This window comes from Microplitis mediator, chromosome 7, assembly GCF_029852145.1.
Source record: "Microplitis mediator isolate UGA2020A chromosome 7, iyMicMedi2.1, whole genome shotgun sequence".
NCBI classification, from domain to species: Eukaryota; Metazoa; Arthropoda; class Insecta; order Hymenoptera; family Braconidae; genus Microplitis; species Microplitis mediator.
In genome coordinates this window covers 10,399,266-10,510,231 of record NC_079975.1, presented here as the reverse complement: position 1 = coordinate 10,510,231, position 110,966 = coordinate 10,399,266, and the positions used below count along the sequence as shown (strand labels likewise).

The following is a 110,966-nucleotide window of genomic DNA, read 5'->3' as shown; positions in this document are numbered from 1 at the left end:
AAGGAAATATAAAATTATCGTCCAAGTAAGTGTTGAGTTCGATGAGCAATGTCATGGTATCATTTGGAAGTAATTTATCAATGGTGTTTGGTAATTGGTTGTATCCACAAAAGGCGCCTAAAGTAACAACAGGATGATAAAAAAGTGTAGAATCAAATCTCCGGTTCTTTCGTCCAAGAAAAAACTTATTTTCGTCGGCGTCGACCAGGTAAATGTTACAGGTGACATGATTCTTAGGTGCCAATTTTTCAACAGCGTCGAATTCCATCATGAATCCACCTTTCAATTTTTTACGACGAAACATCAACTTGACGTACCACTCAATGGAATGACTATCAAATTCCTTAACAAATTTGTAAATCACCGGAACGGCTTCATTGAGCTTCGCGTTGGGCTTTACTTTTGAGAATATTTAATTTATATTTTTTAATTCCCATGTTTCATATTCTGTATGAACGTTTCGTTCTATCTTTTTTAATTGTATTTTTAAACTCGACACTTTTTATAATAACACAATTTTTCCTTAATTATATTTTTTAAAGAAACACGAGGTAGAAGAGCTCGATATTTAGTTATAGACAAGTCTCTATTTTCCATGATTTCCACATTTCTCTACCACAAACAAGAACTAAGTTCTATAAATGATTTTGTATCTTACTACCAGCAAAAGCGTGGCGCTACCATCCAATTCTTTTGATGTAAAATTTTTAAAAGTTGTTTCTATAAATATTCTATGTTTTTTCAAAATTAATACATTTTTTTCATGCCTACTATTTTCAATATCATACTTATGCATTAGATAGATATTTTTATTTCTATTCTATTTAATTATAATAAAATACTAACAAAGTCACGGTTCAAATTTAATGACGCCATTTTCTTGTCATTGTTGTTTTTAACATCACTATCTATTGATGTATTGTTGTTGGAAATTAATGGTAGCGCCGCGCGATTATTACTGTTTTCAAATTCAAAATTGGTCCCGCGTGACAATGAACTGCCCACTGTCCAGGAGGTGGCGTCAGCTCCGATCCTAGTAACCTCCCAGGACGTAACACTTGCCTGATCAGAATTTACTGAAGACAAAGAATTGTTTTGACCTATCCAAGTTTTATTGCTTGGATTTAAATCACTCTCATATAAATTAATTACTGAACAATAATTACAATTATTGTCAACTCGTGAGTTTAAATGGGGTTTGGTCGTACAAACTTCATCCTAAAAGCTAGTTTGTACAAATCGTATGAAAAGTAAAAAATTGTTGGATATCAGACGTGTATACGATAATTATAGTTTGAAAGAAGTAAATATGTTTGAATAATAGATTGACAAGAAATTATCATAGGAATTTCAGAGTTGGATGCAGTTTTATTAAATGATATGACTAGGTGCAATGACACAACAATGATGCCAACTGATATAGAACGATGTAAACTGTATGGTTTTTTTATTATAATATATAAAGACTGTAAAACCATATGAAGTAGTGGATGAGATTGTGAAGGAGTCCGTATGTTTAAATTATAAATTTATTTAGAACGATTATGGTGAGAAAACCGTAAACAATTGTAAGAATTATAGTATGGTTCAAAAAGTTCATGTCAATTACTTTAAAAAAGTGAGGAGTTGATGGATTTTTGCTGGAGGGATTTTGCTGTCGGATACCGAAAATTTTAAAATTATTTATAATTTTATTTTCTTTTAATTTATTTATCGCTGGTTATTACAGTAACTTTTATAGCTTTAAAGAAAAAAAATAAGACAAACTTTTAACAAGATTTTTATCATGTGAATCACACGATTATTTAAAATGTAATAATATTAGAAAGGTAAAATTCTAAAATTCAGTTAGTGTACGTCCAATCATCAATGAGGCGGGGATTTCCAAGTTATAAAAAAATTGGAAAAGCCGCAGGTAATGACTCACACAATCTTTTATCAAACATCAAAAATTAAAAGTAGCTTCTTTGTAATAAAAAATAATGTATTTACAGTAAAAGCTCGTTGAATACTCCCCTCGACTTGTATAAGCGTGGAAAATTCTTGAAAATGGGTTTTTATTTGAATCCTCTCTTTTTTTTCAAACGCAAATGAACACGCATGCGTTTTATCTATAATACAAATACTTCGAGATTAAATGTAGCCTTACCATTAGTTATCTCGAGAACTTTATAAAATTTGTAAAACGATTAATTTTGTTAATCGTAATTCTATAAAGTATATGTTTATCAAAAAAAAAAAAACTGCCATGATCTATATATTTTGTGATTTTTATTTTGTATTTTAAGTCTATGAAAAAAAAAAAAAAAAAAAAAATGTATAATTTTCTCTAAAATTTAAAAATCCCGCTTGAATTAGTGCCGTCTAATGACTAAAATCGTAAAATCGTGATTTCAAACGTAAAGAATCGATTGATCTAATGATTCGAGATTCGAGTATTCATAATCGATCGTAAATCGAACATCCTTACAATAATATTGTCAAATTGTCATGGACCCTGATTATGACAGGAGTAACTAAAAAGTGTAAAGAATAGTATAGTGATTGAAAGTAGATTTGAAAATATCAGAATAAAGTCATTACAACAATTAAAGTTACAGAACAATATGGTAATAAGAAATTTTGGACACTACTTACGCTCACGTTAATTTAAAATTTCTTTGTAAGTAGAAATGAGACAAAAAAGTTGCATCACAATATATACAAAAATATTAGATAAGGTTAAGAAAGTATTTTTTTTTATATACAAATTAAATTTTTAAATATTTTGAGTGATTATAATAATTTCACAAAATGTCAACAATTCCCAAGTGGGAGAAATATAAATATATTTATAATTTGCCATATAACGAACGTGTGGAGTTTTGTAATATTCTAAATCAAAACGATAAATGGGAAGAACTTGCAGGTAAGATTGATTTAAAAATAATTATTGCAGTGTAAGAGTATTGAAATTAATTTTTTATTGGCATGCATTAGGTAGATGGATGCAGTATGACATGCTAATAATTCAGACTCTTAGAAAAGAAAAAAATCCTACCGATGAATTGTTAAATTTATGGGGTATTCACAATCATACAGTTTTAGAGCTATTTGTTTTGCTCCAAAAAATGCAGCATTATCGTGCCATGGGTCTGTTGAAGCCTTTTGTTGAAGATAAATATCATTTTTTGTTAGACAAAGGAGAAGGAAATTTACGATTGACTATCAATCGTGAAAAAAATTATCCACCAGTAAATGAATTAAAAATTGATATTAAAAATTTTGATAAAATAACTTATCGTACTCCAATTGCACCAAAAGTTATTGTAAAAGAATATAATAACAAAATAATAAATCAAGCTGAGCCTATTAATTTATTGGAAACAGCTCCAAGCAATTCAAATAATCTTTTAGCCGCTTCACCATTAGTAGCTTCTCGAGTTTCACCAATTCTTAATCGCACTGGAATTTCTCAAAAATTAAATGCATTGACACTTAAAGCGGAAACGACATTGCCCCAAATATCATTTGAAGAACTTACTCGCGCAACTGACGGTTGGAATCAGTGTAAGATTCTTGGTAAAGGTGGCTTTGGAACAGTTTATCGAGGTATAGATACTTTCTTAACATATAATTTATTATTTATCAAAATTATTAAAGAAGATTTGTTTTAGGAATATGGAAGAATACAGATGTTGCTGTAAAAAAAATAGAACGTCGAGGCCCAGAATCTGATGATAGTTATATAATTCAACTCCAACAATCACTTAGAGAAATAACGATTTTAAACTCTCGGCCACACGAAAATATACTGTCACTCTATGCGTTTAGTATTGGTGGCCAAGCACCATGTCTTGTCTATCAATTTATGATAAATGGTTCACTCGAAGATTGGATATTATTGAGACAGAGATCACAACCTTTAACGTGGCTACAACGACATGAAATAATTAAAGGTGTGGCTAGAGGTTTGCAATATTTACATACAATCGGGGAGAGGCCACTTATTCATGGTGATATAAAAAGTGCAAATATTTTGTTAGATAAAAATTTCGAACCAAGAATTGGTGACTTTGGCTTAGCACGAGAAGGACCATTAAAAGATTTTATGAAGGTAATTGAAACTTTATCGAGGTATTTCATTTTCTAGCAGTCAAAAAATTTAAATTTCCTTTAGCGTTTATCCAATAATTTTTAAAAAATACGTTTATGAAATAATTTTTAAAACATTAGAAAAATTTTTAAAGAAATATATCGTTCAAGGTGAGCTTCTGATTAATAAAAATAATTTGGAATGATTCAAAACAACTTAAAATTATTTCAAACAATTTGAATTGGATAATATATATATATACACTTAGCATGGATTAAATTATTTTCCTTAATCAGGGGCGTGCATATTAAGAAATATTATATTAAAATCAACATAATTTGTGTGTTAAATTATTTGTGTTAAAATTTCAACACAAAATTCGGGTAATACGAACAGTCAACATTGAACTTTTTTTAATAGTAAACAACGTTTTTATTTGAGTCACAATTAAAAAAAGATCACCTAATATTTCATAGCAGTCGTAAATGGTACATCAATCAATTTCTTTTTAAAAAACAAAAACACATTTTTATTTAGCGAAAGCATAATTTTTACATTGCATGAAATAATTCGAAATTACAACTAAATTTTTCGGATTATTATGATAAACATTCTAACGTTTAGTAAATGGTAAATTAAATATATTAATTAAGTTAAATTGACATTTATAAAATGTCCATTTCACTTTCATTTTTGTAAATCGATTTAAAATTTTAAAGTAACACAGTGAAATGTGTTGATTTAACACAAACAATATAACACAGATACACAATATCTTTTACTGTGTAAAATTATTTGAAAAACCCTTGTTTCATAAACATAAACTTTAAAAATGATTAAAATCATCATATTTTTGCCTTTATTGACTTTGTTTTTCAAAACTCCCGTTTTCGGAGCGGGCACATTGGGGTGACCTCCTAAAGTATAGTAATGTATTAAAGTATTATTATTACCTTATTAATATATAAATTAATTTCTCAATATAGGTAAGTAAAGTACATGGAACAAGACCATATTTACCTGAAGAATTTCTGAGAGGAAAAATCTTGTCAACTAAAGTCGACACCTATAGTTATGGAATTGTTTGCTTTGAATTAGCAACAGGTTTATCTGCTTATGATGACTCAAGAATTGAAAATAAATTTCTTAAGGATTTTATTGATAGTTGGGACGATAAAGATATTTTATTTTTAAAAGATAAAAAACCTGGTGATGAAAATGATAAAGTCTTTAGTAATTTAATTTTACTTGGTAAATGGTGCTCCAATAGATTAGCTAAAGATAGACCTGAAATGGAGCTTGTTTTTAAAAAATTGAATAGTATATAGTTACAATTATTGGTTATATTATATTGTTTATAAAAAAATATGTAATTAATGTAAAAAAATAAGTTAGAAAAGAATCTAACTAAAAAAAAAAATTATACTGAGTGCAATTTAGTATGTAGAGACCAAGAAAATTAAAAATCACATGAAAATTCTACAGCCAGATCTATAAAGAAAAATTATTTCAAAGATGAGCTCTTCATTCAAAGATTGAATGGTTGCTTTTTGCATTTTGGTATTTTTGATACATTTAACATAGACATTTTTTAATATGTTAAAAAAAAAAAAAAACATACGGTTTTTACTCTCACAATTTATTAAGAATATTAATATAAAAATAAATAATTATTTTGCTATGACATTATTTACATATTTGTATGCAGGACATATATGTTAGCCTTTTTATATAGAAAATATAAGATTTTGTCAGAAGTACTCCCATAATCGACTATGTTTAGATAAAAGGATTTAATAAATGATTATTATTATATGAAAACATATTTGTCCATAAATAAAATTAAAAAATAAAAGAAAACAAAACTTTTTATAAATAGAGTCAATATTCTGGTTAATATATTTATAAACAATTTCTGTGATATGAAAATAAAATAAAAATAACAATTTTTTTCGTTACAAGTTTGAAAAATTATAAAATATTTACTATTGTACTATATATCAATATAATGTCAATAAATTTATTATTTTTATATTCTAATATACCATTTTCTATCAATCTGTTTTTAGTTTTTATAATGTTAGGATAGTAAAAATTAGTAAGCAAGCTTTCTCCCAAGTTTCTGGCATGATCCCTGGTCCACGCAATTTGTTAGCGAATCGTTTATCCACATAGCCGGTATACCTCAAGTGAAATTGCATTTTATTTACACGTATATATCGAGTTATCATTTGTTTTATGTATTCAAATTTTAAAAACTGTAGTAAGGTAAAAGATCTAGTACCCGACCAGGGAACTGGTACCCGATTACTCTATGGATTAGTATATCTATATTGAGTAAAATTTAGTAGATGTAGATGTACCAATATATGAGAAAGCGGGTATTAGTACCCTGATTGGGTATCGTGTCTTTTACCTTACATGTAGTAAGAATCGTGATTCTTTTATAATATTTCGCCTATCAAAAATGAAAATCGTTATGTTTATTGGTATAATCATTTTTAAAAATACAGTTATTATAGAGCAGTTAACCAATTTTATGCTGGCACTAATTTTTGGATATCTACTTGTAATTCAAATAGCTGCGCTCAAATGAATTATTATAACTGAGTTATTGAAAAATTAACATTGGATGCATGAATCATTGATTTAACTATATATTTGTTATGACATTGTGAATAGTTTTAACTTAAATTGAATAAATATAATAAAATATTCTGGAAAGTTTATTGTTTTTTTAAAAGATTAAAAATTGTAATCATAAAATTACAAATAATAAAAATCAGCTGGTCATAATTTGTAACTCATAATTTATTTTCTACAATCTTTGTAATATTTTTTCTAGAATAATAATAAAAGTTATAAAAATAACTATGCTAGCCTTACAATTTTATTGATTTATTATTATCTGATGTGCTGTCATAAAATGTACGCCTAAAAATTCATTCAAGTATTTCATTTTTTGAAATATTCTTCGGCCCGTTTTATCTTGTGTAGTAAACTCTGGGGATATTTGCAGAGTTTATACTGCCTCAGAAAGTATAATTTAGGTAATCAATGATCCTCAAGTTCAATAACTATTTACTTTTTTAACAATTTTAATTTTTACAAGTTGTATATAACATTCTACAAAATAACAAATCAATAATAAAAAAATGTAATATAATATTTTTATAAAAAAATATTTTTAGGATTTAATTTCTTGAACACTTGTGCTAAAATTATTTTTTAAACGGTCAATGTACTTTTGACGACACTCCATTTCATCAGCAGGTCTGTTATAAGGCAGCCATACTGGTTCGCCAACAAAATAACGTTTAGCTTTTATATAATTCTGTTTAACAAAGTTATAAACATTAAAATATTTATCCACAAAAATAAATAGATAAAAATAAGATTTTTAATTATTTACATTTATATCAAGCGTAAATCGGTGATAAATTCCACTAGGAATAATAATTAAATCTCCAGGTTTAACTTCAATTCTAATCCATTCATCATTTTTATCTCGAACATCAAAGTATCCTGATCCGTTTAATACTAAACGAATCTCTTCGTCAGTGTGAAGATGTTCAGTAAAAAAAGTTTTCAACTATTAAAGAAACAGAAAAGTTATTCAGAAAAAGTAAAAAAGTACTGATAATTATTTATAAATATAATACTTTTTTTTCATAATTATCCAAACATTCTTGAGAACACTCAATCTCATCCTCATATGAATATCCCCTTTTTGATCTTAACTCTTGTAAAATTTTATCTGTTTCATAGTTTTTTGGATCAATCTGAAATATTTCATGAAAATAAAATCAAAAAATACAAAATTAAATATTAAAAAAATAGTATGGATTATTATAAATTAAGTAAATAATAAATAAAGTCAACCTTAAAATGTTCTACTCCAGTAAGTTTAAACAATTCAGATAAAGAAATATACTTCGGAGGTATTCTATGATGTTCTAAACGTTGATCGGTGCAACTATCATCCATGTACCAAGCTCGGACCATTTTACAGTTATTTTTTTTTTTTAAATAAAACAAAAACCAATAATTCAACAATTACGACGTAAAAGATCAGCCGTAACAAAAATTGCGGTTATACGCAGTATAAAATATATAACTACTTATAGCTTGATAGATTGATTACAACTGGTAAGAGATGACTTTTATTTTATTAGTATGCCTAGATAAAACACAATTGCTGCGTTTTCTTTGACTACATCTATATCATTACAGTTCAGTTAACTATATTTATATGTTTACTGTTGATTTAAAAAAAAATTGCTGATTATTCTATATCAATTAATGTTACTTATGAAATGATAACATAATATGTACATAATTATATAAAAAGTCAAACAGTTAATATTTCTACATGGATTTTAAAATTAATATTATTTTTATTTATGACCAGCTATAGCTGTTATTATTCACTCAATATTATCGTTCTAAAACTAAGAGTGTTACGAGTGTATTATTTTACCATACATTAAATGTGTTCCATATTTAATGCCATAAGCAGAATTATAATTTTTTGTAGTCACTTACAACAAATTTCACGGTGTGTTAAATATCGACAGTTTTCTTATGGCTATTCAATGTTGTTTGGCAAGTGTGTTAATTTCAACTTACACTCTTGGTTTTAGAGTAATATTGTGATTCTAATGGCACTACTTTATCAATGATTTTTGAAATTATTAAATCTCGATCAGTCTTACTATTTTTAATTTCAATTAGAATCGAAATATTTATTCAACAACCAAAAGTTTATCTCAGTTTCTTATTAATTACCTCAGTAATTGTTAACTTTTTAAAATTATTTCTAAGAGTAATATTTATGAACTTGTTTCAATAACTTTATATATTACTATAAGATACTTTTTGCTTATGTTTCAAAAATGTGACATACTAGATTTCGAAAAGGGTTCTAAATGGGAAGGATACACAGTAAAAAATGTTATGTAACTGTGCTAAAAATGGTCCGTGTAAAACTCTTTGTGTTGATTATTTTGTGTTTAATATATAAATCCAGATTATCAGTACTTATTGAGTGTTAATTTCAAATTAACACTAAATTTATGTTCAAGATTCAATCGATAATCACGGATAAATTATGACAAAAATGAAAGTGAAATTGACATTTTATAACTGTCAATTTAACTTGAAAGTTTTAATTATTAATATGTATAATAGACTGGGCCAAAAAAATTGACTATTTTTTTTTTCATAGCTATATCGAAAATATTATTCAGAATGACAAAAAAAAAGTTTCATGAAATTTTGAGCCCTTAATATTAATTTTAAGAGGTCTATCATCGCTATTTTTAATTTTAATTCATAATTTGATGTTTTACGTCAGAACTGCTAAAACATTGGAGTAAAAAAATTCATTTTTACTTATTCTTATGTAAAATTGAATTCCCTACAAAAAAGGTCTGATTGAAAATTTTCGTCAGACAAGCCGTTTCCGATTAATTAAGCTTAATAAAGTGATATATTTTTTCGATTTGACATTTTTCCTTTTGAATTTTGTAACTGGCGAATCAAGAAATATCTAAAAAAGATCATGACAGGTTTTTGAAGGAAATTTAATGCTCTACAACAAAGGCTTCTTAACATTTTTTGCTAAATTCACTCCTTCGAAAGTTATTCACGTTATTGAAATCGTTTTGACTCAAATTCAACCTTGAATTACTTTCGAAGGAGTGAATTTAGCAAAAAATGTTAAGAAGCCTTTGTTGTAGAGCATTAAATTTCCTTCAAAAACCTGTCATGATCTTTTTTAGATATTTCTTGATTCGCCAGTTACAAAATTCAAAAGGAAAAATGTCAAATCGAAAAAATATATCACTTTATTAAGCTTAATTAATCGGAAACGGCTTGTCTGACGAAAATTTTTAATCAGACCTTTTTTGTAGGGAATTTAATTTTACATAAGAATAAGTAAAAATGATTTTTTTTTACTCAAATGTTTTAGCAGTTCTGACGTAAAACATCAAATTATGAATTGAAATTAAAAATAGCGATGATAGACCTCTTAAAATTAATATTAAGGGCTCAAACTTTCATGAAATTTTTTTTTTGTCATTCTGAATAATATTCTCGATATAGCTAAGAAAAAAAAGTAGGCAATTTTTTTGGCCCAGTCTAATGTTTAATTTACCATTTACTGAAAACGGGAATGTTTGTTGTACTAATAATACAGAAATTATATTTATTAATTAATAATCATCAAACCAAAATTATAAAATCCAAGAGTGAAATTGCGAAAGTAATAGTATATTACACACCGAGTGAGGAAAATAGAACATTCTGGGATGCCCTACCTTCCTCCATGGTGTGTAAACCATTTTTTATTAGATCTACTCCTGAAAGCTTAAATTTTTGCCTCTGTTTACGGGGAGAATAATACATGCGCTAATTTCGATTATTTCTTTTCTCATAAGAGAAAAAAACGACGTTCCTCCCTCTAAACAGGGCAGGAATTTAAACTTTTGGCGCAGACATGGTGAAAACTCATTGTAAATTATTTAAATCTATCATATCTCGATCGGGAAAGCTGGGTCACGATGAAACAGATTAAGATAGAAAACACAAAAGTTTTGAGAAATGTTTAAAATTTTACTGAGAGATTCACGATCCACTGAAGTGATTTAACATTTAAACTAAAATTTTAGGTTTTATGTAATTATTTTTAAAGTATTCCGGTAGAAAAAAATTAATTATCCAAATGGACTCTCAATCTAATCAATTTTCGGTCTCGATCAAACCTATTAATCGCTGCTAAAATTAGCTTCATTAGTTTGTTTTTTCAAAAGTTTTTGTAACGAAACGCATTTTTAGTCATGTATTCAAGCTCTTCAATCTTGAAGCGTAAACCATTCCCTAATTTTTTTCATTTTCTCAAAATTTTAGAATTCCCAATCCCAAGAAAATTTTTTTCATGATACCAGCATCGACACTTAAAGTTTCGGTGTCTCTACAGCTAGTCGGAGCAAGCTAATTTCAAACCGATGTTGGAAACAACTGCTAGTGAATTCGTAATCCGCAAGTACCTTCATACAGCGGGCAGAAACATGCGTGATTCTACACGGTCTTAGTTATATTTAATGTTCATTTGCAGCCTTATCACTCTCATTTATTTGCTCGTCAATTTAGTTTACTCATTTAATTATTTAAGTGACACTTTTAATTAACCAAATAAAATTACCAAAAAATGAGTGAAAATAATATTTTTGTCTTATTTATTATTTAATAAGTGACTGTAAATCACAAATTTCTCATTCTTTAACAGTTCTCTGCATCATCGGTTTTAAATTAACTTGTTTCTTACGGACTGCTGACATTGGAACTTGACGTTCTGATGAAGGTAATCATGAAAAATATGATGCGTGACTCAGGATGAAACGCGATTTCAGACTGCGGGTGATGTCACCCTAGTCAGAAATCGTCTTGCTTCATTTCCTGTCACACAATGTACTATTTTGTTACCTCAATAATTATTTAAAGTAGAGCTTTGAAATGTCAATCTTCTTTTTTCAAGAGTACCAATCCCTTTAATAATTTTAATTTTTACAAGTTTTATAGTTATACATAACATTTTACAAAATAACAAATCAATAATAAAAAAATATAGTATCAAAAGTTATGTACCATGATAATTTTTAATATTTTTATAAAAAAATATCTTTACGATTTAATTTTTTTGATCACTTGTGGTAAAATTATTTTTAAAACGGTCAAGATACTTTTGACGACACTCCATTTCATCAGCAGGTCTATTATATGACGTCCATACGGGTGCGCCAACAAAATAACGCTTAGCTTTTATATAATTCTGTTTAAAAAAATTATAAACATTAAAATATTTATCCACAAAAATAAATAGATGAAAATAAGATTTTTAATTATTTACATTTATATCAAGCGTGAATCGGTGATATACTCCACTGGGGGTAATAATTAAATCTCCAGATTTAACTTCGATTCTAATCCATTCATCATTTTTATCTCGAACATCAAAGTATCCTGATCCGTTTAATACTAAACGAATTTCTTCATGATCATGAAGATGTTCAGTAAAAAAAGTTTTTAACTATTAATGAAACAGAAAAGTTATTCAGAAAAAGTTAAAAAGTAATGATAATTATTTATAAATGTAATACTTCTTTTTCATAATCAGCCAAAGTTTCTTGAGAAGTCTCAAACTCATCCTTATATGTTAAACCCCTTTCTGATCTTAATTCTTGTAAAATTTTATCTGTCTCATATTTTTGTGGATCAATCTGGAATATTTCATGAAAATAAAATCAAAACATACAAGAAATATATAGGAATAATAAAAAAATAGTATGGATTATTATACATTAAGTAAATAATAAATAAAGTCAACCTTATAAAGTTCTACTCTAATGAATTTCAACAATTCAGATGAAGAAACATACTTCGGAGGTATTCTATGATGTTCTAAACGTTGATCGCTGCAACTATCGTCCATGTACCAAGCTCGGACCATTTTACAGTTATTTTTTATTTTAATATAAAACAAAAACCAATAATTCAACAATTACGACGTTATAGATCAGCCGTAAAAAAAATTTTCGGTTATACGCAGTATAAAATATATATATCACTTATAACTTGATTGCAACTGGTAATATATATGAATTGTTTTATTGGTATGTCTAGATAAAATGAAATTCCTGCGTGTACTTTGACTACATCTATATATTGTGACGTTATTTTTTTGGACGAGGCTTGGATTGAGTTGACGTCACAAGCACCAACTGATTTTGGGGCATAACCGAGCATGGTAACTCAAGATTCAGAATTTAGCTACAGTAAATTGCGATTTTTATACAGTTTTTTTTTGGTGATCAAAATATAGTCTAAGAATAAAATATGGAGTAACGTTTGGCTACAGAAAATTTATATGAGAAATTTATTATGGGATATGGGTTGAGATTAGAGTATGGTAAAAGATAAAGTTTGAGTTTTGGAATTTTCAGTTTTTGGTTTATTGAGTGTGTGGAAAAGTCGGAGCAACCGTGGAATGGGGCTCAAGTAATTGCCACCCGGTTGTATCTGATGTCAGGATGCTTGCCTGACCCTATGAGACTTCCATGTGGAGTGCAGAGGTCTAGCTGAAATGCTAGCGCTCCAAAATAGGGACTATGGACTAGGTGTAAGAGATCAGTTTTTGTTATTATGATTGGCAGAACTCAGCGATGGTTTAGTGACCACTATCGCTGTGGAAGCCGTTATTTCTGGTCATTTTTGGAGTTTTGGGTTTTGTTGGTAGGCCTCAGTGGACAGCTTTGACCAGTGTGCTGCTGAGGGTAACCATTGGTCACTTAGTTTTAAGAATTTTAGTCTGCGATCTCACCGAAGCCAAGTCCAGGAGAGCGCACACATTGGGATATCCATACTCAATATCGAGTTGGAGTTATGGAGTAAAGTATAGAGAGCCGGTATAGATAGCGATGATGTTTTTGGTTTGGGGAGTACAGTAGGGGATTCGACTCTGGTCGCTCGAAGCGAGCAGACGTGTTCAGGAGTGATGCTTCAGAAAGCTACAGGTTGGAGTAATCGTTACAGAAGTATTGCTTTAAACAGTGTGAGACGTTACTTGATATTTTATTCATCAGTAATCAGGTATGAGATAATTATTATAAATAATTAATCGAGTTTGAGTTAGAATCTTGAGGTATTATGCTACGGTTTTAGTTAAAGAAAAGATATAAGATTTGTGAAAAGTATGAGAAAGTAGTTACAGTTTTGAGTCAGGTTCGCGATCTAATGTTAATATTATTTTTATAAAATAATTATAGGGAATATGTTAGTCAGTAAGTTAATTATTGCCTAATGAACGTCAAAAATGAGATCCAGGTACGTTAGTCGTACGATTTTTGCTACAGCAAGTATGCTAGAGTAACAAATTTAAGATTATGGTTCCCGTTCACCGAGTACTATTTGAGTATCGGTTGGCTCCAGTTATTTAATTATTTTAATTAATTATTTTTAATTAATTTAGTTATAAGGTTTTGACGCGCATCATTTAGATGCCAAGTTGCCGTTCGGATTTACTGGATCGTTGTATTTTTCGGATTCAGTGTTTTGTTATAGAGAGTAAGATTATTTGTATTATGTTCTAGTATTTGATTTATTTTATTGTTAAATAAAAATTGCAAATCATTTAATAATTTACACGAGTTTGGGATGATTTAACCCGGACCACTCCCTCTCTCCATAAACCTACACACTGAGCGACACCACGGCATACCGTAACTCTGTTTTTAGTGCTCCAGTCTCTGTCTTGTTTTGCTATTAAGTTTGAGCATTTTAGTTTAAGTTTTGAATTTTATTTCTGCGTGGTTTTGGTGATAATTCCACAGATCAAAAATTATCCACCTCATTTATGCGTGGTTTATGAAATAATTCCACAGATCAAAAATTATTAAAATTTTCGTAATTTACTGGTTTGGTGATTCCAGTGATAAAAATTACCTGGCGCCCTATTAGTATCGAGACTGGAGGCTAAGGACAGAGAACGAAGTTGTAGCGCAAAGATTAGCGTATAATTTTTGCGTTATAATATATATCATAACACCTCCCTTAACTACATTTATAGTTTTCCTGTTGATTAGTTGATGTAAAAAAAAAGTGCTGATTATTCCATATCATCAAATTTTTATTTACGAAATGATAACATAATATGTACATAATTATATAAAAATTTAAAGTTAATATTGCTACATGGATTTTAAAATTAATATTATTTTTATTTATGACCAGCTACAGCTGTGATTATTCACTCAATATTATCGTTCTTAAACTAAGAGTGTTACAATTCCATAAGCAAAACTATAGTTTTTTGTATTAGTCACTTACAACAAATTTCACGGTGTGTAAAATATCGATAGTTTGCTTATGGCTTTTTAATGTTATTTGGCCAGTATGCTAATTTCGACTTACACTCTTGGTTTTATAGTGATATCGTGATTCTAATGGTACTATTTTATTAAAGATTTTTAAAATTATTAAATCATAAAATCTCAATCAGTCTTACTATTTTTAATTTCAATTAGAATCGAAATATTTATTCAACAACCAAGAGTTTATCTCAGTTTCTTTCTAATTACCGCAGTAATTGTTAACTTTTTTAAATTATTTCTAAGAGTAATATTTATGAACTTATTTCAATAACTTTATATATTATTTTAACATACTTTTTGCTTATGTTTCAAAAATGTAACATACTAGATTTCGAAAAGAGTTCTAAATGGGAAGGATACACAGCCAAAAATGTTGTGTAACTGTGCTAAAAACGGTCCGTGTAAAATTCTTTGTGTTTATTATTTTGTGTTAAATATATAAATCCAAATTGTCAATACTTATTAAATGTTAATTTCAAATTAACACTTAATTTATGTTCAAGATTCAATCGATAGTCACGGATTAATTATGACAAAAATGAAAGTGAAATTGACATTTTATAAATGTTAATTTAACTTGAAAGTTTTAATTATTAATATGTTTAATTTACCATTTACTGAAAACTGGAATGTTTGTTATACTAATAAAACAGAAATCATATTTGTTAATTAATAGTCAAACCAAAATTATATCATTCAAGCGTGAAATTGCGAAAATAATAGAATATTACACACCCAGGGAGGAAAGTAGAACATTCCAACTCGCGTATGTAATTGCCTTCCGAGCTGAAGGCGAGAGTGACAAATACGCGGATTGGGACTTCCTATCTTTCTCTGGGGTGTGTATACCATTTTCCACTAGATCTGCACTTGAAAGTTTGAATTTTCGTCTTTGTTTACGGTGAGAATAATGCATGCGCTAGTTTTTATTATTTCTTTTTTCATAAGAGAAAAGAACGATGTCCCTCCCTCTATTCAAGGCAGGAATCCAAACTTTCGGTGCAGATATGGTGAAAATTAATTGAGAATCATTCATATCTATAATATCTCGATCGGGAAAACTGAGTCACAATAAAACAGATTAAGATAGAGAACATAAAAGTTTCGAGAACAGTTCAGTACGATCTACTAAAATGATTTAAGATTTAAATAAAAATTTTTGGTTTCAATTATTTCTAAAGTATTATTCCGTTAAAAAAAATCAATTATCCAAATGGACTTTTAATCTAATCAATTTTCGATCTCAATCAAACCTATTAATTGCTGCTGAAATTAGCTTAATTTGTTTGTTTTTTCAAGAGTTTTTGTAATGGAGCGCATTTTTAGTCATGTATTCAATTTCTGTAATCTTGATGACATCAACCGTTCCCTAATTTTTTCACTTTCTCTAAATTTTATGATTTCCAATCTCGAGAAAAATTTTTTTTTGTTACCTCAATAATTAAGTAGAGGAGAGCTTTGAAATGTCAATCTTCTTCTTTTAAGAGTACCAACCCGAATATATATATGCAAACAATAAATGTAACATTTATGTGCATCGCTGTACACGGAGAAAAATGATCCGAAGAATGCTTTAAAAAATAGAACACTTGAATGAATTTTATGATAGCATATCATATAATATTGAATGAGTATAATAATTGTAATGCTAGCATAGTAATTTTAAAAGTCTTTGATCTTTAATGTAAATTTAAATAATATCTATGATTATTTTAGAGAAAATACTACAAAGATTTTAAAAAATGAATGATAAGTTACCAATCATGACTGGCTGATTTTTATTATTCGTAGTTGTATGATTACACACTTTTTAATATTTCAAAAACAATAAACTTTGCAGTATATTTTATTATATTTATTTAATTTAACCAAAAATTATTTCTAATTCGAAAATAAATGTGTGACCAATATTTGATGCATCCAATATTAATTTTTTAATCATAATTATACCAGCATAATAAAATTGGTTGACTGCTCTTAGTAACTGTATTTTTAAAAATAATTATACAAATAAACATTATGATTTTCATTTTTGGTTGGCCAAATATTATACAAGAATAACGATTGTTACTACTTTTACTACAGTTTTTAATATTTGAATACATAACACAAACGATACCTCAATAAGTATACATGTAAATAAAATGTAATTTCACTAGAGGTTCCCCAAATATGTGGATAGAGGATATGCAAGCAATTTATGAAGACCAGTGATCGCGCCTGGGACTTGGAAAAAAAAAAATGAACTTTGAAAATGACTCCTCAATTTTACACCATGTCACTTAACTAGTGAAGTCTTTTATTGAGGATCAAAGCTCACTCTCTCTTTTTTCTCGAGAAATATAGCTTACTAGTTTTTATTATGCTGGCATTATAAAAGATAAAGACAGATTGATAAAAAATGTCATACCAGAAAGTAAAGAATAAAATTAACCATTGTAAAATTTATTATAGTAAGTGTGTGGTAATTTTTATAAATTACACAACTCAGTTTTTAAGATGTGATCTTTATTTTTATGATGCTAGAGTACGAATATTATAAGTACAGATAACACTAATTGAATGAAAAGTCACCTGTTTTAGGTTTGGTAGACTAGCATAATAAAATTTAATGTACTTTCTATTATTATTCCGTTATTTTTGAGTCTCATTTTTCTCCGTGAACGTAAAACAGAAATATGTTAACAAATTTTGTAGGCATGTTGGCATACAAAATTTAATAAATGCAACAAAATCTATGTTGACGTTTACAAAATGTATCTAGAGCATATTTAGAGGCAAAAAAAAAATAAATTTCACATCTTTGCTTTGGATGTGACATTTATGTATTTATATGCCGGAAATATACATCTTTTTAACATATAAACTATTGTACCCAGTGATCCCAACTTTGTCGAGTAATCAATTGCACTCTAAACTTACCAATATGATGTATATATAAAATATCTATAAATAAGCTTAATTAATAAGGTTTTTTAGCTAAACAAATCTGTTTTTGAAGTTATCTTTTTAATTGCGGGTAAAATTCGGATTGCCGTATATTGACCATATCCAAGTGGTATTTTCAAGTCAATACTGTCTCTTCTTCCATCAGTATTTTGTTCAGTTTGTTGATTTAATATCCATAGCATTCCAATTAATGATAACAAAAATGTTGTTACCCCAGCTATTGCAAAAAGGCAAATCATTACTGTTTGCACGATTGGTCCGATTTGGAGTAACAATTTTATTGTCATTAAAAGTTCAGAACTAATTGATGGAATTTCCTGAAAATTAATAAAAAAAATAATCATTGTTAACTTTATTTTCGAAAGTTTAAAACTTGAATGTCACTTTTTTTTTATACGTACTAAATCAGTCCAAAATAATGGTATTGTAAGATCACTAAACGCTTCAATCCTACTATTATAGTATATTTTCTGCATTACCAGATTAGTTTGTATTCTTGAATTTACTTTTATAGGAATGCCAATTGCCTGAAAAGGAAAACAATTTTATCACAGTTATTTACTGTAGGACCATTCGTAGACGGTGCACTTTTTTAACTTTTAAGGGTATCCATCATGCCCCAGAGGGTCCGTTGTGCCCCGCGTTCCCATATAATTTTCAAAAAGTAATTAACAGTTATTAATTAGGACTTAAATCAAATTCGTTAAATAGATTTCAGTGAAATCTTCATGTCAAGATTTTAATTCAAAATGTCAAATTTTTTATGCTAATATTTATTTGACAAATTTCGTCTAACTCTAAGATTATTACAACTGTAATTAATTTTTTAAAAATTATATACCTTTACGAAGATATAACTAAGTTCTCTTTTTAACTTCCCGCTAAGAAAATTGAAAATTTTCAAAAATTTGGGAAGTTATTGGTTTCGGTCCGATTTTCGAAAATCGAATTTCTATCAGATCTTGACGTTTTAAGGTTCAAGGAAGCTATTCTGACTAATTTCAAGATGATGTCCGAGTTTATGTATGTGTGTATATACGTACGTACGTATGTAAATATCTGTATCTTTCGAATGAATGAACCGATTTTGATCGTCAAGGTGTCATTCGACGCGGCTTGTCAATATCTAAAAGCTGTAAAAAATTAAAATTGATCGGTAGGGTGCGTTCCGAGATATTCCAAAAATAAAATTTATTCAAAAATGTTTTTTTGGGATAACTTGTAATGTGCTCGATGGATTGATTCCAAAATCTAATCAGCTCTAAAACTATAAGCCGTGTCAAATGCCACCTCAACCATCAAAATCGCTTTATTCGTTCAAGAAAAACCGTTCTCGAAAGAATTAAAAAAAAATTTTGTTTTTAATTTTTTTGAAATATCTCAAAAACGACTTCATAAATCAATTCCAAAATCTGATCAGCTTTAGAACTCAATAAAATGCGTCGATTGCCACCTTAACCGTCTCAATCGGTCAATTCGTTTGAGAGATATCGTTGGAGAAAAAAATGATAAAAAACGTTTTTTTTTTTTTAAACAACGGCATACAAAAGTATTTTCGAGCTTGAAGAGCACGAAAATGTATTCATAACAATATTTTCGAGCACAAGGAGCTCGAAAACAGCGAGAAGTTTTGGAACTGGCCCGCAGCGTCAACCGATAAACCGATTTTTTCTAACGATAGCTTCAATTTTTTGCACGCCTCGAACGCGAAGCAGAGAAGTTGGACTCTACTGTCAATATGTCAAAGTCACACGATTCACTCACATTAAATCTCGTTTATTATTGTAATAATGCACAAATATGTTATAAAAAGTACATTAATATTAAAAGGAAACTCTAATAAACAAATCTTTCGCTTTTTTTTTTTTTTTATCAAGTTGTGCACAATACGTATTATTATGAAAAAAAATTTTAACGTCGCCGTGCTTTAGCCTGTGGTAAAAAACTTTTTGTCAACAAGATATCTCGAGAACGTTTTGACGAAAATACCGAATTTTTTTTTCATTATCTTCCAAAGAATGCAGTACTGGTTCCTTTCGAAAACCACTTCTTTAGTCCTTTCCTTTTTTTTTTTTTTTATTACTCATGTAGTATCAGTACTATCTTAGTGCACGAACTTTTATTCGACAAATAGCTGTTTGCGTATTTAACTGTTACCTTGACTCTTGCATGTTTTATGTGATGATTAGCGTGCGACAATCACTTGCCGTAAAGAAGAATCATCAATATCATACCGACAAGAGATATTTCGTGTTATGTAGATGAAATTTTTAATTTGTTTCTTCAGAAAGAATACAAACTTTGATAATTAATAAGAGTAAATTAATTATTAAAGATCTAACACAAGCGTTTGAGCTGCGCACTTCTGGGTTTCCCAACATTTTTTTAATAAATTTCTTAAATAAAAAAAAAAATCGACCCGAGAGCTAAATTCGTTGACCCGCCACAAAGGCAATAATCTAAAGTATGTGCCAGGATCTAAGTTTTTGTTTTTGTTAAAGATTATTTTACATTGGCATCAGTTTAATTGTTTTTATAATTTATGTTCAATTCAAATATTTGTTAGTAAATGACACTTAAAATAACTTCATTATGATTCGAAGTTAAGCAAAAAATTAAATGTTGTATTTAAATTGAATTATCCTAACCGGTTGAAGTATAACTCTTGTTTGATGTTTCTCACGGATTGGTTGAAGGCCTTCAATATTTTTTAGAAGACTCGGATCAGCATCCAGGAAGTGTGGTAATGACACTGCGGCTGGTATGTCTTTAAAAAAAAAAAAAAACCATAAATAAATTTTTAAAAAATTGTTAAGTCTCGAATAAAATTTATAAAATATTTTAATAGAAGCTATAAAACCAAGTATTTTTTTCGACTTGTGTTGGAATAAATAACGGTATATTGTTTCTTATCAAAGATGCACATATTTTATTTTTAAAAGCCTTGATTTTCAAAGGTCATCGTTCAATGTTATGTTGTTTTAACTACTTTTTTAATTTCGTAAAATAAATATTGATAAAATAGTAAAAATGTAAATATTATGAAATAATTATCAATCACTGACTTCTATTTAATATATATAATTAATTGAGGAAAAACTACGTACTATAGTAGCAGGGAGTAAGATCAGAGAGACCTTTTTTTAAACATTTTTTCATTTTACGGCAGTAACATTCATTATCGGGATTCATATCAGGTGGATCAAGAAAATTGTCTGCCAGCGAGTACTCCCATCCTGTAATTCCTGAAGATGTTGTTACTTCATTTTTGAAGACTATCGGAAGTGCTCGACAGAAAGCTTTTCTAAAAACTCTAAATACTGCATTTTTGTCAAGATTAGTTGGGAAAATAGTGCCTTCGGTAGCTCCTTCGATCCGATTACAAATTGTATTACTGCAATTCATTAAAAGTTATATAAATAATATTACGTAAAGATAATGTATTATTTATTATCTTACCCAGAAATCGTTTCATTGCCTTCCTCTTCTTGATAGCCCCAGTTTGGTAAACCAGGACTTCCATTATAACGCTGAATACTCAAATAACGACCATTTTCGTCCGACATGTTTTTATTTTTTTTAATATTAACATTTACCAAATTATCGCCCTCATCATACATCTGTCAAAATGATAAATTCAATTTAAATAAAAATAAAATCTTTATGAAGTCTTTATGTTCAAAGTTCGTTCAAATATATATGTAAATGATATACCCGTTTCCTAGACATATTATGTGAGTAAATATTCTTAGTCTTAAGTAGTTGAAACAAACTTTGCATTTTTTGTGTTTGAATTAATAAAAGTGAAGGATAATGGTGAAATCGTAGTAATACAGGTAGTGAAAGGTAACACAAGTTATCGCAGCAAAACACATGAAACATATTATGTATGTGTATGGACGCAATAAATATCAACGGGATTAACCGCATAATTGGGATTTCCCTTACTTTTAATTTAAACTTCAGTGAACTTTATTAACACAAATATATTTATACTTAAGAATTTTCAAATAATTTATAGTTAGTAATTTATTCCTTTTTATCTACTCCGATATTATATTATTTGTAATTATCATTTTATTGAGGGTAAACTATTTTACAATGCATCTTCCACTCGTTTGTGATTTTTAAAATAGTATTTTAAATACTGACCCTATCGAGCAGTCCAAATTTTCTAAAGTTAATAAAGTTTGGAACAATACCACTAGCTAAACGAACTAGTGGATCTTCATATCCCCAAAGATATTCATATACAGTCATGTTGAGAATAGGTTTAGTGTCTAATAAATTAGTCAGCGATGCTAATGGATAGTTAACAAAGAAACTGGCGTCGTGAAGTGCTGACGAGACTCCCTGTAAAAAAAAAAATATGAACATAAAAGCATATAATTAAATATAATAATATACGCTTATTCATTCAAGAGAAACTTGTTTTACTCCTCGTCACAATTTACTCCTTTTGTATTTTAAGTTCATTTTGTAAACGAATATAAATAAAATATATTTAAAATGGTTATAGCGCTTTACTATATTTATTTACTTACTGGAAAGGAAGAAAACGTTTAAACTTGTCTACATGTCCCGGGAAAAAATGATTTTGCCTAATCATATATGATTATATATGTTCATATATATGATCATATATGATTATATATAATCATATATGAAGTTATATATAATCATGCATGATTATATATGGGGTCATATATAATTATATATAATTATATATGACCCCATACATAATTAGATCTGATCATACCTGGCTGTTATAAGCCCATATATAAGTCTATATATAATCAGATCTGATTATATATAAGTCTATGTACAATTAGATATGATCATACCTGGCTGTTATGACCCCATATATAATCATACATAAGTCTATATATGATCAGATCTATTTATATATAAGTCTATATATAGTTAGATCTGATCATACCTGGCTGTTATGACCCCATATATAATCATGTACAAGTCTATATATGATCAGGTCTGATCATATATGAGTCTATATATAATTAGATATAATCATACCTGGCTGTTATAACTCCATATATAACCATATATGAGTCTATATATGATCAGATCTGATCATCTATAAGTCTATATATAATTAGATATAATTATACCTAGCTGTTATAACCCCATATATGATCATATATAAGTCTATACATGATTAGATCTGATCAGACATGATCGATACAAACCCATATATAATTAGATATAGGCCTATATATAATTAGATCTGATCAGACGTGACTGATATAAACCTATATGTAGTTATATATGTCTATGATTAAATCTGATCAGATTTCATTGATATGAAACCTATAAATATTTAAATATATATATATATATATATATATATATATATATATATATATATATATATATATATATATATATATATATATATATATATTAAATAATATGACAATTTTTTAATATCAATGTTATTAAATTTTTATTCTGTCAACTATCAATCAAACTTAAATCCCCAATACTTAAAAAATGTTCAAAGGTTTCGGCAGTAATTTAAAAGTATAAAGTATCAATTTGATTATTTGAGTTAAGTAATGCCATAAACGTTTCTTAATTGTAAGTGTATAACAGACTAGAGGATCAGACTACAAACCATCGATAACCAAAGTTAAGCAGCATCGGCGTTGGACATTAATTGGATGGGTGACCTCGTAGTAAAATAATTGTCGATGGTTAATAATTTTTTTTTTTTTTTTTTATTTAATTTTAACCGACATTGATATTGATGAAGACAATAAATCCTAATTAAACTACTTAATTAATAATTTACAGATATTCTAAATGAGATTCTAAAAATGACTATATTCGTTCATGCATGATTATATATAATCATATATGATCATGTATAAACAGATCAAGTTATGTATGATCAGACCTGGCCAATTTTTGGATCTGATCATATATAGACAATTATGCATGATCATATATGATTAGGCAAAATCATTTTTTCCCGGGGTTATAATTTACTAATTATCTCATTTATTGAAATGAATAAAAGTGAACTGAAGTAATATATATATCTATATATATATATATATATATATATATATATGTACAGGATCAAGGTTTAATAATAACTATTGGCATTATAAATGTATAAATGAGATCAATGACACCCGAGTCAAAATTAAAAAAGTAGTTTGAGCCTCAAAGGCCTCAATTCTTTTGATGTTGGACTTGCAGTTGAAGGTAATATGTTATTCAGGTTCACAATATCCTAAAAATCGCTTAGGAAGGAGTAAATCACCATTTTAAAATGACATTTTAACCCTCCAAGGTCTACCATACTTTTAATTTATAACTTCGAATTGGTTCAATTCTTTATCATAAGATTACTATTAGAACAACAGGTGCTTTCTGAGTAGATTAAATATTTCTAACTGAACGTGAGCGTTCTACTCTCTAAAAGTGAATAAGCGAAATTTACTAGCAAATAGTGAATACCCGGGAAAAAAAGTTTAGATCTGCATTTTGTCTATATCTGCCCAGATCAAATTAGATCTGTTCAGATCTAGACAGACCGATTTTAAAGCAGAAAGTCATATCAGCCTCGACCTACTTTGATCTGAACAGATCAAATCATATCTGCTCGTACCTATTCATACATATAATTTGATCAGACCTGATCAAATTTGGCAAGATTTGATCTAATTCGATCTAAGCAGATCTAAACTTTTTTTTCCCGGGTATTCAATAATTTTCACTAATTCAGTTTTAAAGAGTAGTAGTAGTAGTGTGACAACGGGCAAACTTCATATTCTTTAGGTCTCGATTTCGAATCCCGATGCCAGCAGATTATTTTTTCAGCAGTATTTTTAAAATTCTTCAGCAGTTTCCATTTTTCAGTACATCACTCGTATTTATTGTTCACATAAAATAATTAACTATTTATAATATACTAATCAGTTAAAGATTCTAATTATTGGATTCGAATTTCGAATTGATTAGTAATTTTCGATTTAACACTACTCGCATACCTTTAATTATTATTATTGATAAACCCAATGTTGTATTTTTTAATCATACAATAAAATTTTTATTACTAAAAAATTATTTTTAGAATTTTTAAATTTCAAATTTTTTTCGATCATGGCGGACATTTTTTATTAATGGCCCCCTTTTCCCTTCTTTTCTTTTACCTATCGTACACGATCCGATGAGAATTGTTTTCATCATAAAAATGTAGGTTTGAATATAATGTTCATATATCTTGAAAGTATACTTTTTCATAACATAAACTATAAAAAACAAAATATAAATTTTGTTATAGAGCAATTTATGTTTTAAAAATATAATTTGCTGAATATAAATTCTAACATAATGAATTATAATTGAGACATATATTATAAAGTATAGTAAATGTTACATAAAAAAGTAATAATGAATATTCAATATTTCTGTTTAACTGAGGAAAGAAAATGAATCTACTGATTAATAAATAAATATCTAGAAAGATCAGATATCTCAGTACATATTAATTAGATCTGATCATTTATACATAAGTGTGCATTTCAATCAGGTGATGTCAACGCATGACTCTGACTATGAAAACCTGCATTAGACTTTTTTGGGTTCAAAACATAATATAGGTGGAATAAACCTTTTGGACTTAATTTTATGTCGATAATATATGTTAGCTTTTATATTAATATAAAATTATATGTATATGATATAATTTTTAATATATGGAGTTCATATAGCTTGAATATATATGAACATCATTTAATATTATATATCATATTCGTATATTTTAAAAATATATAATTATATAATTAAAGCGGCAAAAAATAGTCATTGCAATATATATAATTTCTTATATAAATAATTATATTTAAATTGTGTTATATTATTTAGCATAATTTTAGGATATGCATTTTTTCCATGCGGGAATTTTATCATTTTAAAATGATAATTTGAAATACAAATCATATCATAATCTAAAATAATAATTTCAACCTCTCCTTGTCCTCAAGTAGGATTCGGAGGCTTAACTTACTTTTTTAATTTTGATTCTGGGCACTTATTGGATTTTTTGATAAATTAAATTTGACTAAAATAGTTTTTAACTTTAGATTAATTTTTAGTAGATAGTTAATTATGGATATTCATTTAGCATTAATCATTCGCTTATTATTAGATAATCTTACCAAAAATGGAATGTTGGTAACAGTGACTATATCTTTTGTAGGATCACTTATTGACATATCTGGACGATAAACAACTGTTCGCTTAGGTACATAGGAGATGGTACCGTTATCATGCCATACGACCTTGGTATTTTCTAAAATCTCCCTGTTTATCAATAATCATTAAGTCAGAAAATTAGAATCCAATTAATATTTTATTTTATATTATAGTACGTACTGGTAAACGTAAGGTCCAACTTCTTGTACTCGTAATTTTTCTTCTTTATTCAAAAATGCTTCGGCATTAGTAATATTAAATACGTATACTTTAAGGAATACATCAACTGGTGGTTTTCTCCACATAAGAAAAACTGTTGATGTTGGTGTCATTGTTAATTTCTATAAATTCACATTAGTTACATTATATATTTGAGAATGTAATTCGTAAAGAAAAACAAAAATTATGAGCAATTTACTTGAATGTTTAAAGAATTATATCGGTGCATTCAGATGAAAAATCACAAGATATTAATAGGGATATATTTTTAAATGTCTTTTATTAAATTTTTTAACTATAGTTTGATTAATAAGAATACATTATAAAAATTATTATTGATAGTCTATACAAAGCATAAGCAGCAAGATTAACGGTCACATAAAGACGTAGACTAGAATTCTGGTTGACCAGTTTTTTTGCGCTTATATCTCGTAAAAAAGAGAAATGAATACGTCAAGTATTTTGAATCATTCCAATTACAAAAGCTTAAAAAATATTTTGTTTCGATAGTCTACCCTGGTGGAAATTTTTCGGAATTTTCTCTGAAAAACTCAGTTTTAAAGTTCTAAAGACTTTCAGAGTTTTTCAGAGAAAAGTCCGAAAAATTTCCACCAGGGTATTACATTTAAATCTGCTCAGACCTCGATTTTTATTATAAAATCTTTTGGCAGCCAAAATCATTTCAATCTCTTTAATTCTTTTAATGTTTATTGCGAACAAAAAGTTCCATTATCTTTTATTTTTATTACTCTGATTTCTTATCGCCTAATTCAAATGCCAAAAAATAACATTTTTTAAAAATTTAAAAATATATCCTTATTAAAGACTCCACGCTCATAGAGCAGAAAGTTTAAGCTGACTTGCAGGTTCAATCGTTTTTAAAAGGTAAAATTTCCTCAATCAATAATATAAACTTACCCATTTAAAAATGATATTAATTGGATCTAAGGCGTAGATAGTACATGATAAAATACTGCATATGATGCCAACCATAAAAATAATAAGACATTCTGAAATAAAATATGGTTATTAATACTTTATTAATGTATAAAACATTATCGATAAATTATTAAAATCTAGACGAAATTTTAGATAATCAAAAAGTGCACACCTCAAATGCTCATTTTGAAGTAAAATATTTTATATTCCATCATGTATTCATACCGTACTTAGTTACATGCGTATTAATAAAATTGCTGCTGAAACTCTACGGACACGTAACTTTTTAAGAAAAATTTTTATTTTATCGTCTCTTATAAAAAAAAAAGTATATTATTATAATATATTATGCTCCCACACACAGCGACTGATGCTTATGCTATACATCACAGATTTTGTAAAATATATTAAGGGCATGACCTATACGTATTTATTGTGAGTGAACAGAAAGGATGTAAAAGGTGATATTCCAATTCTATTCTAAAAAATTTTGGATTAATCAAAAAAAGAACCGTTGCATCGCTCATAAGTTATCTTGCTAACGTATAGACATACACATGAAAAACAGAATTTTTCCTTATAGTCTCTGCTTCAAAGTAATATGCGTATAATATTATTCAAGTTCACGACATTAGATTAATAATAGATACGATTTAATAGGAACAAAATGTTCTGAAATCACTAATCGTTTCGAGACGACTATAGAACTCTTCAAGCACGTTCACTCATCAAGTGTGTAATAATTGTAAAATAATCTCAAGTAAATGCCAAGTATAGAGGATAAATGTGATTATAATAATACTATTATTGCCTTGGATTGAGACCATTCACCTAAGACAATTTATTAATTCTTAAGCTATAATAATAGTAAATACAATCATAATTCATTGACTTATTCAATTGATTCTCGATCGTCGTCCTAAGTGAATAAACGCACTTATTTACAATCAAATAATTTGTCATAAAAAAAATAGTCACAACTGCGAAGAAACTTCATTATTGATTAATGATAGTAATGAATGCTCGGCAGTTGTGAAACGTCAAATCTTATATGTAAGAAAAATTCATTCCATAATTTATATACTTCGGACAATATTTAAATACAACCCATTAGTATTCCGGAACTTTCATCCTCATTAATCAAATTATTTATTATCGTTCAAGGCTAATTATAAGATTAAAAAAAGTAAAAAAAAACGGAGCATATTTAACGATTTTCCATCGCGAAACGTTCGTGCGTCCCAGTTTTCTGTTTACCTTGGCTTACATTTATTGTGACACAACATTCCCAATCACTAGGAATAATTGGTGATAAATAAAAACTTGTTAAAGATCCATCATAACTGAATAATCACAACATCAATAGGAGCAAAAAATTATTTTTTCATCGATAAAAAGTCAACAACAGACAACAACAAATTTAGAAAAAAATTGTATTAAGAGCACTAACGATAAATTTCAATTACATAAAAATGCCAAACGGCAAGAAAATGTTTCAATAGTTTTCTTCAATTTTAATTTTTTCCCATATAGCATTAATTAATATACGTAGTTATAAATAAACAATATATGATGTTAAACTAATAGTCAAACGAATACCGAGTTTTGGATAGACGTGTCAAGCAAGGAGACCACCAAAAAAATTATAATTCAAATTATAAACTTAAAGCTATTTTTAAGGAATGTTACTTCTGTCATTAATGGAGTAATTACAAAATAAATAACTTTTTTTAAATTCTAAAAAAAAATCGGCTACACAAAAACCCTTAATTGCAAATTATTTCTTCATCATGTATCAAGATGATACAAATATGGTTATTATATGATTGTAACTATAATTATAGGAAGTAAGAGTAAAAATAGGATTCATTACTCGAATCAAAGTATTGATTTTTTAATTGATTAAATGAATTATGTGTTATACGCATTATGTATTATATATGAAAGGTGAAATAAGATGCCTGTTGAAGGTGAGCTCTTAATATTAATACTTAGGGGTCGCTAATCGCAATTTTCAATTTCCTGTTTAAATAACATGGGGAAAAAAAATTATAAGTTTGGAATTTTATACCTCGGCAATGGCTCATTGTACAGATAAGCTCAGGATATAATTTCGTAGAGAATTAAACGCTCTACAAAAAAAGTCTCTTATCATTTTTTATATATTCATCTGTTCAAAAGTTATTGGAGCTTGAAGTTAAATTTATAGTAATTTTCGAGATCTTTTTACTTTTCTGGCGAAACTAGCTAACTTATCACAAAATATCACGAGATCTTGTTTGTAGACGATTTTATTTCTTACAAATTATATCTGATAAAGTTTTTTAAAATTCCGCATTATTCTCTAGTTATTTCCATTTTAATGTCAAGCCATTTAAATGTCAAGCAATATATATATTTATCAAACAAACAAAATAATTGTACTCCCGACACACGCGACCTATAATATTACATGTGTAAATGATAGTTTTCGATAGCTTTATCATTTTTTGTGTCAACTAAGTATAGTCGGTTAGGTTCCGCAAATACCATTGGTTAAAAAGTTTACATACATATATGTGTATATACGATATAACGCACAGTTCTCCTACGATAGCGATCACAATTTTACACTGATGTTATTGAAACTGCGTATAGTTATTTTTTAGTTGCAAAGCTCGGTTCAGTTCGAAGATGAGCTAAATCAGCCAGAAAGTTTATAAGCTATGGTCGTTTGAAATTTTTGGATTTTTCGAAAAATTCGACTTTTGCTGATTTATGATCGAATAACTTCTGAACGTAAATAGCTAATCTACTTCGAGTGATTGCATCCTATAGCTCATTCAATTAGATTCAATTTTTACTATATTACTTATTCTTCCGGTAATTTTTTCTAATATTTTGATGAATTTCCAAATTTTTGAAAAAATAGAAAAAAATCTGTTTTATCTTTAGCGTTTAATAACTTTCGGGTAATTTATTTATTGAAATTTGGATGTTGCATTTATTTTCATAATTTTTTCGAAATTTGTGGAACTGCTTTAATTAAGTCTATTGCCGTGTAACACTTTTTAAATTTTCGCATCTTAATTGAAAGAGTCATAACTAATTTCGTTTCATTTATTATAACTTCGAACGTTTTCAACCTCGAAATATATAAAAAATGTAAAAAAAAATTTTTTTGAATTCAATCTTATCTTAAAACTTGAAAATAAATAAACAATAAGTAATCTACTTCTATTTTGGATGACGAATGGCCTTTCTTAATAATAAAAACATTATTACAATGTTTTTCATATATTTTTCATTATTTAATATAAATTTTATTATTACACATGTAATGTGTGTTCTCAATTTTTAATTTTATTTTTCGTCTTTTTGTGACAATTTTTTCAATCAAATATCACTCAATTATTATTATTGTTCGTGACATTTATTTATATTTCTACTATTTATTCAATCTTTATTAACTCAAAGTTTATAAATACAGGTAATTTATGATAAAATGATAATATCTTAATTAATGTCAATTTTTCTCGCCTATTATTACCATATTTTACATGATGTGCATCATTGATTCTCGCATCGTGAGATTTCATTTAAATTTTTTTATTCAATAAAAACTTATTTAGCATGTCGTATGTATAAGAGGGAAAAAAGTGTCGCATATCTTACATTTTACGTTACTCGAGACGAATAAAAAATTAACATCAAACTTATCGTCGTTTGTCAGCGGCAATTATTTATTACCGCCGGCTTGTTATTCAATTTTTTACAGATTAAAAAAAAATGGTTTTCAAAATCTTTCTATTTTACACGTGATTGATTTAATCGAGCAATGTGACTTACAGTCAATTAATTTTTTGTTCAATTAACTTTTAAATACTTACTTTTGAATTCTTGAAGTTGTGCTGGGATCTTCATAATTATAATGTAAATTTTCTAATACTCTGGCTTAAGATTTTTAAATAATCTATAAAAATAGAATTTTTTTTCATTACATAAAAGACTTACAACTTACAAATTATGAATTAAAAACTTTTCGCCACCAAAAAAAAAAATAACTCTTCTGAATAATAGAGACGTATGTCTTCGTTAATTACGAACATAACATTTTTTTAAAATAACAAGTCCATGGTTGAAAGTGTACTACGGTTAATTTTATAAATAATTATTCTTTGTGTTTCAGCGATAATTTCAATTCTTTATTTATTGCTTAATCAAGGAAGTAAAATTCGTACAAATAAACTTTTTTATTTAAACTTTTAAAGAATTTGTTTAATTAAATGATTTAGGAATTTAGTTTATTGAATGTAAATTTTCTCCAAGTAAGAAATTAATTTTCATATTAAGTATTTATTCTGTTGCAAATTGACAATAGAATTTTTCTTTCTCTAAAAAAAGTCTCTCTTTCTAAAAGTTATTTTTCTCCCAGTGAAAAATTTATTTAAATACACAGAAAAAAAAGATTTCTTGGCGCAAAAAATTTTTACTTGCCCTATAATTTTTTTGTATTTTGAATTAAAAATAAAAATTTTCTTAGGACGGGTAAAAATCTTCTTAGGGCAAAAAAATTTTTGTTTTTAATGCATAATGCAAAAATTTTTCTTGCACTAAGAAATTATTTTTTTCTGTGTATAAATTCAAATGAATTCACACATTAAATGTCCATCATTCAATATGTTAATGTTAACAATTTAAGTATATAAAGTCATTCCACTAAAAAAAATTTAATAGCAGCGTGACCTAAGCTGAGATTTTTTCGACATTTTGCAAAATCGCTATCCATAGAAAAATAATGACACTGCGAATTCCAGCTCTTAATATAAAGTCGTTTCGTGGTAATTTTTTTTTTATTTTTAAAATTTTTTCCAACTTGTCAATAATTTTCTTTGAGCTGGAACAATATTATTAATATTACGAAACAAAAACGTTTTTTTTAAATGTTAAAAAACTCTCAGCTTGTCGATGTAAATATTTATTTGTTCTATTATTCATTTCAGGTTCAATATTAAATGATAGTAAGATTCCAGGATAACAAAGACCAGTCGTATAATATATATATCTTTCTTTATTATTCAAATGTTATTTATTGGTTATCATAAATAGCTTGAGACCCTTAAAACGCTATCGAAATAGAACAAGTGAATTTTTTGTCCTTACCCAAAATTTTAAATCAATTTGTTTGAATACAAATAAATTAAATAATAATTGCAATCAATCATTCGATTCTTTTAAAGAGTCAATTAATTTTATCAAACGTAACTTTTCCGTTTTAAAGTTCGAATACATGACGTCACAGTCTGGACGTCATACTAATTCATGCTTTAAAACAAAAAATTTGATTTTATGGAATTTATTCACCGTTTTAAAAAACCGTATAATCGATTACAATAATTATTTTATTTATTTGTATTTGAATAAAATATTAAGCTACTTTGAAAATGTCATAGTCGTAGTCCATATCATATCAGCTTTTAGTCAAAAATTTCAAAAGTATTTAAAAATTTTCGGATAAAGCCAGAAGAATAAATTTTTCTACTTTTAAAGCGTTTTTGAGTGTCAACGGTTATTAGAAACAAAAAATAAATATCATACACGATTAATGAAATCGTTGGAAAAAAAAAACCCGCAAAAATTGAAAAAATGAATCCTCCAAAAAATTTTCGAATGAAGAGCTTAAATTTTTAGCGAGTCATTATTTGTTTATGAATAATAATGCCTCAAAATTTCGAAAAGATTGGCTCATGCCATGCTTTGATAACGTTTTTTTATAGTGAAATGACCCATTTATAACAATTCATTCACAAAAAAAATAAAAAAAAGTAATATTAAAAATATCTTACCTCGATTCATACGTAACGATTACTTAATACCATTCCACTTATCGGTTTTCACTCGATTGAATCATATAGAGTTTATGATCAAGTAACACCTGCACCGAAATGTTATTCTTTTCGTACCAGACGAATCGTCCTGACACGATAAATCTCTCGATGATATAATAATGATAAAAAAATCAAGAACTCCTAATGGAACAAGTTAAAGTTCTTGATAAAACCGAGTGAAAACTAGTGATGAAAAAAGAAGTTAATAAAATATGGTGAGATAAATATAAATAGTATATAAATTAATCAATTGATATAAGAACCAAATAATATTGACGTAAACACGTTGTAACAGAACAGTAATGAATTTAAAAACCGGTGGATCGATCCAACTTGATTTTATAGTATCGAATAGCTGGTAACCCCACGACCCTTTTCCTACCACCTATCTATCGCCAATATTAACATTACAGCTTAACCGCTAATATAACATCTTTGCATTGCTCGCATTGGCCAAGGAGATGGTCGGTACCGGTACTCTGTCTCCCTGTCTCTCACTCGTATTCTCTCCAGAAGCCTCTCATACGACTCCAGCCGATTCTAACCGATTCCAATCGTTTTATATGATATTTTATCTTCGTTTCTTGTATTTAATAATGATAATAATAATAATAATAATAATAATAATAATAATAATAATAATAATAATAATAATAACAGCAACAACAACAACAACAACAACAACAATAATAATAATATATTACTGTTATAATCAAAAAAATTTAATTAGTCCAAAAAGACGTAAAACAAATAATTTTTTTTATTTTTAAAATAATTTCAATGTCACATTCACGTGATCAAAAAATATTCACTTAAAGCTGGGATTTGTTTTTTTGCGTGAGACTAATTAAAAATGATTATACTATATTTTTTAATTTGAACAAGTCATCTCATCTTACATTATAATTAAATATAAAAATATTTCTATCTGTAATATTTAATTTGAATTAAAAATATACATTTAAATTATAACGTCTGTTTCTTTATTATTTTATACGCCTGGATGAATATTTCGAAATTAACAAAAAACAATTATTTTAATAATTAATATTTTACATTTCAGTTTATAAATGATCATCGGTAATAAAGTGACGACAAAAAAAGAAATTAAAAAGAGATATGCTAAATATTTTATTACTTTTCTGATTCGATGAGCGTTAATAGTGTCTTGTCACATCGTAAATTCATGTGATAATTAATATCCAACGAATACAGCTAAAATTATGCACAAGTTGATACTACTTCTCAGAGACCATACATATTTATTGAGTAAATGTTAAGTTATTTTTTTATCTACCGTTGTTTTATAGAATTCAAAATGATTAAACAACTTATAATTATATGCTTTTGAAGATAAACAAGTATCTTGATTAATACATTAATTGAGTAAAAATAAAACAATTTCTTTATTTAAATCCTTCTCAATTATTTAAATAAATTTTTATAATGCACATAATATTATTATAGAGTATTTATTAATTTATGTGGAAATACTGACCAATTATAGTAAAATACTCATATTATCAAAATTACTTCATAAATATTTATTAATATTATATTTTGTACAAAAAAAATTAATTTCTTTTTTAATACCTTCTTTTTTCCAACCTTCTTAAGAAAAGTGCCTTCCGGCCATACTCGAAATGGAAAGGTATTCTTCTTATTTCAATCAATTTGAAGATTTCATAACAAAAAATCTACATATTATGTTTTTTACTCTAATACAGAAATTAAATTTCAAATTGATTTTTTTTATATCATTTAAATAATAGTTAACGAGTATTAGTTTTTTTTTTTTTTTTAATTCAATTTATCAAAGCCAAGACGTGAACCGGGAAAATTCTTGTGTAAAATTATATTCTTATCTTTCAGACTTTGTAGAAAAGAACCAAATAGACTTAATAACTGTGATATTACAAATTTGATTATTATCCCTCTAAAATGCTGTAAAAAATAAACTACACGGAAAAAAATTAATCGTGAATGCAACATGATGCAGCCTTGGTAAATAAACATGATGAAATCATGTTGCATTCACATGATTTGTCATGTTTCGGCTACATGATAATCATGTTGCGGTAACATGAGAAAATCATGTTGCATTCACAGGATTTGTCATGTTTCGGCTACATGATAATCATGTTGCGGTAACACGAGAAAATTATGTGAATGCAACATGATTTGTCATGTTTCGGCTACATGATAATCATGTTGAGGTAACATGAGAAAATTATGTGAATGCAACATGATAGTCATGTTGCGGTAACATGAGAACATCATGTTGCATTCACATGATTTGTCATGTTTCGACTACATGAAAATCATGTTGCTGCCACATGATTTTCTCATGTTACCGCAACATGATTATCATGTAGTCGAGACATGACAAATCATGTGAATGCAACATGATTTTTCTCATGTTACCGCAACATGATTATCATGTAGCCGAAACATGACAAATCATGTGAATGCCACATGATTTTCTCATGTTACCGCAACATGATTATCATGTAGCCGAAACATGACAAATCATGTGAATGCAACATGATTTTCTCATGTTACCGCAACATGACTATCATGTAACCGAAACATGAGAAATCATGTGAATGCAACATGATTTCATCATGTTTATTTACCAAGACTGCATCATGTTGCATTCACGATTAATTTTTTTCCGTGTAATCAATTAAAATTGAAGTTGTAATAGTATTAATTAATGTTCAACATGAGTTTTACGAAATTGATTGACGTCTCATCGTTCGGCAGTAATTTGATGATAAAGCTGCGAAAGTAAATTTCTTAGATTTTTTTCTAAAGTTTCAAGACCATTAAATGGTTAGAAAAATCGTTGAAATAACAATTCATGTAGCAGAAATTATAGCTAATCGCACGAACTTTAAAATCCATTTTACAAAATTTAGTTATAACTTTCGGCTCAAAAGTTATTCAAGGATAAAGCAATGAAATATCCTTTGTATGAAAATCAAAAAAAATTTCAAACAATCACAATTTCCAAACTAACCGAACGATTTTGCTCGTCTTTGATCTTGATCGAGGTCATCGCCCAAAGAAAAAGTGTACCGAATTTCATAATAATCTTATCAGAATCGTAGCCACAATCATTTGAACATGGCGCATTGTACCATGTGTACCATATATACATCAGTTAATATTAGTTTAGTTTAATAAATGTGCCACACTTGATTTCCGTAAATAGAAGTAAAAAGATAAAAAGATTTTTAAATTTATTAAATAAAAATACATCTTATTATTATGTCTGAAATTATTCATATCCTTTCATGGTCATGGATATGTTATTCGCTCCAATGTCCACGTGATATTTTAAATTATAGAGTTAAGCAAAAACGAAAAAAACTTACGTTCAATTATTATGCGTAGAATAAGAGATGTCTCACAAACTATTTATCTGTGTATGTAAGGGTTCGTTAGAAATGCACAAAAAGCAGTACATTAAAAAGTTTTTTTGAGTTGACTTATGACTGCTAATGACGTTTCTGTGATGGACATAACATTATTCTATTGGTAAATAATATTAATCATCTATAACTTTTGACCTTGATTATAGGTATGCTCTTTTACAAGGTGAAATTTATTCATCGATCTTCTTAAGTATGCAAAATCACGTGGATGAAAATAAACATTCATTTTGGTAGAAAAAAAAAAAAAATCATAATTATGTCATAAAATTGGTTTTCAGTAAAAATGCATTCAGTTTCGTATGAAATGAAAAAAAAAGATGCTATAATTAATCTAAATATATATTTACACATATGTTGGGTTATACCATTTTACAGCACAATTTTTTTTTTCAGATACGATATACAATTAGTGTGTCACACGAGCTTGACTCAAAAATCTTGTTTAAACTTCCCGCTAAAAAAATTGGAAATTTCCAAAAAAAGGAAGTTATTGGTTTCGGTTCGATTTTCGAAAACCGAGTTTTGAACAGCACTCGACGTTTCAAGTCCTAGGAAGCTATTCTGACTATTTTCAAGAAGGTGTCCAAGTGTATGCATACTGAAAAAAAGGATTTCTTGATACAAAAAAAATTTTTACTTGCCCCAAGAAATTTTTTGCATTGCGCAAGAAATTTTTTTTAGGTCTAAGAAAATTTTTGTTTTCATTTCATAATGCAAAATTTTTCTTGCGCCACAAAATTCTTTTTTTATGTGTGTACGTAAGTATGTCTATGTGTAAATATTCTATAACTCTTGAACGGATGAACCGATTTAGATCTTTAATGTGGCATTGAGGCGACTTATTAATTCTCACGTGTTGTGATAAATCGAGTTTGATTGGTTTAGTACGTTTCGAGTTATTCTAGAAAAAAATTTTTTTTTTAAACATTGTGAATGCTCTTTAAAATAAAAAAAAGTGATAGATTATATTGAACTACGAAAATTAAAATAATCTCAAATAGTCTATAACATGAAACTTTCAATTTTTGTGAACGATTATCCTTATAAAAACCGTATAGATTTGGGCAACACTAAATGTTAATAATCTTGATAAAGAGTGAAATAAGTTTCGCAGGTAATTAAAAAATATGCATATCAAGGTCAGAAAAATTTTTTTATTTTGTGAAAAAATATCAGCAAATGGAAGTTTTTTAAAATTAATTTTCAAATGACAATAATTACAACTCTGATTGATAACTTCAATTGAATTTGATTAAAACTCAATCGGAATTCTATCGGATTCAATCAGTCATTCAGTCGGAAAATAATATTTTTTTTTTTTTTTTCGATTATTTTCCGATCAAATTTGATTGAAATTCTCAATCAGACTTAATCGGATTCAATCGGAAAATAATCATTTTTTTAAACCGATTGAAAGTCATTCGGAAATTCCCGATTCGATCCGATCGGAATTTTTCAATTAGATTTAAATGGAGTGTTTAATCAGGAATAGTTTAGATTAACTTCAGTTACTAAACATTAAAAATTTTTTTAAATCGAATAAAGGACTACATATTTTTTAAGAAATTTTTTTTTAAAGTCTATTTTTACCTATAGTTGGGCAATTCTTTTTTCTTTAAAATTCTCAAATAATTAAGTTTCTGTTTAACTGATTGATCTCAAATACGGCCCAAGTTTTATGGTTAACAAGCTTTGTTGATTTCTGTGAAGATTCAAATCGATTGTCGTTTAAAAGTTATGAACGATTTCATTAAACACACACATGTATCTCATCTTACAAAGAGAATAACTTTTCCTAAAACATCCATTGAACCTCGATTTTTCAAAATCGTACCGAATTCAAGAACTCGTCTTTTTTTTTTAATTCAAAATTTTTTAAGCCGTAAATTTTAATTATAGTGAAATAGTTTTCTCCATGAATGATGATGCCAACTATTTAACAGCAACTGTATGAAAAAGCGAATTACACTTAATGGCAATTTTGCCGCGTAGATCTGATTTATTTTATAGACATGTAGTGCAGACTTCTTCACCCCTGTTTAAAAATATTGATTGAAAAGAATTAAAAATGATGACATTCGAATTCTTTTCAATAATTTCGATTCTTTTGTTTGTATATATAGATATACAGTTTGCATGGAGTGACCGCTTCTCAATTCTTTTCAATCAGTATTTTTAACCAGGGATAGCTTGAGCGGGAATGCAAATATGACAAGGACCAGTGTTGTGCCCGGGACTTCGAAAAAAAATTTTGAACCTGACTCCTCAATCCTACAACATGTCACTAAACTAGTGGTCTTCTGTTGAAGAGTCAAAGCTCACTCTCTGTCTTTTTTCTCGAGAAATATAGCTTACTAATTTTTATTATGCTGACGTTATAAATTATAAAAACAGATTGATAGAAAAGGTTGTAAGTAAGTGCTAAATAATAATTTTTATAAATCACACAACTCGTTTTTAAAATATGATTTTATATGATTTTTTTAATGCTAGTTTACAAATATTATAAGTGTAGATAACATTAATTAAAAAAAAAAAGTGGTCTGTTTTAAATTTAATAGACTAGCATAATGAAATTTGATGTATTTTTTATTATTTCTATTATTTCATAAATTTTGGAGTCTCGCAATTTTCTCCGTGTATTTATGTAAATGTTAAAAATTGTGAATAAATTATATTATTATTAAAAAAAAACTCTGCTTGAAAAATTAAAAGAATATAATTCAAATACAAAAAAAATTTTTGACTTTTTGTTAAATTTAAGTTAATTGTTAACTTAAATTCAACAAAAAGTGAGATATTATTGAAAAATTTCTTATAAAATAATAGTTGGTGTTAGTTTTAATTTTTCTCACAATTTAAATATTCGAGGTGGCAGCACTCCTCCATCCAGGCAGATCCAGGTCCAGGGTTATGTATGTACTTCAAGGGACGTAAATGACGTATGAATTTTACAACACAAAAACAACTTCAGGGCTTTGATATTTTTTATAATTTTTCGATTTCGAGTATAAATTTTTCTTTGTTTGATAAGTGTACGTAAGTAGACGAAAAAAAAAAAACAATACTTGTAGTTGTGTAGCCGTTCTTTAACATTTATGAGTGTATACACACTTATATGCCCAAATTAGTAGATCAATGTTATTCACAAGTATGGAATTATAGTGTGTGATCTAATAATTGAAATACCATTATCACAGCATCTTTAAATTTGACACTTATATTTTGGTGAGTAAACATTGTAGTGATCCATATGTTTTGTTGAAACATGCAAAACCATTCTATTTAATTATATATATTATATTATTTTATTACATAAATTCTAATAAATAAATATCTTGTTAGAGTTTTACTGTGTGAATATAATTCTGTATAAATTCATATTATATTTCAAATAATTTTGTTTTCATTCATAAAGTGGATCAATTACTATTTTTTTTTCTAATCTTGCATAAATAAGATAATATTTTTGATAAAATACTTTCTCGTATGATTATAAATTCATAAATCTGTAAACAAGAAATATAATTTTTTATTTTTTATTATATTTTAAACTTCATTAGAACTATTATTATTATGTTCTTTTGTTTGTGAGTTTTATTATTGTTTGTATTACATTATTTGATTTTTTTTTTATATCTGATAAATAATAATTGCAGTTCGAGTTAATGGATCAATCACAATGATGGAGTTAAGCCATAGTTTAACATTAAATGAAGATGCCCTGGATCAAATTCCTGAAGCAAAACGACCTGTTTTTGTATTTGAGTGGCTACGATTCTTAGATAAAGTTTTAGTCGCAGCACAAAAAGTAATGATATTAATTTATATAAAAATACGAAGTAAAAAATATTCTGTTAAAATCAACAAAATCTGTGTGTTAAATACGATCCAAACAATATTTGGGTTATTTTTTAACACATATTAATAGTGTTAAAATTTAAACACAAAATTCGGGTAAGACGAGAAGTAAATTCCACTTTGAATGTCAGCAGTAACACAAAAGAAGTGTTAAGTTTTACATTTTATTTTTACACCATGGATAGCCATTGAATATAATTAATATTATTTTAAGATTATCGAAAATTATAACAATGATTATTCAACATTGAACTATTGTTTGAAAGTAAACAATATTTTTATTAGACAAAATTTAAAAAAGTTCACGTAATATTTCATACCATTCGTAAATGGCAATTAAATTAATTTCTTATAAAAAAACAAGAACCCATTTTTATTTAGCAAAAAAATAATTTTTACATTACATAAAATAATTTGAAATTATAATTACGTCTTTTTTATTCGTATGATAAACATTCCGGTATTTAGTGAATGGTTAATTCAATATATTAATAATTAAAAATTCTAAGTTAATTTAACATTTATAAGTGTCGATTTCACTTATATTTTTGTAATAATTTTTCCGTGACTATCGTTTAAGTTTTCAACATAAATTTTGTGTTAATTTTAACGTAACACTGATCATTTGAATTTTTGTATGAGGTAACACTTTTAAAGTGTTAAATAGTAGATCGATTTAAAATTTTAAAGTAACACAGTCAAATGTGTTAATTTAACACAATAAAATTTAATGCGGACCTCTTTTAACACATACACAATATTTTTTACTGTGTAGAATTTATAACTTGTTTATGTTGTATAAAAGTCTAAAAAATTATTATTTTTGATTTTTTAGAATGATATCAAAGGTTGTCAACAAAAATTGGTTGAACAACTGTGCAGACATATGCAAAATGCACCAGGCCCGCCGACACGTAGACTAATAGCTCGATGTCTAGCTACATTGTTTAGCGTTGGAGATACATTTCTGCTGTTTGATACTGTCAATAAATGTAATGATATCCTGAAGAATAGGGATGATTCTCCAAGTTTTCTCCCTACAAAACTGTAAACTTAACTAATTATTTATTATTTTAGTTAATAGTAAAATAGTAAAATAACAATAATAATAATATTTGATTGTTTAAATTTATTTAATTAGAGCCGCTATATGCTGTGTTGGGGCCATGTATGAGAAGTTAGGTCGTATGATGGGAAGATCGTATGAAGAAACAGTTCAAATTCTCATAAAGTCACTACGATCAGCAGAATCTCAAGCCAGAATTGAAATAATGCATACGTTAGAAAAAGTGTGCGCTGGAATGGGTTCAGCGATAATAAATGTACATAAAGAGATATCTAAAGTTGCTCGTAATTATTTGATAGACAGATCAATGGCTGTAAGATGTTCTGCCGCAAAATGTCTTTTAGAAATGTTAAATCACGCTCCATTTCTTTATACTACTGAAATTGAAGCCATGGCAACATTATGTTTCAGAGCATTTGAAGGTTCTAATTATGAAGTACGATGTTCTGTTGCTAAATTATTAGGTACTTTATGTGCAATGACACAACTTCCAATTTTAAAATCAAAGAATCCTATGATCGCGCAAGCTAAAAGTAATAAACCAATATCACTTGAAGAAGTTTTAAATTTATTAATGGGTGGATTTTTACGAGGTGGAGTTGGATTTTTGAAAGGAACTGGAGAAATCATAAAAGGAAATTCAGGTGTTAATAAAGAAGTTCGTGTAGGTGTGACACATGCTTACGTTGTTTTTGTCCAAATATTAGGCGGAGCATGGTTAGAAAGAAATATTGGAGTATTTGTTTCTCATGTTCTTGATCTTGTAGCAAATCCTAAAGCTGCAAACTCTCACATAGATGCTGTTTACTCTAGAAAGTGTATAAATTTCGTTCTTCGAGGAACTATTGGTAAACTATTAGGAGAAGGAGCTCAAGCAGCGGCATGTAAAGAAATAGCTCATATTATTTTAAAGCAAATGAATTCAATTGATTTTAACCCAGAAAATGCTAAAGACTTTAATCAAGAAACACTCTTTAGTCAACATTTATTGGTTTGTGCATTACAAGAAATAGGTAATTTAATGCTCAGTCTAGGAACAACTGCATCCAATTTAATCTTGGACCATTCATTGTGTCTGATTGATACAATTATGGCAGTATTAATACATCCATGTCAAGCGGCACGACTAGCAGCCTCATGGTGTCTTCGTTGCATTTGTGTTGCTGTTCCAAGTCAAATTACACCTTTGATTGATAGATGTGTAGAAGGTATTGAAAATATGCGAAGTTCCCCAGAAGCTATTGCTGGATACAGCAGCGCTCTTGCCGCGGTATTAGGCAGTGTCAGATTATCTCCATTAGGAGTGCCTCATACTAAAGGAAAAATAATATTTAACACTGCTGAAGAATTGTTAAGAAGTGCTAATCAAAATAGCCGATTATCTCTTAATAGAACTCATGCTGGTTGGTTATTGATTGGAGCTATTATGACTTTGGGTACTGCTGTCGTAAAAGGATTACTACCAAGGATGCTTTTACTATGGCGAAATGCTTTTCCGAGATCTGCTAAAGAATTGGAAAGTGAGAAAGCCCGAGGTGATGCTTTCACTTGGCAAGTTACTTTGGAAGGTCGTGCAGGCGCACTCTCAGCTATGCACAGTTTCTTGTTACACTGTCCCGAACTTTTAAATGATGATATTATTCGTAGACTACTTACACCTATTGAATCTGCACTTGCAATGCTTATAAATCTCTCACCGGTTGTTAAAAATTACAGTCAACAACTAAAAGCACCAACGGCGATGGTTCGTCTTCGATTGTATGAAACACTCTTACTCTTACCACCTCAAACCTTTGAGGGCTCATACACTCATTTGCTTAGAATGTTGGTCTCTGAGTTTACACTTACAGAAAATCCAGGGAATACTACAACATCATTACTACGAATCGTATGCCATGCCAGTGATTCTGTAATTTTAGGAACTTGGCTTCAAGAAACTGAACATCGCACTATTGAAGATCAGGTATTTTTTTTTTGTTTTTAAATCACAATAATTTTATTAAATATAAAAATTAATATAATTCCGTTTTTAAATTGTTATTCATAATTATATTGATGTATAGATGGAACCTAATCGAAGAGCAGATATAGAACACGTGAGTAAAATCTTTTAAAGAGGCCCAATCAAAAAAATCTATGTGAGAATCCAGTTTAGATTCCCATGTGCATTCTCGGCGTTTTCGGATGGATTTCCATATGGTTTTCTATATAAATCCAGCATAGATTTCTATATAGATTCTTACGTGGTTTTTCATGGGAATCCACACTGTGTAAAAATGTAGATGGGAACTTAGTTTAGAATCCTATGTGGATTTATATATGTATGCTTTACTGTGGAAATCTTTACCGTGCCTAAAAATATGGGAATTTCTTTAACATTTAAAATTTTGAATATTTTGAATTTTATGCTATATTAAATTTTAACTTTGATTCAATCGAATTGCTTTTTAAAAAAACCTTACGATTGACTGAATTGCTATTTTGGTTATTCGCTTAATAATGATTCTTGTAGTAATTAATAGACAATTTTAATAAAGGTCCGTATAATTTCAAATATTATATAAAAAAAAAAAAAATTTCAAGTATACTCGTATTTAGTGGACATGTATAATTTATTATATCTGGTATTTTTTGACAGTAGAAGACTAGATATATAGAAATCTATGGTATTTAAAATAATCCGCGTATATTTTCTATACAAAACTTCAGATACCCCGGATTCTGTCTAAATTTTTTACATAGAAGTCCAGGTACTCAGATTCTGATGTGGATTCCCCACTTAAGAATCTAGATATTCAAGCTTTTATATGTATTTCTTGTGTAGGAATTCAGGTACCTATTGTTTTCTACGTGGATGTCCTGCATGGAAATCCAGGTATCCACAGTTTCCCATGTAGGAATCTAGATACCCATACTTTTCTATATGGATTCCTACATAAATCCTTAATTTTCTATGTTGATCCCCACGGATTCTTATGTAAATCCATACTTTCCTTTATGGATTTTTATGGGTTCTCATACAATTCCACATGGATTTTTTTGATAGAGAAACCAAATAGCAAGACATAGTTTTTTAATATTTTATTTTGTTTATTTACAGCTTGATCACATAAAATATTTTTTTATTTATTCAAATTTGATTTATTAAATAATAAAACTATTAAATTATATTTTTATATTAGTTACAGCCCAACAGTGCTGCAGGTTCCGGAGCACTTGAACATAATGCATGTTGTTTATACAGACCTGTATCAGCGGTAAATATTAAATATTTAAAACTGTTTTTTAAAATTAAAATAAAAAAAAAAAAAACTGAATAATTAAATTTTATTATTTAGAATGAAATGATTCCCGGACCACTTCCACTTGGTGTTGCAGTAATTGATTTATCAGTATCATTATTTGGTCAAATATTTCCTCGAGTTGCCAACAAGCATCGTTTGCAAATGTTGGATCATTTTGGAGAATGTATCAAACATGCTAAATCCGGTCGTCAAGAAGCTATACAAATGAATGTATTTACAGCCGTATTAAGCGGTTTAAAAGGGCTCAATGAAACAAAAACCGGATTTAGGCAAGAAGACGTTAAGAAATCAGCAACAAATTTAATTGTAAGCACACTTGTTAGCAATAATTCAATTTTGCGATGGGCCGCTGGAGAAGCTGTTGGCCGTATGGCGCAAGTTATTTCAGATTCAAAATTTACAGCAGAACTAGCTCAAATGAGTTTTGATCGTTTGAAATCAGCACGAGATGTTATTACTAGAACCGGTCATTCATTGGCACTAGGCTGTTTGCATAGATACGTGGGAGGAATGGGTTCAAGTCAACATCTAAATACAAGTGTTAGCATCCTTTTAGCTCTTGCTCAAGATAATACATCTCCGGTAGTCCAGGTATGGGCTTTACATGCTCTAGCGCTTATCGCAGACTCTGGAGGTCCAATGTTTCGCGGTTATGTTGAGCCTACATTATCATTAATACTTATGTTACTATTAAATGTATCACATTCACACATTGATGTTCATCAATGCATCGGAAAGGTTTTGTCTGCTTTAATAACAACCATCGGGCCAGAACTTCAAGGCAATACGTCATCTATTTGTACAGCTCGACAATCTTTTCTATGTGCTTGTGCAATAATGCAAGATCATCAAGATCCTTTAGTTCAAGCTGAAGCTACTGGATGTCTTCAACAGCTGCACTTATTCGCACCACGTCACGTTAATTTATCTTCACTTGTGCCAACTTTATGCCGTACTTTGTCAAGTAATCATTTACTTCTTCGTAAAGCTGCAATATCATGTTTAAGACAACTCGCTCAACGTGAAGCCAAAGAAGTATGCGAACATGCGATGAGCTTGGCAAATGAAAGCAGAGATACGAATGTTGTTGAAGGATTAACGATAACAGAGACAGGCCTTCCAGGAGTTCTTTTTAGTTTATTGGACATCGAAACTGATAGTGGTCTTATTAAAGATATACACGATACTTTAACAAGTATGCTTCAAATGTTAGCAGCCAACAACCTTTCTCAATGGATTGCTCTTTGCAAAGACGTACTTACTGTAGCATCAGAGGCTAGTACATGTGAAGAATTAACAACAATAAATAGTGACGATGTTACAGCAGATAATGACAGCGCTGATGCAGAAGGTGATGATGATCAAGCTGAATTTCATGCTGATGAATCTAAACAACGTCCCAGTGTGTCTCCAAGATGGCCAACGCGTGTGTTTGCTGCACAATGTGTTCGCCGTATCATAACAGCATGTATAAATCATAACAAACAAGCACATTTTGACTTATCTGTGGCCAAAGAATTGCAACAAGTAAAAGGTCGAGGTGATTATTTAGTTTTACATCTTTCTGATCTTGTACGAATGGCTTTTATCGCTGCTACCAGTGATTGTGATCCATTGCGTTTAGAAGGGTTAAAAACTCTTCAAGAAATAATTGACAAGTTTGCCAAAGTACCTGAACCCGAGTTTCCTGGACATTTACTATTAGAACAATTCCAGGCCCAAGTAGGAGCTGCTTTAAGACCAGCATTTTCTGCAGAGACACCGTCTCATGTTACTGCTGCTGCTTGTGAAGCCTGCAGTGCTTGGATTGGTAGCGGAGTAGCTCGAGATCTTAATGATCTTCGACGTGTTCATCAGTTGCTTGTTTCATCTTTGGAAAAATTACGTCAAGGTCATACACGTCCGCAATTGTACAATGAAAGTCTTTCAACTTTAGAAAGATTAGCTATTCTTAAAGCTTGGGCTGAAGTATATGTTGTAGCGATGATGAACAATGGATCTACACCAAATTTACGTGGTTCTTCATTACGAAATATCAATAAAACAACAGATACAGATAACGATGATTTTGGTCAATTCGAATTTCAAAATGAAAGTCTTTTGAGTTTAGTACAACCTGAATTATTGAGTTTAAGTCAATATTGGCTTTCAGCATTACGTGATCATGCTTTACTTTCATTACCACCGGAATTTGCAAGTCAATTACCTCACGATGGAGGTGCATTCTATACAACAGATACAATGGAATCTGCGAGACCTTATTACATAAAATCATGGGCGCCAATTCTTCATGCTGCAGCTTTATGGTTAAATGCTAAAGGATTTGAGATCAATCAATCTACTACTGATAGTATTCCAACAACACCTAATAATAATTCTAGTAATAATAATAATAATAACAACAACAACAACAACAACAATAATAATAATAATCCTACTGACAATAATATAAATGATTCAAAATCAAATGCAAATATTGAACATTTTCATCTTCTCTTTGGTATTTGTATAGAAGCACTCTGTAGTTCACGTTCTTCCGAGTCCACACAAAATATTAAAACATGTCTTAGTGCTTTATTTACTTTCTTAGATTCGACATGGGTTAGAAAAATTTTATTGGCTGATATCTCACTTCCCATTGAACTTTGTAACGTTCTTCATAGACTTTTATTGACCCAAGACAGTTACACAATTCAAATGATGACAATGGAAGTACTAAAGCAAATAGTAAAAGCCTTCGAAGAAAATTTATCAGAGAAAAAATTAGTTAAGTTGAAACAACTGATACCAGCTAATTCAGAGACAAGAGATATTGAAGAATTAGAACTAGTGGGTGAAGGCGGAGAAACAGGAGAGTTAATACCCGGAAAATCATTTGTTTTCGCAGTTTTAGAAATTTGTCTTTGTCTTTTAGTACGACAAATACCTCTTTTGAATCCTAACCCTGAAGGAACTACCGCCATTTTATCTCAAAAAGGATACATTGCTTCTGAAGAAAATGGAAGACTTATTACTTTAACTCTTAGTATTATGGAAACTCTTCCATCACTTTGTTCAATGCAAGGTGCTCTATCAATTCTTCCAACACTTCTTTATTTAACTACTGGTATTATACGAGAAACTGGAGTCAGAGTTGATAATCAAAGCATCAGGATAGCGTCCGAAGCGCCTATTCATGCTTCGTTACATTGTTTAAAGAGTTTTATTACAAATAAATATTCAAGGTATGAAAAAAGTAAGCAGCAATGGACTGAATTACTTCAAAGTGCTCTTGCAAAAATAATTGATTTAGCTAAATCAGGAAATGATGAAACGAAAATGGATGAAGTTACCATGACGCTTGGTATTGCTGTTTTTGTTCTTCATGCATTACCAGAAGTTGTAAGCGCGCCAAACATACAATTTCCTTGTATCAATCATTTTAGACAATCTTTTCAGTCTAACAATACAATGGTTAGTGATTTTAAATATTTTTTGTGTTAAAAATAGTATATTGTATGACAAGAGATCAAACAAAACCATTTCAGACCAGTGTGAAGTTTGCTTACATCACCTGCAGTCTGAAATCGTATTTCATCCTGTATCACACATTATAGTTTTCATGATTACTTGCATTGAAACTTAAAGTTTCAAAGTCAGTAGCCAGTCAGAAACAAGTTAATTTGAAACTAATAGTGTGATCAACTATTAGTGTAAGTGTAAATTGTCATTTGCAATTTATAATTAAGCAGATACTATAAATATTATTTGTTATTGACACTTATTTTTATAAAACTCAATTACAAAGTCAGAACTGTCGTTTACGTATATAAAATTAAAGTTCTGAAATTACTACTAAACAAATTTAAATTCTAAATGCCTTCATTCAGTGAGCAAAAACATTATTTGTTTCTTCCCGAGGAACGGAACAAGTTTGTTTCTGCCCGCTGACTGAAGACATTTGCTAATATTCGTTCGCGACATTGATCTGAAATGAGTTTATTTCGACTGGCTGTAGAGACACTGAAACTTAAAGTTTCGATGATGAGATCATAAGAAAAAAATTTTTTTTAGCTTTATTGAATTGTTTTTTCTTTTTTCAGGTGAGGTTGAAGTGTGTCCAAACACTAAAAACAATATTCTTGCATCCGGATAGAAGTATTAGCACTCCTTACATCCATGCTCTTGCACCTCGAATAGTAGAATATTTATATAGTGATCAAAGTAAACAAGTTGAAAATGATTTGGAATTGTCGTTCACTTTAGAATGTATTAGTACTATTGAAGCTCTTATTGCACTTGCTGAATCTAAGAATCGTAAGTTTTTTTCTTTCATCAGTACGACTTTCACAAGTTTATCGTATATACCATACTTTATTTTAATAAAATTTTATTTTTGTTGTCTTTAAAAAATTGCATACGAATCAGGAGATCTAATGCAAGGTATACAAATATAACATTACTTTTCTGTGACTAATTAAATAATAAATGTTATCTTGTAAATTAAAGGTTTGTAAAATCCAAAAGTGCACGCCTCATACGCGTTTGACCTCATTGTTACAATAGTTTATTTAAATAATTGAATATAGAAAGTTTATTGATATTATTTTTTCCACATCGAAAAGGATATTTTTTAGCTAAAAAAAAATATAAAGCGTGCAATAATTACACAAAAACACATTTTGGTTTTCGCGCTCCTGGCGCGACTACTAGAGTGACTGCACTGCACATAGTACATCAAATGAACCGTAGATGATACCGTCAGGTCCGTTAGATAAAGATAGCTAGTGATAATATATCCCGTGATAAAAAAGAGGACACAAACAGAACAGGGTTTTATGTTGTGGGATTGTAGGTTTTAAGCTTATCTTAATTATAACTAAACGACAAAAGTTTAGGCAGTGAATTTCAATAGAGCTCTTGCTTCTAACAAAATTAAGGTATTAAAAAAAGAATGTATGAATTAATGGTGTTTTTCAAAAGTTATCGTGTTTATGAAGTTTCATACAAGATTATTGACATAGAATAGTTTTTTGGACAAAATATTTATTTTTAAATAAATTTGTTGATGAATTGACTTAAAACTGAGTCAGAATCAAAGTTTAATTTGTCTACATGTTGATATTTGAATTATCTTATTTCCACGTACTGATGGAGTGTAACAGAGGTTTAAAATGAGTGAATTGGACGAAAATTTTGTAGTGGTTGTAGAGCACACTTAAAGCGGCGCGTTATGAGGCATGCAAAAAAACAAACTGTGCATTATATATTTTCCTAATGCTTAATATAATGAATTGATGTTTATTGTTATTTTAGTTTATATTATTAATATTTCATGTTTGATTATAATTATAATATTAATAGATCTGAATTTTTTTATAGGAATTCAAATGCTTACTCTTCTTGTTCCGATACTAATAAATTTCTTATTAGAAGAAGATAAATTACAACATGGAAGTCGATGGCAAATAAGTCTACATCAACAAAGTTTTCAATGGCTAAATAAAATTGGTCCAAAGTATCCTCAAGTAAGATAATAAATATTGAATAACATTTTTTTATGTGCGTTTTCAAATGTTAACTAAAAAAATTTTTCAAAGGAATTTAAGACTTTGATGTCACAATCGACTGAATTAAAGACCAAATTGGAGAATGCAGTGCATTTGAACCATCAGCAAGCTCGGAGACACTCCAAACAATCAGAAACGATAAAACCATTATTTACTAAAATAGTTACTCCATCAATTAAATTAAAAACTGATTTTTCAAATTTTAATTAAGCTACAAAAAGATTTAATTTATGAAAAAAAAAAAGTCATAGTTATTAAACGCTTTTATAGTGATATTACAATTAATTTTATTACATATAATTAATTTAAATTTTAAAGTTTACTACCGATAAAATAGATTTTTTTAAATGCCAACTATAAATTATGTGAAATATCATAGGCATATGAGAACTAAAAATATAAATGATATGCGTTCGATATTTTTAAAAATGTATTTTTTTAATTATAATTGCACAAATTTTATGATTTTTACGAAAATTAAATGGATTATCTATAAAAAATGTAGTATTTAGAGCACGATTAAATATAAAAAAACATAACAATTTATCATTTAATCAAAGCATTATGTATAGAATATTAAATAAAAAAAAAAAAAAAAAACAAATAGAAAATTATGTTGAATTTGATTTAATGTAAATAGATGTCACTAATTTTTTATACAAGGATTTATTTTTTTGATTATACCATCAGCACTATCGTTATGAGAATTTTGCTCACATTCATTTTAAAACGCTGATAAATAGTATAGACACCACGGAGGAAGGTAGGACATGCCAATCCTTTCGTCTCGAGTAGGCAATTACACACGCGGCTTGGGATGCCCTACTTTCCTTCTTTAGTTTGTAATATACGATTTTTATTAATAGTCATATTCATAAATATTTTTTGTCAATATAAAAAAAAAATCGTTCATAAAGCACCCTCAGCGTTTTCGTGCTTGAGATGTGTAATACATATATTTGCACGCCTTATATAACGCACCGCATTAGGCGTGCTCTATTACCGCTAAAAGATTTTCATCTAATTTACTCTCTCTAAATCTTTGTAACTCTCCCATCAGTACGTAGCAATAAGATAATTCATATACCATCATGTAGACAATTTATTAAGCTTCAATTTTGACTTAGTTTCTAGTCGATTCATCGATAAATTTATTTAAAAATAAATATTTCGGCCCAAAAAACCTTTTACGTGAATCATCTTGTACGAAACTTCGTAAACACGATAGTTTTTGAAAATCTCCATCAATTCACACGATTCTTTTTTTATTATTTCAATTTTGTTTATAGGAAGAACCCTATTGAAAATCATTGCCCAAACTTTTGTTGTTTAGTTATAATTAATAAAACCTTAAAACCTACCATTTCAAAGTAGAAAACCATATTTTGTTTGAGTCTTGAGTCTTTTGTATTATCTCCTGTAGGTACATTTAATGGACTATATATACAATATCGGTCATTAATTCTTGCGCGGTAGCATAACATCGGGAAAAAAAAAACTTCTCTAAAGGAAAATATGTATCACTTTTTTATACAAATATTATCTATAAAAAAAAAAAATTGTAAAAAAAAAATACAATATTTAAAAATATATCTATATTAATTAAATGTAAAATTATAAATATGAATTGTAAAATAAGTGAATAAAAAAAAGTCCCTATAAAAAAAATCTCTAGATTTATAAATCACTAAAAAAAAATTACAATAAAAAAAAAAATTCCTACAAAGAAACATTTGCATATCTAAACATCTACTTAAAAAAAATATATAAAAATGAAAATCTCTACAAATAAAATATCTATAAAAAATCGGCTGTTTTGGAAAATCTCTATAAATCATCACATGTACAAATAAATATCTGAATAAAGTATAACCTCGAGAACTGGAACCATTGCCACCACGTGCTCATAATCATGAATAAGTTCGTGTTGTAATATATAAGTATAAATAATAATAATAACAAAAATTATGGTTATTATTATGTTATTAAGAAAAATATAATAAATAATTTTAAACTTATAATAAGTGACTTCGAAAAACGTGAAAGATTCAAATCTGATAACTCCAAAGCACTGAGCCTGTAATAATTCATATAATTTTAATTTTTTTAATTTTATTAGTTAAACTTTATTTGAGAATATCATAAAATTATTATTATTTATTTTATAATTGTTAATTTTGTTTGACTTTCAAGCCGTATGCCAGGATTCGATGAACGTCCAAAAATCACTTTTCTTTTTTAACTTCCCGCTAAGAGAATCGACGATTTTCGAAAGTCGAGTTTTCATCAGATGTCGACGTTTTGAGGTCCTAGGAAGCTATTCTAACTATTTTCAGAATGATGTCCGAGTGTATATATATATATATATATATACTAATACAAAAAATTAAAGGAGCAGAAAAATTTTATAAATTTTTTAGTGATTTTTGGAAGGCTGTAACTTGGTGAAAAAAAATCGTATCGAAAATTTAAAAAAAGGATTTTATAGCTTGAAACCTCTAGTTTAGGTGTATTTTTTCAAAATTTTTTAAAAGCTCCGATTATTGCGCAAACATGAGAAATACCGCGAGCCAAAAAATTTCTAAATTTTTTTTTTTTTTCGAAGAGCCCACGGACCGCGGAAAAATTCTTTCAACTAAACGAATGCATACATCGTTTAGCAAATTTATTCAGCTTCAATTTGGTTTTTTTTTTAACCTCGTAGGACGATTTGTCGCAGAGATATCAGCCTTCAAATAGAAAGTGATCCTTTTGGCTTTGATCTTCGATATTTCAGGTACCAATGATCGCACAGAAAGTTGAAGGGCGGCGTTAAAAACTTGAATAAATTCCCTACAAGATCCTGTCATCATTTTTTAAAAAAAAAATTTTTTTTTATTTTTAACATCCATTAGAAGAAAGTACAAAAAAATGACTTTTTTTGGTTTTTTAGTAAATCAACCGCTACTCTGCATATATCGATAAAAAAAATAATGTTGCCAGGGACTTTTTTAGCTTAATGTACCCCCAAGACCCCTGTAAATTTTTGAATTGATCTATCGTACCGTTTTTTGGGAATCATCGATCAACGTTTAGCTAAACAATTAAAGGAGCAAGTTTTGTTCCTTTAATTGTGTAATCATAATCAATTGAAGGCTGATATCTCTGCGACAAATCGACCTACGAGGTTAAAAAAAAAACCAAATTGAAGCTGAATAAATTTGCTAAACGATGTATGCATTCGTTTAGTTGAAAGAATTTTTCCGCGGTCCGTGGGCTCTTCGAAAAAAAAAAAAAATTTAGAAATTTTTTGGCTCGCGGTATTTCTCATGTTTGCGCAATAATCGGAGCTTTTAAAAAATTTTGAAAAAATACACCTAAACTAGAGATTTCAAGCTATAAAATGCTTTTTTTAAATTTTCGATACGATTTTTTTTCACCAAGTTACAGCCTTCCAAAAATCACTAAAAAATTTATAAAATTTTTCTGCTCCTTTAATTTTTTGCATTAGTATATATATATATATATATATACACTCGGACATCATTCTGAAAATAGTTAGAATAGCTTCCTAGGACCTCAAAACGTCAACATCTGATGAAAACTCGACTTTCGAAAATCGGGGTGAAAACAATAACTTCCCAATTTTTCGAAAATCGTCGATTCTCTTAGCGGGAAGTTAAAAAAGAAAAGTGATTTTTGGACGTTCATCGAATCCTGGCATACGGCTTGATAGTCAAACAAAATTAAAAATTATAAAATAAATAATAATAATTTTATGATATTCTCAAATAAAGTTTAACTAATAAAATTAAAAAAATTAAAATTATATGAATTATTACAGGCTCAGTGCTTTGGAGTTATCAGATTTGAATCTTTCACGTTTTTCGAAGTCACTTATTATAAGTTTAAAATTATTTATTATATTTTTCTTAATAACATAATAATAACCATAATTTTTATTATTATTATTATTTATACTTATATATTACAACACGAACTTATTCATGATTATGAGCACGTGGTGGCAATGCTTCCAGTTCTCGAGGTTATACTTTATTCAGATATTTATTTGTACATGTGATGATTTATAGAGATTTTCCAAAACAGCCGATTTTTTATAGATATTTTATTTGTAGAGATTTTCATTTTTATATATTTTTTTTAAGTAGATGTTTAGATATGCAAATGTTTCTTTGTAGGAATTTTTTTTTTTATTGTAATTTTTTTTTAGTGATTTATAAATCTAGAGATTTTTTTTATAGGGACTTTTTTTTATTCACTTATTTTACAATTCATATTTATAATTTTACATTTAATTAATATAGATATATTTTTAAATATTGTATTTTTTTTTTACAATTTTTTTTTTTTATAGATAATATTTGTATAAAAAAGTGATACATATTTTCCTTTAGAGAAGTTTTTTTTTTCCCGATGTTATGCTACCGCGCAAGAATTAATGACCGATATTGTATATAGGTATGTACGTGAATGCCGTCTTCCTACCGGTCACACCAGGGGCGCGAATTTCAAATTGTGTTTTTGTGTAATGATTGCATACTTAATACACGAGTGTGGATGTAGCAGACATCATACAAATTTAAATTTTAAATAATTTAAAAAATAACATTTATAAAAAACGCACTTATTAATTTCAAAATTTTTTTAATGCGCATTTTTAAAAATTTTGTTTTATTAATTATTTACTCGATTTATTAATAATTAAACATTTGTCTGATGTCTGCTGTCTGCAGTTATACTTTATACTTATTTTAACTCAAAAAAATCCTTTTTGATGTGGAAAAAATAATATCAATAAACCTTTTATAGTAAAATAATTAAATAAACTGTTATAAGATGAGGTCAAACTCGTATGAAGCCTGTACTTATGAATTTTCGACACTTTTTTTAATAAAAATTTGTAACTTCAATTCAAGAGTTGTAATATCCTGAAAGGTATGGGCACTTATTGAAAATTTATTCATAAATAAATATATACAGTAACATATTTAACTTGATCATTTAATTATGGATAGCGAATAAGAATAAACCTGATTATCTCTGGAGAACACACACACACACACACACACACACACCTTGTGTATTATATATATATATACACCTGCCATAACCTCTTTAATTTTCATTCCGCTTTTTTATAAGTATTTTCTATTTATTATCATAAATAGAAATAAATAAAAAAACAAATAAACATGAATAAAAAAATAATACTAGTCACCGGAGGTACTGGTCTTGTTGGTAAAGCTATTGAAAAAACTATTGAATTGGACAAAAAAGATGATGAGGAATGGGTATTTGTTGGATCAAAGGATGCAAATTTATGGTGATATTTTTTACTTTTAGTTATGAGTATTAAATACATTTATAAAACTTAAATTTATTTTAGTGACAAAGAAAGCACAGAACAACTGTTTGAAAAATATAAACCAACTCATGTAATACATTTGGCTGCTATGGTTGGTGGTTTATTTCACAACATGTCACACAACTTAGATTTTTTAGTGAGTACCAAAATCAAAACAATTCGAGTATTATACAGTAGTATTTTATGTACTGATGAATAATTAAATAATGATTTTATAGCGTAAAAATCTCCACATGAATGATAACGTTTTACAAACTGCGCATGAGAACAATGTTATTAAAGTTGTTTCTTGTCTTTCAACTTGTATATTTCCCGACAAAACAACATATCCAATCGATGAAACTATGGTAAATAAATTTAAATAAAATACAACTAGTATATTTAACAAAAAAAAATCTATTCAGTCATACTCGAAATGGAAAGTTATACTTCTTATTTCAATCAATTTAAAAATTTAACTATTTTTGAAGATTTCATAAAAAAAAATCTACATATTGTTTTGTTACTCTAATACCGAAATTAAATTTCGAATTGATTTTTCAATATAATTTAAATAATAATTAACGAGTATTAGTTTTTTTTTAATTTTCGATTTAACAAAGCCACGACGTAAACTGGGAAAATTATTGTTTAAAATTACATTCTTATCTTTCAAACTTTGTAGAAAAGAACCAAATAGACTTAATTGCAAAAGTAAATCCCTTGGATTTTTTTTACATTTTCATGACTATTAAATAGTTAGAAAAAAGCGTTGAAATTATAACTTATATAGCGGAAATTATAGCTAATCACAAGAACTTTAAATTTCATTTTTCAAAATTTAGTTATAACTTTCGGCTCAAAAGTTATTCAAGGATAAAGCAATAAAAGGTCATTTTGATGAAAATAAAAAAAAATTTCAAACACGTACAACTTCCAAATTAACCGACCGATTTTGCTCGTCTTTGAACTTGAGCAAGGTATCCCCCAAATATATATTAACTTTTGAACTGAAGGTATTTTTCGGCATTTCTCGACAAAATAAAACATATTGCAACAAAAATTTTTTAGAATCCTGACATGAGACCCTCTATGATAGTTATATTCCTAAAAAAAATGTACTTAAAAATCATTACTATTGGAGTTGGTAATGATTTTTAATTTATAATATTTAATATTTTTCACAGATTCATAATGGTCCGCCTCATCCATCTAATTATGGATATAGTTACGCAAAACGACTATTAGATGTTGCCAATCATGGATACTTTGAGCAACATAACAGACTTTATACTAGTATTATTCCGTGTAATGTGTTTGGACCTCACGATAATTTTAATCCACATTCCAGTCATGTAATTCCTGGATTAATAAGAAAACTATATGACCTGATAAAAAATGGTAAAGCATACTAACTTAATAGCTTGTTAAATTTTTCTGTGTGACATTATTTTAAATATTCATTGTCTTCGATTACAGATAATACTGAAGATAAAATATTTACAGTGTTGGGATCAGGGAAACCTTTAAGACAATTTATTTACAGCTTAGATTTAGCCAAACTTATAATATGGGTTCTTCGTGAATATGATTCGGTTGAACCAATCATTTTATCTGGTAGGCTCATTCAGTATTTAATTGTTTCATTATTTATTGTTATTAATCGTTTTTATTCTAGTGGATGAAGCAGATGAAGTGTCAATCATCGAAGTATCTGAAACTATTGCCAAAGCTTTTGATTTTAAAGGAAAAATTGTATGTGATACTACAGCAGCAGATGGTCAATACAAAAAGACTGCTAGTAATGCAAAACTAAGGAGTTATTTATCTGACATACAATTTACTCCATTTGAAAAAGCGATCAAAGAAACTGTTGATTGGTATCGTAATAATTATAATTTAGCAAGAAATTAAGTCCTATATATTTATATATTAGGGTGTGTCATAATAAAAAAATATTTTTTTTTGTAGGTCTCATAGTCTCAAAAGTTACTTCGAGACCAAAAAAATATCCTCCTAAAAAATCCGTTCAATATCTCACAAATTGAGCTGGCATTTGACATGTTCATTTTCCTATGTTAAATGTATGTAAAATTGTTTTTTTAATTTTACGTGAAAAAAGCCACGAAATTTTTTTTTTTATAATTTTTGAATTTATATGCCAAGGCTTAAAGCCGGATGGCAAAAGTATATAATTTGTACATTGTCACTCATAGTACTGTATGTGACAATGTACATAACCAATATTAGTGAAATTTGACAAGTTAATAGGTACTATCAGAATCTAAATTTAAAAAGAATTCAAATGTTTTATTTTTAAAACTTTCAAGAGAATAAGCATTTATGAAATCTTTTGGTAGCTCCTGCCATTACCGAATTGCAGACACAACAAAGCCGAATAACTTTTGTTCTGTTCACTTTACAAACAACAGAAATCAATCCATTTTTGTAAAAAATCGAATTTGGCACAAGACCTCACTAGTTGAAATAAAAAAAAAAATTTTCATTGATTTCATAGAGAAGAAATAAAAAGAAATGAAGCTTATACAAAAAATTCATTTTTTTTTACAAACTTTGGAGGGCTGTAACTTTTTTTCTGCTGAGGTTACGAACTTGATGATTCAAACCTCTTTGTGAGAAATTCAATTTTCTACAAGCCAGCTCAACTTTTGAGATATTGAACTGATTTTTTGGCAGGATTTTTTTTTTGTCTTGAAGTAACTTCTGAGACGATAAGACCTAAAAAAAAAATATTGTTTTATTATGACACACCTTATTATATATATAAAAATTTTTTCCAACTCCTAATGTTTATAAAAATATTACGTACTTATTAATATACTTTCGTTTTTTTTTTAAATTATGGAATCAGTTTAGTTATGAAACTTGGATGTTTGTGTAGAAATTTTACTTTCGATGTAATTAAGTTTTAAATTTCTAACATTAATTATAATTATTAAAATAAAGAACAGCGTAACTATTTTTAAATAAATAAAATTTTTTGTTAATAAAAATGATATTGAATTACAATAGAATATTATCATTATAATGACGGTGCAAATAACTCATAAGTTAGTAAAATCAAATTATTGATTTTCTGAAATATAATTTATTATCTCGGTTTTCGTAGATGAGATATATTTATACTTTTTTTTCCCTTTTATTAAGTATATTCAAGTGAAAACATTATTTTGTGTTGACTTTGTATTAGTTTGTATAAATTATTATTTTTTACACAAAACATAACACGTTGAGATAAACATCTATTAGATACTATTTTAATAATTTTATTACATATTTGAATTTAACTACACATGCACTGTGCAAGCTGTTGAAACGCGTGCGCTAGAGCGCCGGAACGCCGACGCCGTAGACATCCTTCTCTGTAATTTTTTTCGCAATTTATAAATGAAAACTTCAGTACGCTTGAGAGAATTCTCCTGATCAGTTATCGTTTAATTTTTATTTCAATTAGTTATTAATGAAACATTGAAACACGCACGTGGTTTCAATATAGTTTTTTAACTCTCCTTAAATTTTAATTAAATGTATGGCTCATTAAAAATAAGTATTTTCATCTTAGTGAAAATAAATCAACGATTATTCAAATATATATACATGCATAAAAAAGTATAAATATAATTTAAATCATTAAAGCAGTTTAGTGGTGCATTATTTTTTCAACACATTTTTTATCTGTCATAATCACAAAGATAAAGGTCTGCCTTAACAGCGCGAGCTTTCGATAATTGTTAAAATTTATTCATGTGTAACATAAACCGTGGGTTTCTTTGAAGAATGAGTCTTAAAGAAGATAAAATTATGGATATACGATTAAATCTGAGCAATCAGTGTAAACTGCGAACTTGAAGGCAACGAAACTCAATGTTATGGATAGAAAAAAAAATAGGAGACAATTTTATTGTATTAATTGTGATGTATTACTACTACTTATGTCCTGCATAAATATTTTTTAGTCTTAAAAATTAAAAAATAATTATAGCCCCTGATTTCTGTGGTAAACATTTAATAATATAAAGAATAGAATATTCATCAATAAATTTAATTGACCCATGAACAGGAATAGTAATTACATAAAACTATTTTGTTTACTGTCAGAACTAAAGGAAATGAAATTTGAATTACGTTATCGTTATAGCAGAAGCAAAAAAATAAATAAATTTATAAAAAAAGGCTAATAATTCTATAAATACACATGAAACTCAATAGGCGAATAAGAAATAGACAAAAGAGAGTAATAAAGTGTGTGTGGACAATTACAGAAAGTTGCCAAACTGCTCTAGAAAAATGGTGGAAAAAAAACTAGCTGAAAATATTAATCGAAGATGGAAAAAAATTTATTCACGTACAAATTAAAAATGAAACAATAAATTTTTAAAATGCATGAGAGTTTATACGAATCAACATAACAAATTATATTATGAAATTTAATATCAAGAATACTTTTACCACAATTATATTTGTACTTAAAAAAAGAAAATGATCTATTTACATAATAAATGATAGAAAAATTAACTTAATAAATAATGCCGGGTATAGTAGTATTTCGGCGACGATGGAGTGTTGGCAGCGATGATCTCGTGGTTCCTGGAGCATTTTTATGTATTGTTCACATTATATGGTAAGTTAATAATTAAAACCATAAAACAATACGTGATAAAAACTAAACTTTGATAACTATTTAAGTTAATAATTTTTTCTTTCTTTCAACAGTTAATTATAAAATATCCAATGAATTATAGGGTGCATTCGGAAATGCTTTAGCTCTATCTCTAGCCAAGCGTTGCCATATAGCGAGAGATAGAGCTAAAGAATTTCCAAATGCACTCATAACATTACTTCTTTCATTTAAAATTACTTTTAATGTAAGTAAGATAAATTCCTTTCTGCGCATTAAAAATTGTTGTGTTGAAACCAATATAATTTGTTTGTTAGAAACGGTCGACACAATATTTGTGTCATTTTTTAACACAGACTATTTGAGTTAAATTTAAACACTAAATTTGTGTGAAAATTTAAACAAAGAATTTGGGTAATACGACGCGTAAATTCAACACTTTTTAAATGTCAGTGGCGACACAAAAATAAAATGTTACCATTTACATTTTATTTTTGTACCATGGATATTCATTGAATATTATTTATATATTATTTTGAGGTTATTAGAAGTGACAATAATCATTATTTAGCATTCAGCTATTTTTTTAATGTAAACAATGCTTTTGTCAGTCAAAATTTTTAAAAAATCATGTAATATTTCATACCAGACGTAATTGATAAATAAATTAATTTCGTATAAAAAAACAAAAACCCATTTTTATTTAGCGAGAAAATAATTTTAACATTGGACAAAATAATTCGAAATTATGACTAAATCTTTTTAATTTGTATGATAAACATTCCAGCATTTCGTAAATGGTAAATTTAATATATAAATAATTAAAATTGTTAAGCTAAATTGACATTTAAATGTCGATTTGACTTTCATTATTGTAATAATTTTTTCTGTGACTATCGATTGAGTTTTTAACATAAACTGAGTGTTAATTTTAAAGTAACTCTTAATAAATGTTGAAAATTTGGATTTTTGTACTAGGTCACACTTGTAAAGTTTTAAATAGTCGGCCGATTTAAAATTTTAAAGTAACACAACTATAACTAATAACCATTTAAACATTGTTTAAAATGAATTTCAAGTAGAAACGTAAATATAATTGTTGACACTTGACATATGTAACAATTATAAAAGATCAATTTTCATCACTTATTTAATAATTTTTCATTATCAACAACAATCATAAAAAAAAATATTCCAAGCATTGTCGTGTTTGTTTCACAAGTGGATTTCGATTTAAATTTGAAATTCAAATTCTCGTCATATTAAAACGGAACGAATTATCTGCCGTATTGAAGTGAGCTTTTAGTATAATTTTGAATTTACGTTACGTATGAGCAAAAAAACTCTGAGATGGGACAAAACCTATATAGTTTAATACAGTTTAATGATTACTTGTCGTAATGTCGAAAAAGACAGGTTAACTATTTGCAAATTTAAGAGATGATTCTCGAATCAAAGTGATTAAATATTTCAATGGCTATTACAGTTTATTAAAGAGTTAATATCAATGTGATTCTATCTTAATAATTATATTTGTTTGTAATCTTTTTGTAAAGTAATGCCAAGTCTCGTGGCGTTTGATAGACGATGGCATATTGGCAGTGACGATCTTGTTATGCCAGGTTTTTTTTTGAGCTCTGCCCATTTTATTCAGTAAGTTCTATCGAATTATAAATACCTATATTCTTGATCAAAAAAATAATGCAGTTTATTATACCGTTTATAGGATAAATATATTTTTTTCTATCTAGTTGTAAAATTTGTTTTCGAAATTGTCGAGTGTAATTATTAAAATTTTGCTGGTGGTCTATGAATACATTTTTTTTTTTTAACCCATTGAGAATATAGGAGACTTAGAAGGGATGAAGAACTTTCAAATTTTAGGGATATTTTAAAATAAAAAAAAAAAATTTTTTTTGTTGCAATATTGTCAAAACAAAAAAAAAACAATTTATACACTCATTTTTTTTTATATTCGTTCGGTTGTATCTTTACAATTAACTAAAAACATCAGATTTTACTTGTGAAGTGTGCATCAAGTATGCGTTTGTCTCTTATATTATTCAGGATAAAAACAATCACAAACTTAATTTTCGTAATGTAATAATAAAATTTTAAATAACATAATTGCCTCCAATTACCACGATCAGACTTGGCGCGTCAGTGCCGTCTTAAGTTATTAACCATAATTTAATTTTAAGTCACTATAGACGCGCTAAGTACATTCTTGTTATCTGCACACTGTCATGTTTTTAACGTTTTATTTTGTATAACAAAAATTAATAGCGATAATTTTTACAAAAGCTAATCCATACTTTGCGCACTATTTACAGATAAAACTTGTTTTTAGCTGATTTTACTAGATCGACTAAGTTATGATAATTTGTAAAAACATATGAACAATCGAAAAAAGCTATTTAATCAAAATAACAACATAATTCCCGATGAAAAAAGATTTTATACAATTGTATAAAATTATATACAAAAAATGGCCCGATCCAATTGTATACAACTGTGTAGAAATTGTATACAATTCTATACAAATTGTATACAAGTCTATATAATTATATACAATTTTATACAAATTATATACAATTTGTATAGAATTGTATACAATTTCTATACAAATTATATACAATTGGATCGGGCCATTTTTTCTATCCAATTATATATAGTCTATATATAATTATATATAGTCCATATATAATTGATATATAATTCTATACAATTGTATAAAATCTTTTTTCATCGGGTTTACATTTATGTATACAATGCTGCTATGAAAAGTTCTTATTCAACGCATGCACGGTTATCCTTCTTTATCATATTGGTAATGCTAGTCAAATCGCTGTTTTTCGACGGTGTACTATAAAAATTAGAAGGCAATACAGATTTCTAGGTTTTCCACCAGTATGACATAATGAGCTCATAATGACTCTCTTTTAAAACTACTGTTGAATACCTTTCTTACACGTACTTTACTGTTACAAAGTGTTGCCATCAAATAGTTTGAGAAAGACACACACTTACAAATTTAAGAATTTTTAATTAGTTGTTCATAGTTTATATCAATTGATAGCTCTCACAAAAATATTGTTATAGCAAAATTTTTAATATCTCATAACCCAGATTCGAAAGAAAGTTGTAAGCCCAAGATGATCCCAATCGGGTATAATCAACTGTTTCCCAATTAAGCATACCCTATATAGGGTTCCCATTGGGTACACCCTACAGAAACTTTAGGCCAACCTAATAAAATCCCACCATAATCCCAACATACAAAAAATTTTCTGAAATAAATTTTTTGTTTGAATCCTCTCTTTCCAGTACAATTTTGTTTTTTTATATTCAATTTTCGAAGAAGACCATGGACATCCCAATCACGAGCTCTTCGTAATACTATCTTATTTTGTCATATGACAACCAAGAGCTTGGAACGATATCAATATTTTTTTTTGAACTGTCGTCCAAAAAAAGAATCGACTTACGTTTGTGACTTTTTCTGAAATAAATACCAAGATTATTGTCAATCGCAATTTATATTAGTGTTAATTAACAAAAAAAAGTTCATTATTTCACGAATTCTTACTCTGCACGAGACATGATTTTTAGAACCTATATTCACTAGTACTTTTTTATTATTATTTTGATCAATTATATTGCACGGTATTGTAACTGTAAAGGATTAAAAAAATTACGTCTTGATGAGTTACTTAAACGTTTTCCAATGTAAGAGTCACATGTGTATGGGTATTTGTCCACTAGATATTTGCTTTCAGTGCGGACCTGTCTGAACTTGTTTTCGTTTGTATTATATAGTCACAAGATTTTGTCATCACGTGCATCACTGGTGTTAACATACACAACTATTTGGTTTTTATCTCCACATATAATAATATATAAGTCTATGAAAGTAGTAGATATTTCATATGGATTATTTTTTTCTTAAAGTTTTAATTTTTTTAAGTTCCTAATTAAATTTATAATCTGCAAGAGATGAAAAATATTTTTTTTGCTATTCTTTAGTTTTTTTTCTTTATTTTGAAGGTTTAATCAATTTTTTTTTCTTTCTTATATTAAAATACATAATAAAACATAAATATTTTTAAAATTATTTAAAATTTTTAAAAGTAAAATTTGTTTTTTTTTTTTTTTTATAAATTTCATGTTTAGTTTTCCTAACGTGTTCCCAATTACTCCCCAATTAGGTAAGACCAACAGCAAGTTATTAATTTTGACGTTGGGTCATTCTAACAAGTTCCCAAAAATATCCCAATCGAGCAAACCCATTATCGAGTCATGAATTTTAGCATTGAGTTTTCCCAACATGTTCTCAATCCTATCCCAATCGGGTAAACCCAATGGCAATTTTCTATTTTAATGTTGGGCTTACCCGATATTTTTCCAATCAAATCCCAATAGGGATAATCCTATCGGACTTGCCCCATCAATACCCAATGGGGTCCCAATGTATGCTTGGGGATAATTTCTAGTCGGGCGAAGCGCCAATTAGCACTGCATCGTTGAACAACCACTGTGACTTCGATTTATAGGTGTGATAAATCAGGATAACTAATCATTCGTTGAATAAAATATATAATAGTGCGTAACGCGTAGATTAAACCATTATCTATAAAACAAAAAATTTTCATTTATAGTTAAAAATCCCTTGTAAGAAATTACGACGGGCTCAGGTTTGGCTGGAACTTGGCCCAATACTTATGAACTCTGGAGCAAGCTAGAAATTCGAACTTGGCCCAATCTTATTTGAGTATCGGGATGGTAACTACCTGCCCGACAATTTATTTTGGCCCAATGTCAAGTGTCAGTGTTGTGCTAGTACTGGAGCTGAATAACAAAGCACCTATATTTATTACAAATAAATAAAAAAATCTGGAGACCGGTTGACCCTGCGGGCAAGGGCCAAAACTTCCTGTTGATTTTAAGAGCTCGAAAACATTATTGTGAATTCATTTTTGAACTCTTCAAGCTCGGAAATACTCTTGAATGATTGGTTCAGTCGTTTCAAATATATTTGCGAAAAACCGTTTTTTATTATTTCTTTCGCCAACGATATCTCTCGAACGAATTAACCGATTGAGATGATTGAGGCAACAATCGACGCGTTTCATTGAGTTTCAGAGCTGATTAGATTTTGATATCGATCGATCGAGCCGTTTCTAAAAAATTAAAAAAAAAAAAACTAGAAAAATTTAAGTAAATCGTTACTTTTTTTTTTTATTAATCACCAATATCTTTTGAAATAATGAACCGATTTTGACGTTTAAGGTGATATTTGACGCAGTTTCTTAACCACTGAAGTTCAAAGAAAAACTTTCATCAATTAGTTCAACAATTTGAATTTTATTAGCGAAAAACACTTTTTCGCAATTCTTTCGATAACGGTTTTTCTTGAACTAATGAACCGATTTTGAGCTAATGAACCGATTTTTGAATTAAAATTTTTAATCGTCACGAATCGTCTTTAATCGTTAAATTATATTGCCATTTCTGGTCATGCATGAAGATTAAAAACAATTTAAAACGATTAAAAATTTAATCGTTTTTAATTATCTTTAATCATCAATCGACGATTCATGACGATTTCAAACGGTTGAAACATTTTTAATCGTCATTAATCGTATTTTCTAATCAGGGTATTCACTAATTTAATTTTAGAGAGTGGGATACATTACATATTATATTTAATTATAACAAAACTACGATTTATTGATGAGTTATAATTTTTTTTTCGACATTTTTCTTACTAGTATCATTGTATCTAATCACTAGTCACTACTTTTTATTACAGGATAACAGTCCTTGGAGTTCTGTTGGGAATAATCTCTTGGGATCGAAGTATTGTTTGTGTCCTATTACTATGGAATTATATTCTTGGCTACCTCATCATCTTTATTATAAGTTTAGCTGTGGAATTAGCAATATGTATTTTATCAAGTCGAGGGAGTATTCTAGATACTGTAGCTCGTGCTCCTATTCAGCATTTTATATATATAAAACTTTGTGAGTATTAATTGAGAACCAAATTTTTGGTAAAATATAAAATCTTATACATATTTTTCAGTTTTTTTTTGTCAACTTATTAATGTATTTTGAATAAAAATTCAAATATAAAATGTTAGATCAGTAAGTTCATACTCAAAAGTGGGTCATCATTTAGAAAAAATTTAGGCAGAATGACAATAGCTAAAACTATAGATAATACATAAAAGTGTCCATTTTGAGGGAACTACATACCTTAAACTAATTACAGAAGTAAAATATTTCAAAATCATGGTAGAGTAATAGTGTCAAATATTGGCCGAGCTCCACATACCCTAGTAGCATTCTTAAGGAAGTCTTACGTAAATCTGTACCTTTAATCCTCAGCAAGTCTGTATCATTAGTCTTGAACAAGTCTGAGGCAAGATACTTCCGTAAGATACCTTAAGTAAATCTGTAGTAATATTTACTTAAGACAAGATACTTGCTCAAGATGCGTTAAGACAGACTTGCTTAAGGTATCTCTGGACATGGCTACTCTCTTCGTTATTTCGCATACCGTCTATACAGCATTACTACAGTAAATTCAGTAGTGCTCACTTAATGTTCAAATAATTTTATCGAGTCATAGTATTATCAATTTTTAGCATTTCAAATTTAAATGAGAACCACCAGGTTTGCTATAGGTACTGCGTTTCAGCTTGGAGTAACTCGGAGATAAAAACACCCTATATCTTAAGCAATTACGCAACAACTCCGACCTCACATTATTGAATATTGCTTAAGAATTGGTGCAGACTGTTTCTACAGATTTTCATAAGTCTTTAAGAAGAATCTTAAACAAAACTTAACGGAGTCTTTGGCAAGTATCCCAATGAAATTCATCTCGCTTTTGTTTAAATCTTCCGTGAGAAAATAGCTGAAAGAAAGTCGTCGAGTAAATTGCTGAAGACAATGCTACTGAGGATAATCACCGGGGACCTAAGTATCCTAAAAAATTAAAAAATTGGTGAATTGAATTCATGAAAAATATGTAATGATAAATTATAAATATTTCATTAATTACATTCACCAGTTTTTTAATTTTTAAGGGTGTTTAGGTACTCAGTCATTAAATGAAGCTCGACCAGTATTTGGTACTACTACGTTATGCTAATATTATTTGTTGAGTTAAATATTAAAACAAAAAAATAAAAACATTTGATTGAATAAAAGTTATAGGACATAATTTTCTTCTTATGTATACATTATTATATATTAAATCACACTTTTGATCAATCAGAAAGAATTGTATTTTAATATCAAAATTTATGAGGCTGACTTTAGCCAGCTAGCGGTGTATTTTTCAGGCGTGAATTACATGAATGTATTTTTTAACATATTGAAAAAGTTAATAATGTTGTTGCTCATTTTAAAAATTGTTTTTATTTAAATTTTTAGTGTCTAAAACTGGCACTAAAATGGCCACAAACAGTACTTCTGCCTTATATAGATCGCTCTTTTGATGAAACTCGCGTAATAACACTTTAGATGTTTTCAACCACGAGGATTTTTTTCCGTGGTTGGTTCAAATTTTTGAAATACATGTAAAGCTTGCATATAATATATTTAATTTTAACGGTAATTTGTTCATGAATTATATAAGATATGGTATTACAAAATCGAATCCCATTTCAAATAGAGTAACAGAAGTCTTAAAAAATTTAATGAATTATTAAAGTCTGCAATTTCCTCAAAGCGCCCACTGTATGTATTATTCGTAACTTCATCATGTACTAGTTTTAGCAATTACATTCTTTACGAACTCGCTTTAGAAGATAAATTTTTTTGGGTACTAATTCACTGGTCTATTGAAATATATGTGGAAAATTTCTTTGGTCATATTGAACTTTCGATTAACATTATTGGACTATTTATACTTTTTGACCCAGTTTGCATTTTATCATTCTACCCAACGCCTTTATCAAATCAAGACTTTTCTTAGTTGTAAAATAATATTGCTCAATTTTCGTTGTTTTCACCCAGTCTTATATATTAAAAACATTTTAGAACTTTTGTGTATTTCAAATACGCATTTGAGTGCTTTTTATTATATATCACATACTTTTTAAAATTTTATTTTCAGCTCTTCTGCTAGTAGAAACAGGATGGCTCTGCGCCGGTGTTACATGGTTAATTTATTATTATAAAAGTTGTTCTGCTGTCAATGAAGCAAAAGATATTATGCTGGGTAAGCCGAAGTGAATTTATTGATTTTCATTTCATAACTGTAAATGATTGTTTTCATATAAATATATATATATATATATATATATATATATATATATATATATATATATATATCCTGAGAGAAAAAAATGTTTTTCTGAACTATAAAAAACATAGTTGAATGAGACCTCCACTATTAACTACAGTTTTGTTAACTGATATGATATTAGTTAACAGTAACAGAAAAGTATAGTTAAGGTGACTATTTAGTAGTAAATTTAACAGTTTCTTATTCAGCATGTCCAGAAGAAAATTTTTATGACAACCATACTTCAATATAGTACAAGAAACTATAAATATTAGTTAAGATTATTATTTTTTCATACTCATCCCTTTCTAGTTACCACAACTATGCACTTTTCTCCCAGTGTATATATATTTAATTTATATTCAATGGAAAATATAAATTATACTTGGATATTATTGATGTGTCGGTAAAAAATTATTTTATTTCTTTTATAGTTTATCGCAAATGTTAATAATCCCGGGTCAAAAAAATAACTTAAATTTAACTTGTTTACGTCACCTAAGTCAAAAAAAAATATGTTTTTCATTCATTTTCAACTTGGTTTTGGCTAACTTGACCTAGTTAGTATCTATTTAAGTCCAAAACGTCAATTTCAAGTTATTATTTTGATCTGGAAACTTTAATGGAAAAGTAAGCTCAAAAATAGTAATAATCAATAAATCACATGATGTAAAGGATTATAAAAATAAAAAAAAATTTTGGGAAATCCAAATGTGCACGCCTCATACTCGTTTGACCTCATTTTCATAACAGTTTATTTAATTAATTTACTATAGAAGGTTTATTGATATTATTTTTTCCACATCGAAAAGGGCATTTTCGAGCTAAAATAAATATAAAGCGTGCAATAATTACATAAAAACGCATTTTTACCACTAGAGTGACTGCACCACTAGAGCGAATGCACTGTACGTTGTACATTAAATGAACAGTAGATGATACCTTCACGTTAGTTAGATAAAGATAGCTACCCGAGTCGAAATATTCAACGTAAATTCAACGTTTTCAACGTAAATTCAACGTTTTCAACGTTTTGAACTTAAATTGAACATTTTGGACAGTGACCGGCCTATGAGAAAGAAAAGAGATCGGGAAAAGAAAGCACCAAGCGTTATCGCAAGGTTTTCCAGACTAATTATCAAAAAGATAAGTAGTATCCTCAAGGTCTTTCTCCAAAACACAATCTATGATGCTGTCACTTAATCCAAGAACATTAAATTGAAGACTGACACTGCCGTAAGATTACCCGATCAAAAATGATTTTAAATTATTATAATTGAGCATAAATGATTATATACGAGATATCATATATAATTACATATAATTATACGTGATTACACATGGGATTATATATAATTATATATATGAACCTATATATGGGGCATTCCATGCCAAATCACCGAGGTTTTGACCCGACCCCCTTCGATTTCGCTGAAACTTTTTTATCATTTTTTATCCTACCAAAGACATTTTTCTGAATTTTTTCAGATTTTTTTACCCAACCCAGAAAAAATCACGAATTTTTGAAAAAAACCGCTCATTTTTTTAAAAATTGCTATAACTTTCTCAGAAATTAATCTTTCAGCACTTTTTTTTTCTATAAATTTGTGTTTTTAAATGTAGTTTTGAGAAAAAAATACAAAAAATGTTTCGAAAGTCACGATATATAAAATATTTCAGTTTTTTCAATAAAACCGTTATTTTTTCGAAGTTCGACACCTTCGATTCTCAATTTTTTTGTTTTAAAAAAAAACTTCAACCAAGACAGTATTCAACCCCGCTATTCCCATTTTGTGCCGACTTTCCTTTATATTTTTTTTTTTCGATTGAAAATACAGAAATTTCTAAATTTGATTATTTTTTATGACTTTGCGCTAAAGTTCTTTTGGAACGTTTTTAAAAGATCAGAAGTTGAATAAAATTAGACAAAAACGACCGTAAAGTGTATTAGGGGCAAAGATTGATTTTTTCGGAAGAAAATTCCCAATTTTTAAATATAGTGAAACCTAAACCTACAATTAACCTTCGCAATAAGACGATTTATAGATAAACTTAGAAAAATATCGATAGCCCGAACTGAGAATTGCATCTAGACCATGTCGGTATCGCGCCGAGTGCTCTACCAGTTGAGATATCCGGTACTATGCTATCTTCCGTTCAATTTGATCTAAAATTGTCTATAAGGCTATCGATATTTTTCTAAGTTTATCTATAAATTGTCTTATTGCGAAGGTTAATTGTAAGTTTAGGTTTCACTATATTTAAAAATTGGGAATTTTCTTCCGAAAAAATCAATCCTTGCCCCTAATACACTTTGCGGTCGTTTTTGTCTAATTTTATTCAACTTCTGATCTTTTAAAAACATTCCAAAAAAACTTTAGCGCAAAGTCATAAAAAATAAGCCAAATTAAAAAATTTCTGTATTTTCAATCGAAAAAAAAAAATATAAAGGATAGTCGGCACAAAATGGGAATAGCGGGGTTGAATACTGTCTTGGTTGAAGTTTTTTTTTAAAACAAAAAAATTGAGAATCGAAGGTGTCGAACTTCGAAAAAATAACGGTTTTATTGAAAAAACTGAAATGTTTCATATATCGTAACTTTCGAAACATTTTTTGTATTTTTTTCTCAAAACTACATTTAAAAACACAAATTTAAAAAAAAAATGTGCTGAAAGATTAATTTCTGAGAAAGTTATAGCAATTAAAAAAAAAATGAGCGGTTTTTTTCAAAAATTCGTAACTTTTTCTGGGTTGGGTAAAAAAATCTGAAAAAATTCAGAAAAATGTCTTTGGTAGGATAAAAAATGATAAAAAAGTTTCAGCGAAATCGAAGGGGGTCGGGTCAAAACCTCGGTGATTTGGCATGGAATGCCCTATATATAGGTTCATATATATAATTATATATAATTCCATGTGTAATCACGTATAATTATATGTAATTATATATGATATCTCGTATATAATTATTTATACTCAATTATAATAATTTAAAATCATTTTTGATCGGGCAATCTTATGGCAGTGTCAGTCTTCAATTTAATGTTCTTGGATTAAGTGACAGCATCATAGATTGTGTGGAGAAAGACCTTGAGGATACTACTTATCTTTTTGATAATTAGTCTGGAAAACCTTGCGATAACGCTTGGTGCTTTCTTTTCCCGATCTCTTTTCTTTCTCATAGGCTGGTCACTGTCCAAAATGTTCAATTTAAGTTCAAAACGTTGAAAACGTTGAATTTACGTTGAAAACGTTGCAAACGTTGAATTTACGTTGAAAACGTTGAATTTACGTTGAATATTTCGACTCGGGTAGTGATAATATATCCCGTGAGAAAAAAGAGGACACAAACAAAACAGGGTTTTATGTTGTGGGATTGTAGGTTTTGAGTTTTTATTAATTATAAATGAACACTAAAAGTTTAGACAGCGAATATAAACAGTATTTTTCCTATTAAAAAAACTAAGTTTCTAAAAAAAGAATCGTGTTAATTAGCCGTGTTTTTCAAGAGTCATCGTATTTACGAAGTTTCATACAAGATTATTGACGTAAAAGGTTTTTCGGATAGAAATATTTATTTATAAATAAATTTATCGATCAATTGACTTAAACTAACTTAGAATGAAAGTTCAATAAATTGTCTACATGCTGGTATATGAATTATCTTATTTCCACGTACTGATGGAGTGTAACAGAGATTTAAAGTGAGTGAATTGGACAAAAATTTTGTAGCGATTATAAAGCACGCCTATAGTGCAACGCGTTATGAGGTGTGCAATATTTGTCAGGTAAAAGATTTTTTTTTAATTCAAACCTGTCTGATATTGAATAAAATTACAAAATGATTGTTAATTTAAAATAATAATCTTTATCTTACGAAATAAAACGGGTAAATAAAACTTTGAGAATTTAATTTGATTCATGTTGGACGTTTCATTGTTTAATTACGACTTCCCAGGCAACTACGAATAATTTTAATTAAAACTCTTTGATATACAAATCAATAGCTTATGAATATCATATAGATATTTTTCATATATACCTTGATCAAATAAATTCTATTGTCTGTTGATCGAAACAAAGATTTAATTTAAAAATTTTAATGTGATATGACAAATTATGAAACATTATTTGAAATCGAATTCCGCTGAAAATTTTTCTTTTTAAGTAATAATAGCTTCTCTATACCTTTTGAAAGGTCAGACGAGTAATGAAAATTATACACGACTTTAAAATAACTATTGTGTTCAATTCAATATAATTTACTTCTTTAAATATATTTTATTATTGATTTTCTAATGAAGCTATGGAAAATCAATAGTAAATGCATAGTTTATACATGCAGAGAATTTTATAGTCAAAATTACCGAAAAATTTTAGTTTAAAATGGGACAGCTCGATACTCTATACTGTTTGTTTCAGTAAATATTAATAAAATTTTATTAAAATATACTCACCCTGATTAAGAGAAACGATTCGAAACGATTTACAGTGTTAAATGCCCATAAGAAGGGTGATTCAAATGTATTCAAAGTATTCAAAAGCATTAAAAAATATCAAAAATGTTTCTTTTTCTAATCATTTTAAATCGTTTTTTTTAATTAGGGCGAAAAGATATTTATTTTTACTACACTACATGGTAATATTTGTGACTTATCAAAAATTTTATTTTAATATTTACAATCAAAAATAACTAAAAAAACAAGGTGCAATCGAAAATTTATCAATTTAAATTGAAAATTAATGACCAAAAATTACTATGCTAGCATTACAATTATTATATTCGTTTATTATTATCTGATATATGCCATCATAAAAATTTGTTCAAGTATTTTATTTTTTAAAGTATTCTTCAGGCTGTTTTTCTCTATCTATGACAGATATTAATTTTGAATACTTTTCGCAATGTTGATTATTGATAATAGTGGGCAATCAGTAACAAAACGTAATGAATGAGAATAACAACTACTTTAGGATATAAATACCAATATATACATATGTATTGCTGTACAGTAAATTAATGATGAGATACGGTGTTCTTGTTATAAATTTCATTTATTTTACATCATTCATCTAACGTGTAGCGCAAAAACATGCCGATATGACCCTTAAAATGTTTTACCTTGTAGAGACTGGAAGTTCTGATACTGATCCACAGGATTACATGATAATGTCATTTTTTTTGTTCTAAAAAAAAATAAAGAAATTAAAAATGACAGCGTAATTATTTTCATTATATAGGCCTTGTTATATGCAACTGGTGTATTTTGGCATCAGTAACCATAACTGTTTGGTGTACATATGATGCAGCTGGAAGATCTTGGGTAAAGATGAAAAAATATCAGCGTAGTATGAGAGAAGCTGAAACTAGAAGTGGTAGAATGCATTACAAACGCAGTGGCAGTCGTAATAGAAACTGGCGGCAACGGTAGTCTTTTTACAATATTCAATACTAAATATTTTTTATTCATTATTAATTAATATTTTTATTAATTTTTAAATTACAGAAAAGTTATTCGTGCTTATCAAGACAGTTGGGATAATAGATGTAGATTGCTCTTTTGCTGTATGGGCAACTCAGACAGGAATCAGGTAATAATCAATTTAAATAATAATTTTTAGTAGATTTCATAGAAATCTAACTATTTTCGGTCTCAAATAGTCAAGTAGATTTCGAAAATACCATTGATTCAAAAGTTTCTATAAACGTATTTATATATATATGATATAACGCGCCGTTCTCCCACGATAATAACCGCAATTCTACACCGATCTTAACGAAACTTCGTACAGTTATTTTTTAGTTAACGAGCTCGGTTCTGATGAGCTGAATCGGCCAGAAAGTTTATAAGCTATGGTCGTTTGAAATTTTTTGATTTTTCGAAAAAATCGCCTTTTGCTGGTTTATGGTCGAGTAACTTCTAAACCTTAAAAGTTAATCTATTTTTAGTGATTGCATCTTTTGGTTCATTCAATTAGATTTAATTGGGGCTATATTGCTTATTCTTTTGACAATTTTTTTTAATATTTCGATGAATTTTCAAATAATTAAAAAAATAGAAAAAAAATTTTTTTTCGCTTCAGCGTTTAATAACTTTCGAGTAATACATAATAGTTGAATCTCGTTAATTGTATATTATAGCTTATCAAACGAGTTTTAATTTTCACTTCTATATTTTCATAATCGCCTTTTCTTAAACAAAAATTATCTATTTATTTATTGAATTTTAGCTGTTGCCTTTGTTCTCCTAATTTTCTCTAAATTTCTGGCACTGTTTTAATCAAATTTATTGCCGTGTAACACTTTTCAAATCTGAACATCTCAATTCAAAACGTCATCACTAATTTTGTTGCAATTATCATACCTTCGAATGTTTTCGACCTCGAAATATATAAAAAATGTCAAAAAACTTTTTTTTTAATTCAATCTTAAAATTTGAAAATATTTAAATAAATAATGAGAAATCTACTTCCGTTTTGGATCCCGAATGGCTTTTTTTGTTATAATAAAAATAATACAATATATATTTCATATAAACTTTATATGGTTAAAATAAAGCTTTTTTTTTTCCAGAATTCTTTTACAGATATTGCAAGGCTTTTGAGTGATTTTTTTCGTGATCTAGATGTTGTTCCTTCAGACGTTGTAGCTGGACTTGTATTACTACGAAAATTCCAAAAAGTTGAAAGAGAATTAATTGTAAAACAACGTAAAAATGACACATATGAATTTCTTTCTGGTGTTCCAATAACACCAAGAACAAAGTTTTTATCATTAACTGAAGATGGAGATTTGATACATTTCCAAGCTGCAATTCATTATATGCATTTTGCCTTAGCAGCCTACGGTTGGCCATTATTTTTAATAAATCATAAAACAGGCCTTTGCCAATTATGTACAAGGTAAATACGCGTATCGGATAAATTTATAGTATATTATGTACATAGCTCAGCCAGTCAAATAGAAAAAGTCTCAGATCACACGTAATTGCTGGCCGAGGCTGACAAAAATGTGATCTGAGGCTTTCTTTTTTACTGACCAAGATATGTAATATATTATTATATTTTATTATGTGATTCTTTCTTAATAGATTAAGATGTGAATGTTTCCCATGTGTAAAATATAATGATGACGCCATTGTAATTGATGACAATTGTTGCCAATGTAATTATGCGGCGCTTCGGCGTATGGTTGATGTAGGTGAAGTTGAAGTTATTTATGCAACTTTCCATGTAGATATTGGAGAAACTCCATTTTTTGTTGCATTAGATTATACAAGACAAAAGGTTTGTTTCCAAGTAGAAACCCATTTAACAATCTTATAGCAATCTTGCCCAAGTCTGGTCACCATTATACTAGTTATCTACGTCTTTATATAACTATGGATTTTGCTACAGACACTGCCACAAAGTTTTAAATTGCACATTGTGGGGTAAAGAGACAAAGATAAAAATGAGATATATTGATAGTATAATATGAGACTTCTTGAACAGATCTAACGCAAGACATGCGTTAATGTCCGCAAGTAATTTCTGGTGCAAGACTCGCTCAAGATGCGTGTAAGTAATTTTACTAACACATCTTGAGCAAAACATATTCAATGTTCTTTTGTACAATATCATGTGCAAGTCCTACAACAATCTTGCATTAATATCTTGTGGCAGATTGATAGGTATATAAAGACGTAGACACCTAGGGATCTTCCGCAAGATACTTTCATGAAAATAGTACGACTACTGTAAGATTGTCTTGTGTACGTAATCTTGAGAAGGTCCATGTAGTATCTGTCAAAAGATTCTTGTGACCAGTACCTTGATCAGCAACTTGTGATGAAAATTGTTCCATGGGAAAATAATATAAACTTCTATTTCCATATTGACGGCATCACTACAGGTTGTTATTAGTATTCGTGGTACACTTAGTATGAAGGATGTTTTGACGGATTTAAATGCTGAAGCAGAAGTATTACCATTAACACCACCGCAGGAGGACTGGCTTGGACATAAAGGCATGGTTCAAGCTGCCGAATACATACGAAAAAAAATATCCAACGAAGGCATTATTACAAAAGCTTTAAACAAAGTAAATCCGTAAATATGTTTTTATTTATTTAAAATTAATAATTTAAAAAAAAAATAAAAACAAATTGATTTTAGAATCCAGAGAGAGGTACTGATCAATTTGGATTGGCACTGGTAGGTCATTCATTGGGTGCTGGGACTGCATCAATTCTTGCAATACTTCTTAGGCAGGAATACCCAGACCTGATATGTTTTTCGTATGCTCCACCGGGTGGTCTTTTGAGTATGCCAGCACAACAATATACCCAAACGTTTATTACATCAGTTGTTGTTGGAAAAGACGTAGTCCCGAGGATAGGTTTACGTCAAATGGAAAGTCTACGCGCGGATTTAATAAATGCTATCAAAAGAAGTGTCGATGCTAAGGTACTGAAAAAAAAAAAAAATAATGAATAATTATTTTTTATTTTATCGCTCCGTTTATTTATTTAGTGGAAGACTATTGCGTGTTCTGTGATGTGCTGTGGGTGCGGCTCAGTGCCAACGTCCGCAGCAAATTTAGAGGCAGGGGGATGTATAGCTGATTATCAAAGAGACAAAGATCAAGCAAGGGCGCAGACTATTGTTCCAAGTGATTCTAGTATTGCTCTCACGCTTCATACTCCACTTTATCCACCTGGTAAAATCATTCATGTGGTTCGACATCATCCAAACAAGGGAGAGTAAGTATTTTATTTTATTATATTCATTGCAAAAATATCAAGGTTAAAAAACTTGAGATGAAAATATCAATTGATCACAAAATAAATATTTATTTATTTTTCATTATAGGCAAAAATATGAATCGCGATGGAGGTATGTTTTCATGTTTAATATTGATGTTAAGAAATTTATCAGTATTTACAATATTATCTTGATATCAATGCACGCGTCATTGACATTATATAGATTTTATTGAGTTTACAGAAATAGTATTAGAACAAAATATTATTATGTAAATAGACTTGTAAATTATTTTCTTGAAATTTTAAATATTCAACCCTCAAAGCGCAGACTATTTTTTCATAAAACAACGCATGCATTGATAATCATAATCAATTACATTAATTTTTCTACGTCTTAGAATTTTTTTAGGAGTTTTTTTTTATTTTAGATACTGAAAGTTTATAAAAATGGAAATATAATGATTTTGGTGCTGTGAATTTTTTTTTACTTCATACAATTAGTTTCCATTTAAGAAACTAGAAAACAAGAGTTTGATAAAATAATGCACGCAATTTTTTTTTTTGTTTTTAATTAAAGTTAAAATTTCAAGTTAGAGAAAAAGAGTCGATTTTTTTTTAATTATTAAAGAATAAGATTCTTCGATATCTTAAAAGAAATATTGTTAACTCATCAGCACTCCCGTTATGAGCATTTTGCTGACAGGACACTATTCAATTTATAGGATGTCGCTGTAGTGCAAGCGAGACACTAAAAAACACGGGAGTGCTGGAGGGTTAAATTTTAATTTTACCTTAAATATTGTACAGTTGTCATAATGGAAGAATGAAGAATGAACTCAAAATGCTTAGTGAGGATATAAAGAATAAATGATAAATGTTAATTGGGGTATAGATCCGCCGTGGCCGACTGGTTATATAAAATAAGACGTCAAGACTCAAGGTCCGGGTTCTTGTAGAAATATTCATGATTTTAGTTGTTCATCGCATGGGTTCGATCCCGGCACTGAGCAGTTAAAGCCAGTGATTGGTTTTGTGTAAGATTTCAAAATCTCTAATTCAATATTGTTTATTTATTTTTTTTTCATCGCCTTTGGCTCGGGTAGGCAATTATACACACGGGTTAAAATATCCTACTTTCCTCTTTAGGTGAGTAATATACTACACCACCAATCGGTAAATGGCCATTTAGGGTTTGCTTTGCAGATCTGATAAGGCGGGATAACTAAACATGCGTTGAATAACAAATTTTATTTATATATTCATTATAGTTAACTGCTGATTTTTTACTGCATACAAAAAAATAAAAATTTGAATTCGTTAAATTTTGAAAAATGTATGAATTTCCTTTTTATTTCAGGCAATTATTACGAAAAAGAGAACCTGTTTATCAAGCTTTATGGGCAGAGCCAGGTGATTTTGATGAAGTTCTGATTAGTCCTGTAATGATACAGGATCACATGCCAGATAATATGCTCAAGGCGCTTAATAAGGTAAGTTTTCAATTGAGAAATAAATCTGAAAAAGAATATAAAAATAGGCGAATACTAGAAAGTCGTGGCTCTTCTTTAAAACACGGTGATTATGAGCCACTTGAAGAAACGACAGATAATCAAGAAATAACTATCGATACCGATCATACTTTTCAACAAAATTTTACAAATCAAAATATACATTCAATCAATGACGCAATAAATTCAAATGAGTTTAACAATAATCCAATTACTGTTGATGTTGAAGTTTATGGGAAACATTAACTAGTTTTGAATTAGAAAAATAACGTAAATTTTCAATTTAGTTATTTCCATTTTATCATATAAAATATATATATTTGGATTAATAACATTCAAATCATTCATATCAAACTATTACCAATCTGCTAATATGTTATATTTCATTAATTGTCATCAATATACATGATTCTTATGTATATTCATAAGAATAAATAAAGATATATAAACCGTAAAATTTTTCATCAATGATGCTGCATGTGTTCTTATCATCAGCACCGCATGGCGTATAGTGTAATTAAAAATTTTGAATTATGTTCATTGTAATATTATTTATGACATTATCGTCTAAATGATTATTGTAGAAAATGTGATTGCAATATCATTTTATATTATTGACATTATTATTTATTTTATTTGCTAGTCCAAGTATATATACACGGAGAAAAATGAGACTCAAAAATACATAAAATAACAATAAAAAATACATCTAATTTAACTATGCTAGTCTACCAAACTTGAAACAGACCACTTTTTTTTTTTTTTTTAATTAGTGTAATCTATACTTAATTGTAGTCTTAGCATAACTAAAATTAAAGTCATATTTTAAAATCTGAGTTGTATAATTTATAAAAATGATTACTTGGTATGTACTTTTAACATTTGCTATCAATCTGTTTTTATTTTTTATAATGCCAGCATAATAAAAATTAGTAAGCTATATTTCTCGAGAAAAAAAAAGAGAGTGAGCTTTGACTTTCAACAGAAGACCACTAGTTTAGTGATATGGTGCAGGATTGAAGAGTCAGGTTTTAACGTTCATTTTTTCTTCCAAGTCCCGGGCGCGATCACTGGTCCTCGTAATTTGTTGACAAATCTTCTTTCCATACAACTGGTAGACCTTAAGTGAAATTACATTTTAGTTACACGTGTTTATCGAGTTATCGATTGTTTTATTGAAATATTAAAAACTATAGTACATGTAGTAACAATCGTTATTTCTTTATAATTTTTCACCGACCAAAAAATGAAAATAATGATGTTCATTTATATAATTCGTCACAGCAGTACAGATACTATAGAGCACTCAACAAATTTTATTATGCCGGTACTATTTTGTATATATACGTGTAATATGAATAGCTGCGGTGAAATCAATTATAATTGTGATCACTGATTTATTGAAAAATTAATGATGGATACATTAAATATTAATTAAACTTTACATGCATTATCGAATTGTGAATAATTTTTAATTGAATTGGATAAATATAATAAAATTTACTGCAAAGTTTATTGTTTTTAAAATATTAAAAAGTGTAATTGTAAAATTATGAATAATAGAAATTAGCGGATCATAATTTGTAATTTATTATTCATTCTTTTAAATCTTTGTAGTATTTTCTCTAGAATCATTATAGAAGTTATAAAAATTTTAATTGAAAATTAAAGACTTCAAAAATTACTATCTTAGCATTACAATTATTATATTCGTTTATTATTATCTGATATGCTATCATAAAAATTTATTCAAGTATTTTCTTTTTTTGAATATTCTTCGGGCCGTTTTTCTCCGTTTATATATATTATTTTCATTGAGTTACTATTATTTAAATGCTACATTATTTTTAATATTAATAGTTATTAGAATGTTTATAATTTTTTGTATAATTATGTATGATTTTACAGATGAATAGAATTAACTTTAAAGTAAAGATTCGAGTTGTTGAGTTGTTGAGTGTCTAGTTAATTTTTAATTCCTTAGTCCAATATTCCTGTTATCGCTCGGTCATCATGCTACAGTATTTTATAGCATATTTAGTTGCTTCTTTTCATTTATGGATCTTTAGATACCTTTGAATAGATCTTCCTTTATAAAATTATCGTAAAATGTAAATTTGATTTCATATACAAACACAGTTTCTGATCAATAACTTTTTCGATTAACTTATAATGTAAACTTAAAATCACTTGCATCGATTAGTATTTATTATGAAAAATATGTTAATTTTTTATTGATGTCGGGACGGGAACTACAAAACACGTAAAATGAAATCTAAAGAATGATAATGAATTATTATCATCGTATTTATTTCATCAGTATTGGGGGTGTTCGTAAGAATATTCAGTTAATTTATGATTTTGTATGAAACGTATCATTCAATATGATATCGATAAAAAATGATTTCTGGTTACTTTTTATATTAATATTAATTAAGCGAAACGTTTTTTTCTATTTTGATATATACTTAGTTTACGCCATTCGTGTAAATCATATGTATCATTAATTTCACGCCTCAAACACGAAGCGAAAAAATAGTGCTCTATTGTCGGCAGAACGAAAAATTGTGATGCAATCGGCTTTTTAATTTTTTTTTTTAACATAAAAAATAAAATTTTATACAACTCATGCCTGAAGAATACGCCGCTTACTGGTTAAAGTCAGCCTGCTAAAATTTTGAATTAAAATGAAATCTTTTCTGATTGGTCGAAATTTTGATTTAATATATATTATACTCCTTTATATTAGATATCCCTGGTTAAAAATACTGATTGAAAAGAATTAAAAATTATGAAATTCTAATTCTTTTCAATAATTTCAATTCTTTTGTTTGTATACATAGATATACAGTTTGCATGGAGTGGTCGCTTCTCAATTCTTTTTAATCAGTATTGTTAACCAGGGATAAGCAATAGTTTTCATAAAAAATGCTTAAAGAATAACTCGTAAAATATCTCCATAATATGATACAGGAGCCTCAGAGGAACGGTGAGATAAAAAAATTTGAAATGTTTTGAAATTTTGTGCCATTGTTCGAAACGATATAAAAAACAAGAAAAAAAAATCTGGGCAACAATTGGCCCTACGGGCCAGCCCCTCAATTCTCCACAGTTTTTGAGCTCAAGGAGCAACAATTGTTTATAAATTTGCGATTTTAACTTTAGAAACGAATTATTTGAAAAGTTTCAAATATTTTAGTTCGATATTTGGTACACAGTTTCTATATGATTCTTCCCCTTTAAAATGAGAGTTTGGACGACCTGATCTGATGAATAGTTTTCATTTTAGAGCTGTTTGTTTACTCGGTCGCGGTGATAAAATCGTTTTTTGTTTATAAAAAATCGTCACACATGGGTTTTTTCTAGTAACAATTTTTTTTCTCGTTATTCATATTGTTTCGAACCACGCCACAAAATTTTAAAGCGTTTTAAATTTTTTCTTTCAGCATGTTTCTGAAATCCACATTTGACTGTACTAATAGAGTGGTATTGACATTTTATTCAAATCAAAGACGATTATTAACTGAGTTTGACAGTTAGATGAAAAAATCCCTTATAAATGAGAACTTTATTTATAATGATGGGGATGGATGTGTTATATCTTTTTTGAGTGATTTCGAGGTGCGATATATACCATGATGAAAAAATTTTTCATTTAGAAAGAACCATCAAACATAGCTTTTATATACTTGTTGTGTTTTCTGTTATGTCATAAAATGTAGTATAAAAGCCTGAAACATGATTGTACTCGGATGATTAGATAACTTTATTACTGTTAATACAAAACATTACATTTTATAGTGCTATTTGGAGATATGTTTCGAGGTATTTCTCAAACACATGTTACAAAAGTATATTTTTTTTAATTCTGCATCGAAATTTGAAGTCTCGATGCCTGTATACTTCAGCCAAAACAAGCCAATTTTAGACTCTTGCAGTTGGAAACTATTGGTGCATACGTTCATCGCGAGTGGTTTTAATCTATGGGAGGAAATGAGCTTCATTCTTTTTGCCGCCAGTCAAATTTGATATTTGTTTCGGCCCTGATGATTTAAAAACGCATTCAAATAATTTAAATGTAGATTTCTAGATTTTCCACCAGCGTGACATAATAAGATAATAATGACACTCTCATTAAGCCAATATTGAATATCTTTCTTACATGGACTCTACTATTACAAAGTGTTGATCTTAAGTTCGGTGGTAATCCATATTTGTTTCTCTCATCTTGGCAAAGTTTGCAGTCGATCAGTAGATGATGTACAATAATTCTCGCTTTTCAGCGGGGGTATTCTTTTGGATTGTCTTTAGTGAAAAGGTGGATAGGGCTAAAGTGTGAGTATCCTATACGTAGATGTGTAATTGTACATTGTAATCTTCTATTTAATATCGGTAGTTTTTCCAAAATGCTGTGCCTTGCTACGTGTAACTTGGTTAGGGGAAGTTGCCACCATTGTTTATCCCAATATTTAAGTGTTTTATTATGGATTTATTTTTGTATTTCTTGGTGTGTTACCTTAATATTTGTGCTCACTTCCATCTCAATAGCTTGCTTTACTACTTAGTTTGCCATTTCATTACCTTGTATTTGAAATTATTGTCTGAAATTTGTACCAATTAGCCTTGCTGAAAAGCCACTTGGCGTATCTCGGATGTTGGTTTGTTTCATAATTATGTCTGGTATCACTTATGACGATTGGGCAATGATCACCATCGTGTAAGTCTTCCATAACTCTCCACTAAAGGAAAGGAGCAATACTACATGAAGATATTGATAGGTCAATAGCACTTTGTTTGTCTGAGTCAGAGAAAAAGTGGACACTGGTTCCGTTATTGAGTAAGAAAAGTCCATCATCAGTATTAAGTATTTGTTTTATCATTGATCGTCCACTAATATGAAAGGAACTAAGAGTTGAGATATGATTTGCTTGAGGTCGATTGTTTACTATTCTACTGCTGGGGTAGTATATGTTACATATAGTGATGGGATGGATTGAGTTAATTTGTACGGCAGTGGCCTCTAACTTGGTTACTAGATTAATATCTAAAATATGTATGTTGTCTTTAATACAAGTTGCGACTTCTCAACACGCACGATCTGCTGTTATTCGATTTTTATTTAGTACTAAATAGCTTTTAATTTTTTCGGTATAGTTGAACCTTGAAGTTGGTCTCTTGTACACGGAAAGAATTTTTCGATAAAAATTACTCTCTAATTTCGAGTAATCTACTACTGAGTAATTTTTTAAAAGTCTTATATTTAATCGATTATTGTGAATATCTCATCTTAATCTATTAATTTTTACTCCATGCGATTAATTTTTACTCCCCAATATACCATTCTTTTAAACCCATTAACTATTTGATGAAAAACTGCTTATAACTCGAATAAATTTTCTTATCTATGGGAGTAATTTTTACTCTAAACTGCAGAGTAATATTTCAGTAGTCTCCGTTAATCTTCGGTTAATATCGGCTTCAATTAAATGTCTTTTATTTTGTTCGCGACAACTTACATGTTACGCACACAAACGAAGGCTTGGAAAAAAGACGATCTCTGTATCTCTCTATAACTTAATATTTATTTAAAATAAAAAAAAAAATTTGTATTTTTTCTTTTTCAACACAATAAGAGTAATATTTTTTTTTTATTCTTTTTTAAAATATCTATTTTAAGTCATATTCTAAGGCAATTAGATGGTTTTTAGATTTTTTATAGAAATTTCAGCCTATTTTATTGTAATTTTTATTGTAATTCAATATAAATTTTATAAATTGAATAATCAACTTTTTATCATAACCTACGAGTAAAAATTGAATTAGAGAGAATTTATTTAGACATCCGCTAGGGGTAATTTTTACTCGCAATTGTGAGTAAAAATTAATCTGATTGATTTTTACTCACTGAAAGAGTAAAATTTCGTAATTCGAAAGTAAAAAGTCGTAATGGCCCAAGATTACTCGATTTAGAGTAATTTTTAGAATAAATAACATGGCAATATTCATACGAAAATTCTTTCCGTGTAGGCATAAACAATCGTAGGATGACTCAAAGATGATAAGCTGTAAGTGTTCAAGCTTGGCTATAAGTCCATTTATGTTCCATTGGAGGATTATTATTATTATTATTTATTTTTTTAATTAGTAGTAGGTTGTGAGGTTTTGTTCGTATTCAGAGATACATACACGGAGCGAAAAAAATAGTTCTGATTCCTATGCTAGAATGGTAACCATTACTATGTTACATAATAACGAAGATTTTTGTGAATATCCTGTGTGAATTTGCTGGAAAAAATCTTTAGAATTGTGGCAAAAATATGAGTGATAGCTCATTCGATGCGGAATTAAATTTTGAGCAAGATGTGTTTTTTATTTTTTTTATTTATCAAAATTTCAATTTTTTATTAACAAAAAACATAAACAAAATAAAGAATCTTAGATTGTTGTTAATAACTCAATAACTATAAGTGATATCGAAAATCTAAAAAAAAATGTTTGAAAAGGAGGAAATTTCTGAAAAAAAGTCTCGACTCCCAGAACTCTAGCTCCATAAACAATAATTTTTATTTAATGTTGAAAATAGTATTCCGCGCGGCTGCTGTCACATTAGCGTGTTGAGGTTAAAGTAAGACAGTAGCCGTGCGGAATCCGATTTTCAACATTAAATAAAAATTATTATTTATGAAGCTAGAGTTTGGGGAGTCAAGACTTTTTTTCAGAAATTTCCTCCTCTTTAAAGATCTTTTTTTAGATTTTCGATATAGCTTATAGTTATTGAGTTATTAACAACAATCTAAGATTCTTCATTTTATTTATGTTTTTTGTTGAAATTTTTCTGATAATTTTTCATATAAAAATTCGAACAACTATTTACTGTACCGACTAAATCAGATATTCATAATAAGGACAAGGATGCAATCAATTAGATGCACGACGATGAGAAAACAGACAATGGGAAAAGGGAGACGGGGGGGGGGGGGGGGTTGAAATCAAAAATCCGAATAGAGCCTTGTACTACGAGAGCAACGGTAAAAGCCGGCAATAAATAATTCAAAATACACAAATATAAAATAAAACAAAAAAAATAAATTTTTATTATTTGAAATAACAAAAATTATTACTATGGTTGCATAAGATAAAATAACGATCGACTATCAAATTATATACATCAGCTTGGAGATTTTTATTGTTTGAAACTTTAAAATTTATGGTCTAAGTTTTAATTTTTACTATAGTCAGTCTAAAAAATATCATCCTGCCAATGAAACTATACAATTCACAATAATAATTTTGACTATTCCCGGGAAAAAATGATTTTGCCTAATCATATATGATCATGCATAATTGTCTATATATGATCAGATCCAAAAATTGGCCAGGTCTGATCATACATAACTTGATCTGTTTATACATGATCATATATGATTATATATAATCATGCATGAACGAATATAGTCATTTGTAGAATCTCATTTAGAATATCTGTAAATTATTAATTAAGTAGTTTAATTAGGATTTATTGTCTTCATCAATATCAATGTCGGTTAAAATTAAATAAAAAAAAAAAAAAAAAATTATTAACCATCGACAATTATTTTACTACGAGGTCACCCATCCAATTAATGTCCAACGCCGATGCTGCTTAACTTTGGTTATCGATGGTTTGTAGTCTGATCCTCTAGTCTCTTATACACTTACAATTAAGAAACGTTTATGGCATTACTTAACTCAAATAATCAAATTGATACTTTATACTTTTAAATTACTGCCGAAACCTTTGAACATTTTTTAAGTATTGGGGATTTAAGTTTGATTGATAGTTGACAGAATAAAAATTTAATAACATTGATATTAAAAAATTGTCATATTATTTAATATATATATATATATATATATATATATATATATATATATATATATATATATATATATATATTTAAATATTTATAGGTTTCATATCAATGAAATCTGATCAGATTTAATCATAGACATATATAACTACATATAGGTTTATATCAGTCACGTCTGATCAGATCTAATTATATATAGGCCTATATCTAATTATATATGGGTTTGTATCAATCATGTCTGATCAGATCTAATCATGTATAGACTTATATATGATCATATATGGGGTTATAACAGCTAGGTATAATTATATATAGACTTATAGATGATCAGATCTGATCATATATAGACTCATATATGGTTATATATGGAGTTATAACAGCTAGGTATGATTATATCTAATTATATATAGACTCATATATGATCAGACCTGATCATATATAGACTTGTACATGATTATATATGGGACATAACAGCCAGGTATGATCAGATCTAACTATATATAGACTTATATATAAATAGATCTGATCATATATAGACTTATGTATGATTATATATGGGGTCATAACAGCCAGGTATGATCATATCTAATTATACATAGACTTATATATAATCAGATCTGATCAGATCTAATTATATATAGACTTATATATAATCAGATCTGATTATATGTAGACTTATATATGGGCTTATAACAGCCAGGTATGATCAGATCTAATTATGTATGGGGTCATATATAATTATATATAATTATATATGACCCCATATATAATCATGCATGATTATATATAACTTCATATATGATTATATATAATCATATATGATCATATATATGAACATATATAATCATATATGATTAGGCAAAATCATTTTTTCCCGGGTTGGAAATTTGAAAAGCTATATGTTTACCCTGTACTTTTTTTCTTTGTTATAAGTATATTTTAACAGATCATATATTTTAATCTTATACTTTATAATATACAACAAAATCACACCCGGGCGCCGCAGTAATATTTGAAACAATAAAAAGTATTGATGATTTGAGTCAATTTTAACATTTTTTTTTCCGTGTAGCTAATTTAGCTATAGGGATCCTCACGCTGGCAAAACAGATACTTATATCAACGAAACTACATATGCTTACAAAGGCTATTCGTTGTATTTTTAAGTTAAATAAATGAATACTTATCCTAACCTAAATGCATATCTTTATTTTAATGATAGAATGGACTATTAAATTATCATGTGAATATTCTTAAATAAGGTATTCGAATCGTTATTCTGACGATACGTCATTTGAAGATACATTGGATAGTCATTTTGACAATATTTTTCTCGCCGTGTATCTAATTTTTTGTAGCCCAATTTGGTTTCCAAGTGCAGTTGCAGATATTATAAAGAATATAGTATGTGGTTTCGGATAAAACACGAATTCAGACAGAGACTTTGTCAGCTCTCACATTCGGGCCGGATAGTTAATTTTACCCAATTTCGAATGCGGCTTATTTCATCCCTAGCCATACACCTAATATATATATATATATATATATATATATATATATATATATACTGTATAATCAAAAAATTTTCAAAAACCTTGATTAGAAACATTGTTGTAAAAAACTGTTCATATCATAGTAGCTATTTAAACTTTTAAAATAAAATACATAGGTGAAAAAAAATTTGTTTGCAAATCAGCATGTCGCATGTGCACGTGTTAGCTCTAGTATGAAATTAAATGTACTTCATAAGGTAATATCAATATTTAAAAAATTATCAATGTAAGTATCACATTTACACCCAAGTTTTACAAACGCCAAAACTCTGATTAACTTAATTATCAATGTTATGTACATGTAAAATACATTTAAAAAGTCCAAATCATGTGTCAATGAGTAGACCTATCTCTTTGTCTAGTATGACTTGAAATTTTGAATATTCTAAAATTACCCTGATGGAAAAAATTATTTGAAATGATTTAAAACGATTTGAATCGGCTAATATCTAATATATAAATATACACTTAACATGGATTAAAACATTTTCTTAATCAGGGTAATGCGTAAGTTAAATAAATAGTATTCTCGTCCAAGCCAAAGAATCGTCTTGATTTAGATAATGGGAATAAGAAAGTTATTATACATTTAAACATAACGACACGGCAACTTTGTGACTGGTTTTATTATAGACACGATTAAAGGATTATTTATGATTTTATTCTGGTTCATCTATTGAATTGTAAGAAACAGCTCGCGCAAAAAAATATACATTCTGGCAAAATAGTATATATCCGGCTTATATCTTTCGAATAAAAAGCTGCGCCCGACCGTGTAACGACGTCCTTAGTCTGTTGAGAATGCGCCACAAAATCAGACTCATGACGTCACTCCTAGCCTGTCGAAACTTCTATCTTTGCACATGAGTATCGAAAATAACTATTTTCGGAAATCAGCGTAAACATAATCTAGAAACATGAAACCGAAAAATTTTTTTTTTTCAAAATCCGAATTTTCCACGACTCATGATGCGAAGCATCAGAGAGTGCTTTACGATCGAAAATTTTTTTCCGCCTCACTTCGAACTTTCCACACAAGTGTGGTAAAAATAGTATGCAAACGTAGGGAGGCTAATGGAACGTCTTAACCCACGTGTTTGCTACCCTTGTTTATATGTTGGGTTGGCAATAGCGTAGTCGGATTAAAATGTCTTCCTTTCTCGGGTCAAAAAAATAACCTGACTTTTTTTTAACTTAATTAAATGAATACCAAGTAGGTCAAGATAACTAAAAGCAACTTTAAAATAAATGAAAAACACTTGATTTTGGCTAATTTGACCTACTTACTATCCATTTAAGTCAAAAAAAGTCAATTTTAAGTTATTTTTTTGAACCGGGTTTCTCTCTAAGCATACAACATACTATATTTTTTTAATGAAAAAAGATCAGAATGACGATATGTCATTCTAATCACTAGTTGGTAGTTATATTTGTACACGTGGTCTGGTCTTACATTGGCTTGTTTTGACTTGCTCTAGTTGTTTAAATACGAAGCTTCAATGCAAGTAGTTATAAATAATATAATGTGTGTTCAGGACAAAACGTTATTTTAGACGAGTAAAATGACAACCCTTGTTACAACTCGGGCAGTTTATAGTCAACTTCCCACTCATCGGAAATGACGTTATTTTATTCCTTGCCACATAATATATTTTTTTTTTATTTATGCTTGTAATCAAGTATAAAATATATTTTATTCTTTTTATTTGTTTTAAATAATAAAAGCAAATATACATTACTCATTTGAAGTCATTACAAATTTGAATCGAATTCGGTAGAGATATTTGTTTTATCACAATATACAATACTGAACGGAAATTTTGAAAAAAAATATAAATGTAAGAAGCTATGCAGAGTAAAAATTTATTTTTTTAAATGTTCCGAAAAAGTTAAAGATACATGACATGATTACAAATTCATTTGAAAGATGATTCTTGAGTTTGTCATTCTAGTTAAAATATAATATCGATACTGCCATTCTAATACGTCGTATCCCACATTTGGGAAATTTTTCAGGAAACGATAAAAACGTTTCACGGTCGCAAAAGAAAAATCATTTGTATTATGTTTACATTGATATAACCTACAAATTTATTTTCTTTTCATAAAATAAAGGCATTTGTAGTGAAGAAATAATTTTGAATTATATGCTATAAGAAAAGTAAAAAATTATGCATAATTAACTTCTTACTCATATCGTTAATTGCTTCCTTAAAATTAACTTAAAATTTAAAAAATATTAAGCGTGACTGAACTTTTACGAATGTGGGATATAGGACATATTAGAATGCGCGAAAATCTGCGTATGGGATACGACATATTAAAATATTTATTTAAAAATACTAAATAAACAATTCGACCTCTAGAATTTTTACATAAGCCACACATTTTTACAATGATTCCAATTTTCAAAAAAAGTGAAAATGTCAAATTTCATGGGATACGGCGTATGAGAATAGCAGTATCGATATATTAGTTAAATATAAATTAAAACAGTGAAATTAGAAATTTTTCTAATTCTGCAAAACGACGTAAATTGAGAAAAAAAATTTTTTCAAAACGTTTGAAAATATTCCAAAATCGATGGATTTTTACAATCATTAACTATTAATTCAATTAGGGTAGTTTACTAGAGAGTGTTAGATTTTTAATAAAAAGATATTATTAACAATTGTCGAAATTAAAATTAAGATGAGGTAGCATAAGAAAATAATTTAATAAAAGTGGCTGAGGGTGTGTGGTGTGGATTAGGTGTCTGCGTGCAGAACTAATAGTGATGAGATTACAACGTTGCGAGCAGCTACGGTTCAATTATTGGGGCTTAGGACATCCAACAGTCAACATTCCATGACGCTTCAACTTCAAAGCTCGACCCTGTATGACGCTGACGCCTATGCCACCACACCCTCTTCCTGCCACGATACAAGGTACTTTTACTATATTCGAGGCCCTTGAAAATAAGATCTCAGAAAATACTAATTATAGTATTAAATTTAATACTCTTGAGCTGTCTGGGGAAAAATTATTTAGATCTAAGTATACTCATCTATAGATCTAATTTGTTTCATATCGGAGGTCAACATTGATATAGTTAGATCTATGAATATCAACTTACTGAATCTATGTTGGATAAAAGCACCAATTACTGACACCTTATTTTATCTAATCGTTTATTTAATTGACTTCAACTCTATAACAACAATTATAAATAGTTGCAAGTAAAAATTATTTGCGTCAAGAAATACTTCTTTTCTGTGTACCCGGGTCAAAAAAATAACATGATTTTGGCGTAACTTTAAAAATTGGAAATGAAGCAAGTCTAGCAAGACAAAAATAAGCCAAGTTTGAGTTCTTTTTCTATATATGAAAAACACATTTTAAGATATGAAAACACATTTGGTTTTGACTTGCATTTGGCCAAGTTGTTTTACTTAATACCGATTTACGCCAACCAAGTCAAATTAGAGTCACGTTGTCTTGGATTTGACTAATAGTTGACTTAAATTTGTCATTTAAATCAAATCCAACTCAATGTGATTTTAATTTGACTTAGTTAACTTAAATTTTTAAGTTAAAAAGTCATATCAAAGTTAAAAAAAATAAGTGTAGCCAAAATCAAGTTAATTTACTTAAATGCAAGTCAAAAAAATTATAGCAGTCAAAATCAAGTTAAAAAAGTCAAAATCAAATCATTTTTCTGACCCGGGCAGAATCCTGTATCGTATGCCAATGGAGGGTATGAAATGACAGTAACAGAAGTGAGATAGATAGTGTAATGTGGCACTTCTTGAGCAGATCTGACGCAAGATATGCGTTAGTATATGAAAATAATTTCTGGTGCAAGATGAGCTCAAGTCACTATACCAATTCACCTTGAGCAAGATATCTTCAATATTCTTACACAATTCTTCAAGTAAAACATAACACAAGTTTTTTTTACGTCTTGCAATTTAAAATTTTGTATCAGTTTCTGAAGCAAGATCCATAGTTATATAAAGACGTGGACAACTAGTGTATTAGTGACCACAGGATTGGGTAAGATTGCTATAAGATGGCTATATGGGTAAACCATTAATTTCTTAACAATTTCGTTAAGACGGACCACCCTAGTTTTTATAGCTAACTTTCTATTCCTTTCTATATTTATAATTATATCAATATTTTTTGTTTGATATCATGATATCAACTCTAACTATGATAAAAAAAATTAAAATCTCAACCATATTTCTCATAGTATCAATAATTGGTGTTTTTACCTCAGATCTAGTGATCTACATGACTCAACTCAGATCTGATGAACGAAATGTACATATTATCTTTACGTAATTATTTTGAAATCTATATTGATCTCCAAAATGTAACGAATAAAATCTACTATAAATCTAAATAATTTTTTCCCGTACGTTTTTCAATATATACTACTATTTAATCATCGATTGTATTTATCAGAATCTTAATTCACTGGTCTCGATTAATACTTTATCTAATATTTAAATATTATCGTTGCACTTTGTCGTGATTCATAACACTTAAATACGTAAACATTAGCACTAAACTTGATGTAGAAAATATCAATTCACCATAAAATATCAATATTTTTCATTATTTGAATTATTACATGTAATTCATAATACTTATCTTTATATCATCTATAGATTGTTAATTAATTATAATCATAAAAATAATTAGTACTTAGTCCATCTTTTTAATTTGTCGATTTTTTTAATTTTATTGAAAGTACAAAAAAAAATTAGCATGTTAATTGAATATCATCTTGCATGTATATTAAAATGAGTTACTGTACTCGCCTAAAAAAAACTATACTCGATAGTTTTGCATCCCTATTGTACGTCAAAATGCATGAAAAAGTATAAACATAGCGATTTTGAACCACGAAGGTGTATCAGTTGAGTAAAAGCAATAGTTATTAGTCGAGTGACTAGGTGTAGGAATCAGAACTCGAAATAATGAAAATTATGGACGTACGAGCCATTCTCTTGATTAGATGTTTGTTATAATACTGAAACGACGCATGACGATCAGGTTGTAACAACTCTGGGACCAGCAAAACCACAACGTTTGACATCAGGTCACACGTCTTCAGCAGAGGTTTCAGAGATTCGTTATCCGAATGAGATTCAAGAAATGGAAGTAGAACAAGAAATGCGGGCCCTGCTGCCAAAAAGTCCATGCAAATCACGTTCATTAACAATTGGCACTCCGCCACACCGGTTGTGCCTCGAAACTAGTTTTACATCACTTCAAAGTCCAATGGAATTGCCCCAGGCTGGACGCGAATTAAGCGTCGATTCCAGGGGAGTGCCTTGGGAGTACGTCAGCCTAGCAAGCGAGTTGATAACTACACCCAGGCACGACGACCATAAATTGTAAGAAAATAAAAAAACTCTGGAATACATATGCGATGGTTTTAAATCCTTGGTTATCTAATGTACTAATTTTACTTTATTTTTTTTATATCAATATAAATTTTGAAACCGGTTTTATTATGGCAGCTCTTAGAAGTTTAAACATGCTAATCACCTTCTCAAATTATTAATTGGTAGGAAAAAAAAATTTTCGCTTTTGTGATTATAATTTAAGTAACGTCATATTTACTTTGTCACATTTTTTCATTGTTTCGATTTTGTCCACGACCCTTGTAGTTATTATTATTTAATATACCCGATAAGTAATTAATGAAGACTATATTTTATAAATATTTTTTATCTTTTCTCAGCTTTAACCATCCACTTAATTGGGAATACACTCAGAGAATCGCGCCTCTAGCCACGCCTGAAACTTTGTCCGAGGCGAGCAACTCGCCGTCACCATTACCACCAACTAGACCAATTAGACGTACACCAAAAATATCTGGGAACTTATCGACAGCTGCAGATGATCTTAAAAGTAATATTCATTTTGCAATGCTTGCAGCTAAAAATTATGGATTATGCGATGAGATTACTGGTAGCAATAGCAGCAGTGGTAATAGTGAAGCTAGTTATGAAACAGCGAAAAGTCAACGTCTCGGAGGACTACCACCACCTCCAGTTCCACGGCGACGGGATTCCGTAATCTTGAGAAGGTATGTAATTTTATTATATAAATCTAATATAATTTATGAGAAATTTGAACAATTCGAGGAATAGAAAGCATTTGTATTCCATGGTACTATAAACAAGTTTAAACTCTGAAAACTTCAAGTGATAACATTAATATAGTCAGGAAATTAAAAATTCTAAAACCACGAAAAGTTTTTATCCTGTAAGGCCTTTATAAATTTTATGAAATGCTATCGGATAAACCTCGTAACGTTGTCTTATGTTTCTTCGATCTTTTCAGCAACAGCTTTAGAAATATCAGTTGATAATGCTGATATATTGTCAATGCAGAATTTTCCTTGTCGAAACTGGAATCGTCGATGACTAAATATTTTAAATTTAGTTTTCTGCCCTCCGGCCGGAAAGTGGCAACTTTCGGGCCGCTGCCCTAAACGAAGTTGCAACTTTCCGGCTTCGTCGAGCAGAAAAATAGTATACGCACCTTGGCCAGTAAAAAAGAAAGCCTCAGACCACATGTTTGTCAGCCTCGGCTTCGCCTCGGCCAACAATTACATGTGCTCTGAGACTTTTCTTATTTTACTGGCCTAGGTATGTAATATACTATTTCTCATGAAACTTAAATTTTAATTTGATATTGTTCAAAAATTTCTATCAAACGTGATTCTAATGCTATCAGTACAATTCATTTTAGTAGATTTCATAAGAATCTATCCATTGAATTTGCCGCCCTCTTGGTGGGATCGTCGAGTAGGTTAAAAAAATACTATTGGTTCGAAGCTATATATTTATAAACTTTTGAACCAATAGTATTTTTTAACCTACTCGAGTCTAATATATATACATATATTAGACTAATTAAAAAAAAATCGACTATTTTTTTTTTTTTTTTTTTTTTTTTTTTTTTTTTTCAAAAATTATACGGAAAATATTGTTCGAGATGACGAAAAAAAAATAATGATAAAGTTTGAGCTCTTAATATTAATATTAACAACCGCCTCATCGCAGTTTTTGATTTCTCATTTAAATAACATAGGAAAAAGTTTTTTTAAAGTTTGGAATATTATCAGATTATCACCCACCAGGGAATCAGTGTATCGGAAAAATCACCGGGTATTTTTGTTGGAACTTAAACGCTCTATAATAAAAAGGTCTCTCATTTTTTGATAAATTTAATTTTTCAAAAGTTATTCAAGGTCAAAGTTGGATTCATAGAAAATTTTAGTATTATTTAACTTTTCCGGCAAAACTATCAGACTTATCTTAAAATGTTATAGGACCTTTTTTGTAGATCATTTCATTTTCTAAAACGTATTTTTTACAAAGTTTTCAAAATTCCTGAAAGCCCAGTTATTTTATTAATCCTGATTGATATTTTTTTTACAATATAAGCGTTTACTGTGTGCATTTTTTGACTTCCCGAACTTTATTTTATTATTTATTATTTTTAAGTAAATTATTAATAAAATTGGTATATTTAGAGAATCCTTCTAAATTAAACAATGGAAATAATTTTTTCACCATACCCGGACCGAAAGTTTATATTCCTGCCTTGTTTAGAGGGAAGAAAGTCATTCTTTTCCTTATTGAGAAAACAAATGATAAAAATTAGCGCATTCGTCATTCTTCCCACAAACAGGAACCAATATTTAAACTTTTCAAATGCAGATTTGGTGAAAATTTGTATACACACCACGAAGGAAGGTAGGACGTCCCAATCCACGTGTTTGCCATCCTCGCCTCTGGCTTAGGTAGACACGCGAGTTGGAATGTCCTATTTTCCTCCCTTGATGTGTAATATACAAAAGCTAGCGTTACTTGATATTGCATATAATATAGTAATGATAATTATAATTTTCAATTTTATTTACAGAGAACATACTGTATGTACAGCTGCTTGTTGTAGAGATGATCTCTCTGACAATTCTACTCCTTCATCAATTCATTCAACTTGTATTATTCGCAATACTTATCCTGTACAAATAGATTTTTCCAATGAAGATAATGGTACAAACGAATCGAGTGTAGATTTATACGAAGTCAGGGTAAATAATGCTAAATAAAGTTTCTTTTATTTCTACATAAAATTGTTTGGAAAATTATAATAATCCGTTCATTTTCTACGTATAAATTTAGAAAAATGAATTAATTTTACTGAAACAATGATTTTGCCAAAGTAAAACACACTTGATCCTTAGTAACAATGATATCATGCAAGAAGAGTATTTGATGAAATACTTAAAGCAAGAGATATAAAATCTTGTTCAAGAATATTCGTTCAAAGTTTTTTATGAAGAATTGTAATAAAATTTGCTCAAGAATTGCTCCAGCAATGAAACAAAGCATAAGTTTACTCCTCTTTTTTTTACAGAACTGTGAAAAGTATAGCATATAAAGTTAAAAGAGGGAAGCTCTAGGGTGCAATTTTTTTCAGTCAAATTTGGAGAAGTAGTTGGTAAATTCTGACGCAGGAAATCTGTTTCGAGTCTCTTGTACAAAATTTCAGTCAATATTGTATACCATCATGTTGACAGTATTATGAACAACTCTTGCGCAAGCATCGCTCAATATTGTGACTAAGGATGTTTCTGCTTGATGTTGGCGGCGTGAAATAATACTTTGAATAAATCGTGTTAAAGATACCATAATATACTTCTCGATGTTCTGTGTTAAAAGAGAGAAAGGGAGTCAACGTAGGCTCTGTTTCATTTTTGGAGCAATTCTTGCTCAAGATCCTTGCGCAACACTGTATTATATTTAACCAGAGTTTGACAAGTATTGCTGAATACTGTGCACGAGATTACTTGTTCAAATTTATTTCAATTTTTCATCAAAAACCCTGAACTACTATTTTTGAACAAGATTTGATATCTTTTGCATCAAGTATTCGGTCAAGTACTCTGCTCAAGCAACTTGCACAATATCATTGCTACTAGGGTATAAGAAGAAAATATTTCATACGACTTGTTTCAAATAAAATTTTTAACTTTTACTAAGTTATTAAGCTAAGAAATCACTGAGAATCATATCTAATAAAATTTTTATTTGAAACTGTGATTTTTACTATTAAATTAATTTTTCCTGTGTTTTTTTGTAAGAAAAATAGTTTAAATTATGTAAGTTTTTTTTTACACGTCTCATAGCGCGTGTATATACCATCGTGTAGACAATTTTTTAAGTTTTAATTCTGACTTAGTTTCAAATAAATTCATTGGATGAAACTTTGTAAACTCATTAACTTTGAAAAGATACCATTAGTTAACACGATTCTTTTTTTAATATCTTGATCGTGGTAATATAAAGAACCCTATTGAAATTCACTGCCTAAACTTTTGTTATTTAGTTATAATTAATAAAAACTTAAAACCTACAATCCCACAACATAAAACCCAGTTTTGTTTGTGTCCTTTTTTTTCTCACGGGATATACTATACAGTGCAATCACTCTAGCATTTTTATGATAAAGTAATTAAATAAACTTTTGTAAAAATTGGGTCGAACGCCTATGAAGCGCGCACTTTTGGATTTTCCAAAGGTTTTTATACTTTCAAATGAAAATTGCGTCGATTATAAAACAAACAATTTTAACGCTATTATATCTTCTCAACTGTACCTTTTGCTAGAATGTTTTCTTATGGCATTTGGTAATACAAAATCACAAACGTTTGATCTTTTTCAAAAGAAATAATATATACTTTTTTTCTTTAAGGGATCACTGGGTCAACGTGATAGCAATAATGATGTATTCCTAAGTGTGAAAAGCTCTCCAGAATGTAAAAGACTTATGACACCAGCTACAAATATCAATGCTGAATGGAGGAAACCATTTGATACAGTTGGTGGAACTTCTGTTGATACATCACTTCCACTACTTCGTGGTTTATCACCAACTCCAAGTCATGTACAACATACATCACCGTTTTCTAGTGCTAAAAGAAAAAAATATGTATATCCTATCACGTTAGTCGGCCGAGGCGAAAGTAGTGTTTAAATTTTTAGCAATGCACAAAATTTAAAATGCCATGGGACCATAATTTTCACTTAATTTTCTTAATAACAGCTCAGCTCTTTTTACAAAGAACTAAGATTACAAGAGTGAAAACCAGGACTCTTGTGACCTTTAGATGAACCTGGCGACTCCGCCGTCCATTTTACGCCAATATTTATACTTTTGTCCCTGTGGCTTTGTTTATCTATTATTGATTTTTTTTTTATTTTATGATATCATTTCTCAGAATGTTAAATAAATAATTTTTTTTATATATTATTTAATTTCAATATTTTTTTAATGATGTGCCAATAATTAATACTTAGCTGTTATAATTATATATTAAATAATATTTAGGCCTATTGTACATCGAACGAAAAAATTGTTTGATTCGTTCTATAAAATACTTTCTTTATTAATACACATAGTAAAAAATATTGTGTTAAAATAAATGTAATCGGTGTGTTAGAAACAGTCCACACAATATTTGTGTTATTTTATAACACATACTATTTGTGTTGAATTTAACCACAAAATTCCAACGCAAAATTTGAATAAGACGACAAGTTAATTCAACACTTTTTAAACGTCCGTGGCGACATGAAATCATCAGGAAACCGATTGATCCTGCGGGCCGGCCCGAAACTTCCCACTGTTTTTAAGCTCACGGAGCTCGAAAAAATGACGTTTCGTATTAATCTCCGAGAATTCGAGAAATTAAAAATAGTCAATAAGGATCGTTTTTTATATACTTTCTTACGATTATGCTTGATGGATTCAATGTTTTTGAACAGAAATTAATAGAAATGATCAAGATGGAGATTTACATGAGCTTTCAACCAAACCAATACGTCAATATATGGAATATCCGGAAAAAAATGTCAGAAATAGTGATTTTTTAAAATTTTTGTTGATTATATTATTTAAACTAACAGACCGATTGCAATTAATAATGTAACGATCATCTAAAACTATGAAGATAAAGGACCGGTATAAAGTTATATATGGAACATATGTTGAATTAAAGTATGACAATATGAGTAATCCAGAATAAATAAAGTAAATTTATATTTTTTTAGTTTTTCATCGCCGATATCTTTCTAACTAATCAACAGATTTTCAGTCTCTGACAGTAAAAATTTTTTAGAATCAATCAGTTTTGCAATTTTTGAGTTTATTAGAAAAAAATACTTTCTCGAAATTCGTTCGTTAACGATAACTCTCGAACAATTAATCCAATTTTGATGTTTGAGAGGGTACTCGATGCGGCTTATAGAGTTTTAAAGCTAATTAGATTTTGAAATCAATCCATAAAGTATACTAAAAGCTATCCAAAAAAAAAGTTTCAAAAAATTTTATTATTGGAATAACTTGAACGCACTGTACCGATCAAGCTCAATTTCTCACAGCATCTAAGAATTGATAAGCCGTTTCGAATGCCATCTCAAAGAACCAAGTCCGTTCATCCCGTCAAAAGTTAGAGAATATTTACATACCTACGTACATATACACATACATACACTCGGACATCCTCATGAGAATAGGATAGCTTTCTAGGACCTGAAAACGTCGAGATCCGTTCAAAACTCGGTTTTTGACAATCGGACTGAAACCAGTACCTTCCCTTTTTTGTGAAAATTTTCAATTTTCGTAGCGGAAAGTTAAAAAATGATAACTTTTACATTTTATTTTCATACCATGGATATTCATTAAATATAAATAATTTTAATTTGAGATTATCAAAGTGATAACAATTGTTACTCACCATTGAACTATCTTTTGACAGTAAACAAAGTTTTTATTAGAGTTGAAATTTAAAAAAAATCTCGTAATATTTCATAACAGTTGTTAAAAGTCAATCAACTTATGTCTTCAAAAAAAAAAAAAAAAAAAAAAAAAAAAAAAAAAAAAAAAACGTATTTTTATTTAGTGAAAACACAATTTTGATATTACATAGAATAATTCGAAATTATAACTAGTATATTACACACCTAGGGCAGTAAATAAAAAAGCCTCAGGTCGCATGTTTGTTGAGATCTGAGACATTCCTTACTGTACTGCGCTAGGTGTGTAATATAATATTTGATTAGTATGATAAACATTCCAGATTTAAGTAAATGCTAAATTTTATTCCTTGATAATTAACATTTTTAAGTTAAACTGGCATTTATAAAATGTCGATTTCACTTTCATTTTTTATCGTAATTTTTCTGTGATTATCGATTGAGTTTTCAACATAAACTATTTTTTAATTATACTATATAATAATTTGGATTTTTGAACTAAGTAACACTTTCAAAGTGTTAAGTAATAGATCGATTTAAATTTTTTAAGTAACACAGTGAAGTGTTGATTTAACACAAAATATTTAACATGGACCGTTTTTAACACAGATACACAAGGTTTTTTTCTATGCAGTTGTAATTTGATCGAGAGTTAAGATTTTAAATCCAACGAATTGCCTTCAGATGTTAACATCAAATTCCATAAATGATAATGGCATAAAAGAGTTACAAAGATTAATTATTGATTTGAAAAAAATAAAATAAAAAAAATTAATATTCTAGTCGACACTTTTTACATTTTTTATTAATGCTCTGCTAGTTAAAAAAAAAATAAATAGATTGTATATAGAGAATGATTGCATTATAAATTATAAAAATGATATAAATAATTTTAGTATACAGTTTTTAAATTTCAAAGACAAATATCAAGTTTATAAAAAGAATAATAATTTTGTTGAATGTGATAATTATAAGATTTAAAATTATAATTTTTAAAAATTATATTTAAAATAATTTATAAAGGTAATAAATAATTTATAAAATAAAAAATTATTGAAAAACTTTATTTACAAAATTTATTCTTTAAACTTTTCCTTCATCAAAACACTGACTGCTTCTAATTTGATCAAATTAATTTCCATACATAATAATAATAATAATTTCATTGGATTACAGAAGACCATGGTGGTGTCATAGGTTGTGGATTTTGTAAATATGACATCACTACAGCGGATATAGATAACATAAAACTGCTTAAAATTTGTTTAGTATCATCACTAACTCGTGAATTTGCAAAACTGATGCAAGAACAATACAATGCAACCCATGCACACCATTTTAGTCTCATCATAAGTCCGCACATACTGAATATCATTCCTAAAATATTCATGTAATCTGGTGTTAAATCATCACCTGGTTGAACCTGGCTATTTACTACTGATGGTTTGTATCGAATTTCTTTGTCAGGACGCCGTGGATCCGATGAATTAATCATTCTACAAACAGTTTTTATAGTTACAAAATGTTTGTATTCTTCCAGTTACAGTTATTAAGAATTAATACTATTAATTAGTCAACATTAATTATAAAATATAAATGAACTTACTTGGAATAGTTGATGGAATAATAAATAATTCGAGTACTTTTTAGGTTATCACGTCACAGACAAGTGTAGAAATTTAAATTTATATTATTATTATTATATATATATATATATATAAAATCTATAAAAATTGATAATAACTCAATATTATTCAATTTTATTTATGCAAGCAACAGATTTAAAATTGTGTACGTGTGAACGATTGAGCAATCAAACTAAAATTGTCCCAGCAAGAGAGTGTACTTCGGGTGTTTTCGGTTTTTGCTCCTACTCTGGGTGTTCTATGTACTAAATGATATATTCCTCTGCTCCTGTATGTGGAAGCCGTTCCAAAATATTGAGACTGCGTGAGATAGATAGACAGATGGTGTCTCATAAGGAGTGACTTGAAAATTCTAAAAAAGAATTTGTTCCATGTTAGATCTTTCTTAAATTTTATGTTTCCTTAATAAATTTAATTAAATATATTTATTTTTATTCAAATGAACGCAAAACAGACAAATGTCAAGCGAAAAATTACATAGCACAAATTCCGACCGAAATAGGGTCGGAATTTGGGTAGGTAAAAAAAAGTTTCAATTGATTCCTAATAGCACAGTTTGCTTTAACAAAAGTTGACTTACAAAAGTTTCCTTGAATTTTTCGTCAAACGTCCGTCAACTTCGGACTTTTCCGTTTTTTAACGACAATTTATATACAACTCGCTATACAATTTGACGTAAATTTACTACCTGAATTATTATGCAAATTCACTTTAAAAGTTGAAGAGAAAAAATGTTTTGTCAATTTTCAGGTAAATTTTTTCATTAGTTGATTGTTAATTTGACTTGAAAATTGTAAAGTATTTCTTTACCGTCAAATTATAGACGTTTATAAGTATAAATTTGCTTACCTTCTGAAATGGTAAGAATGAATATTATCGACTTTTTTTTTTTCTAGTAAAAAGTTCCCTGATAGCCACTTTATCCACAAGTTAACTTCAAGTTACTGCCGTATTCTAAAGCCAACAAGGCTCGGTCGTACCTAACGAAATCTCGAATTTAAAAATTATAATTACTTTTTGAATATTTATGGGACTTGGATGATGAAAATTTTCCGAGATTTTCGTCTTCTGCTTTTAGTCAGAAGCTAAGAAAATTGCTGTTATGATAATTATTTAATAAATAATTAGAATTCTTAAATTCGGGATTTCGTTAGGTACAGGCCAGCCTTAACTGGCACGTTAATCTTAAACTTCAAACCCGTTTACCTCAAAACTATGTTTTAAGAGAAGGGCAAAATGTTTTTTTTTTTTTTTTTTTTTTTTAGATAATTGTTATATCTATCATGTGATGAGAGGGGTTTCTAAAATTTTTAAATTACACAATTATTTATAAATGATTAAGGATACATTTTTTGCTTAAAAACTTTACACTAAAGTTTAAAAACATCATAAATTGTGTATTTTTTTTTTCTTTTCAATCCTTTGTCATACGATAATTACAACTTTATTTTACAAGAATATTTTGTGTTTAAAAACAAAACATTTCTTTAATATTTTTTTCTTACTATAATTTAAACTTCACTAAAAGTGTATCCTATCAAAAAAATCTATATGAGAATCCAGCCTGGATTCTTATGTGGGTTCCTACATGCCGTTTTCGGATGGATTCTTATGTGGTTTCTTATAGGAATACTGCATAGATTCATATACGCGCATCAATAGACGATCTATACATAGAAACCCAGATACCCCCGGATTCTATAGAAATTACTTATATAGAAACCCAGATTTCTATATGAATTTCCCACAAAGAAATGCATGTAACCAAGTTCCTATACAGAAATTCAGGTACCTGCGATTTCCTATGTTTTTTCCATACGGGAATCCCGGCACTCATGGTTTCCAACATGGATTTTTATATTAATACATACATTCCTATAGTACTATTAATTCCTATGGATATTCTTACATAAATTCATACTTTTCTATATGAATTCCTAAAGGTTCCCATGTAATCCTACATAGATTTTTTTGATAGGGTGTAGTATTGAAATTTTTTATTGTACGCCTCGAATACAAAGCGGATAGGTTGTGCTTTATAACCGACTTGTCAAGGTCACGCGATTTCCTCACACTAAACTGTATATATTATTTTTATATCACATACTTATATGTTATAAAAAGCACATCAATATAAAGGGGGAACACTAATGAATAAGCCTGATAGTTTTTTTTAAGTTGTCCGATACGTATTAATATATAAAAAGTTCAATAAAAAAAATGTCTCGTGGACGTGTGTTAGTCTGTGGTTCAAAAAAAGGTCATAATACGGATATCTCGACTTGACGAAACGACTTATTTTTTTTTCACAATCTTTAGAATTATGCAGAGATGGTCCTTTTTGAAAATCACTACTGTAGTCCTTCTCGTCTTTTTATAATAAATCATTACTGTTAAAACCGGCAAAATTACATGTAAACAAACACACACTGCAGTCATTTTTATTACGAATGTTCTCCTTCTCTTCCTTTTTTCATTGACTTTTATTACCGTATATTTACCATGGAAATTGTTATGAAAAAAACCCGGGTGATTCATCCTTTTTTGAAATTTAATTTTTCGAAACATAACATGAGTGTTCGAAACGTGCACTTTTGGATTTTCCAAATCCTTTTTTTTTTTTATTTTTTTTTTTCATTTAATTATCTTTTAAATAATTTCATTAAAAATACACACTTTTCGCAGCGCTCAATCGAACGTAACCCCTTAAAGTGAACTGTCGATAGAATACTTTATATATCAATAAGTTGGCTTTTGCCGTTAACCCCGTTAACTTATGAATATTCAAGATGAGTACAGAAAAAATTAATGAGATTAAAATTTCATAAAAGTAGTATCCATGTAAATAAAAAAAAAAAAATTGAAATATGATAACATTTGGATACATGAACAATGTTTAATAATAAAAAAGTTGTAATTTATTTTGATACACAATTTATTTTTTATTCGAAAAAAGATTAATAGAATGTATTGTTGACAAACAAGTACATAGTGCAATTATGCATTTATGAAAATTAAAGGATATTATTTGAGATAAAAGTCAGTAGTTCATTAATATTAGAGTACTATAAATATCAATTGGATTTATTGAAAGTTGAGCTGAAGCAAACTACACTCCAAGTACAACCTAAGTCAAAATGTAATTTACAATTTCATTTGAAGGATTATTATTTAATAAAACGTACGATATAAAAGTTCAAATAAATAATTAAAAAAAAAAAATATTTAAAATTAAAAAAGCAACAGTTATATTTGTAATCTAATATTATAATTACGATATGGTCTATAATTACGAAATAGAACAATTAATAGTTAAAATGTTTATAATTCTTTTTGAATGTTTAAAGTATAAAATAGAAAACAAATTTTCAACAACATATATGGAGTTAATGACCCTGATTAAAAGAAATGATTCGAAACGATTTGCAATGTTAAATGTCTGTAAGACGGGCGATTCAAGAGTATTCAAAATTATTAAAAAGTATTTAAAAGTTTGTTTTTTCAAATCGTATTAAATCGTTTCTTTTAACAATTTAAATTATATTACAAGAAAAAAAAAATAATATTTATAATAATTGAACACACAAATTAGTCTTAAATTATTACTCTATATAAATTTTATTTTAATGAAATGTAATAAATAATAAAAGAATCTATACACTATTTTATAACTAAAGCAACCCGCATGAAAAAAACTTATACTCTGAAATTATATCAGATAATATAATATTTGTTATATTATAGTATAATTTAGAATATAAATAATTATATATTTAAAAATAACTACTTTTTTGCCGTTTTCAATATAAAATTTTATATTTTAAAATTATATCAATATAATATATAATTTTATATTTTGGCATATATTATCATTATAAAAACTCCATATAATATTAGATTATATAAAAAAAATATATGTCATTATATAGTATTAATTTATAGGTTTATATATATTATGATTTTATAATTCAAATTATATTATTAACAGTATAATATAATATATAATGCTCGTATATAAGCTTGTATATGTTAAAAGATATACATGACACTTTTGTGCTTCGAAAAATTTTCAGTTCCATGAATGCTCTTTCGGTATCCTCTAAAACTTATTTTATTTTGAGTAATTATTTTTTTATATTAAAAATTAATCATATAAATGAAAATTTATAGTCATAACGACTCTCTCTACAAACTTTCTTTCAAGTTCGATCTACATACTTAATTTACTCGAATAAAATATATTCTCATTGATCCCTGATTAAAAAAAATGATTAAAAATAATTTCACACGTTAAATGTCCATAAGAGACAGGATTAGAAATGATTTGAAGGATTAAAAAGTATTTAAAATGATCAAAAAACAAATCATTTTAAATACTTTTTAATCATTTTTTTTAATCAGGAATACTCACAATCATCGTCAAACTGAAAGTCTTTATTTTTCATATTTTATTTTATATTTTTAGATATATAATGTATTATATAATACAATATACAATTCAATATCTTGAGATTCTTCAACGTCAATTATATAAAAAAATATATTCTATTATATATCATTCCAATATATGTAAATTTATAATGAATTTTATAAGTTAAAAATTATATTTTATAATTATATTACATATTATGAAAATATGTATATATTTGTTTATAATTTAAATTATAAATCAAAGTATAACTTTGAATTTATACAAATATTATATTTTATTATACATACATTTTTGCCGTTTTATAAAATTATATATTTACGGTATATTTTGTTATATATAATCAAAATATATGTTATTTTCATGCGGGAAATAAAAGAAAAATCCACATATTATATGTATTCAATTTCTAATACTATAAAATCGCTTTACAAAAATTTGATTAAAATAACTTTAATTTATAATGTTTATAAGTATTAAGATATAATTAAAGCTATAAAACTAATTGAACATAATTAATAATAATGAAAAAAAAATTATAAATTAAATTTAGGATTGTGTAAAAAAAATATTTAAATACTATTATTGTAAATAGTTTAAATGCAAACTCGATAGAAAAGAAATTAGTATGTAATATCGCAAGTAAAATTGTACTGAGATGTAAATGTTCAGTATAAACTTTTATTCATCAGAAAAGTTAAAAAATTATCTTTAAAGTAGTATGCAAAATATCTTCATTCCGTGAACTAACAAGGGTATAATAACGGTGAAATAGTCGCCGAAGTGAGGCGAAAAAAATTTTTCGATCTTAAAGCACGAGTCGTGCAATATTTCCTGAAATATTACTCTCTGTTAATATGTTTTAACTGCTATAGCAAAGTTACATGAGTCTCCAATAAAATGACAACGGATAGCAACAGAATATGTAATGGTTAAATAATAAAGTATATACACCAGTATGAAATTATATGATACCCATTAAAATTTTGATAGTTGAATATTATAAAAAAAAAACAAAAATTTCAATTTATTTCAAATTATTGTATTAAAAAATGACAATGTAAAGTGAATACAATTGTTATTAAATAAAAAAAAACTCTAAAATTATATGTATTATATAATTTTTATTAAATAATAATAATTAGTTTGTATGTTATAATATGAATTTGTGAAAATAGAATATTTTTTTATTCAAAAGGTATATTTCGTTAGTAGAACATTGATAAAATTAAATAAAAAATAAAATAAATAAATCAAATCAAATCAATTTTATGGCTTTTATAATTGCTAGTATATGTAATTTTAATAAAAAATATATAAAATAATAAAATTTCGACTATTGAATTATACATTTCATCACTCTTCAAAATTTAATAGTAAATATAACGAAATTAGTATATATTATAGAATTTATGGACTAAATTGTATCTCAGACATCATTGTATGTATATGAAATAAGAATAAAGTTTGTGATTAAAATTAATATTCATAAGTGATTTTTATATTTGAAATATTTAACAATGACTAATTTAAGTAAAAAATAATCAAATATGAATAAATAAGAATATTTTATAGGAATTGTGTATTTAGTTTGAAAAATAAAAAAAAAAAAAAAAAAAAAAAAAAAGAAATAAAAATGTTTTGTAGTCGAAAAAAAGTATAATAAATGTATTTAAAAAAAAAAAGCACATTGTATAAGTTTATTAAAGTTAAAAAATATTGCTTGAGACATAGGTAAGTAGTCTATCGACAATGGAGTATTATTATAAATTAGTTTAAGTTATTGATTTTTAGCCGAAGCTAACTACAATCGAAATACAACACAAGTGTTACCGCATTCTACGAAGTAAAAAAATTTGTGAATATAAAATGAAATTTTTATATTAAAGAAAATTTTCTTAGCATCCACACTATCTGGGGAAAATAAAAATATCAGCGATAAAGGAATGATTATGATCAAAATAGTTTGATTGAAAAATCAACTAATTAATAAAAATAAATTGTAATATATGATTATTATTATAAGACATATGTTATGGAATAAGTTTACAAAGTAGTTGAGACTATAAAATTTGATTTATTTTTTTTAATGAAATGTAAAAACATATAAAAAATTGTTTCTAATAATAAAAGAATAAAAATTTTGTTAGTGATTTAGCTCTAAAAAAAAAAAAAAAAAAAAAATAACTGAAATTGAAGATTGGAAAAACAAAGTTAAACTGATAAGAGAACTTGTAGGTCTTTGATTTATCTACGTAAGAAACTGGATTTATACATTTTAGTATTTTAATAATCTGGTACAAAGTTTAAAAGTTATTGAAGAATAAGTTTTAACTTGTTTTATATTGATAAGCAAGACCAAAGCAAATCATTAGTAAAAAGATTAAAATAATTAACTTATGCATAATGGATATACCATAAAAACATTACTTTTATAATAAAGAAAATTTTTGAACAGACACAATATTAAGAAATATAATCAACGGAGAAATAATTTAAAAAAATGAATGTATTGATGATAAATTATTTGATTACTAACAAAAAAAAAATTAATAAATAAAAATCAAATTAAATGGTAAAATATGACAAAAAATAATGTTTACCAAGTCATTTAAAGTTTTGTAAATATAATAATAATAATAATAATAATAATAATAATAATAATAATAATAATAATAATAATAATAATAATAATAATAATAATGAAAATAATAATAATAATAATAATTAAATTTATTTAAAACCGTTAGATGGACGGTGGAGAAAAGGGTCTTTCATGATATAATGTAATTTAATTAGTTTTTATACTATAATAATTACATTTATCATTAAAATTGTTATTATTAATAAAATAATAATAATAATAATAATAATAATGAAAATAATAATAATAATAATTAAATTTATTTTAAACCGTAAGATGGACGGTGGAAAAAAGGGTCTTCCATGATATAATGTAATTTAATTAGTTTTTATACTATAATAATTACATTTATCATTAAAATTGTTATTATTAATAAAATAATAATAATAATAATAATAATAATAATAATGAAAATAATAATAATAATAATAATTAAATTTATTTAAAACCGTATTTAAATAAAACGTAAAATATAAGAGTTCTAATAAATATGTAACATTAATAAAAGTGACACATATATATGTAATTAAATTTCAATTGCGATTGTTTAGTATGATGAGTTATGGACAAATAATATCAACGAAATGTTTCAAATAATTATAAAAATGCATTAATATTGAGTCAACTTTCGAATAAGTTTCATTATAAAGAAAAATACATTAAATAATAAAAATGAAATAACTATAAATATATCGTAATTATTTAATTTTTTTTTACAATGTTTATATTTTTATTATAATATAATTTATAGTGCTATGTTAATTGAATGTAGTCAATTTATGTAGAAAAAAAATATATTTGAGAAAGATAATTGAAAATAAATTTAATGGGGACTGGATAAAAAAATAATAAATATATATTATTTTAACTCAATTTTTATTAAAATTTGAAATTTTAGTATAAACTCTTATTGATTGATAAGATATATAAGAATTCATGTTAAAAACGTTGCGAACCAATAAATGTTGTAGCTGTCATAGTAGAGTAACCAAAACTTGACATAAAAAGTCAACTGCTGAATGTAAAAAGAAAATAATATGAAATTTTAGAATATATTTGTATGATCACTATAAAATTTTAAAATTTACGTGTACATATCAGATTAAGCAATTTTTTTCGGAAAAAAAATAAAATAAAAAAAAAACAATAATTATATTAATATAATTATTATATATTATATAATTAATATACTAAATTTTTATCTTAGCATAATTTGATTGTATTAGGGATATCTTGTCATTTAAGAAATATACATATCTTGAGTGAAACGTTGTTTTAATAATATCAAAATGAATCAAGATATTCATGATTTTGTTACTTGAAGCATGTAGTTACCTGAAGTTGGGTGTAAGAAAAATATTAATATTATTTTCTCTTTATTGCTCATAATAAGATAAAATGTCGATTAAAACATAAAAACGTTTAAAAAAGTAGTAATATAGTTAATTTTTAAATATGCTCTGTTAAAATATGTAAAATATTTTTTCTATTACAATGGTCTTCATAGCAATAATTAAAATAAATATGTCAAAGAAAAGTAATTATATAAATATAATAAGAAAGATTTTTACTACCAGACATTATCTAAATGAACTTTTTTGTTTACAGAATAACAAATAAATATAATATTATTTGTTTTAATATTTACCAAACGATTTTTTGTGATGATTTATATGTAAAATTGTACAAATCGAATACTATCAGATGATAAATATAATGCTGTTTTTTCTATAGTTATAGTAAAATTGTCTCTACAACACGTATATTTCAGCAAAAAAAGCTCTTAATACTTTTGAATTAATGGTTAAGGCAGACAGAATAATTTGCATAAAAATGTTAAAACAGACAGTGAGCAAGCTTCCCTGCTTTCTGCTGAAGAATGTGATATAATGATTTGAAGCGTTACCATCAGTCTGAAGTTCCTTGGACATGCCCTGGTTTTCATGATGTCCGGAGCAGTCAGAGCAACGAGTGTGAATGTATCAGACATCAGACGAATTTAAAATTATAATTAAATAGAAGAAATAATTTAAAAAATAATATTTGTA

At 27.9% G+C, this 110,966-nt stretch overlaps 8 protein-coding genes across 18 annotated transcripts; 4 read left to right on the top strand and 4 right to left on the bottom strand.

Moving 5' to 3' along the window:
* Positions 1 to 2,473: 2,473 nt before the first annotated feature.
* Positions 2,474 to 6,890, top strand: LOC130672398 (pelle-like serine/threonine-protein kinase pik-1). The gene is made up of 4 exons (XM_057476961.1): positions 2,474 to 2,908; positions 2,980 to 3,591; positions 3,657 to 4,096; positions 5,062 to 6,890. The coding sequence occupies exons 1-4, from the start codon at positions 2,794 to 2,796 to the stop codon at positions 5,401 to 5,403; spliced, it is 1,509 nt and encodes a 502-aa protein (XP_057332944.1). The 5' UTR covers positions 2,474 to 2,793; the 3' UTR covers positions 5,404 to 6,890.
* Positions 6,866 to 8,316, bottom strand: LOC130672399 (acireductone dioxygenase). The gene is made up of 4 exons (XM_057476962.1): positions 7,958 to 8,316; positions 7,738 to 7,857; positions 7,488 to 7,667; positions 6,866 to 7,409 (listed from the first exon to the last, which is right to left on the bottom strand). Exons 1-4 carry the CDS (start codon positions 8,078 to 8,080, stop codon positions 7,263 to 7,265), a joined length of 570 nt encoding a protein of 189 aa, XP_057332945.1. The 5' UTR covers positions 8,081 to 8,316; the 3' UTR covers positions 6,866 to 7,262.
* Positions 8,317 to 11,201: 2,885 nt separating this feature from the next.
* Positions 11,202 to 13,482, bottom strand: LOC130671394 (acireductone dioxygenase-like). Its single transcript, XM_057475267.1, has 4 exons — positions 12,465 to 13,482; positions 12,238 to 12,357; positions 11,988 to 12,167; positions 11,202 to 11,909 (listed from the first exon to the last, which is right to left on the bottom strand). The coding sequence occupies exons 1-4, from the start codon at positions 12,585 to 12,587 to the stop codon at positions 11,769 to 11,771; spliced, it is 564 nt and encodes a 187-aa protein (XP_057331250.1). The 5' UTR covers positions 12,588 to 13,482; the 3' UTR covers positions 11,202 to 11,768.
* Positions 13,483 to 16,225: 2,743 nt separating this feature from the next.
* Positions 16,226 to 33,659, bottom strand: LOC130671392 (scavenger receptor class B member 1-like). The gene is made up of 11 exons (XM_057475264.1): positions 33,165 to 33,659; positions 31,209 to 31,291; positions 27,319 to 27,410; positions 26,362 to 26,522; positions 26,145 to 26,289; positions 22,108 to 22,308; positions 21,415 to 21,575; positions 21,063 to 21,349; positions 20,604 to 20,722; positions 18,357 to 18,482; positions 16,226 to 18,272 (listed from the first exon to the last, which is right to left on the bottom strand). The coding sequence occupies exons 2-11, from the start codon at positions 31,240 to 31,242 to the stop codon at positions 17,982 to 17,984; spliced, it is 1,617 nt and encodes a 538-aa protein (XP_057331247.1). The 5' UTR covers positions 31,243 to 31,291; positions 33,165 to 33,659; the 3' UTR covers positions 16,226 to 17,981.
* A 5,872-nt stretch (positions 33,660 to 39,531) lies between these two features.
* On the top strand, positions 39,532 to 50,957 carry LOC130671389 (HEAT repeat-containing protein 5B). 5 transcript variants are annotated; one of them, XM_057475252.1, is made up of 11 exons: positions 39,532 to 39,874; positions 40,306 to 40,457; positions 41,343 to 41,554; positions 41,649 to 43,536; positions 43,637 to 43,669; positions 44,756 to 44,830; positions 44,912 to 48,331; positions 48,961 to 49,174; positions 49,286 to 49,300; positions 50,240 to 50,385; positions 50,458 to 50,957. In XM_057475252.1, the coding sequence occupies exons 2-11, from the start codon at positions 40,329 to 40,331 to the stop codon at positions 50,635 to 50,637; spliced, it is 6,312 nt and encodes a 2,103-aa protein (XP_057331235.1). In that variant the 5' UTR covers positions 39,532 to 39,874; positions 40,306 to 40,328; the 3' UTR covers positions 50,638 to 50,957. The 5 variants fall into 5 exon arrangements, with proteins under 5 accessions (XP_057331235.1, XP_057331237.1, XP_057331236.1 ...); XM_057475254.1 differs by lacking the exon at positions 43,637 to 43,669 and having other exon boundaries at positions 50,458 to 50,956; XM_057475253.1 differs by lacking the exon at positions 49,286 to 49,300 and having other exon boundaries at positions 39,533 to 39,874; positions 50,458 to 50,956.
* Positions 50,958 to 55,453: 4,496 nt separating this feature from the next.
* On the top strand, positions 55,454 to 58,672 carry LOC130671393 (probable GDP-L-fucose synthase). Its single transcript, XM_057475266.1, has 6 exons — positions 55,454 to 55,753; positions 55,817 to 55,931; positions 56,014 to 56,142; positions 56,962 to 57,175; positions 57,254 to 57,391; positions 57,453 to 58,672. Exons 1-6 carry the CDS (start codon positions 55,623 to 55,625, stop codon positions 57,686 to 57,688), a joined length of 963 nt encoding a protein of 320 aa, XP_057331249.1. The 5' UTR covers positions 55,454 to 55,622; the 3' UTR covers positions 57,689 to 58,672.
* A 222-nt stretch (positions 58,673 to 58,894) lies between these two features.
* LOC130671390 (diacylglycerol lipase-alpha) lies at positions 58,895 to 101,155 on the top strand. 7 transcript variants are annotated; one of them, XM_057475257.1, is made up of 16 exons: positions 58,895 to 60,416; positions 66,226 to 66,437; positions 68,542 to 68,646; positions 73,952 to 74,138; positions 74,218 to 74,302; positions 75,285 to 75,613; positions 75,802 to 75,997; positions 76,605 to 76,793; positions 76,868 to 77,158; positions 77,225 to 77,454; positions 77,564 to 77,587; positions 78,815 to 78,947; positions 93,412 to 93,755; positions 94,106 to 94,453; positions 96,301 to 96,472; positions 98,137 to 101,155. In XM_057475257.1, exons 1-16 carry the CDS (start codon positions 60,322 to 60,324, stop codon positions 98,416 to 98,418), a joined length of 3,222 nt encoding a protein of 1,073 aa, XP_057331240.1. In that variant the 5' UTR covers positions 58,895 to 60,321; the 3' UTR covers positions 98,419 to 101,155. The 7 variants fall into 7 exon arrangements, with proteins under 7 accessions (XP_057331240.1, XP_057331242.1, XP_057331243.1 ...); XM_057475259.1 differs by lacking the exon at positions 93,412 to 93,755 and adding an exon at positions 91,120 to 91,295; XM_057475258.1 differs by lacking the exon at positions 58,895 to 60,416 and adding an exon at positions 61,538 to 62,066.
* Positions 101,156 to 101,251: 96 nt separating this feature from the next.
* Positions 101,252 to 102,321, bottom strand: LOC130671395 (protein Asterix). Its single transcript, XM_057475268.1, has 2 exons — positions 101,806 to 102,321; positions 101,252 to 101,695 (listed from the first exon to the last, which is right to left on the bottom strand). The coding sequence occupies exon 2, from the start codon at positions 101,692 to 101,694 to the stop codon at positions 101,362 to 101,364; it is 333 nt and encodes a 110-aa protein (XP_057331251.1). The 5' UTR covers position 101,695; positions 101,806 to 102,321; the 3' UTR covers positions 101,252 to 101,361.
* Between the last annotated feature and the right edge of the window lie 8,645 nt (positions 102,322 to 110,966).

Bases quoted from the DNA above. Each gene is read 5' to 3' on its own strand.
- LOC130672398 (XM_057476961.1), top strand. From the start codon at position 2,794: ATGTCAACAATTCCCAAGTGGGAGAAATATAAATATATTTATAATTTG. The intron at 2,909-2,979 runs GTAAGATTGATT...GGCATGCATTAG, and splicing joins TAAATGGGAAGAACTTGCAG to GTAGATGGATGCAGTATGAC. The intron at 4,097-5,061 runs GTAATTGAAACT...TTCTCAATATAG, and splicing joins CATTAAAAGATTTTATGAAG to GTAAGTAAAGTACATGGAAC.
- LOC130672399 (XM_057476962.1), bottom strand. From the start codon at position 8,080: ATGGTCCGAGCTTGGTACATGGATGATAGTTGCACCGATCAACGTTTA. The intron at 7,858-7,957 runs GTTGACTTTATT...GAAATATTTCAG, and splicing joins CTGGAGTAGAACATTTTAAG to ATTGATCCAAAAAACTATGA. The intron at 7,668-7,737 runs GTATTATATTTA...TTTCTTTAATAG, and splicing joins TGGATAATTATGAAAAAAAA to TTGAAAACTTTTTTTACTGA.
- LOC130671394 (XM_057475267.1), bottom strand. From the start codon at position 12,587: ATGGTCCGAGCTTGGTACATGGACGATAGTTGCAGCGATCAACGTTTA. The intron at 12,358-12,464 runs GTTGACTTTATT...GAAATATTCCAG, and splicing joins TTAGAGTAGAACTTTATAAG to ATTGATCCACAAAAATATGA. The intron at 12,168-12,237 runs GTATTACATTTA...TTTCATTAATAG, and splicing joins TGGCTGATTATGAAAAAGAA to TTAAAAACTTTTTTTACTGA.
- LOC130671392 (XM_057475264.1), bottom strand. From the start codon at position 31,242: ATGAAGATCCCAGCACAACTTCAAGAATTCAAAA. The intron at 26,523-27,318 runs GTAAGTTTATAT...GTGAATTTATAG, and splicing joins TTAATATCATTTTTAAATGG to AAATTAACAATGACACCAAC. The intron at 26,290-26,361 runs GTACGTACTATA...ATTGATAAACAG, and splicing joins GTTGGACCTTACGTTTACCA to GGAGATTTTAGAAAATACCA.
- LOC130671389 (XM_057475252.1), top strand. From the start codon at position 40,329: ATGATGGAGTTAAGCCATAGTTTAACATTAAATGAAGATGCCCTGGAT. The intron at 44,831-44,911 runs GTAAATATTAAA...TTTATTATTTAG, and splicing joins TATACAGACCTGTATCAGCG to AATGAAATGATTCCCGGACC. The intron at 50,386-50,457 runs GTAAGATAATAA...AATTTTTCAAAG, and splicing joins TTGGTCCAAAGTATCCTCAA to GAATTTAAGACTTTGATGTC.
- LOC130671393 (XM_057475266.1), top strand. From the start codon at position 55,623: ATGAATAAAAAAATAATACTAGTCACCGGAGGTACTGGTCTTGTTGGT. The intron at 55,754-55,816 runs GTGATATTTTTT...AATTTATTTTAG, and splicing joins TCAAAGGATGCAAATTTATG to TGACAAAGAAAGCACAGAAC. The intron at 57,176-57,253 runs GTAAAGCATACT...CTTCGATTACAG, and splicing joins ATATGACCTGATAAAAAATG to ATAATACTGAAGATAAAATA.
- LOC130671390 (XM_057475257.1), top strand. From the start codon at position 60,322: ATGCCGGGTATAGTAGTATTTCGGCGACGATGGAGTGTTGGCAGCGAT. The intron at 76,794-76,867 runs GTAAATCCGTAA...AATTGATTTTAG, and splicing joins TTACAAAAGCTTTAAACAAA to AATCCAGAGAGAGGTACTGA. The intron at 94,454-96,300 runs GTATGTAATTTT...TTTTATTTACAG, and splicing joins GATTCCGTAATCTTGAGAAG to AGAACATACTGTATGTACAG.
- LOC130671395 (XM_057475268.1), bottom strand. From the start codon at position 101,694: ATGATTAATTCATCGGATCCACGGCGTCCTGACAAAGAAATTCGATAC.